We start from the raw sequence: 121,896 nt of genomic DNA, 5'->3' as shown, positions 1-121,896 counted from the left end.
TAGAGGTGCTATAATGTAACCGAAATTTCGGACAAACCAGCGGAAATAAGAGCAGAGGTCAATGAAGCTGCGGAGGGCCTTGAGTGACGTCGACTTCCGAAACTCCGCAACAGCCTGCAGCTTGTTCGGGTCAGCTAGAATGCACTCCTTGGACACCGCACGGCCTAAGATGGTCAATTTGCGGGCTCCGAAATGACACTTATTAGTCTGGTGGCCATGCTGGTGGCCGTGAGGCAGGACAACATTTGTTTGAGCCGGGTGAGGTGGTCTGGAGAAAATACGACAACATCGTCGAAACAGCAGAGACACGTGTTCCACTTCACACCCCTTAAGATATTGTCGATGATCCTTTCAAATGAAGTTCACAGAAAACATGACTTATATAAAAAAAAAAAAAACACATCTTGTCGTTGAAACAAAATAATGTAGTACCGTTGGTTGAAACCACCGCGGGATGGAGGGATAACGTTCGCAGCACCGCCCGACGGTTCATCCCGTTTTCCTGCCTCGCTTTTTACGGAGCGCTCGACCGAGTCGACCGAGTCGCCTGCCTCACTGTTTCATTGGTGATCGAGGCTTGATGCATGCGGCGCCTCGCACGTGTAAGATCTCTTTCAGATATCCTGCCTGTTCGGTTCGGTTTGTGTGTTGCTTGCGGTGTTGGGTTCGCGGAGCCATTACGCGCGGTGCGGGTACGCAATGTGAACTGTCATTACGGTGGTACTGCGCTTTGTCGCGGTTGCTAATAGTGCCGGCGCTACTTAGTAATTAACAGCAGAAGCTGGTCAAAGCTGCTTTTTGCGCGATTTCACCAGAAACGAGCAGTTCAACCTGTGCGTCCTTGCGGCAGAAACCGACGTTGCAGCCGTGCTAACCTTCCGTCGTACGCAGTCACGTGCTTGCTGGTGGTGTGCTGCTTCTGCTGATGCGCACAGCTAGACGGCCGTGGCGCATCGATCCAGTGGCTTTTAAAGACCATCGGGTACGGATTTAAACACCACTCGAAGCGTGTGTTGCACTGGAAGCAAGTGGGAACAGTTTTCACGAAGACTTCAGCTCGGCCGTCCGCAGACATGGAGCTTCGGTCGCACAGCCAGTTCGGCAGGACAGAAAACGCGCGTGAGAACATCCAAGTTGCAGAGCCGATCACTGCCCCCACTGCAGCTTCCAAAAGGGAACGTGGTTGGCGCGTTTGTCGTACTCCAAGGTAAGCCATTTCCAAGAGCCCAGGGTGTCTGCCTCCTGGGGCGACGCCGTAAATTCACCGTGAACTGTGAATTCGCCTGTAGCTTTGTCTGATTGGCTTTCACTTTTTGGTCACGTGCTTCCGGTTGACAAAGCGGTTGTGTGTGCTTTCGTCGTTTGGCCGTTTCATGACGTTTACTGGCACCAGTTTTAAAGTTTGTCTTATTTCTCTCGAGTGAAACGCATGATTCTTAGCCGGCAATGAGAAACTTAATGAAACACAGTCAACTTATGACAACGTAGGCCTAAACTAAACGAAACGCAGCGGATATGACAACTTAGGCCTGTCTGTTATTTCACAACAATACGGGGTTGCAGACAATTCATCGAACTCCGTTACATCGAATGCCGCTTCATAGAAGCCGTTTCATTGAACACCGTTTGGTAGAGGGACGTTTAATCGGGGACATCTCATTGATCTTGATCGTACACGATAAAAAAGAGCCTTCAGGGCGCATTGACAGACATAAATGAGATGATTATTCTTTTCGTGCGCTTGTGCCTTAATGCTGTTCGTTTTAATAGGCCACTTTATTGTGGAAAAAACTGCTTAGTATTTGCTTTGCTCAGGCATGGGACCAAGCACTTTGGCATGTGGATAAGCCTTGATGAGTTTGCTAGATACTGGTATCTACATAAGTCTATCAGCTTGAGCAAGCAGTGCCAATTCCTCGGCCTCCGTTCAACAATCCAGCGCCTTGGTCTTCCTGCCAAATCATAGAATTCGACGGTATGTCACTTGACTGGAGTTACTGCGCCATTGCTGAAATCTTGCTGACTTGCAGGAGTTCGATGAGCTGAAGGAGACGTTTCCGCCAGCACCTTCGGAGCTGGCATGTTGGTTCGACATGAATTATGTTGTGGGAATGCCACGCCAGCTGCCAAAGCTGCCCGGTGGATTGGCCATCCACCTGCCACCTCCGTTTCCGCCTGGTTCTGGTGCGCTCAGCCCTTAGAGGAACTAGGATTGCCACGAGGAAATATATATAATGAAAGCTGGCACAGCAGGTTTTCAGAAGTTAGAATCTCATATTCCCTAGTTTGCTTGTACCTCAACAGCCTGCAACAGGAGCAAAAAGCTACGGACGACCGGCTGTGCTAGTCAAGAAGAGGCGCTCGAGCGCGTCTCAGACAACCTGAGGAACATGCCAGTAAAGGACAGTTTGAGGGCAAATTCTCATCAATTAAAACAGTTACTGCGTTTTTGCACATTTTTATGTCATGTACAATGTAGGTACGTATACAGCTCATATAGTCCTTGCAAAATAAGATTCGTGATTTTTGCCGGTCGGGTGATGAATTTTTGGTGCGTCCTAAAATTGTGGGCCCTCTGGCAATTTGTGCTATGAATACTTTGTGTAAAGACAATTCCAGAAAACAAAAAAAGGAAATAAATTTCAGTAATCACTGCACAAAAAGAGCATCACCTGGAGAGACTTCAACGCATTACATGTTGCAGATAATCGCCATGGGAATTGCAGTTGAACCTCGTTATAAGAGACATGGATGTAAGAGACAAATGGGTATAAGAGACACTATTCACCCACATGGTTGGCTGCCCTAGCTTTCCCATTAAATTGACCTCTTTTATAACAGACATCAGATGTAAAACACAGTTGGTTATAAGAGACAAGTCATTCTTGAACTTTAATCAATAATCTCGCTTGTAACAGACATTTTAACTTCAGATGCAGTGCCACCAGTCACTAATTGCAGTTGCTTCCATTGTGGAAACACAGGTGGACGACAGACGCCTGCAGTCGCTATTTATTATAACTTCAGCAAACACACAGTGGTGCAGTCAGCTATGAAATGACGGTGAGAAGCCCTGCCAATGGAAATGCAACTTACAGAAGTGGTTGAAGCTTACTGCCATCCATTGGAGCGCGACCGCACATGCGTGCTCTCCCACTTGCGTAGCTCCCAATCAAGAAGCATCGCAGATGTTGAGTCCTGGAAGCGTAATGAATAGCCTGAGCACACGGTGGAAGAAGCTGTGGGCTCTGGCGATTCATCAGGCTTGTGAACTCAACATCTATGATTCATCTTCCACAAACAGTGAAAGGAAAAAAAGCTTGTAGGGTCAGTTGTAAAAAACAGTGTAAATACAGTCATGAAGCAAACAAAGATTCAGAATGGTTTCATAAATTCTGAGGGCCAAACATAAATTAGAATGAATCTTTTGCAACATGCTGTAGCGTTCTTTTGAGCTTATTTTAGTCATACGGTGCCCACATTGAACTAGGGTCTGATTAGTAAGTGAAAACATGGTTCCGTGCTTATAAGAGACATCTCGTATGAGAGACGAAAACTGCTCCCCGCTACGTGTCTCTTATAAACGTGTTCAACTGTAGCAGTGAAAAGGACTTGTGCTTGAAAAATGAGCTTTTCTTATGTGGCCCTAAAATTATAAAGCTTTTATCCTTCATGCGTCTATTTATGACGAGAAAAGCTGAAGTTTTCCAGGAGTAATAGTAATCGCGATTGCAGCTTCCGAACGGCATTTAATAAAACGGGCGACGTCACTTCGATGAAACAGCGTTCAAGGAAGCGGTTTGGATGAAACGATCATGCCTTCGATAAAATGACGTTCGACGAAACTGGGTTCGATTAATTGTCACCTACCCAGCAATGTGGCTGGTATGTCATGCCACGGCCACTCCATCTCCCCCTTTGGTGATGATCATTCGTCATCAATCTCAGAGAAAGTTACTCTCCTGCAGTTCGTTTTTGCGCTACGGATGCATCAGTGAGAATACTAAGGCTTCGCGTGAAAAGGAGAATGGCCATGCGACCCACTAGCTCATTTCCCACACTAGAGCCTATTGCGTATTATGGGTGGCCGTGCGATTGGCTGAGGCCAGCAAACGCAAGTTAGGCAGGGCCTATAAGCTTGTGGAACAAGCTTTTTGCACTTAAATTTAATGCATATTCATTTTATAGCAGCAAGAATGGGGGGGGGGGGGGTAAACAGTGCAAGTTATGTAAGTGCACATAAGCATAGAAGTACCAGGGCTTACTGTTGCTGGTACGGCACGCAATATGCTTGTTATAAGGCTCCACGCACTGGTATGATGGCGACACAGGCTCCTGAACAACTGCGCCAACTTCGGTTACTTGTGGCATTGATCAGATGTTTATATCACCAGCGCGCTGTCTCCGTGCTATGGTGCGATGAGTGGCTGCGGAAACCAGCGTGCTCGTTTTAAAAGTTTTAGAGCAATAGGAAACATTGGCACATTTTTTTAATGAGAAAACTGCAAAACGGGATCGCCAGCTACACTCCAGAAACGAGGTTTACTGTGTCCGGGAAGAGCTAGTGAGTGCAGCGGAGCTGTCTGATGTCTCCCGCAATGGTGTTGGGCACATTACAGGTGTGGGCTACAACTTTTTAGGTAAAGGCGGGTAGAGTGGATGGTTGTGAGTTCTGTAGCAAACATGTGGCTCACGCATCCCTGCAATTTATTAAGATTTCAGCGAATCCAGGTCAAATAGTCGGGGCAAGCTGCGCATGCGAAGTTGGGTACCACGGCTCGTGTAAACATGCTAATGCGGTTGCTGTGTTTGTCAACTCACAACTGTGAATACCAGGCAGCTAGCCCACTTTCAGTGTCGGCGTTAGTGCCGGTGTTCCTTCTGTCTGAGTCAACAAAATGTTAATCGTATGGAGTTCGCCGCAGTATCTGCATCGAGGCAGCCACCACTGCTGCACAGGCGGAGCTCCATGCGTACACATAGGAAGGGGTAAGCAGCGATAAGCACCGTAATACACTAGAATCAGACATGAATATTGTCAAAATATAAGCAAAATGTAACACTAAAATGCCAGGGTAGGTATTTGCTCAGTGACAGAAGAAAGAGAAAAACGTCACGCACCATTGCCACTCTAAGGTGATCGACACGCACATTTATGGCCCATTTGTTTAGCCTGGGGTGGTTGCTTGGGGAATCCCTGCAGCTTTGTGTCAACCGTCACTCCACCTCAAACTCCGTAGCATGCAGGGAAGATTGGTGGGGTGTATGCTGGTGCGCTGTTTTTATACCTGACGAAGTTCGCGTTGCGTATGCGCATTTCGTCGGGCACCAACTGTCACAGGTCTCCACCAAAGCTGATAGTAGACGTGCACAGAAACAAGATCCCAAAGTATAAACCACATTCACACAAAACGGCAAAACAAACATGACTACAAGTCAATCAGCGTGTTTACATTGCACATGCACATCACCCTGCGCGAATTCAGCACTGTTACCTTTCCCTTCACTTCAAGGGAAATTAGAGAAGTTATTTTTCTGGCAGCATGCTCGTGACTTTTTTGAAAATGTTATGGGAGCTATAGACCCAGCAGTACAAAGAGATACGCGTTACTAGCTCGACTTCGCAATGACTGCGGAGTTGCGGAATTTCTGCCCCGTACCGTGGTCCCTTCGGGCTGACCTACACTTGATTATTGACGAAGCCACTGTTTGATAGTGCTGTGGTTGCGCTTTAAACATCAGTGCATGTAGCCTTTAGGACCAGGCAGCTGGACAGGTGGTACCACCACTCTGCAGTCCCCTCGTTACTGCAATGGGCCGCCATATTTGAGTGCGCAGGTTTTCGTTGATTTTGTCGTGTTTGCTTCGGTGCTTTTAATATTTAGGTGCTGTTGTGATCGTGGTGGTGGTGGTGAACGTTTATTGGAGCAACAGGGGAAGGCGAAGGGGTGTGAGAGGCCTCCTTAGTCCAGACGGCCTCGTGACCGTGCTGACTGGAGACCGGGAGACCAGGGCCTGCTGGCGGGCTGGGTCCGGGCTGGTCAGCTCAGTCTCCCACTGCTCCAGGTAGGGTGAGGGGAGGGGGTTAGGTGAGTATGGGCAGGAGAATATTAGATGGTAAGTGGTGACAGCGGTATTGCAGTGCTGGCAGTGGGAAGGGTAGATAGTGGGGGCGATATGGTGTAGGATGGCGTGATTGAAGAATGTGCCAGTTTGTAGTCGGCGGTAGTTGGTGAGCGTGTGATGAGGAGGAGGGTATGTTCTTTGTGTGTGGGTATAGTGAGATAGAAGGGTATTGGAAGTGGTGTCGAGGGGTGTAAGTCAGGTGGGGATAACTGAGGTGTCCGGCTTGCCGGTTCCTTGGATGGGAATGCCCGGGAGTGAAGCGCTCGGGCGGCAGCATGCGCTGCTTCGTTCCCTGGAAGTCCAGCATGACCAGGTGCCCAAATGAGTGTGATGGTAAGATCTTCGGGCAGCTGTTGTAGGAGAGGGATGGCCTGGGGTGGGGCAAGGCCTGCTTGGTAGAGGCGGCAGGCCTGCTGGGAGTCGGAGATGATTGGTAGGGAGTGAAGGCCTGAGTGGGTTGTTGCGGCGTGGGCAATTGCTAGGGCTTCGGCAGTGTTGACCTTGCATGAGCAGTATGTAGCCGCAGTTGCAATTTGCCCTGTGGAGTTGAGAGCGACAAGGGTGGTGCGGGTTGATGTCAGGTCATGGGCGACGTCTGTGTAACGAACCTGAGAGCCGGCTTCATATTTCTTATTGATGTAACGGACTCGTGCTTCCCGCCGGCCTCGGTTGTAGGTGGGGTGCATATGCTGTGGTATGGGAGTCACGCGCAGTCTTGTCCTGATGGTGGGCGGGAGGCGTTGGGGCTGCTCCGCATGATTCGGTGATGGCCAACCCAGCGCTTGGAGCACTGCCCGGCCTGTTGGGGTGAGCGCTAGCCGTCGAAGTTGAGAGGCGCATTGTGCCTCAGTATGCTCAGAAAGGGTGTTATGTAGTCCCAGCTTTAGCAATTTGTCATTTGATGTATAGGTGGGCAGGCTGAGGGCCGCCTTGTAGGCCTTGCAAATTAAGGCATCAAGCTTGGTGGTTTCGTGCTGCTGAAGGTTAAGGTATGGCGTGGCGTATGTCATTCTGCTCAGTAGGAGAGCTTGCACTAATCGGCATGTGTCTGGTTTTCACGTGAGGCCGTGATTTTTACTGCGTATCCTGCGTATAAGGTGAGTCAGCTGCGTGATGGATGCCTGCAGTTGCGGGAGGAGTGCTGCTCCGGTGCTGTCATGATGAAAGGGGACTCCAAGGATCCGGAGAGTAGGCATTGTGGGTATTGGTTGGCCTAATATAGTTACTTGAGGGTCGGGGGTGGGTGGGGGAGTCCTCTGGACCGTGCCCTGAGGATGAGGAGGGCGGATTTGGCTGGTTCATAAGTGAGGCCTCTCGGACGAAGGTAGGAGATGGTTTCGTCCACGGCTTGTTGGACAGTGTCCTGTTGTTCACCGCTGGAGCCACAGGTGGTCCAGAGGGTTAGATCATCCGCATATAATGCATGTCGGAGGAGCATCTTTGCTAGTTTGTCCGGTAGTTGTAATAGAGCGATAGTAAAGAGCAAGGGGGAGAGGATTGACCCCTGAGGCGTCCCCTTGGGGGGCGTGTTGAGAGTTGGTGAGGTGAGTGAACCAAGCTTGATGGTTGCCGTGCGTTCGCTGAGAAATGCCTTGACATAGTTATAGGTTCGGGGGCCACAGTTGGGGCTGTTGAGGTTATCCAAAATTGCTTGGTGTGTAACATTGTCAAAAGCTCCTTTTACATCAAGGACTAAGATGGCCCGCGGTGTTGTACGGCTCAGCTGGTCGAGAACCTGTTCCTTGAGTTGTAGAAGGACATCTTGCGTGGACAGCTTTTGTCGAAATCCAAACATGGTAAGGGGATAGAGGTCGTGTTCTTCGAGGTAGTAAGTCATTGGTGAACCAGGTGTTCAAGCAACTTTCCGATGCATGAGGTCAATGCGATAGGACGGAGTGATGTCGTCGAAACGGGTTTGTGCGGTTTGGGAATAAGTGTTATCTCCGAATGTCGCCATTGCTCTGGTAGAGTTCCTGTTTCCCATTGATGGTTAAAGAGTTGTAGCAGCGATTCTAAGCCTGCAGTATCCAGGTTGTGAAGGATGCGGTTTGTGATGCGATCCTTGCCTGGTGCAATATTGCGTTTGAGGTTGGCGAGGATGGACTGCAGCTCATCCATGCTAAACGGGGCATCAAGAATAGAATTGGGGCAACCAGTATATGCCTGAGTGGGTTCGGGAGGATGGGTTGTGGGTGAGCCAAAAAGGTTGGTTTGGATGGTCTGGAGGAGCTCGCGGCGATGGAGGGAGCTGTTGCGTATGAGTCGCTGTATTTGGTGATAGCTTTGAGTACGTGAATTGGCACCGTCTAGTAGGTGCCGGAGTAGGTACCAAGTCTTCTTGGTGCTTAGAGTGCCTCTAAGTTGGTCGCAGAATGAGTGCCAGTTTTGCTTGTACAGCGTGGTTGCATACTCTTGTGCTTGGCGGGAGAGGAGGGCAATATGTTTTCGGAGTTTCTTGTGCATTTGGTGCTTCCACCGTTGCGTAAGGCTTCTGCGGGCTTTCCAGATGTGAAGTAGGTGTGTCGGCTGCAGGATGGTCATCGGTTAACGTTATGTCTTTACTGTGTTGTTGTGCTTTTTGTTCTAGGGCCTCTGTCCAAGCGGCGAGATTTTCATGAATGGGTGACAGTGCAGCTTTATCTTTGCGGAAGGATGGCCAGTCGGTCAGTTTGGCCGTTCCTCGGCGTGCAGGTCTCTTGCGCATGGGAAGTTGCAGCGTGATGAAGTAGTGGTCACTGCCGAGATTTTCTGAGTGGCAGGTCCACGTCGCATTTGGACAGTGCCGAGTCCAGGTGAGGTCGGGTATTGTGTCTCTTGTCACGCTGTTACCAGTGCGGGTAGGGAACGAGAGATCATTGTGAAGTACTAGGTTGTGGTTGTGAGTTGCTCTTAGGAGGGCAGTGCCTTTTTTGGTGTCCCTTGCGTACTCCCATGCTTGATGCGGAGCGTTAAAGTCTCCCAGTACAATGAGAGGGTCCTGTTTTGAAATTCGAGTGGCCGCATGTAGCAATGCGTCAATTGCCTGGAGGCTGTTGCTGGGTGGGCTGTAGATATTGAGGATGTAGGTGCTGAGATTACAAGGTTGCTGGGGTAGGAGCTCCACGAATGTGTTCGGTATATCTTGGCTCAGAGGATGGGGCTGCACCGGTAGGGAATTATGTATCAGGATAGCCGTCCGGTGAAGTGGGTCATGTGTATATGGCGCGTAACCCGAGAGGGTTGGGTTAGGCGTATCCGTTTCCTGCAGCGCTATAAATTCCGGAGTAGTTTTAGGGAGATAGAGAGCCAGCTGGCTGCGTTTGCTATTGAAGGAGTGGCAGTTCCATTGCAACACAGTAAACCAATCATTGGGGCGTTTAGTCATGGTACGGATGATGTTTGGGTTTCTTGGTGAGGTGGGTAGAGTGCATGGTTTCGTGGATGTTCTGTATAGATTTCTCGAGTTTGTTCTGTCTGTCTGTCAGGCCTTGAAGTTCTTTACGTAAGGGAGCTGTGGTTGCTGCCTGGGATTCAGTGATAAGCTTGACAGTTTGTGAGAGCTTGTCTTCTAGGATGGCGTGTATGCTGTCGAGAGCGAGAGGTGCCTGTGGGCTGAGGGGGAGAGGAGACGAGACAATAGCATTGATTTTCTCAGTTATCTCAGTGAGTTGGCGTTGGAACTCGATTTGTTGTTGTTGAAGCTGAGCTATGGCTTGCGTGTAAGGGGGTGGGGGGGTGTTTCTTTGTGGTGGATGGGGGGGAGATTGAGTGATCGTTGGGGGGGGGGGAGGGAAAGGGATGGAGCAGCGGAAGAGCGAGAAGCATTTGCTGACCAGCTTACCGGACGGTTGGATGTCTTGGGGTCCCGCGGGGGGCGAGGCCCTGTAGTCTGCGGCAGGGCCGGGAAGTCCTCAGATGTTGGATGAGGGCATCGTTTCTGTTGATGGTGGGCCGGTGGCTGTCGGTGCTTAGGTGCGTCAGGGAGGTGGCGTCTCGGGCACTCCTTCCTGGCCGTTATATGAGGCTCGTTACAGAGTTTGCACTGAGGGCCGCACGAGTGGTCCTGTGGTTGATCCACCTGTCCGCAGGTCGGACAGTGAGCACGGTCGGGATGGGGACACACATCGGGCCGGTGCCCTACATCACCACACTGTTTGCAGACTTGGATGGTGCGGCGGTAGGGTTGGCAGCGTATCAGTTCACAGTTCACTTTCACGTAGTAGGGAACTCGGGTGCCGTCGAAAGTTAACAGCGCCGATTTGGTGCGGCCCATTAGTCGAGCGTGGATGAGGTATGGCCAGTTGGGTTCCGTGTATTCGAGGAGTTTCTCCTGGGTGATATCGTCGGGAAGTCCGTGTATGACTCTGCGCGAGGTGCCTGGGGGAGGTTTCATATATGCGGTCATTTGAAATTGTGTCTTGCGTATCGGAATGCTGGTAAGATGCGAGAGTTTGTCGGCTACATATGGGTCGGGTGTGCCGATCACGAACAAATTTTGCTGTGGTTGAAGTTGGACGGTAACGAGAGCACGAAATTGTTTGTCGGAGATGCCACTGGCTTGCATGAGTCCATAGGAGATTTCTTGGTTGGACAGATCTTGAACCCGGAATCCGTTGTGAGGTCGAAACACAGTTACGTTGTGGTTGGACGGAAGCCGAGGCGGTGGTATCAAGCGCGCCGGCGATTCAGGCTTCAAGAGAGCAGGAGAGCTTGCCTGTTTGTCGTTGCGTTTGCCGGTCTTGCGGTCGGCTACGACTTGTAGCCAAGGATTGGGCGCGTGGATGGTGCGGCCACTAAGGGGGTCGTAGCCCATGGTTGAACAATGCCGTGTCGGGGTGTCACGGTCGTTGTCAGCAGCGCTGGTAGTATCCATTGGGGGTTGATGAGCAGTGTCTTGGGAGGTGGCGGCGCCGTCATTTGGCATGGTTGGGTTCCAGAGAGGCTTCTGTGGCGTGAGCGACGTGGTGGGAGTAGAACACTGGTGGGCGGGCTTCGCCAGCACGGTGAAGAAGCGGCCGCCCCGCTGGGCCTGACGGTGAGGCCTAGCTGCGGTTCCAGCGTGGTCAAAGTTGAAGAATGAATAATTCTACTTTCCGGTAGCTGGAAGGCACAATTTGGTGTCCACGGGTTCCTCACATTGTAAGAAAATTGATGGTACAGTTCACAGCTTGATAAAGGTGGAAAGATCGCATTTGGACGGACAAAAAGCAGGAGCCGATACGAGCCACGTTTGACCATATTGGCCCCCCTGGCGGCGATCCTGTTGTGATCGGATATACTCGATAAAGTTAAGTCTAGAGAGACGTGTTGCATTTCTATATGCACTAACAGTTATGTAAACTCATCGGACACTTAAAATGTGGTGTATGCAAACCTTATTGGTATGCGCAGTTCTGCTTTTTTCGGCCCTGTGTGCCTGGTGCACCCGTTTTGAGTACGAATAAAAGTATTAGTATTTGTTTCTAAGAGGTTTAAAGTATTTCAATCGGTTTCGATCACAGGTACTTACATATGACTGATTACCGTGTCGTCACAGAAGTGTTGTGTCAGTTTACAATTCTTTCGGTAACTGTAAACTTCAGGTTTTATATTTCCGAAGAGTGACAGCACGGGAATTTGGGAGTGTGTGTAGTGGTCACTGCATCGACAGTCGATCAGTCGATGTAATTCGACCGTCCAACAGCTCAAGCTACGAGCTCTTTCCCCCATTTTCACTTTCCCCACCTGTTTGAAATAAAGGCTAGCACCGATAGACAAGTTGTGTAAATTAACATCGACTTTCGGTTTTTAATGCATAAGCATTCTGGGCCAAGTACCTCAACCCAAACCTTCTATGCCTTGTCAAGACATTTAATCGTTATAAAAGTGTAAATGTAAATCACTGGAAGAAGAGGAGTGAACATTTATTTGAAACACAGGGTATCGGGAAGAAAAACAAAAATATAACCAAGCGAAACAAAGGTCACCGGATTAGGTTACTGAAAGCCACATTTGGCAACTACCGGCCATTGCAGGAAGCTAGAAATCACTTGAGATAAAAAAGACATACTGAAAATGAAGCAACCAATCCACAGTTCTACGTAATCATGCTCTTTCAGGCTCCTGTCTAAAAACAAGGGAGAAAAATATGAGAATGAACAAATGAATTAAGTATTTCCACGCACACCCTGGTGTGAATAATTGGAAAACAAGCTGTCTATTCCACCGAGCAAACACACGGTAGGTGAAAGAAACAGAAACGGCTCAACAATTTTTACGCTTTAATGGACAATTCTCATAATTGCTGCGAGCGTTTTTTATGGCGGGGGCTTCACGTTGACCTACAACCTGTGGTTACGGTTTCAGTGCAGCACAAGCGATGCAGTTTCGGTCAATTCGAGTGTATATGGTAGAAACATCTGGTAAAATGTTACCGCAGCATTGGGATGTGAAACTAAAGGCAGCTCTCTGACACCGCCTTTTCTTTGTTCGCACTTAGCCATGCAGTAATTATTTTCTCAAAGGGCACGAACCAAGTAGCTAGCAGCCCATTCTTAGTTGAGGCATAAAGCATTGCCTTTCCACATGATGCAATTGCAGTTGAACCTCGATATAACGAACCCCTGATTTAATGAAATTCGCGATATAATGAATTTTTTCGTTTTCTATCAAAATTTTGCTAAATGCATGTATTTTTATCTCGATATTACGAAGTAATTTCGTACGGCGTTTCCGATTAACGAAGTCACGGCAAGAAAGGAAGAACAAGATTCCGGTCACGCCCGTTTTATTTTCCCTCTCAGAGCCTACATTGAAAATATTCAGTACTCTCATTAACTCTTAAAAGGCTAAAATGAAAGAAAAGCGGTGAAATCTGTGGTTGACAAAAATGCTTAGGCTGCCGAAGGCCGAAGCCTACTTCAAGTGTCTTTTTTTACGCATCCTTGCTCACGGTGCTGCTGCTTTAGGTTGTGCTCGGTGATAACCACATTAATATTTTGTTCGTCCATCATTAGATGAGTCTTATAAGCAGCATGAGCACTCCAAGGGAAAGAAAAGTGTTCCGAACAAGAGCCTGAGGAAGTGTCGGTGAAACCGAAGGCCATTGAAGTGATGGATGCCATCGACGTTCTGCGGAGGCATGCAGGCGCACGCGAATGTTTAAAGGGACCCAGAAAAGCCTTCTGTAAAAGTTATAAAAGGCCTGTATTGTCACGTAGCACCAATATAGCGATGCAATGCCGTTGGAATTATTGATCTACATTCAGTATTAGCTGCGCCAGAAGCAATTAAATGCACCTCTCCCCACTTGCCGATCGACTCCTCCTCCCTCTCTGCCTCCTTCAAAGCAGCTAGCTACATTCCTCCGCCTAGGCTCGCGTCAATCACTGTGGACCCGCCTTTGCCGCCTTTGCCTCGGGATCGCGCAGGAAGGAGGAAGAGCAGCCGGAAGCCAATGGCAGTGACGCCGCCGGCGGCCGACCTTGCCGGCGATTGGGCGAATCAGGGGGCGCCTTCGCCGTTGCGTCAGCAGCGATCGCCATTGCGTCACCCGCGGTCGCCGTTGCGTCACCCGCGGTCGGCTCGCTGCGGCGTCGCGCTCATCGGTTGAGAAAGGCGATCTTCAAAAATTGTTTACAAATTATCTGTACAACGTATGGGGCTCACACTTGGCTCAAAAATCCCCCGTTATGTGTTCTACCACCTGAATGCATTTGATTGCCACCTTCACAAAGCTTTTCGGGGTCCCTTTAAGAGCAAGCCTTGTTAGCGCTGTCAGCATACGAGCATCACGTAAAGCCCAACCTGGTCAAGAAACGCCAAGCACTGCTTACGGTCTTCACTACGGCTTGAACGTCGAGTGCTGGTGGCAATAAATTGCTCTCTTTGAACGTGGTCATCTTCGTTTCACCCGTGTTCATTAGACAGCTGCGATGCGGGGAAATTAGTTTCTTTAGGGCTCAGTGGGTATAAAAGTAATTGCTTAATCGAATTTAGCCGAAAGATATTTAATGTACGCTTGTACGCTTTCCACTTTAGCGGGAGCATGTAAGCGCTGCTCCACACAGTGAAACGGTCCGCATGTACTTCACTCAACTCACAATAATGGCTTTATCTCAAGTGTCGTGGTTGCATCATGTGCCCATACTGCAGAGCCTTTGTACATGAAAAAAGTCTTTCGAAAGTTTTATAGCACCTTTCCGCTGTTGGCCCGCCGCACCTCTCAACGTCGCGCCTAAGCCTACCACTGAACGGACGAAAAGAGGCGTAACTTCGAACCAGCACCTTGCCGGGGTGAAGTTCACGGGGCATGGACGCGGGTTCAGTTGACTAACAGCGGCGTTTAGTAGTGACCTAAATGAAAAAAAGAAAAAGTGGAAACTTAGTTCGCTGTCATATTTAATGAGGCGTTGCGGAGGAGGAGGAGGAGGAATAACTTTATTTTACGCTGGTTAGGAAAGGGTGTAGTTTGCTTGAGGAGGGGAGGTGCCCCTATTCCAGGGCCCCAGTAGCTCTGGCTGCACTCGTGGCCCGTCGTACCAGCTGTCGCTGATCTCCCGGGTCCGAGCTGAGCAACGCAGCTTTCCACTGCTCAAGGGTTGGGTTGTGTATTCGGGGAATGTTTGGAATGTCGGGGCAGGCCCACGTAATGTGGTAAAGGGAGGCATACTGTGTTGTGCAAGAAGGGCATTTGTTCGAAGGGTGAATTGTAGGATACATGGCGTGGAGCCTTCCTAGGTGCGGGAAGGTGTTTGTTTGTAGTTGACGCCAGAATGTCGCTTCTTCTCTCGTTAAGGATTTGTGCGGAGGAGGAAAGGCTTGTCGGGTGAGTCGCTGGTGCTGTAGAATTGTGTGGTATTGCAGCATTATGGGTTCCGGGTAATTATCCTCCAGTGGCGCCCGGGAGGCATGGGCTCGGGCGACAGCGTTAGCTCGCTGATTGCCACGAAGAGAGTCGTGTCCGGGAGTCCATACTATTGTAACACTTGGGAGGTGTTCTGGCGCCCTACTGGCGAGAATGCGGTGCGCTATAGAAGAGACCCTGCCCCTTGCATAGCTCCGGCAGGCGGCCAGGGAGTCGGTGATGACGCGTACGTGTTTTTGGTCTGACGCGCTGGATACTATGGCCATGGCTATAGCTGCCTCTTCTGCCTCTGTTGGGCTGCTTGTGTTGACGGAGGCCGAAGCTATCTCCTGCAGGTCTGGGTCGATGGCGGAAATTGCCATTGAGGGCCGATGCGGATACTTGGCTGCATCCGTGAACCTCGAGTCTGGGTGACTGCCGAATCTGGACTGAATATATTTGGCTCTCGCCGATCTTCTCCCTGTATGATGCTCGGGGTGCATGTTCCGAGGTATTGGTGCCACGTTGAGTTTTTCTCTTAGCTCGAGGCGTAAAGTCTCCGTCTTCGCGGTGTGCCCTCCAGCGTTGGTTGAATATCCCAGACGACGGAGTACATGTCTGCCGGTAGGAGTGAGCGTGAGACGTTCTCGTTGGCTTATAAGGTGTGCTTCGACATGCTCCTCCACTGTGTTGTAGACGCCTAAGGAGAGGAGCTTGCCAGTTGCTGTGGTGGGTGGTAGACCGAGCGCTTGTTTGTAAGCCTTGCGGAGGACGGTATCAAGCTTGTCCTTTTCGTAATTCTTGAGCTGGAGATACGGAGCTGCGTATACGATCCGGCTGATAATTAGGGCTTGAATAAGTCTCATCACGTCTGATTCCTTGAGCCCGTGATGTCTGTTGGTAATTCGGCCAATCATTCGCATTATTTGTGCTGCTGATTGTGTGATTCGTTGGATTGTGTATCCGCTCTCCCCGTTTTGCTGTATATGCAAGCCAAGGATGCGTGCTCGATCGACAATGGGAATCTCTTGCCCGTCCAAACTCAGTCTGATCTGGGGTTTCTCATATGCGAACCCTCGTCGCCGGCGTTTAACTAGAAGTAATTCTGATTTCTCCGGCGCGCATTGGAGCCCACTCGCTTGTGCGTATTGTTGCACTGTGTGTACGGCGCCTTGCAATTTTTCTTCTATCTCCCCATCCGATCCCGTGTTGGTCCAAATCGTTATATCATCGGCTAAATAGCATGATGGATGCCTTCAATCTCGTGCAGTTTCGATGGGAGCTTCATCATGGCTATATTAAATAGGGTTGGAGAAAGTACGGCGCCTTGTGGCGTGCCTTTGTTCGGGGTTCTTATGGTGTTTGTGCGGAGATCTCCGATTCCTATTGTGGCCGTTCGGTTCGTCAGAAAGGATCGGATGAAGTTGTACGTTCGTACGCCACAGTTTGTTTCCATTAGATTTTCGAGGATAGTATGATGGGAAAAAGCACTGGTTTTACGACGACACATGAACTACCGTTGGCTATCCCAATTCTATATCCTAAGTGTTTAAACTCTTAATTCACACAATTTTTGCGGCCAGTTTTAGTACAAATTTCGCTTTCAGTGGAGAGGTAACTACATAGCAGTTGTTTCTGGGCGATGGGCAATTGAAACCTCAATAACCGGTTAAATGAACTATAAAATCGAAACCTCGATTTTACGAAATTCTTGTTTTAACGAAATTTCCGCCCCCAAGTACGACTTCGTTATATCGAGGCTTAACTCTACTTCTGCCATGCGGTATTTATTTTCCAAACGCATCACGGTAGCTGCTGTAGATGTATTGCCATAAAATTAACCACGTTTCTACCGTAAATAGTGATGGTACAATGCATAGTTGCTTGAGCACAGCCTTTTTCTTTCGAAGGTGCCCCCAACTTAGTTTCTTGCTCATGCATGGCGCCGTTTCTTCATCAACTGCAAGTTCTTGTGCTGCAGCATGCTTAGATTGGCCGCCTATGCCCGCTTTGCAGAAGAATTTACCTGCAAGAAATTTCTGGATGCGCCAAACAGCATGCAGGAAACAACACGGCACGAAAAATGTGCTTTGTGTATTACAACAGTTATACGAATTAACTTGCACTTCCAGCTCGACATTGTAGCTTGGCACATTGAGCATCGTCTTCAGTTTGCACTTACTATATATGTGCGTAAATCATACACATGGCATGTCTCATAAGGGTTGTGTCCACTTTCAAGGGTCACCTTTTCAAAATAGTCCTTGTAGTGTTTTAAGCTCTGCTAGCCACAGCAGCAGAAGGAAGGAAAGACATGCATACGGACGCCGCGCTGGCGAGCAGTTTGCCATGGGCGGCGCTGTTCGCTGAAACGGCGGTGGTGCCATACAGAGTGGCACAGCAGTCCGGTGCTTTCGGGTTATCACAGACGACACTGGCTGATAGGCATAAGCGACATTTACGTGTCTCATGTTTCGCGGAACGGTTACTGCCAACCATCACAAAAACAAGTGAGGTGCAACTACAGTCTGAAACAAAAAGGACAGACAGCGATATAGTTGTGCCATCTGGGAGGACTGACGGTAAACAAGGCGTTGCGCAGTTCGCTACAGACTAAACGGTGCACTTACGTTTGCTGGAACATCTGCTTTAAATACGTCATTTGTCTGCATGGCCCCTTTAACAAAACTAATGGTCCGTCCAGATGAATTGATAGACCATAGATACCAGTAAAGCTCTGTATGGACGGTGGTGTTTGCCGCACTGAGGTGCCGTCCAAGTCTAAGTGAGCTAGTACAGGTAGAATCACTGTTCCACCCATGGTAGGTGAATGCTACCATCTTGGTATCGATCTTCACTAAAGTTGTGTCTAGGTTACGGTGTAAGATATACTCTTAGGTGTACACACAGTGGCTTAAAAAGCTCACAGCAATAAAGCTGGTGGTGCTGCACATAGAGCTTCGATTGAAAGGGCATCTGGTGGTGGAACTCCGAAGAATTTCCCCAATGGCTGAACTGACCAGGGGAAGCGGTTTTCGCTTCGAAGCCTCTGAGATGCATGACGCCATGACCCCGAATGAGCTACGACAAGCTGCGCCCCGGAAGTGCTCTGCACTTAAATGGGGGTGCTGGATCACAGCTGCGCTACACAACGCTGCATGTGAGGCACACACGTTGACTTCGGCCACTGACTTCGCGGTACTCCAGCGACGTCACGACAGCAAGAGGTAGTGGCGGCAATGCAAAAGCCTGAAAAAAAAAAAAAAAAAAAAAAACGGTACACTCAATTAGAGATGTAATCGGGCTGGAGGAGTGCAAACAATTTTAAAAAATTTCTTTTCACTGGTAGTACGAACAATTTCAACAATTATTCTGATTAGAAATGTGGGCAATTTTAAAATAGGAACAGCCGGTGCTGGCGGTGCCGGGTCGCCCATCAACCTCCGCCGCTGGTCGCGCAGATTGCGGCAGAAATGTGGTCGTTGCTTTGACAATAAGTGCCGGTGACAATACTTAGAACAAATTTTAACCACATTAATGCCCACTTTTGTGCGTGTGGAACTCCTTTTTCGCAAGCAGTGTGACTTCAAAAGGTGGTGACGAAGTGTTGCTCCCGCGGCGTGTTCTGATTCGAGCGGCTTCGTGGGCCATGTGGGCAGTCATGGCCAAGATGTGCATGGAGCATTTCTGCATGCAGTAAACGCGTCATGATTTTCTGCTTTATCCATTTCTTGCGAACGAAGAGCGAAATCTATAAATTTAGCTTGGCAATCATCATAGCCTACAACGTTGACCGGGAAAACAAGCCGCAACTTGCACGTACACCGGGTTTGGTCGCATATGTCTGTATACACCACAATGCTTAAGTTGTTTGCGGGCAGCCTACCACAGTCAGTATATAAAATCCTCAGGAGGTCGAATAATGCTTCAAGCACTGAGTTAACTTCAAACCTAGAATTAACACAAAAATACACTGAGCACATCCTAAACGAAGTGTCACATGCTGCAAGCTACAAACGCAGCAAGGTAGGAACGGAGATCCTAAAAATGACGTCCAAACAGTCACAGCGCCAGCCCTTCCAGTGGTGGCTTTCCTGGCCGACATTGAGCTGGCACCCACCACAACTATAAAATTGTCCAAATGGGACGCTTAAGCCCAAACTCGAGGCAATGACAACGCCGATCAGCGAACGTCATTCTACTCGGAACACAAGAATTGCAGCAAGGCAGCAAACTTGTCAGTTGCCAAAGATAGTCTTCTGTAACATGCCATAACATGAATCTGTTTACAAGTGAAGCTGAACACGGGACGGTTCTGCCGCACATCATATTGTCAGCGCTCGGCTCCTAAAAACCCGTTGAAGCAGAAGAGGTGCACGAAAAGGTGCACTAAAAGGTGCACTGTGGTGATGCTTCATCGACTATTACATATATGTAGATGGACAGAAAACCAAAATGTTAGGGTTACAAATTTGTCATCGATTATTTCTCAGTTGGAGTAAACAAGGTGATCAGATGGTTCGATTTGATGAGATTCAGCAGCACTTTGTAGACCAAAAAGTCCTTATCAGAGCCATGTGTGCTTGCACACCGATGCGAGAAGCATTCGTTGCTTGCAGCTGCCAAACCACCGCACCGGTAAACATATTACTCGTCGTTCGTTGAGCATCAGGACATACTATGGAACGAGATTAAAGCTGAACAGCAAAAAAGTGCAAAGCGGGACTTCTCAACTGTAAACGGGCAGTGCTGGATGAAAGGCATTCACTTATTGAGCAAGGCATTCACTTTGTTAAATAGGCTTAGCGAAATGTTGTTACCAAGATTTCACTGGGCCTGTACGACGAAGGCAGGGAGGAAACTTAAGACCTTGGGGATGAGACTGATGACTTAGGTGAAGAAGCAAGAGGCTGCGTTTGGTCACCGTCTCGGTCTCTTCACGAAACGTGGCAACAGAGGTGCCGTGCTACCAAGAAACAGCAGCGGCATTGTGAGGTGCTCGAGAAGAAAAGGGGCACGCGTACTTGCCAACAACATGTACAGGATGCACACGTTATCTGGAGAACTGGGATGCAACGCAGAGGTATCTGAGTAGACCAGATGTGTGGTGCACGGAGCCTCAGTGTGAACCACTCTGAGGAGCCCAAGCCACAACTCAAGCTATTGGGCAAACTGCTGGACTCGGTGCATGAGCTTTGTCTTGAGCTGAACAATATCGAGGATTGTGACAAGAGACTGCAGCGTCAGAATGTGATTATGACGCGGCACCAGCAGACGAAGGTGGCCAAGCAAACAGCTGGCCTGGCATGCTGTCCAGTGGCTGTACTTCTTGGAAACCACTGCCCGGCACGAGGGTGAGAACATGTTGAACGTTCTGACCCACGTCACCTGTGGAGCAGGGAAGCCAAAAAGAAGCAGTTGTAGGCTTGACAGCTGGGGCTGCAAACATGTAGAAGAGGTGAATAAAGAATGGATTCAGTGTATCCAGGAACCACAGCACAGATGCCTGTCTCTCTATGCAATACTATCACATTAAGTAATGGCATGTGCACTGTTCGACTATTCAGGCTTTAATAATCTGAATTCCATAATTTCATTTTTGCAAAATGTACGGGTTCCGAACTCTTTTCATTCATCATCCAAGCAGCACTTGCGGCCAGTAATATGTGCAGGCAGTGCTATTCACTGCGTTCGTGAAACATCTGGAGCTCCAAAGATAATTAACACGGAAAGCTATGTGGACAAAATATTGCTGGGACTACATATACAGAAGACATGCCTTGAACCGCCATTCAAAACACTTATCAGATATAAGTGAATGCTAGGACCAGCCTATGGTACGTACTTACAGTGTGCTTCTGACATTGTGCCAAATGTAGCCCAAGCTGGGATAACCTAACGAAAGCGATTATGGAAATCTCTAACCTAAAATAATAAATAATCATTCATATGTTGAGAGAGAGTGAGCATTTATTGAAAGGATGGTCATGGTTGAGCCGTCACTTGTTAAGGTGGGTTCGCCTCAGTCCAGGTAGCAAAGGTCAGCAAGCCCTCCTAAAGTTTGGAGAATGGTTATTTACAGGAGTGACAGATGAGGTGTGTCGACCACCCACCCATGTGGTAGGTGGTATAGGACATGAGAAGTGACAGTTGAGGGTGTATAAGGAAAGAGAGATAGAGTGTTTGTCTTAAGTGATGCCAAATGAATGCTTTTTCCTTGGTGATTTGAGGGTGGTGCTGAGGCAGGGTAAGGTGAAGGTTGCTATAGCGGTGGAGGATGTCATGGTAGCGACGTGGAACGGCGGGAGGTGAGACACTGGGCTGTGGGTTGTAAACGTCAGGGAAATGCCCAGTGTGAAAGGGCACGAGTTGTGGCATGAGCTGCCTCGTTTCCCTTGAGGTATGAAAGGCCTTGAATCTAGGTGATATGAAGGTTGAGGAGGAGTTGAGCAATGTAAGTATTCGTTAGGAGGGAAGTGAGTGTGTGCGTGTTGATTGTTGCAACGGGCTTGCTGGGGGCCCATGAGTGGTAGTGTATTTGGAATTGGTGGTAGCAGTGGGGGCTGTGACAATTTCTTTATCTGTTGTTGTAGATTGGACAGTGTGGGGGGAGAGGAGTATACAACTGCAAATGCATGAGTGAGATGTACGGGGTAGGCAGCAGCATCTGTGTTGCAGGTGTTGGAATAGGAGTGGAATGTTGTGTGAAGAGCCTTAACCTGGGGAGTCTTCTGCATTGGGTGGATGCATATTGGTGCATATTGGGAACTGAATGGGGTGATGCGAGACTGGATTGAGGATGGAATGCGTTGAAGGGCTCGTGAAGCAGGTGAGGTTACTTTACCAAGGGTCTGCAGGATGTTGGACTTCGATGCATTCTTTGAGGGTGTTATAAATTCCGAGTTGAAGGAAATGAAAAGTGTGAACAGGGAGGCCAAGTGCTTTTTGCAAGCCTTTGAAATCAGTACGATGTTTTTCTCATTCTTTGGGTTTCAGGGCGAGGTATGGGGTGGCATATACGATGCGGCTGATTAAATGTGCTTGGATTGGACAGATTATGTCATCTTTTTTGAGGCCTCAGTGTTGTTTCATGCTGCATTTGATGAGATGGGTGAGTTGGGTGACATGGGCTTGTAGCTGGGAGGTACTGCAGTGCCAGGGTTAACTTTATAGATTCTGAGTATGCGAAGAGTGCATTTTGGGAATCGGCGTAGAATCATGTTGGTGCCGGATCGGGTCCGTGGGAGCTGGAGGTCACCCATAGGTGTGGTACTGTAGGATGAGAAGTGTGAACTTGCTGGGAGATGTGAGGCCTCGGGGTCATAGATATGGGAGGATGGTGTTTGTTGGAGGGTATCTTGTGTGCCAGGGGATTTAATGATGGTCCAAAGAGTTAAATTGCTAGTGTATAAGGCATGGTGACGATCAGGAATGGTTTGAAGGAGAGGTAGAAGAGCAATATTGAAGAGGAGGGGCGAGATAACTGAGCCTTGTGGTGTTCTTTTAGAAGGTGAGCGAAACACATTGGAGTAAAGTGGTCCGATGAGGGTGCTGTGCGGTTAATAAAAATTGCCCATACATGGTTGTGTGTGGAGGCACCACACCAAGTTTATAGACGTCCTCATACAGCTTTAGGTGTGACATTACCAAAGGTGCCTTTAACATGAGGTCTAAGATGGTGCTGGGAGAAGTTTTGTTGAGATGGTCAATGAGTTGTTCGTTCATCTGTAGGAGAACATCTTGTGTTGAAAGGTGTGAGCGGAAGTCGAACAAATGTTAAGATTAAAAACACAAAATGCCAGGATGGGGATCACACTTCTGCCTTTTACATCATGAAGCTGCGACCCTTACAATTCAGCCGTCTCAGCTAGGAGTGCCATGATTTGACGTGTCTTTAAGGTCCCGATCCTCAGTACAATGGATTTGCTTTTAGACACGACAGAACAAAGGCAGCCAGATGCACTCACTTGCCTTTCCAGCAAAAATGACACGAAGTTTCTGTACTCAACTGCTGGTTAAGCAATTATGGATCTCTGTAGACTTGTGCAATTTGAATTCCTGCCAGGTTGCAAGTACCAGCAGGGTCCTTAACATTGGTAAGGTCGACGTGAGGTGGAAGGGTCACATCGCGTAACCTTCATCTTGTAATTCAAGCGGGTCAGAAGAACTAGAGGGGTGCATACCCTTCTGCTAGTACAAATAAATGGCAGTGGCTGCGAACGACGTGAGTCCTTATACTAAATGACATCACATGAATACTTCTTATTTAAGCTTCGATGTGGCATGTATTGGTAAGTCATCAGTGGAGGTCAGATTTTAGGCAACAAAAAAGAACGTTCTCGGTATGTTGCAGATCATTTTGCTTGTTCCCAGTCTTACGGAGTTTGCAACATGGCTTAATCTTTCGGCAGGATGACTTTGCCGGTTTCTTGCATTTTTTTCTTGACCAGCTTTTTGTTTGCTTTTAACTCCATTGGTTAAAATCTCGCCTTTAGTTCTTCATGCAGTGCTCGCTGCGGGGGCAGATGTTTGTAGAAGACAGCATGAAAACAAACATTTTCAAAGTGTCTAAACTGCAGCACTGTAGGTAAAAATACTCAGCTTACTATCCAAGATGGGCATCAAGAGAGCTGTAAAACAATCTAGTTCACCTAACATACCTGTGACACCATGTGGTTGTATTCCGTAAGGCTGGACATTAGGTCTAGATACTTGCCGTAGGAAGATATGCAACAAAATGGGTGAGGCATCCATCATCAAAGGTACTGCAATAAAAATAAGACAACTTGAGTGCAATACAAGTTGGAGAAAACACAGAAATTTGAGGGAATAATTATGTCACTTGCCTTGCTGTCACCCTTACTCATACCTGCCAGGTTTCCCGAATCGTCGGGGGGACTCCCGAATTTAGATAGTTTTGTACGATGGTACAACTGAAACAAAAATCTCCTAAATACGCACCCGTGTTTGGCTAACCCTTTCTTCCAGTCTGGTCGGACTGCGCAACGTCAAACTGGTCAGTACCACAGAAACGCTGAATACGAGAGGCAGTTTAGCATGTTAAAGAAAAGTTGCACCCAGTTCTGAGCATTCATGTCTGACACAACCCTCAGCGCCATTCGTTTGGCGAAATGTCATCGGAGCAAACATTGTTACGCTAGACAGTATTTCCACGACTTCCTCAAAAGGGCAGCATTATCAGCCGCTCCGAAGGTGTAGCAACTGACCAGTGTTGTAGCTTGTTAGTAGTTTGGACAAAACAGTTCAGTTCCTACTCTGTTGTAACTGTATTAAAAATGCATGTAAATTATTCCATTCTGTTGCTACTCATTTTTCTATACCTCGCTTCTCACCCCACCCTCCTCGTCAGATCTCCCTAATGCCACTCCGGCAAACATGGCAGGTATGCTAACTACAACATTAATATATATAGAAGTATGTCTGTTATTCTGCTGCAAGACTGTCCGAACTAATTTGGGGGGCAGTGAACTCTGCAGAGCCGATTAGGGGTTTATCTATGTCTGTGTGTTTATTTTTGAAGCGGAAGGAAGGGTGCGGATGGATGCTAGTGTGCAAGCACAATTGACCAAGAGCAGTGCTAGCTGGACAAGTGACACCCATTTTAATTGGCCATAACAAATTGTGGGCTGCATGGCAGTACTGCAATAGCAGCATCACTAGCACCACCACAGCCAATGTCGCTGCTGGCTGGGGCTTGCCTCAACGTCCCCCTCTGCATACGTGCTGTGTCGTTCTCAATTCTTCTTTCGCTAAGTGTTTATAGATTGACGGTGCAAGTTTTCTGTGTTGTGCCACTATAAGAAGCAATCGCAAGTTGCTGCTTGTTTTGTGTGGTCACCGTTTCTGGCTGTATTGCCCTAAACACTCAAAAGCATGGACGAACTCCGCGAAGTGGTGCACCCATATCATGAAAGTGATAAGCTTTTGAATTTGAAAGTTATAAGCTTTGGAACTTATAATTAAATATGTGGGCTAGTTGTTGGTTTCACTGTAAACTTCCAGAATTTACAATTTGGACTAGCCAAACTATTATGTCCTGGCTGCAGTTTTTTGGTTAAATGGACTAGGAAGACAAACGCAAGTTTTGCTCGTTAAAAAGACTGGTTTCTAACTCTTAAAGTGAATTCGTATTCACGTAGTGTAAGAAATATTTTTACACTACGATGTGAAGTATGCCTCAGGCAATGGCTCTTTAGCAGCTCACCCCTCGACTGGCACACCTTTAAAGGGGCACTGAAGTGATTTGTAAACATTGCGGAATTACTAGCGCAAATTGTAGTCCGGAATCCATAGGCCATGTTTCGACCACTCTGAGCGCGTTTACGCGAATTTATTTAGTAGAAAAATCAGTTCGAAAATGCCGTCCTCCTCTCTGCACCCTCGCCCATTTTCTGGGGCGTTTCCGTGTGACGTCAGGAGGAGATGAGCTGGCAATTGGCTGCGCCACTGCACGGCTCGCCGACCTTCCTTCAGTCACTCGGCCCAGCGTTTAGTCCGCCGGCCGCTGACGGGTCGTCGCAATTCGCTTGCTCAGTTGAAACTAAGCCACAGCATGTTTGTGAATGGAAGAATGTGCCTTTCTTTACTTTGTTAGTTTGTACACTGTATCAAGCTCCGAGTCCTTGTCGCTGCACACAAGCGCTGCACAAGCGCACATGTGACGCTACGCTGACTGGTACGTTAGTCGGAAAACCTAAGGTCACTTGAAGGTGGGAGAAGGGTAAGCGAAGTCAATATAGATACCAATTGGAAATAAAATCAACCGAAAGTTTTACCGTACAGCTGAAAACTAGGGTGCGGGAAGCACTTTTTTGCGCTGGGTGAACAAGCGCAGCGGTCAGCAGCACGACCACACATCTGCGAACGCTTTTCTAAGAAATGCAATTGCTAGACGTGAGATATTGTGGAAGTTTGGGGGACGCTTCCTGCACGAGCGCTATACAATAAATAGTCACCTAAGGTACTTGAAATGCTAAAACTAAATAAAAGTGTAAATTGGTTATACATCATATACCATATATATCTCAAATCGGCCGCACTGCCTCGTGGCTGGGTGGTCTGAAGCACTAGGATAATTGTTTTGCAAGTCTTAAGTTCGAATCCCTGAAGGTACTTGCTTTTTTGTAAGCTGATTTTTTCGTTTGCGGCCGAGTTTTTCTATACTGAGTTCACAATTTTCTGCCGTAACGTTCACTGCTCCACGAGTGAACATTACGCGCAGACGTCAGTGACACTGACGCGCTAGCGAGTTCTCGTTGACGTGCTGTTGCCACAAGCACCGACTACTTGCGGGCAGTGGGCTTAGGCCAGAATCAGCAGACCCTTGGCGTGGAGCGAACACGCTTTTTACGATACAAGTATGGGTGAGGCAAGCTCAGAATATGCGGGAAAAGCGCATGGCATTTGAGCGTCTGCGGTGACGTGGAGGGCGTTTATCCACTGCGTAGGCCTCGGCTAGTGATTGCTACGATTCCAAGCCGTCCCGGGAGGCTTATCTTAGGCATTTTACAGCCGACATGGCAGAAGTGTGGTACGACGATTACTGAGATATTGAGAATGCCCATCTAACGATGCCGTCGGGTGTCAAGCATGTTGTTTTACAGAACCGAAACCGAAACTTGTTTGGATGCTAACATTGGACATCATCCAATCAAGGTGCATCTCCTCCTGTCGTCACAGCCTTTAGTTGGTGCGGCTGCCACAGACCGCGCATGGTAGTTTTTCTTCTTTGCCGCTTTGTAAAAGAGTTACCGACTTATCAACCTGATAAACGATGAATAGTGTGGTGATTTGAGCCAGTCTACGCAGTGCAAGCATAACCGGGAGCTTGACAAATTCACCTCAGTGTCCCTTTAAAGAAAACTGAGACCTTAAGCCGAAGGATATGCACTTCATAACGAAAGCTTACCTGGCGGTGACGGGAAGGAGTGTCGTGACAGTTAAATGGAAGCACGACCAAAAAAATAGGGTCAAATAAACCAAGTGCAGCTCACCAAATTTGGCACGTTTTGCAATGCGACCTTGAAGTGAACATAAGCCCGCCTTGTGTGCTCCAGGTAAGCTTGCTGTTGCAGAAAACATGGTGCATGAAAGTCATTGTCATGACTTCAAGCAGTCATCGTCTACCTAGTTGAACTTGCCTGGAATGAAAAAGTTCAGAAAAGTAGATGCACGCAGGCGACTTCAGTTGTCCTAGCCGCGCCCTTTTGCAATAGAACACAAGCCTCACAGTCTTTCGTGGGAGATATCACACCAGCTGATGGACTAGGGTGCCTCGGAGTCGATGCCAGCGCCGCCGTACAGGGAGGCGACACCCTGTGAACGGTCCCGCGCCGCCAAGGGCGCCATTTTGGGTCACGGTACTCAACGCATAAAGTTAGTTTACTACGCTCAGCGGGGTTGGCCGCGTGTATTACTGTGCGAGGACGATTTTGGCGAGGTTTTCTCGCGTAAGCAGTGCTTTCAAGTTACACTACGTTGCCAGCGAGCAATTTCGCATGAGCAGTAACAAGCCGGGGCGAACGTCCGTTTCATTCCGCTGTGCGGAGGCTCAACAACAAGGCAGCCTAGTTGTTTTTATTTCCCGTAATAATGCGAAAGAAATGGGAAGAGGGAAACTGTCGTGACACAGCATGCAAGCGCGGAGCGTCTGCGTGCTGAAGGAAGCCAGTCGTTGAGCCCCGCTGTAAGTCACGAAAGAAGGCTTGCTGACCGATAATCTACACTTCCGAACATCGCGTGTCATGATGATGATGATGTTTAACGCCCGCCATCTGTCCTGGCGCCAAACGCCCAACACTGGCAAGCGATAACAGAGAGAGAGAGAGAGAGAGAGAAAACGTTTATTGAAACAACAGGGACGGGGTAGGGGAGAAAAATAGGAGCTGTGGGCGGCCATCCTATTCCGGTAGGCCGCGTGCCGCGGCTGCCATCCTCGCCCGAGAGATCAGGGCCGCTTGGTCTTCGAGCTGGCAGCTCTGCAACGCGCACTCCCACTGCTCAAGGGTAGGGGATCTGGGTGGTGGAGGGTTGGTGGGCCACGTCCAGACGAGATGAGCTGTGGTGTTAGGCTCATCACATTGGGGCAGTTAAATGGGTAGTTAGTAAGGGCTATGTGGTGGAGATGGAGGTGATTGTAATAAGTGTTGTTTTGAAGTCGGTGCCAAATGCGGGCGTCAGCGGTAGAAAGGGAAGGGTGGGGAGGAGGATAGGTGCGTCGCGTTGCTCTGTATGGTAGAGGATGTCAGCGTAGGTTTGGGAGAGGGGCGTAAGGGAGTTTGTAATGCTGGCTGCATTGTTGGCCTCTTCTGGGAATGCCCGGTGAAGGAGAGCTCGGGTGGTGGCGTGTGCCACCTCGTTCCCAGGGAGGGAAGTGTGGCTGGGTGTCCGCACTATGCGGGCATGAGGGAGGGTGGGGCATTGAGAAAGGATGGCCAGGGTAAGAGCCGAGACTCGTCCGAGTGCAAAACAACGGCAGGCAGCTTGCGAGTCAGACAGTATTGTTATGCTGGGACTCATGGCTTGGGTCATTGCGAGGGCAATGGCTGCTTCTTCGGCCGGGGTAGTAGACGCTGTGCAGACAGTTGCCGAGGTGATGAAGGCATTGTCGAAGCGGGCAACAGTAGCGACGTGAGCTGGTCGTTGAGGATAGGGAGAGGCGTCCGTATAGAGGGTTGTTAGATGTGTAGAAGTATGGATGGCCGAGCGGTAGGAAGTGACTACCGCAAACAGTAGGCCATCAGGCCCGCGAAAGACATGAGAACATGCCGAGCCATTTGCCCAGAACGAACTGTCTTTATTTTCCCAAAACGGCCACTTGCCGCTGTGCCAGGCTTGCACGGCTGAACATAAAACTATCAGCGCCGCGTGGGGGCGCTGCACATGTGCTAACATTGTAACACTCCTCCCCTCTTAGGAGGAAGACTATGAGGAGTACCTATTCACTGGTTTCCTAGTTTTCGTGCTACGTCGCAACTTCGGTGTGCTAGGCATAGGCACGACAAGAGTCACTGTTCACGTGCACACCACTGTTGAGCGCAGTCCCGTCACTGTCCATGGCACAGCTACTCCCAGAGAAGCTATTTCCAGTTGGCTGTTCCTGGTGAGGCACTTCCAGAACAGCTGGTGCATGGAGAGGCGGCGGCTCCAGCTGTGGTGGAGCTGCAGCAATAGCAGTTTCAGGAGAAGTCAGATGTGCGTCTGTCTGCACAAGGCGTGAGTGGTCGCTGTGTCGGTTTCCATCTTCAAAATGGACACTGGCTGATGACGGAGTGACGTCCACAACACTGGCAGGCACCCAAGGTGTACCCCTGCGGAAGTTTCGCGCATACATGTCATCACCTGGCTGCAGTGATAGGGCCTGCCGGGACCCTCTGTCGGCATACAACTTCTGCTCGAGTTGTTTTAGAAGTACAGATGCCTGCAGGCTTGGCCTCAAGACATCCAACGGAGTCTTGAACATTCTTCCCGTCAAGAGCTCACACGGTGGCCAACCTGTAACTTCATGTGGTGTGGTGCTGTAGTGGAATAGGAACCTGGAGATCTGTGTTTGGAAGTTCCCAGAACCAGACTTCTTGAGTTTGTTCTTTACAGTTTGTACCACTCGTTCAACTGCACCGTTTGAGGCAGGGGGATACGGCGGTACGAGCATGCGGCGTATTCCATTTCGAGTTAAGAACTCAAGGTACTGGGCACTGGTGAAGGCAGGACCGTTGTCTGAAACTATGACGTCAGGCAGGCCATGCTGAGCGAATGCAAATTCTCAAAGCAGAAATGGTAGCCTCTGCAGATGGGGAAGACACAGGAAAGACTTCTATCCACTTTGAGAACGCATCCACAATAACCAAGAAGTGTGACCTAGGAATGGTCCCCCAAAGTCAATGTGAAGTCTTGACCAGGGTCGCTGTGGAAAAGGCCATGGCGTCTGCTGAACCGGCTGTGCAGCTTGATGTTGAGTCTGGCACGTGGTGCAGCTCTTCACACTGTTGGCAATGTCATTGTCAATGCCTGGCTACCAAACATGGCTCCTGGCAATCATTTTGCTCTTCTCGATACCCGGGTGGCTGGCATGAAGAATGCCAAGAACTTGGCCCTGCAATGATCTTGGATCACGACTCTTGATCCCTATAGTAGGCAACCCTCATGGAGACTGAGTTCTGAGCTTCTAGTGTTGAAGGGGTTCCACTCTGGTCCCACTGGGAGGCTTTCTCCTTTCAGAACAGCAAGAACAACATGACTCAGAACTGGATCATTTCTTGTGGCTTGGGCCACAACACCAGGTGAAAGCAGTCGTGGATATGCCTCCTCCAGCAAGATGTTAGCAGGTCGTGGTAATGCAGTGGTGTCAGCTGGCAGAGGCAGTGTACTAAGAGCATCGGCATGGCCGAGCTCTTTGCCAGGCTTGTATACAAGTTCGTACTTGTACGCAGAAAGCTTGAGAGCCCACCTGATCACTCGAGGCGAGGCTTGCACGGGAACGGGCTTGTTGGCACCCAGCAGTCCAAGAAGTGGCTTGTGGTCAGTGTGTGCTTCGAATGAGATGCCCCACAAGTACTGGTGCAATCGATCCACGCCAAACACTATAGCCAGTGCCTCCTTGTCGAGTTGACAGTAGTTTTGTTCTGCTTTTGACAAGCTTCTTGAGGCAAAAGCAATGGGATGTTCCCGGCCGTCAGCATCTTTGTGCGCCAGAACTGCACCTATACCATAAGGCGATGCGTCGCAGCTGAGGCAAACAGACCTGGCAGGGTTGAAATGCACAAGAACTGGAGCTGATGTCACCAAGTGCTTGCATGCAGTGAATGCATCTTGTTGTACTTGTCCCCACTCCCACTTCTTCCCTTCACAAAGAAGCAAGTGCAGTGGACGAAGGAGTGACGAAAGATTGGATAAGAAGCGCCTGTAGAAGTTGACAAATCCCAAGAAACTCTGAAGTTCCTTGACATCTTGAGGCACAGGAGCATGCAGAATGGCTGCTACTTTGTCAACGTTCGGGGAAAGGCTTTCCTTGCTGCTGATGTGCCCGAGATACTCAACTTGTGGCACGAAGAAGTGGCATTTTTCAAGTTTCAGCTTAAGGCCAGATTCCTGAAGCTTGCTAAGCACAGCACGGAGGTTGTGAAGGTGCTCAGCATCGTTTGTGCCAGTTACAAGAATGTCGTCGAAATAGACTGCTACGTGTGGCAGTCCCCTGAGCAAGTTCTTCATCTCATGCTGAAATATGGCTGGAGCAGATGAGACGCCAAAAGTACTGAAACAAGAGTCGGGTGTACTGAAACAACCCCATATGCGTCGAAATGGTAACAAACTCTCTAGAGGCCTCGTCAAGGACAACTTGCTGGTAAGCATCTCGCAAATCCAATTTTGTTAATTTCTCACCTCCACCAAGCACAGTCCACAGGTCCTCGATCCTTGGAATGGGGTACTGTTCCACTGTTACCACTGGGTTTATGGTAACACCAAAGTCTCCACAGATTCTGATGCGTCCATCACTTTTGGTCACAGGAACAATAGGTGCAGCCCACTTTGCTGTCTTGAATGGAACAAGAATGGAATCTCTTCTTAATCTTTGGATTTCTTGAGTGACTCCATCTGTCAAGGTATACGGCAGTGGGCGTGGCTTGAAGAACCAAGGCGGAGCATCTGAAGGAACATGTAGAGAAGCTTTAGCACCCTTGAACGTACCCAGGCCTTCTTCAAACACTTCGGCGTAGTCTTGGACTATGTGTTTGACGTCGGAAAGTGCGTGGATGTTCACTTCAACGTGGGAAACGCCAATGCCCAGCTCACGCATCCAGTTGCGCCCTAGAAGAATGGGCGATCCGTTCCCGGTAAGAAAAATAGGTCGGCCTCCTTGCCATGAAACTTCACGCTGACGTCAGCTTTGCCTTGAACCTTTTTCAGTTCCCCGGAATAGCTTCGCAGAAGCAGTTGTGACGGCTGCACAGGAACCGAAGGCAAAAGCTGTAGAAGACGCGACTTGGCCATGACGGAGACACTTGCCCCCGTGTCCACTTCCATGCGGAGCGGCTTGCCGCAAACGTCAACAGTGACGGTGAAAGGCGGAGGCGGCGTGGCGTAGTCAACTTGCCACATGTCGAAAACTTCGGAAGATGAAGTTCTAGCGGCGTCCTCATCGCGGACAGTATTCACACGATGACGGTTGCTCGACGACGGTGAACTTCGTGCCGAGAACGAACGTGCCTTGGAAGGGCTGCTGCTTCCGGCTTGGCTGTCCTTTCGTCTCGAATTGCAAACCTTTGCCAAGTGACCTCGTTTGTGGCAGTAATTGGAGATAGTCTTCAGATGCTTGCATTTCGATGCAAGGTGTCCGTCCCGCAGCGGTAGCAGGTGACGCCCCCCGAGCCTGACGAGACACGGTGAGTCGAGAAAGCGCTGCTTGTGCTAGCTTGGGCTATCTCGCTTGCGTCCCTTTATGCTGCTTCCATTGCCAGGGCGGTCTGCACGGCATCGTCGAAGGTGAGGTCCGGTTTTTCCAGCAGTCTTGTTTGGACGTCCGCGCTGTTAATGCCACACACGATGTGGTCGCGGAGCATGTTTTCGAGTTCAGCACCAAAGTTCCAGTGCTCGGAAAGGCGCTTTAGTGCTGCGATGAAATTGCTGACGGATTCCCCTTCCGCGCGAACGCGCGAGTTGAAACGAAACCGCTGCACAACGGCAGATGGCTTCGGACAGCAGTGGCTTCCAAGAACTAGAAGAATCTCGTCCAGCGTCTTGTCACTGGGCTTGGCGGGTTTGACCAAATTTCGGAGCAAAGCATACGTTTTCTGGCCGCAGCAGCTGATGAATAAGGAAGTACGGTTCTCTGGGACGACATCATTGGCCAAGAAAAATGCTTAGAGCCGGTCCACGTAAAAGAGCCAGTCGTCTCCCCCCTCGAACGGCTTGAGGTTGCCGAAACTTGGCATTGTGAACGGATGGCAGAGCGGTGCGGTAACAAAGACTCACGTGAAACTTTCTTTCATCCTCGTCGCCATTTGTTAGATGTGTAGAAGTATGGATGGCCGAGTGGTAGGAAGTGACTACCGCGAACAGTAGGCCATCAGGCCCGCGAAGGGCATGAGAACATGCCGAGCCATTTGCCCAGAACGAACTGTCTTTATTTTCCCAAAACGGCCACTCGCCGCTATGCCAGGCTTGCACGGCTGAACATAAAACTATCAGCGCCGCGTGGGGGTGCTGCACAGGTGCTAACATTGTAACAAGGGTGGTCGGGTCGCTGCCGTATTTTCTGGGCCACGGGAGCGCGTGGCCTCCGGTACTAACAGAGCAGCCTAGCGTGCCCAGCGCGAACCATCACGCATGCGCTGTGCGTGCCGAGCGAGTCTATGCTATCAGCGCGCGCACTGCGTCATCGGAGCGTCTGCGCGTCGTCTGCTATGTTTATCGCGCGTGTAGCGTTGAAGCCATCAGCCACTGTATGAATGATTGAAAACTAGAATCCACATTAAAATGTTTTCGCGTGAGCGGTAATTCGTTTTTTAGCTCCAATACAATGGTTTCGGCACAGCAGCGTAGCTCGCCCACTTGTTTCAAACAGACTCAATCAAAAGATCACGCAGGTTTTAACAGCACTTTATTTTTGTAAGTGCTTACAAAAATTGGACCCAACTCCCCGCGAGGGGGACTCGAGTAAATGCGTCGCATAGGGGGTGGTTGTATTGCGTTAACGTTTAGTGTTTGGGAAGTTGGTGGTAGTGAATGCGTTGTATCAGCAGCTTCTTGACGTAGTTTGAATGAGTCAAGGATATAAGGCGCGTTCGTAGCCTCCCATTCTGTGTCGGCTTTGTGGCGCAGTGGGTAGAGCACCACGTACATTGCGTTCCGCCCGCAGGGTCGAGGGATCGAAACCAGGCGCTGGATAGTATTTTTTTATATAGTGTAGGGGGAGGGGTGCGGACTACGACTACGGACGTCAACGCGGGTGACATCGTGAGTTACTGAAATGCTCTGCATTTAAAAACCATTTAAATACATAGAAACACGCAATTCAAGTCTTCGAATTCCTGCATGCAGGTTTAGGACACAGAACGGCATTGTTCTCAGTATCGGGTCATCTCCCCATCCCCGACAATGACTGCTTCTATATGCGAGATGGCAAGGACTGGTAGAGGGCCGAAACAAAAGTCTGATCACCCCTAAGTTGCTCCCACTCTGGTCTGCAGTGGCCGATTATGTTAAGGTCCGCACCTTTTGGACACCATGCCATCAGCGGTATTTGTTGCTGTGCCAGGTAATCCTTTACCGCTCTGGAAGAATGAACCGGTGAAAGGTCCTGCTGAAACTGGTAATTGCCATCGAGGAACATGCCTAGGGCATAAGGTGTCAGAACACCGCCGATGATGTTGCAGTACTGCACGGAAGTCATTGTTCCTGTAATACGGCAGAGCGGACCAAGACCATGTCGTGACAGCGCGCCCCATACGCTGACGCTTGCTCTACCGCTGGCCGAGACACGTTGCACGTTGTCTGGATGGTTACTGCATGATAAAAATATAATAATGTGAACACCCTTTAAACTACAATGAATGCATCAGTAAATATTTCTTACCGAAATCCTTGGAGTCGCCAAACGCGCACACTTTGGTCCAGTCGAGTGCAGAACGTGGACTCGTCGGAAAAAATCACTCTGCCCCAGTCTTCTGTTCTCCAGGAGGCATGCTGTGTGTCGAAGTGCAGCCTGGCGTTTTTGTTCGAAGTAGTGAGCAGTGGCTTCTGCTATGCAATACGACTGCGGTGGCCTGCGCTTCTGAGCCGACGGCGAACAGTGCTGTCGGAAACATCCAGGTCCAACGTATGCCGGATGGCTCTCGCTGATTGAAAAGGGTCCTGCACTACTGAGGCGATGATGCAGGCATCTTCGTCCTCTGTAGTTACTCGAGGCGGAGGCGGCCTGGGGGCATCGCGGACGTGACCTTCGTACTTAAAGGCTTGTATTATTCGGTTCACAGTTTTTAAAGGCCTTCCTACTAAAGAACCAATGTACCGTTGCGGATGCCCGCTCTGTGCGAGCCGGGTAATCTCGCGTCGTTGGTCCTCCGGTACTCGTGCCATGACGATCTGCAGCAGTCTGGCACGCTGTGCCAAGACGGCTCAACTCTATTACTGCCCCTTCCGATGGGCATGCTGGAAACCAGTAATCTGTTGATAAAAGTATATGCCAACAAGCGCAAACGCATGTGACAGACTTCCAGTTGTTACACGCCTGAAATCACCTTGGTTATTGCCAGTGCTACCGAAGGAGCACATGTGCGCAGTGTTTGTCAGGAATAAATTGGTCACTCGAAGGTGGCGCAGGCGCTACGACCTTCATTCAATATACTGGAGAGAAGTATCATCCTTTACATTTTTATGTTTGAGCGTTTTCATGCAAGAATCCAGGAATCGCGGATCAAACCAAGGTACCATTAGCAGACGAGATGCAACATAGCAGACGACGAGCAGACGCTCCGATGACGCGATGCGCGCGCTGAAAGCAAAATATCGCTCGGCGCGCACAGCGCATGCGTGGTGGTTCGCGCTGGGCACGCTAGGCTGCTCTGATAGTACCGGAGGCCACGCGCTCCCGTGTTCACCCTTAGCGAGCTCACCATTGTACGTTGCTAAAGACGGCCGGCGTTGTATGTAGGCCTGTTCTGTGATGTAGGGTGCATATGACGCGGAATGGGGAGGACATGGATGTTGCGTCGCATTGATGGAGGTATGCGTTGTGGCCAGTCCGGAGTTTGTACCACCTTCTGGCCTAGCGTTTTGAGCAGATGACGACCGGCGGATGTGAGTTGTAGGCGCTGTAGTTGGTTTTGGAGATGGGCCTCAATAATTTCCGAGAGGGTGTTATGTAGACCCAGTTTCAATAAGCGGTCGGTAGAAGTTGGCAGGCTGAGGGCTGTCTTATCAGATTTGCGTATTAGGACATCAATCGTGGCATGTTCTTGCGATAACAGCACAGAAATTTTACTAGTAAACCGCATTGCAGCGAAAATTATAACGCGCGGTCTTGCTGCGGCTGCGAGCGAGTGGCCCAAAATGCCGGCGCAAACGTATGCGTGTCTAAAATCCTGTCATCTGCTTCATCACTGAATGGTGGAGACCCGCGTGCATCGAGGCACTTTAATTTGGACCGGAGTTTTGTGTACTACTGTAGTTGAAGGCTCATGGTTGGACTAGAATTCCTGCATATGCGCGTCCGTCCGCCATCTTGATTCTTGAGTTCTAAAGTCGTGCGGGAAAGCCACCCTTCACGCGTGTAGGAGCCGCCGCCGTGCCGCCGGTGCCGCCGCCGTACAGTGACCTGCCGTACTCCGCGCCAGTGGCAGCGGCGGGAAGGAGTCGGCGCATGCGTGTGCCGCGAGACAGCGCAACTGCTTTTTAGCTGAGCTAGCTGAGCTGCCGCTGCTACCGCAAACGTCACCCGTCATTTGAGCAGAATTGACTGAAAACTGTGGCTTGCGTTCAGCACTGAAAGCGGGCTTCGCTGTCCTAGGGTGGAACCCGCGGCATGTGGAAATCAGACGCGAATTCTTGCACTACGCGATTTACAGGAACTCCACGTTGGACCGCCTGGAGTTCCTGTATATAGCTCGCGATGTACAGGAACTCTAGGACCGCCTATTCACGCACGCCCCCTTGTTATGTAACCCAGTAGTTGCAACCTCAGTTTATGTGCGATGGCGATGCCGCTGTTTCCCTGGTACTTGTCATTCCAGCTGATGGGTAGTTTGCCGCTCCGCTTGACCTACTCGAACCGAACGCTCTTAAACGTAAAAAAAAAATTCGTTCGAGAATCGTATCAGAATGCTCGAAAACAGGGACCCAGGAATCCCAAAGCCGCAGTCGTTCGGCAGTTTGCCTAGGACCGCAAGACCGGCCGTGCAGGGAGTGCAGAACAAGTGCATTTGTTGTTGTTGATGATGATGATGATGATGTCCTCAAATTTTGCGCCCAAGTCCGTTGTCGTCGTCGTCGCTGGTAGATACCCCCGCTTCGCATAGGCGGCATTGGTCACAACTAGAGCTGGAAGTACAGGTCGCAAAAAAAAAAAATCAGCTGCCCGTGTGGGAATTGTCAACTTACCGGAAATTTTACGCCATTTAAAACCGTTCGTTTATGATTGGCTTGCTGGACCCAGCCAATCACACACAGGTTTTTTTTTTATTGACGTCAGAGCTCCTGACGAAATTTCTGGAAACGTGCTGCCATTTTTTTTTTCAGCAGACGTTCCGTTACAGCCACCATTGATACTCTTTATCATGAGTTTACCAAGCTTCCAACCGGTAAGTCTAGTTGAATGAAATCTGAGACCGTCATCTGGTGCGAGTTGTGCGCGACAGCCGGGCAGTGTCGAGTCCTAGCTCAGCGGTGCTTTTAATGAACCCCTTGGCTCGTCATATGCGTGGTAGTAGTGGCTGGCTCACGTGCACCACTCGTTCCAAGGAAGCGTGGGCGGGCGGTGAACTTTTCACGAGTCCCCATGTCTTCTCGGGTAGGGGGTGGGAGAGGGTAAATTTGCAGAGTGGGGGAAAAATACGTGGAAGTGGTGGCGACGTGAACCCGCTAAGTTAGGACTTTATTGATGCCTGCAAAACGACGGTTTGTACGCGCTGCGGCGCGGGCCTGGCGTCGACCTAGGGTTTGATGTTACTCGGCCCAACGCCAACGCATCCCGTTGCCGGGTCGACTGCTCTGTGTTTTTCGAGCGCACCCCGGGCCTGCTGGACGGCCCAAAGTTGAGCGTCCTTGTCGTTACTGCGCACTGGTTCTTGGAGTTTTGGCGGATAAGGCCTAGACTTCGCTTCATCTGGAGACCGGACGTAGTCCTGGAAGATGTGCTACTCTGCCAGACCCACTTTACACTGGATGTAACACGTGCAGCGTTGCCGGCGCCAGGATGGATCCGGTTTGAAGCTGCCATAGCAACATGGCCTCCTCCTGGCTCAGTCCCTGGGGGTGGCATTGCCCGTCGAGCCAGGTGGTTGGACTTGATCTCGCTGTAGCTTGATCTCGCAGTACCACCACGGACGTTCGGTCTCGGGGGAGTGGAAGTAAGTGCACGTGCCTCCGAGTCAGTTGTCTCGTGGTTGGACGTAGTTGCGGGCTCGCCCATGTGTGCCGGGAACCACTTGATGCGGACTTAACTGTCTTGAAGTTTGGTCGTGCTGGTGATGGCGGCCGCCTAGGCGCACACTCGACCCTTGGCAAAGTTGCGCACAGAGGTTCTTCAGTCGCTGAGCACGGTGCTACACTCGTCCTCGGAGATCGCCAGAGCGATGGCGACCTCCTCGGCGTCCGTGGCGCCCGTGCACCGCACGCTCGCTGCCGCTGTCGTGATACCCGTGGTAGCCTTAACCGCCACCGCGACGAAACCTTCTTGCTGTGCTCCGCCGCGTTGACGTACCGCGTGTGCTCGTCCTTGGCGTGCTGCTCGACGATGGTATTGTCCGCGCGCTCGCCGCTCCTCGTATTCCAGGTGAACGTTCTTAGGGGTCGTGTCCACTCGTATGTGGGCCCGTGCAACCTCGCCGATGTCGCTCGACTGCCGGCCCGGTGCTAGAGGGTTGTAACTCAGGTTCTTGAGTATCTGGCGTCCCCGTGTTGGTTGCTAAGAGGCGCTCTAGGTGAACACTTTAAAAAAATTTTCTGAGCCAACCGCCGCTCTGTTCGCGCTCGAACTTCACACAGAGGTCGCATTTTGTGGTCTATTTTGTTTGACACCGTGAACAGCGACGGTAATTACTTGTTTATTCTGAAAATAAATAAAAACGATTTTCGCCTATGGAAAAATAGCGGCAGATTTTAACGTGCGAGCCAGTGCAAGCTGATTTTGGAACGGGGGCGCCACCTGGGGTATGCAGAGTGAAACTGACGATGGGGATTCACGGTAGGAAGAAGCCAAATGAGGTAGCAGACGATCAGAAAATCTCTCGTCCCTAGTTTACAATTAACACAATTAATGGCATAACAGCTGATAATCACAATTAAGTATTCCCATACTTCATCGTTGCCATTAATTTGTTTTCTCACCTGCTTTCACATTTCCTGATCGTCTGATACGTCACTTGGCTCCTTCCTGCCGTTGAAAGAGCATGAATCCCCATTGTCTGGTTCGCTCTGCATACCCCAGGTGGCTTTGGGAGCCCAGCAAAGCAAGTACTGGGGACAGTGTGAGGGACTGACCGCCAGCTTATGTCGTTTATAATCTGAGGCCTCGTTCGGCTGATCTCCCATATCAGAAACCCCTGCGACAGCGTGGTGGGAAGGACACGCGGACATTGTAGTGAACTTGACTCACATAGAAATTTTCATCATCTTGGCGTCAAGCTCCTAGAGGCAGCCAGGTCGGCTTTGAGTTCTGAACCGCTGAGGCCCTCCTGGATCCTGCAGTCCAGGGCTTTAATTTGTTTATGCAGGAATACCTGATTAATTAAAAATGGTAAAATCCACTAAAAATTTCGTGATAAGTGGAGTCGTGAGTCAAGCAAAATGCCGAAAATTAGTGGCCAGGCTACTGAAATCATAGCTAGTGTGGTAACAAAAGCTCCACTGTGGAAAGCACCTGCAAGTGCTGGATCTGGTCATGGTCCGACATCGATAAGGAACCCATGATCACCTGCACACAAGTGGCGCCACCCATGGGCGCCATGGGGACGCACAAGTTATCACTCCCACAGTTGCTTCACACGTTGGATATGAAACCACCACGGCAGTGGAAATTTCAAATTTGCCATCCATGACTGTGTTCAGCGTGTAGGGCCAGGAGTCAAGCGTTCGCATAGAGACCTTATCAGCTGCTTGTAGCGGACGTTGCCTTGTGTCCTCTGTCAACATTTCGAGATATCCGTAATCCCTAGAAAAATGTTTCGATATAAAGGGGGCAAATACATAGCACTTAAGGGTACAAAAATGTTCGACTTAACTGAGATATTTTATTTATTTATTTATTTACGGATACTGCAGGTGAAAACTTTGACCCTAGCGAGAGGGGCTATACAAAACGTCCGAATAAGATGAGCACAAAAGAGCATAAGGAATAAATATATCAGAAACAATTAATGGTACCCTGCATCTTATACACATAATTTGCAAGACCGGCACGACAGAACACGTTAACGAGAAAAAACATGACACTGTAATGCTTCTGCAGTATCTCTTGCTCCTAAAACATCAAGGGGTAAGCAATTCCATTCTGTGACAGTCCTGGGGAAAAAAGCAGTTTTTGAAGGCATCTGTTCGAGTGAAAATAGGGTTCAATAAGAATTCATGCGTGTGCCTGGTTCAAGTTAACGATGGGCTACTGTACTTCAGGTTGGTGAGGCTTAGCGGCCCGTGGAGTGCAACAGTAAGACTAGCCGGATTCAGTAGCTGGTATTCTTGCTGCTATCCCTTTTGAGATAGTGGCTCGAGCATCCCCATGGTGGGGACAGAGCATGTCCAAGGCGAAAAGGCGGTGAAGCCAGGCAACCGGGTGACCTCAACACAAGCACAGGCATTGGGCAGCATGTGATGGCAAGGCCTTCTGAATCAGCTGGATTCATGGGAGTCAAGCTGAATTCCAGCTGGCCAGTCATTTAATCACCTTTACAAAAATTTAATGTTTTATGGAGCGTTGAACTTTTTTTTTCCACACCATTCAACTTCTGTTTTCCAGACAAGCTTATCTAGCTATATTTATTTCACGGTGTCTTTTAGTGGTTGTGTAGAACAAGCACAAGGATGAGCAGTGCTCAGTAGTAACCACTAATAGCAGATCTGCTGCTCCTGTGGCAAAAGGATTATGGGGGTACATTGGTCTAGATCTCAGTTGTGCAATGGCTGTGTTGTACTTCGTGCCTTACACCATGTAGTGTGCGATATGGGGGATGGAGATTTGAAGGCCTGTATTGTTTTGCGGCTGCTGCACTCAGTTGTGCTGTTTTCCTTGTGCAGTCAGGACCCGTGACCGGTGTCGGTGAGGAAGTCGACAACATGCAGCGCACAGCACAGGAAGAGCTCATCTCTGGCAATCCGAACCCCAGCTCGGTGCGCATCAAAATAAAGGAAGGTAAGAGAGCAGGATAGAAAGAGCAGAATCAATCTACCATATATACTCGAGTCTTGGCTTGCCTCGATTCTAAGCCGACCCTCAAAATTCAGAAGGTCAGAAAATTAAAAAAAAGCTTACCTCGAATGTAAGCCGAAGGAAAAAAAGGCGCTGGACGGAGACTAAGACATGCACTTTATTACACTTGTGGCGCTTGTCGTAGTACATTCAGTGCTCACTCGCTGTAGTCGACATCGCTGTTCTCCCTATCGCTGTAACAAATCTTTGTTACTGTCCTCTTCCCACAAGTCCAGTGTCCTCACTTCCATCAAGTGCGTTTGAGATGCTGCAATCAGCTCTGCCAGATGTTTGTTCAATGACGCGGCAACCCAGTTCGCAAGTAGGCTGAATGAAGCACGCTTGATGTGCCTGGTCGGTGTTTGTTGGTGATCTTGCAGCGTCAGCCAGTCGTAATGCTTCCGCAGCCTGTCCTTAAATGGTTTGTTGATGCCCACGTTGAGTGGTTGTAGCTGGCTCGTCATTCCGCAGGGTATTGCTGCAATGTCCGTACCGCCCTCCGAAAGCACGGACTTTACGGAATCTCTCAAGTGGCCGTAGTAGGAGTCTAGAACCAGGAGTGACTCTTTAACACCTTCCTGCCTACAGCTATTCAAATCGATAGTATACTGTCGACACTTTAAACTTAAAATTGTGACTTTTTCCCATGTGAATTTGGCGCTCTACTCTGGCGCCATCTACTGAGTAGTAAACACACGTATATCCTCTTTGGTTTTCTTCTCTGCGTGCCACGATTTTTTAAAGCTCCACTGGTGTCAGGGATGGGCCCTTGGATGATACCGAGACGGTGTTGACATCGTGCGCTACAGCGCCGCGGAAACGCCGCATTTTTAGCGGTTCGGACAATTCTACACGCGTCTTTTTGGATGACATTAGTAGCACTGACTCCGAGGAAAACTTTTCATCGACGGATTTTAGCACCGAAAGCGGCAGTGCGCCGAACCAGCCCAGAAGCCCCAGAAAATGCAGAAGTATTGAAACTGTGAATTGTGCTCCGAACAAGGAAGAGTGGAGTTGAAAACCAATGTTTCCTCCGATCTGTGTGTGGTCAACCTGGGTTCCGAGGAACTGCTTTGCACAGTGGCACGAAACACACTAGTGCTAGAATTCTTCTTTTTTTTTGTAAGTCAAGAAATTTGTTAGGCATCTCATATTTGCAGGTTTCGCACTGATAGCATATGTACAAAATATATGTCTTGCATTCTTGTGTATTTTTTCTAATTGAAGCAACGCTGACATTTTTGCTTGCTTTTTGTGTTTGTCCCAAAACTTTTCTGTACAGCTTTTTTTCTCATTTTGTCAAATAAAAACCTATGTTTGAAACAATCACCACTGCAAATAAATTTATTCTTTTACAATTTGATACCATGCACTTTGCATATTTTTTGTGGCCAGGAAAAAATTGTTTCCTAGATTACCCAAAATCACCGCTTTTCCCATGGGCAGGATAGCGTTAAACAGCAGAGCCCCTGCACAGCGCTGTCAAACAGTCTTAATCCAATCTTCAACGAGGGCACCACTCATGCAACCATTCTTGGGGGCTTTTACAATAACGTTCTTAGGGAAAACCTCCTCTCTTAAAAATAATGTACGGCGGCAGCTTTCACCCATCAGCCGTGCAACACAACATCATGGTAGTGCAGAGCTTTCGTAGCCTGCAGTTTTGCCTTTCACTTCTTTTGCGCCCTTGTCATTCACGGTGTAGGCCACAGGCATGTCAAAATATACCGAGGTGTGATCGTCGTTAGCGAGCTGGCCGATTCGGCACTCCTTTTCCACCAGGTTCTTGATGACAAAGCACTGAAATGCGTCTAGCTTCTCCTCGAAGTCGGGGGGTTGCTTTTGCGCACACAAACGTCTGCCGTCGCAGGCTGAATACGAACTGCTTCATAAAACGAGTGATCCAGCCCCTGCTGGCCTTGAACTGAGTCCACACGACGCCTTAAATGTTTGCGATCTCCCTCGCCTTCGCCTGTATTGTCTCCGTCGTCACAGGCATTCCACCCCCTCTTTGCTACCGGATAAAGTCCGTGACTTCCTTCGCCACCTTGTGGTGTCGATCTTTCTTGGGTCCTGTAAAGGCCATTTGCTTGGCACACAGTTGAAAGTTTATTCCGCTGCTCTTGCCATCGGCGCACGTTCGTCTCATCGACGCTGAAGTCGCGCTGTGCTTGGAGGTTTGAAGTTCTCTTGGCCTCTAAGTCTACCTTCCGCTTAAGTCACAGTATAGTGGCACCGCTTGGTGGGCGCCATTGTGCCGTGAACATGGTCACTTCTAAAGGTCATGCAGCAATGTGCGCAAGCAAGTACCGAACACTGAGAGCTGGGCTCACAATGTTCAAACAAGCAAAATGGAGCCTGCAAACCTTCAAGCTGCTAGCCTATGGTCGTGAGATGGCATTGAGCGTCTAGCTGTGACAGGAAAGCTACATCCTCGAATCTAAGCCGACCCCCGACTTTTGTGAAGAAATTTTTTTAAAAAGAAGTATCGGCCTGAATTCGAGTTAATACAGTATTCCCATTTTAACATGGAGGGAAAAACTGTTATGGAAGTTGAACCAAAGATAAAGAAAAATGAGTGAGTATACATTAGTTGACAAAAAACTTTGAGCAACTACAACAAGCACCTATAAGTTGCAAAATCTGAAAGCAATAATGTTTCATAATGCTTGCCTACACAGCACAAATGTGGTTCAGAATCATGCCAATGTCCACCCATCCTCTTTTGTTGCATGAAAAAATGTGATTTCTAGCAGTTGTTCCTTAAAAATAAGTTTGAGCATGCCATCATGACCATTACTCTCATTTATTTGATACTATATAAACAGATGTACACTTTCGCACCGTGAGCTTTCGATATTTCACAGGAGAAAACCGGCTTCTTACTGGCATTACCTTTCTGCCCAGCCAGGTAAAAGTGGTGCTAAAATGCAACATCTTTTGCTTGTCTTCTCTCAGCTGTTCAGAGTGTGTTGTTAAGACTGTATTAATGTACAATTGCAGTGATTGGCTCCATGGAAATTTCTAGAAGTTTTGATGACACTTTGTATTTAAAATGGCTGGGAAACCTGAAAAATAAACAGCTGGAAAACATCACGTGTCAGTCTTTTCATATGCCTATGCTATGGCCTAATTTTTTGTGCTGTTCAGGTTTACTTCCAGTTTTTTGCTCCACAGAGGGAACCTTGACAAGTCAAGGTGTATGGTGAGTAGTGCCACCACAGTGCCGAGCTCCTGTAGGCATTTGGTGCACTGCAACACCATGGGCTTCATCACATGTGGGTTCGATCCACCCTTGCCTCTGCTGCGTGTGCCTCAGCCGTATCCAAGGAAAAGGGCATCTATGTTGCTGAGCTGACCCTGAGGTTGTTTAAGTGCCTTTACGGCCTCTCAGCTGAAACAGCATGCAACTTCGGTCCCTGCTTCTTGGTTACGGCTGCACCAGGGCCGTTTCACCTTGGGGAGATCAGCTAGTCGCCTTTTCCTATCCTTCTGTCCTTTGTATATCTTTCATCCTTTTATGCTTGTCCTGTCTAGTTTTTTTCTGCATCTTACATTTCCCCTCAGGCGGCAATGGTTAATCTTGTGTAGTAGCCTATCTTGGTCTTCCATATAAAGCGGGGTAGCTGTCATGTATTATGGCTAGCAGAAAAAATTAAAGCCAGTTCCACCCAGTGTAAAACCTGCTGAAGCAGCAGAGCTGTGGCTTGTCTTTACGAAAATTATATTTAGCTTCGACTTCTTGAGTGTAATGGTAGACTTGTCTTAACGTCTAATTGTCATATAATTTGGGTCCAGATTGTGCCGGTAGAACAAGTTGCTGCGGTTTTCTGTAATCATACCCCTTCCATAGGTGGTCATGTACTGACAGCAGACGAATTCTGTAATGTTTAATCTACATCCTATGTGTAATATTACCATAGTTTTCTGGGACAGTGACAGATATCGTGGGTGATAATGTCGTGATATGTATTTCCCTCTGTGGCCGAACTGAGTCCACAGAGCGGGTCACAGCAATGACAGTTGTTTTGGCTTTGACTGTTCATGCGTCAACAAAGGTGGTGATGCATGTCAAGGCCAAATAAGCTTTCACACCAGTCCTGTGGGCTGATGAATACGACGACATCGATAATTGTTTTGGCTGCTGCAGTGTCCACATGTCAACAAAGATGGTGTAACAAACTAGGTGAAAAATGGTAGCTTTGGCCAACGTTTTGTCAACAAAGGTGACGACAATAACAATCATTGGCTACAGTTGTGGTGGTGTACATTGACCTTGACCGACCTTCCATGTCAATGAAGATAATGGCAATAGCGATGAGTGTTTTGGTGCTGACAATCCATGTTGACAGAGGCAACGGTGGCAATTTCTGTAGTTAACAGTTCGCTGCTTAACCAATCTTCTGCATCAGAGATGAAAACAGTGCAATGATAATTTTTTGTGCCTACCTGCTCACCAGCAGTGGGACCTGCACTGTGGTCTACTATTAATATTTGGGTCATGAGTGTCGCAAATAGACAAGCTGGTGCACCACCTAATTGGAAGGTTGCAAAAAACAAAAGTGGTGACGCAGGATATGAAAGCGTGTTGTCAGTAAAGCGATCATGCATGGAGGTGGAGTGGTGAGGTGTCATGAAGGCTCAGGAAACATGGAGCACATTACAACAACTTTAGCTGCAGAAGGACTGCTTTTGCTCATCTGGGTCTAACCCCAGAAGATGCTGGCAACATATGTTTTGCTTCTGAGGACAACCTGAGCAGAGCATTCTAATCACTATCAGTAGTTGTCCAAGAGTTTGCCATTATCCTAATTAGACGTCAGTGATGGAGGTTCCTCTCCATAGGACTGCATCAGCAGTGCACCTCGAATGCCACCAGAGTTGCCAGATGAGCATCAAGCCAATGGTAGGGCACTTTCCATGTAAGGGGCCTTGCAAGGTGCCTTGATTCACGTTCGGCCGTCTGTGAAGGCACTCTGTGTGGATTGTACGAATTGTGTGTGGGGATTGGACTTTGTTTTTTTGTTTTTTTTTTGGACTTGGGGTTTCGTTGTAAATAGCTACTCACTATAGTTAAATATGGGGCTGAATGTAATGTTCCGTAGATTGATTTTTGTGTTCTAACGTTTGCGCTGTTAAATTTGTTGTCATTTGTGGAAGTGTTTGCTTTATCATGCTTGAGTGTTGTGTTTATTTTATGTAGCCCGGTGAAAGGCGAGGCACCTGTGCATGGCAGGGAGGTACCACCTATGCCGTGACAACTTGATTGTGTGTTTGTTTACTGTGTGGCCATTGAAGCTGCGAATTCTCCAGCATAGCTATCTAGACAAGATAATCACATGCGTAAGGCTTTGGCCAATGCTTTTTATATCAGACAAAGCCTGTTCTGGTTAACAAAAGGCCCAAAGATAAAAAAATGTCACGAGTATTTTCGGCAAACAGATGAATTAGGAATTTTTATCCACAAAGTCTGCTGGGGCTGCCTTTGGTTAGAAGCCGTTCTACAAATTTGTGCAATTGAAGCTACTTGCCAACAAGCATTTTTTAAAAGCTTGGTGAATTTAGCACTGCCATGTTTTTATTCCTGTTTGCAACTTTTCATTTACTCGATGTGGAGTTATGCTTGCTTTGTTCTTTTTAATTGTGTATTTGAGCTAAGGGACCCAGGGCCTGTTCTCACGATTATGCACTTTATTGCATTTCGTGAGCCACTATTCATGTGTTCGTAATGGTGACAACGTTTTCATGTTCGTCATAGTGAGAGCTCATTTTTATAACTGTGGAATAAGTTAAGGTTAGCATGATTAGATTCTGAATATAATTTTTAAGCCAGGTAAAAATATCCAAAATAAAAAGGAGCAGATGTCTAAAAATTTGAATAGGCACAAAGCTAGCTATTTGTATGTTAAAAACTATAGTTATATTCAGTAAACCTTTTGATACCAAATACATCACTGAATAAATGCTTGTTGCAAATGTTAAGATCCTAGTAAGGTGGAAAATCAATTGTGGAAGCAATTTTCTAACGGCATTGCAGGCTGCATTTAAGTGAGTGTAGGCCCATTTGTCACATACTGCTTCAAATCATTTTACTAGTCGTTCATCCTCAGACCATCAGTTGTATGGAATTTTGCAGTACCTTGCAAAGCTCAATGACAGGCCGAGCCTTTCATGCAATGTGGGAGGGCTGCAGTGACTTAATTGGCCAGCCATCTGTGCATTGCAGACCAATGCTGCTGGTTGAATCCTGCTTCAACGCAACCACCACAGACCTGCTGGGAAGCAAGGCTGAACCTGTCTACCTAGCTTCGTGAGTGCAAGGTGCTGAATTCCAGGAGCAATTCATAGGTTGCCCAGAGGCAACTCTGTCACACCACGACTGACTGCACTTGAAAAGTGTACAGGCAACGAGTTTTTTTTTCCCAAGCTACCTTTAATGACGGCTACCAATCAACCATGGAGGGGAGTACTTCATGACTGGCCTGCACTGAGGATGCTTGGAGGCAATCTTCCCCTTCTGGCATGCATTATTACGGCTGGGCAGCCTCATATAGTTCTGAAGTCTCCTCCCTCACGGCAACTCACTTCCCTTCCTCTGTCTCCGCCTTGTATGTAACTGATCGGGGTTCGAAATAAAGGCATCTTCGACAATTTAACCATGTAATTATTCTCTGAACATATTTTCTTTGTATTATCATCTGCTTCTGCTTTCTGTCATGCTTTGCTTCATTGTTTGCTGCTGTATTCTTTCCACTCCTGCCTTGCTTCATCGTTTTCTGCTGCATTCTTTCCACTCATGTTCCAGATCATCATACCTTACAGTGCCATGAATGGTCGGTATGAAGAGGTTTCTTAAGATGAATGCTCCAATGTTAAAAACAACCTCTTGCTCCAGGTCAAAACAACATATGGGGAGTGACCTGCATTCCCAGTTATGAGATGGTGGAGGCTGTTAAGTGCTTGATCTGGGGTTTTTGAAGTTATCTTGGGGACCATGCATCCAAGCCAGGGCTTGTATACTAATTTGTGTGTTCATTTTTGGCCAGACAAGTCACCGATCCTAAAGGCTTTTATTTCAAGTGTGAGCACAGATATCTCAAGGCTTCTATATTTGCTGCTTGTGCATGTTTGCAGGCCTGGATCCTGCACCTTTTCTCGTCTTTGCCAAGTTCCTGCTGGAAAAGAATGTCGTATGGAGGTATGGCTTGTCTGGTGACCTTGTAGGATAGAAAACACTGGAGAATTTTGTACCAGCGTGAATCCGAATCCAATCACAGTTACATTACCAACAGCAGGTGGCATGGGATATTAACTGCACATTTTTAATGGGACGCTATAGTCAAAAGACAAGTTAAACTTTATATATTGATTAGCTCACTGAGTACAGGAATATACCTCTCTAATGCGTAAATTTTTTAAAAATAAGGTAGAAAATAGTGGAAACGTGAAGGCAGGTGCCGCTGCCACTGGCTGTACCCCACAGCTTGCACCAGAAGGGCTTAAATCGTCTGGCGTGTGGTACATCTTTCGTGGCTGCCGCTCGATAGTGCTACTCGTCCATACTTGGGGCAGCTGTACAACTTTTTGAGAAAGCGTGCAAGGTTCGCACAAGCAGTTGGTTCAACACCAACATTTGTGGAGCCCCAAAAGGACCATTTTTTCTTAAACAAACTTCATTACTGATCACGGGCCCTGTGAAGGAACATTTTGCTTAGTGGTCTGGAGCTGCAACGGACGTGGTAGCCCATTAAAGCACGACTGATTTGACCGAAACTGAACAAGCCGCTCAGTACGTGATAGCGTGGTATTCGGTATCTTCTATACTGCTATACAACACCCACTGTCTCGCTTCCTGTTTATTGTGATGCGAGCAGCGACTGCAGTCACTGTTCACGTCACGTTTGATCAGCGTTTGATTAGCAATTTCTCAGAAACTAAGGCATCTTTCAGCACCGTATCAATGCTAAACTGGCTGTGGGAAGGTCAGACTTGTTTGAAGCCAACTTGCCGGTTGCCTTCAATGTGTCTGTAAAAACCCAATGCACGTTAAAAATAATTTGCAAAATTTGTTTTGTTTTCAACTCGCTAACACAGCAAGCTGAATTTTAGGGGGCAGGCGTAGGAAACCGTAAATTTATGAAATTCAACTGAAAAATGACTTGCTCAATAAAAAAGTTAATATACAATTATTTATTAGCATGCTTGTAATAGAAACGCCATGCACATTTGGTAGTTTCAAGATACTGGGAATCAAATGAAGCAAATGCACTTCCTAAAAGCAGCATGGACAAATGCACGGGTAAGGATAACTCGAAATTTTTGTTCAGTGCTAAATATGCACTCCATGTCAGCATGGCCTGTGCAGTGTTTGTCCATATTGACCGGCTGCGGTAGCTCGGTGGCTAAGGCGTGCTGCTGAGTCCAAGGGTGTGGGTCCAATCTTGGCCACAGCAGTGGCTGCTTCTCAGGTGAAGGCGAACACCGAAAACGCTTATGTGTTCGAGATTTCGGTGAACGTTGAAAATCCCCAAGTGCTCAAAGTTAATCCGAAGCTCTCCACTAGGGAATGCCTCATTGCTCAGGTGTAGTTTCAGTGCGTTTAATCCCACAACCAGTCAAGCCCTCTGTCCATCTAGGAAAAATAGGCCCCTAGAGAGGACAGTCCAAAGGATTGTTTGCCAGGACCACCTGAAAGAAAGATAAACAAAAATTTCAGCGCGGTGGTTGGGTTCATTGTGGGCCTCTAAAGCAGGTTTTGAGTATACAGGCAATGCACAGCAGGAAGGATTTAGGCTAACAGCTTTTGTTGATAAATGCAGCCTTGTGGAGAAGCACCAAATCAGTAGCAGCGTTGAGATGTCTGCAGTGATGGATGAAATCACGAAGGTGTGGCAGTTCTGATAAAGTTTCAGTTTATGTTAGTGTGTTTCAAAAATGGAATTTCTGGTGGCATTTTTAGAATCAATTGAAGTTTAGTATTTATTCTCATCTCTTGCAAGATAGCCAAAAAAATTGAATAGCCTACACCAAACAGTACAATATCTTCAGGAAAGCATTCTTTTTGTGTTACAAGTTGAGCTCTAGTAGAGCTATATCAACTTTTACCTCTGGGGTTGCGTTTGGCAGCAGGGTCTATTGCCTTCAACTGGCATTTGGGTATGTGTGTGATGGTAGTATTGAGGCTTTAGAGGCATTGCTTAGTGGGAGGGTTCTGTACACAAGAATGCAGTATTTTGTGCAAGGGAAAAGCATGTTTCAGTGCATTATTTTACCTCTATTTGGGTCTTTTGTGGCAATATGACCTTGTCATTTAGACATTGTTCCTGAAGCCAAGAATTGGAGATTGAGCTTCCATGAGACCAACGAGCGAACCCCTGTGTACAGGCAATAAGGTGTATGGACAATGACAGCCCAGCCTCAAGCGTACTGATTGCAATAGCAGTAAACTTTTTTATGGTAGCAAAAGTGCTACAGAATTGGAGACAAGCAAGTACACACAGCAAAGCTCTTCATAGCACTTTACCCATTTTCGTAGTAGTAGTAGTAGAGAACATTATTATAAAGTCAGGCTATCTAGCTCTCAGAGGGTGGTGCCCTTAGTCCAGGGCCCCATTCGCTGCTGCGATCCGTCTTGCCTGGTTGATCAGTCCGTGCTGGTCGTCCAAGGCTGAGCTGGAAAGAGCGGCTTCCCATCCGGTGGGTGAGGGGCTCCTTTACTCATGATGAATATATACCAAAACATCCAACTATCGCTTCTGAAGGTTAACCTGTGGCTTATAAAATGACTATATGAAAGCATGCCCTAGCAAGTAATAATTGCGTTAAGTTAACTTGTGGCTCATAGAATGACCTTAAAAATGCCCTCGCAAACAATAATTTTTTTCAATGAAGTAGCTCTCAACATTGTGATGGTCAGTCCACTATGTAAAGTGATTGTAAGGCAGTGTCTGGAAAGGCTTTCTTTCTGCATAAACAGCATGGCATTTTTCAAGGCAATGTGGAAAAGGGAAGCGCACATTTTTGAAAATGCAATAATGAAGCCACATAATTGCCATTTTGTGGCTATTTAGAGTGCGTATTTGTTGGTTTTTGGCAGTAGAGCCCGTGTGCCAACCGCTTATCTATCAGCAGCTTTCTGGATCAGTGCGATTGGCTTTTCCTGTGCATTTTTTGTTCATTTCTATAATTTACGCTGTGTTTGAGGCTACCAGTAGCAGCTCTCGGGAACACTGGAGTGCCTTAATGTAACTCTGCAGGCATTTTCTAGCTCGAGAGGCAATGTGGTCTACTGTTTTCTGTTTAGTGGGCACTCTGTGACCCTCGAGTTGGGAATTAACTGTCTAGAAACTATATGACAGCATCAATGACGTGCTGGAACTGCAGTAATGGTTAAAATGGCCCAAGGGACAGGGCACAAGTAGAAACACAAGTACGGGCGCTGTTTACTGACGAACAAATTTGATTGAAAGAAACCACGAACTATACCTATAATTGTTTGTTTTCAAGTTTTATATTTTAGAAACGGTAAATATCAGGTGCTATTTTTCAAAGTGGTAATCGGGGATAAAGCAGGTCTTTTTTTAAATCATCCTGAAATTCGGGTTTTTCTGGGTGGAATGTACAGATGCACTAAGTAATACACTGTTTATTTTACCAAAATTTATCGTGAGCTTAACTTTAATGCGTTAAAATGGTGTTCGTTTCAACCCGGTGATTGGGGGGACATCAGGGTTTTCTGGCAAATACTCTGGGATATTTGTCGTTTGTTGGGAAATGAATTAGTAATGATGACAGTAAAGAGCATCGATAATTTATTAGGACTGCAACATGTTATTCATCCTTGTTTACATACATTACATCTGCATGCGCAACATGTCGATCTCTGTTCGAGACCTGTCCGATCACTTAACATATCTAAGCTAAGAGAATGTTCTGTCGACATCACAGCTTCCCCTAGCTAGCCACAAAATGTCAGGGCAGCATTTGCGAGCCTGGGGTAGAGAGCAGTAGAGTCATGCCAATACTGAAGAAGTTTGAAAGCTGTGTTTAAGCTTTCAGCAAGCACTGGTTGAGAACGGCGGACCGTCAGCGCACGATTGTACAAATCGTCACTTTGAAAAATTCCGTTCGGGGAGGAATCAGGTTTAACCCGATTCTTCTGAAACATGTTCGGGGCGTAAAAATAGGGTGAAATCATTTTTTTTACTCGAGAACAAACAACCCTAAATGGATGTGAAAGATACAAGAGCACGTAGAAAAAAAAATTATGTCCCTTGTGCTGTTTTTATCATGAATCCCTACAAACCCGCCCAGCTTTGCACTTTTTTTTTAGTATGCAATAATGGCTTTATAAACTGCTCCTCCAGATGTGCTTTCCTCATGAACTGTACAGGCCTCCAGCAGCTCGTACTTCTTGTGTGCCGAAAGCTGAGCTCGGTGGTGAGGGCCACAGCACGCTGCTGTCAATGCGGAAGCGGCGCATCTCCGAACAGCACCTTGGGAGTTCAAACTCCCCGGACTTGTCACCCAGTCAAGCCAAGAGAGGTAAGAGAGCAGGAGTGAGCAAGTGGCATCACACCCTGTGCAACATGTGAAGGGTTAGTGTTCAGATGCTTATAATGCACAATAAATACATTTGCAGTGGGGTAGAGCTTTTTTGTAAAAAACTTTACACCTGATCTGCACTTGCATAAAAGTGTTCGGATGGTGCAACCCTAGACCTGGTAGGAGTAACACTTTCGTGACTGCGCCTATTCCCATCGATAGTATGTTATCAATAAATATAAATTCAAATTTTGACACTCTGCGAGCGCTCCTGGACGCTATCGCCATCCAAAGGGTAAAAGAGGACGTATTTTGTCGATTTCGCTTTCAAGTTTTTTTCTCCGCCGCAGGGGAGATTTTAAAATGTCCTTCGCCGGTGATCAGGTGAGCTCGCGTGGTTTCAATTATGGCGTCATCGACGCTCACCGATGCTTCACGCGAATTGCGAATTCCGACGGATTTTGATGAACCTGAGCTAAAATCTTTGGATGATGCTAGCGGCACAGACACGGAAGATGCCTTCAATTCGTCAGGCTTTAGTACAGATGGCGAAAATGCATCAAAGCGCCCCGTAACATCAACAGGTATCTGCCCTTGAGTTTCACTTACTCCTCCGGCCATTTTATCGCAGGCATGCATTGATGTAAACGGATCCTGCCTGTTCTAAATGTCACAGCTCTTATCTGGGGGTGGTCGGCTTTGTTCGGGCAAGACCACTTGGCACCAGCTGCACAAAGAGTCAGGTTCTCTCAGCGAAGATGGTCCGGAGTTGACCTTGGTGTAGCGCTCCTGGGTAGTGCACGGCGGTTGGTCAAAGCCATTGATTTTGTTGGCAGCATCCAGAAGTTGCGGAGTTGTCACAAAGCTTTTACTTCGATAAGTTTGCTTTCAGACTTGAGCTCACTGAACAGCTGCTCGGCTGTGATAAGCAACACCTCGCAGTCCCAACCGTCCCTTCTATTGTGTACGGTAAAACTGCACCTCACGGTGCCCAACACCAATTACAAAAAATTGAAAAATACCGGAACTGCAAACTGTGTTACGAAGAAAGGAAGGTAGAGCAGAAAATAAGTATCTGTGAAACATGCGCAGCCAACCTGTGTTTTTCCACGTCGAGAAACGCACGGTGGCATGGTAGGCACTAGTAGTATTTATACTTTTGTATGTGTGTAAACAACTTTTGTACTTACACAGCTCATATTTGCAGTATTATTCTAAGGGTCTTGTGTTCAAAGTGCATATTTCAAACTGTTCTTATGTGTACCTTGTGCAAAGTAGCATTGAAATTTTCATCCAGTTTTTTTTCCTTTTGTTCCTTTTCTTATTTTGATAATTGTTATAAAATTCGTAATAAATCTGTAGTTTTAAATTACTACTGTTGGAAAGACCTATCCTTCCTCTATCATTTCATAGCTTACAGTTTAGCATCAATCATTTTCTGTGGTAGGAAAAAAATTTCCTGGGCTATCCAAAAACAACTGATGGGCACTAGTGTTTCTATTCTTGTATGTATGTAAATAACTTTTGTACTTACAGAGCTCATATTTGCAGTATTACTCTTTAAGGGCCTTATGTGCAAATTGTAAATTTCAGAATTTTTTGTGTGTACCCTGTGCAAAGTAGCATTAATGTTCTCATCAATTTTGTTTTCTATTTGTTACTTTTTTTGATAATTTTTGATAAAATTTGTAATAAATCAGTTTTTTTTTGAAATTTTTACTGTTGGAAAACCCTATCCTTCCTCTCTCATTTCATATTTTACACTTTAGCATCAATAATGTTCTGTGGCAGGAAAAAAATATTTCCTGGATTACCCAAAAAAAACCGATTTTTCCACGGTCACGAAAGCTTTAAGCACAATCCTATATTTCTAGATGCCAGTTTTGTGTAAACAACTGCTACAAGTCTATAATACTGAGTTGTACAACACCTTATCAATGTAGACTGAGAACCTCCTCCTTACCTAGCAAACATGTCAGTGATTTGTTCCTAAAACCATGTATTGTCAAGCCATGTTAGTACATATCGTAAAATGCCGATCAAGTGCCCCCACCCATAGAAGTGCCCCCCTCTCATGTTTTGAGTATTTCGAGTTTTCGCGCAGTACCAAACAAGCGCCCCCCTCCCCAACCAGCCCTTGCTGGCCCAAACCAGTGAAACCGAAACCGCCCAGGAACATTTCTCACTGCACTCTTGTCTAAACCCGAATCCAATCCAAGAACACAGGGTAGCCGTTGATTCCACACACGCTTGCTATTTTGTTATTGTCATCTGACATAGCCGAATGTGCTTGTGACTTTGTGACAACGGTGGTTCTTCATGACAAGCATTCGTAACAAAAGCCAGAAGACACTGGAAGATTTTTGAGAGGCACCAAAGCCCTTTTGCTCAGCCGTGAACGTTCTCTGAACACGTCACGAGTACACAGGAAAGCTCGGTGGTCTCCAAAACAAGAGTCGCATCATCGACGCTAGGGCCGTGGCAGAACGGGTCAGACGCCTCCGGAGCGGAAGTCAAGTTGTCGAAACGAGGGTTGCGAAAGGGCTGTACGGACGTCTCCGAAGTTGAAATCGCGTCTGTGATGCCAGCATCTGTCTGGGGCCACTTAGACATCTCCAAAGCAGAAGTCTCGTTGGCTAGGCTAGATTTACGGCAGGACCGCTGGGCTCTCTCAAAAACGATAGCCGCGTCAGCGATGCCCAGGTCCCAGGAGTGTCCTTGAGACTTCCCCGAGACAGCAGTCACGGAAGCAGCAGGACTGCGCAGTTGCTGGAGCCTCTCTCCCGGGCTGAGCACCTCGGTGTCCTGCTTGGCGTCCTGAAAGGCCGCAGCACCTCCGTCGTTGTTGTCCTGTTCTACCCGCGCACCAGTCATTTCCCGGACAGGCGGCACGTCACCCGGGACCATTGTCTGCCGGGCCTCCTTAGGGAGCGAGCAAATAGTCGAGGGTGCGATGCGGGTAGTAAACAGGGCCGCCTGAGGTTGATGGACGGGGCTTGCGTTAGAGTCTTGGCTCGCAGAGAAGCGTACGCGCGTTCGCAGGGCGCAGATACGCTCGTCGTAATCGATCGGTTCCAGAACGTTGGCATCAAATTCTTCATCCTTCAGGTTCTCCTGAACTTGAGCGTCGAGTTTGTGAAGGCTCACCTGGTCATGCAAGATGAGGTCGAGGACATTTTGTCTGTCAAGGGCCGTTGCTGCCTGGCTCCGCAGCAAGGCGTCGAGGACTGTCATGGTCCCAGAGATGGTCGCTCGCAGGACATCTCGGCGAATACGAAGAGCGTCCATGGCACCAGTCGATGAAGCAAGACGCTGGGGTTGCGAATACCAAGGGGACAAGGGCGGGCTTGGGCCCGAGCCGAAAGGGGCGGCGGCCGAGGGCAAGGCTTCCAGGATAAAGAAGTACGAAGGTATCCAAGCCTCGCGTGCCTCGGAGCCGCTGCGCCGTCAAACGTAGATTCGCTCATGCGCCGGTGCCCGGGTATCACGGCACCAGAGAATGTGTAGCGAAAGAGGACCAGCGTCTGGCTTCCGATACGGCGATGGAGTCGATTAGCGAGGCAGTGCGCACCCCCGATCCTCATCTTCCTCTTCGCCTCCTGTCGCCCCCTGCCTGCGCTTCTTTATTTCTCAACAGATGCCTTGCAAGGGTTGCGATTTTATATCCACTGCTTGAGGAATGCTGTGCTTGTCTACCCAGACCTTTGTCAGGTGTAGCACAACTGCCAGGCATGAATACACCCTATCACAAAAGCCTCTTACTGTGAGCCTTAAAGGGACCCTGCAACACTCTTCGTGCAGTGCAGTAAACCTGCGCGACGTTTAGATTAGACTTCCAGGAACACCCAAGCCAAATATTACACGTGCACGTGAAGTGGTAAGTGCGCAAATTGCCATGAAAGACGCGGAAAAACCAACCGCGCTCTCTTCAATTCTCCTCATTATGCACCCCTGGCATGGCCTCTGCGACGTGAATCGGGCCATGGCTGTCCTGGCTGTCGTATTGGCTGTCGCTGATCAACCTCGCGGCTAAATTCTGGCATTTCCTGTGACGATAAGCTGCCGTCGGCGCTGTGTATGGACCTCTTCTATGTCTGAACTTGTCCGCACACTTTTGGTGTTTCTTTTGTTTGAAGTGCGCACGGAGTTTGAGTGATGAACTAAATATTTCACTTTCAACGAGCCCATTCGACAACAAACGTTTATTGCTCCAAAAACGCCCTACCAGCCTGAGCGCTTGCTTGCGAGCAGTCCCCCATGCTTGCTTTTTTGTGGCACCAGACCGGAAATAGACCCGTTCACGTTGCGGGGGGAAAGGACGAAACTCCCCGGCCTGTGACATATTGAAGGCCACCGAACAGAACACCGTGTGCCGCCTCCCTCTCCGGGAGAGAGCGCGCAGCTTTCGTCACGTTGTCTGCGGTTGAGGTGAGCTGGAACATTTATGCGCGATTTTTCATCGCGCATAGTTTCGGTGATAGCGAACAGATTTTCATAATTCTTGCGGGAGGAGATTGCTGGGACAAAAGACTTTATTTCAAAATACATTCTGAGTAGCTGATTGTAAGTGTTGCAGGGTCCCTCTAAGTCTTAAAGACCTTGTACCAATAGCACGATGGTTTAATTCCTATTCATTAGAAGCACCAGTCTCGGTATTCTGTAAAAACCATTCAATATGATGCTCCTATAGCAACAAGAACATTAGCAATTGTTAGCAACACATTGGTTATGATTTAAGGCTGTAATCACTAACAGTAACAAAGAAACTAATAAAATCAGTAATCAGTAACAAAAACATGGCATGAAAAGTGGAAGTAGCATTCAGGATGTTGTGCTGATGCTCATGCACGCAGGTCTGAGTAATATAGGAAGTCTTGTTATGACAGGCAGTTATAAAATAGTAAATAGGGGCTAAACCGGATGTTTAAGAAGCGTGCGGTTAAACTTCATTACCATCATTTTAGGTTGCCTGTGTGTCCACTGCAGGATTAAGGGCTTTCCTATTGACTTCTGACTACTCGTATCCTGTGGTGCCAGAATGCATTCCCCCTCCCCCCCCCAAATTCTCTGATCTCATCCTCCCTTTGAGTCATCGCAGTTCAAACTTTATAGTGTTGCCTCATAAACCAGCAATCTAACTTTGGGCAATTGGTCATGGTTTAATAATGTTTCTGTAAAAAAATGTTTTGCCAATTAATACTGCAAAAGCCAAATTTGTAAAATTACCGGTGTGTAGGTTTTCCAATTCTGGATGGTATACAAGCACTCGTACATTGCAGTTTTGGCAGATTCTACTTTAGATTTTAGCAGAATAGGCACCACCGTATAATAAAATGAAATTATTTCATTGTATACAATTCAGTGTATGGCAGGCTAGATTTTAAATTTTACCTAACATGAATGGCAGCATAACGTCTGGGAGCGGGTGGTAGCACGTTTTTATGATCTTTGTATATTTTTTGTGCTCACTTTTAAACTATTAGGCTCTAGTACATTTGTAAGCTATTAAGTGGCAGGAAAGTGATCCCACACTTTTTTTCTGCCTAAGGAACGGTTTCCTTGATAGTTTGACACTTTCACTCAATGCCAGTGTTCCACTTCTGCATGGTTCCCACTCCAACGTCTTGGTCATGGCCGTTTCGCTTGTGTTATTTTTGTCCTTTTGAGGGCTCGAGGACTGCGTCCATGTTTATTAGCTGAAGTGGCGGACCCTTAATGTAATAATTACCTTGACATAACACCTATTTGAATCCGAAGTACAGTGTGGGCCTACTTACATTCAACATACTCTCCCTCAATGGGTCAGCTCATACATGGTACCAGCAGCCATGGTCGGCTATGTTTAATAAAGTCCGATTGGCCAACCTGCATGTCATCTGGCCGGCAAATGTGCACCTATAGTTGTCGATATTCCTGCAAGATCCTCTAATGGCTGTAGTTAAGTTTAAAATGCCTTTACGTAATACAATTATCTTTAAGTTGATATATGCACAGCGCTAAAAAAGACTAAGAATTGTGCCACTGGTTTCATGTTGTATATCTTGAAAAATTGATAAGAAGGTACAATTTCACCGAAAGCTTGATTACTTCATATAAAAAAGAATCAGCCAAATGAAGGGCAATATCGAAGCCATTACTAAGCTTCTTGCACGGCTTAGATGTACTGTTACGCATAACCTAAGCATCTTTTTTATCTGTAGATGGGCCTTTTTTCGCTAATAATATAAACGGTATTGTGATTTGGCAAATATGTGTTTGCATCATCACCTGTGTGAGGCCTTGGATTGAGGGGGAGGTTGGGTGAGGTGGATTCAGTTTGTCAATGCAATTCATCACACAAACTCAATTTTACCACTGCATCGTTCAGAATGATCTGCCATCATCGTGGTCAGCCATCATGATTGACCATTTTTCGCTCAGTGGGATGAAACATTGAAGCAGCTGTGAGCATTGAGTAGGTGCCCGTGTGTACCTTGGTCACATGAAGACAATTAGCAGATGTGGCAAGAAACAAAACATTGTTTTAAAATTACAAAAAGGTGCTTCAGAGGAACTCTTTCACTATGTTTATTTTCTGCTGTTCATGGTTGGTATGGTGAGGCGTGCTTTTCAGACTGCATTTATTAAAGAAACAGGCAACCGATTTTCGTCGAGTATATTTTTTTATCCCAAATGGAAGGGCATCACTTGAAACACCTAACCGAGAATGGTTTTGCTGATGGCATCCTAGAACTTACAAAATTGAATTTTAGATCTACCAGCCGTGCGTGTCCTGCCAAGAGGAATGCTGGAAACTATGATAGTGAGCCGTGCAGCACCGCACTTTTAACTGCACATGAGATCAAAAGAGATGTTTAAAAACTTTTCCCCAGCTAAGACAACAATAATGTGCAACCGTTCCTATTCCTTTCTCTTTTTGAATCATGCGTCGAAATCGACGAAATTTTTTGGTCACGTAACATAGTGTCACATTAGGCACTATGTGTAGTCACCTTTCAGACAAAATTTAAGTGCGAAAGTAAAATGTCCGCCTGTGTATTTAGAAATTCCTTGTGGTTACCCCAATATATAAAACGCTGGCTTTCATATGAACTAGACTGCATGCACTCTGCAAAAATTGGTTTTGTTCTTCCCCTTTAAAGAAATTCTTACATCTAAGGTGTGTTTGTCAGTCATCCTGTTGTCAATTTCATCCCGCACACTTTTATTATGTTTCACAACCAAGTCATCAAATTATCTACTCCATTGAGATCTTAAGTTTTTTACCGCATAGACTGTGGGAAAACGTGTTGCATTTAATTTAGGTAGACTACTCCAAATGATGTTGATCACACAAGTTTTCATGCTGTTTTCTAGGATGTATAACATTTGTTTATGCGTAAAAGTTGAGCAAAGTTTAGTATGCTTTATTCTTTTCTCCTGAAATCTGGTAGGGTGTTTGCATACTTCTCCCTAGTAGTGATGGTATTATGAAGGACTTCGGAAATATGAAATCTGCCCATTTATTCGCAAATTGCTTAGTCATAGCAGCACTGTTTGCTTTCGAACAAAAATGTACCGTACTTTCCGGTCTATAAGTCGCACCTTTGTATATGTCGCACACACCTGAAAACGGGAGTTTTTCAAAAAACAAACGTATATAAGTCACACCGGTGTATAAGGCTCACCGGTGCACAAGACACACTTGTTAATTGGGTAAACTCATAGAGGATCAGTTCGTTAAAAAGTGCGAGGAAAATACACCGTTGCGGCAGCCGCCGCCTCTGAATGCATCCCCCGGTAAGCAGTGCGAGACACATAGAAATACCGTCTGAAGTGTAGACAGAACTAACTTTTCAAAAATGGTTTATTGACAAACACAGATGGCATGTACTTACAGACGGCATTTAGGCAAAACCATCGAAGCCTCCTTCTTCCTCCGACTCGCTAACAATGAATTCAGCAACTTCGAGTGGGAGTTCCGCTGGCGCATTACTGTCGTCCTCTGACTCACTGATGTCTTCTTTGCCAACATCGTCACCACTCATGGAAGGGATCAGTCCAGCCTACATTTAGGCAAAACCATCGAAGCCTCCCTCTTCCTCCAACTCGCTAACATATCATTGAGCAACAGTTCCGCCGGCGCATTACTGTCGTCCTCCGACTCACTGATGTCTTCTTTGCCAACATCGTCACCACTCATGGAAGGGATCAGTCCAGCCTACATTTAGGCAAAACCATCGAAGCCTCCTTCTTCCTCCAACTCGCTAACAAATAATTCAGCAACTTCGAGTGGGAGTTCCGCCGGCGCATTACTGTCGTCCTCCGACTCACTGATGTCTTCTTCGCCAACATCGTCACCACTCGTGGAAGGGATCAGCCACCTGCATCCACCGGGCCACCTGCACTAGTATGAAACCTGGGAAGGGGCAAAGCATGTAGTGTATAAGTGTATTCTTGGCGTCTTGACATTTTTGCCAACAGAGATGAAACTGTTTGGAAGGTAGAGGTACAGTAAAATCTCGTTACTACGAACATCAAATTAACGAATTTTTCAGATTTACGAATTTTTTGAAAATCCCCGCCAAAACGTCTATACTCTATATGTAAAAAAATTTCAGTACTACGAATTTCAGAATACCGAATATTTCAGAATAACGTAGGTAATTTTTACTCGCGATCGTTATTACGCTTCGTTATTACGAACTTCCACTGAACTTTCGGTGTCAAATCTTTGAAGCTTTCACCTACCATCATCATCAGCAGCAGAAGGTAAGAGCTGGGGAAACCCGTTTCAACGGATACAGTCCAAGCAGCATCGGCATCATCGCGAGCGGCATCACTACCGGCCTGATGAGTGCGTACACTACGTCGTAAGCCTAGTGTGAGCACGTTTGTAGATGTCAGCTGGAGCTGCAAAGTATCTGCGCCGTGATTGTGTTGTGCATTCTGTTGGCCGAAAATGAATTCTTCTGGACCCCGTGTTAAACAGAAGCGGCGCCAATTTTCGCTCAAAGAAAAAGTGGACATTCTGACGGAGCAATGGAAAAAAGCAAGTCGACTTGTGCAGGGAGCGTGATACCGCGCCGTCAACAGTCGCGACAATACTCAAAGATCGCAACAAGATCATGAAGCTGCATTAAGAGTCTCAGCTGGCACCCTCAAGAAAACGCCTGCGGCTGGGCGACTTCCAGGAGGTTGACGACGCCGTCCTCATGTGGTTTAAGGACGCTAGGCAACACGATGTGCCTTTGTCAGGCCCTATAATTCAGGAGAAGGCCCGACAGTTTGCATTCGCCTTGGACAACTCCGGCTTTGATGCAAGTGCCGGATGGCTTTATCGCTTCCGTCAGAGGAATGGCATTGCGTGGCAAGTTGCTTGTGGCGAAGAGAAGGCAGCAGACACCGAGAGTGCAGTAACCTGGCGGAACGACAACTTCCAAGAAATCGTCGAGGCTTTCTCTCCAGATGACGTCTTTAACGTCGACGAAACGGCGTGCTTTTATCAGCTATTGCCTGATAAAACTGAACTTTAAAGGGGAGAAGTGCAAGGGCGGAAAAAAATCGCGTCTCCGCGTATCAGTTCTGTTCTGCTGCAACTCCACGGGCACAGAAAAGCTGAAGCTGCTAGTGATTGGCAAGTCCACTAAGCCACGCTGCTTGAAAAACGTCTCGTTGCCTTGCGACTACAGAGCCAACAAGAAAGCGTGGATGACGCGGGAATTGTTCACCCAGTGGCTGCTGCAACTCGACGACACAATGAAGAAGAAAGGAAGAGAAATCCTTCTCATCGTTGATAATTGTTCGGTGCATGTGGTGAACGTGCGATTGAGCAATGTGAAACTTGAATTTCTGCCTCCCAATTGCACTTCTTTGCTCCAACCTTTGGACCTGGGCATCATCAGATGTGTGAAAGCCGAATTTCGGAAGCGTCTTGTGCAGCGCCTCCTGATTAACATCCGACTCAAGCTGCCCACAGAGGTCAACATTTGTCAAGCGGCAGAAATGCTCACGGGGTCGTGGTGGAGCGTGAAGGCAAGCACCATCAGCAACTGCTGGCAAAGGGCTGGCATTTTCAAGACTTCACCTGTGCCACAAGAAGCGAGGACAGAGAGGAGCTCAACCCAGAACTTTGGGATGAGCTTACGGAGAAGCTCCCCTTTGACACCGCGGTGACCTTCGACGATTACGTTGACTGCGACAGCGCGATGGCTACATCCGCGGAGCTCAGCACCGAAGATATCGTCAACCAAGTGCGTGGGCAAGAACAGTGCGATGATGAAGATGATGCGGAAGATGCCGACACCGTATCAATGCACGAAGAGGAAGCGACTGTTTCTAGCTCTGATGCTCTTGTTTCGATCGAGAAGATCCGTTTATTCCTCGGGCGCTGCGAAGATGTTCCCGATGACGTTCACAAGAAGGTCGAGGATGTGGAGTCGTTCGTCCTTCAGCATCTGTCGTCTACTCACCAGGAGAAGATAACAGATTTCTTTAAGCAATAAATTGTGATCAGACTGTGCCCAGCGTTTTTGCTTGTTATTTGCGTATCAACACTCGCACCTGCAGCAAAGGTACGTAATTTTTGTTGTTGTGTTACATTACCGACATGGAAATAATGGTTTTTCAGTACTGCGATATTTCAAAATAACGAATTAAATCCCGCGGTCCCGCGAAGTTCGTTGTAACGAGATGCTACTGTATACAGCTTTGCTGTAAAAGTGTCTTGTCTTTGAAGCATGAAGCTCTCTAGCACGAGGCGTAAATGAGTGTCGCGGTGTTTTTTTAGTACACGGTACATTCTAGTGCGAGGTGTAAACGAGTTTCCCAGTGTTTTAGCACCGTGACTGCATGAAACGACGATTGCAATGACGGCAGGAGACGCCAACAGCCCCAGCCCATAAGGGGCTTTGCCCTTAAAAATCTTGGTTTGTTGCGCCATCTGGCATTGCATGTGTCGATAGTTTTACAACTGAAGCCCTCCCTTGAGCTTTGTAGGATATTTTTATGCCTTTGTTCTCATCTGTACCACTTTGAAAGAAATCCGCAGATTTAGCCGTTCTGATGCAGGATATTTTTATGCCTTTGTTCTCATCTGTACCACTTTGAAAGAAATCCGCAGATTTAGCCATTCTGATGTAGGATATTTTTATGCCTTTGTTCTTATCTGTACCACTTTGAAAGAAATCCGCAGATTTAGCCGTTCTGATGTAGGATATTTTTATGCCTTTGTTCTCATCTGTACCACTTTGAAAGAAATCTGCAGATTTAGCCCTTCTGATGTAGGATATTTTTATGCCTTTGTTCTCATCTGTACCACTTTGACAGAAATCCGCAGATTTAGCCATTCTGATGTAGGATATTTTTATGCCTTTGTTCTCATCTGTACCACTTTGAAAGAAATCCGCAGATTTAGCCGTTCTGATTTGCTGAGTGTTATTGTAGAGGTACAGCCGGTCCCAGATATATCAAACTCCAAGGGGATCGCAAAATAGTTCAAAATATCGATAACTCGCAATGAAAAATACGCTTATCTGAAAGCTTCACACATCACTGAGGGCTTTGCGAGATTTTTACTAGAGGTCGCCTATCAACTTGTCTTCAAATCACAGAAAACATGATACATGGCACTACCACCACCAGACTTTATTTATCATGAAAAAAGTTTCTGAGCTTGGCTTGCTGCTTCTTCTGTGGCCATTCTTCTGCAAGTTACTTTTCAATGCTGTTTTTGCTGCTAGTTGCCCTGCTTTTGCCCGAGGGGGCCTTTCTGACGATGCCATAGCAGTTTTTGAAGCGTTGCTTGCATTCGTTCTCCCCAGTGAAGTTGTCTCCACGCTGTTGCAAACTACTTCATCTTTTCCAAAAGCATCGGGCTCCCGATAGCAATGTTCTGTGCATGAGTCTCCAAGAACCAGGCGTACAGAGCTGTCTCAGACTTGACATGCACCAGAGCACGCACACAACATGCTCCAGAATGGCCAGACTGTGCTGCCTTCACTTTCACTTCAGCTTTCTTGCGCAGTATTGCGTTCCAAGTGCTGCGAGGAATTCCGAATGCTGCTGCAACTAATGACTTCTTTTCCCCGGTCTCCACCTGTTGAATGATGTCCATCTTCATTGCCAAATCCCAATTCTTTCGCTTTTTGCTTCTATGGCTCTAGAACGTGCGAAACATGCACGCCGCCGCACCCAACTCCGTGCACCAGCAGAGCCACCAGTGGCCTAGCACAGTCACTGCTCAAGCAGGCTCAAACACGCAGAAGCTGAGTGCTTCTGGCCAGTTTCCCCTTATCCAGTTACTGCCTTTTACACCCTATCACTCTCCACGTTCTTGTTGCCATGTGAGCGACTGTTTAAGGTCATTCAACTTATGCGACAGCACCTCCCTCTCGCCAAGCATGGGAGTGCGCGCTAGAAGTCTGCAAGAACTGCATTTAGTGAAGCACACTTGCAGGGGTACTTGTAGCGTGGCATTCAACTATTGAATTTGCCGGTGACCAGGAGTTTGATACATAAGTGCAATACTATACTGTTGCATGAAATTGCCAAGGGGATGTTTGTACTGCTTGATAATATAATTCAATATATCAAAGTTCAATATATCCGGTATCAACTGTGTTGCTTTCCGCAAGACAAGGTTTTGCATTCTTGCTAAGAGCACTCTCTCGTTAAAGAGTGAACAATCACGCATTACAACAGCTGCTTTTTGCAGGTCATCTTTTGAGCCATGTGATTGACCTTGAGCTCTCTGATTCCGAAAAGTCCATTGTGTCCGAAGTGCCATTGCTTTCTGGAGCTTGCAAGGAGGCAGACAAGATGACTTCCCATGGTTAGTGCTCACCGCTCATAAGCAGCTGTGTTCCCAAAAAGCATCAGATGTGGAGTAAGGTTTGCTTGCAGATAGCACTTCATCTTGGTTTAGAAAAGAGCTGCAGGTGAACCATCTTTGCATGAGAGTTTATGGGATAGAAACAAGTTGGCTGAAAGCGCTAAGCAGGTTAAGTGACAGTCAAGCGTTCAATTGTGAATATTTGAGTATTTCTTTTGTGAATGTACGCTTGCGAGCAGATGCGAAAAAATTGAAAGATGGGTTGCAATAAATCTACTTAACTACTGAAAACCAAGTTTCAAAGAAATTCTAACACTGGTGTGTATACAACGTAGAGCTACAAGAAGAGAGTGGTTTTGAAATTCTTGTTGCGTTCAAGAAATGTCTTTTTGGTGGTTTCAAACCCTATTTACTGTTTTATTACCACAGCACTAAGTTTATTCATAGGTGATAGATAAATGATGCAATACTGCCCTTTTGCAGCTTCGTTGCAATCTTGTAAACTGCAGACTTCATTTCATTTGCAATTATTTCCAGCGTTCCCGGTTGTGGTTCTGAAGGATGTGATACAGGAGGAGCTCATGCTGCATTCATTGAATAATAGACCTGATGCTGGAATCCCTTTCGAAATGGAATCGGCAAAAGAAAGGAGCAGTGCCTCTGCAATTGACCCAACATTTGCTGGCCAGGTAGGTTCTAATACAATACAGCAGTGTCTAAATCACGACAGGCTTTGTCAGAAATGATTTTCTCATGCATCTGGTGCCTATTGGGATGAGTGCACTAGTAGCACTGAACTTAACCTAAATTTCACAAACTTAGTTTCGCTTGCAGTGTGATCTGCAACTGCCAGCATAAAACAGTGGTCGCACCTATCAGTACCAACCACTATCAGTTGTTAATTCACGATAATCATCAGTATTTAAGGTGTACGGGTCAGGCCAGCTGTGGCTCTTACTTATGCAAACACCAGTGTACACAAATAAACTACACTGGTATATTCGTCTGCTTGGGTATCAGAGTTCATTCACACTTTCCATACCGTCTTTGTCTTTAGCTTCAGCTTGAAAAGCTTCCTTTGTTGCATGAAGCTACCTCAGTCAACTTAAGAAATTGGACAGCGAGAGCCTCGATAATTTGGATACAACCAGCTTAAAAAGGGCCACTTTGTGTGTTGCACACCCATCATTTCTGCATGAAAGTGTATTTTCATCAAAGGTAGCACTAGAGACCTGAACTTCAACAACTGCAGCTCTGTCACTAAAATGGGTTCTACATTTGTAGCAGCTCTTTTGAGGTGGGTAACAGGCCAAGGAAAAGGTAATGTTGCATGTTAGAACCCACCCCTGGCAGTGCCTTCAATGAGAGCTGTAGTTATCTTTAAGATATCTTCAGCCACTGCTTGCATACCATATTGTCAATAAACTCATTAAAACCTTTGTTCTCCTGCTGCTGTCTGGCAAAGCGTTGGACAATAATTATGGCAAAAAGCCGAGGAAAAAGACAGCAACTTGGTATAGAAAGTAGACTGGACAATGTGCAACTAGCAGCTGGAAACTTTATTCAGAAACAAAAAGATATACTGCAACAGACCCTGATAACCCAAAAAGATTGACACCAAAAATGGGCGTTTTGTTGCATGTAAAGGGGCTACATTACCCAGCTAGCAAGCTAGAACACGAGAACAAAAGCCGCGATCCCTACCGTGGCGTTGCGAGGACACCGCTGAGGGTATGATGGACTCACCGGGAGGTGCCAATGATGTTCTCGGAAGCAGGTGATTGTTAACAAGCCACGCTTAACTGCTCAGTGCAAAATATGGAACACTCTAGGGGCAGGCTGTCCCAAGCTTGGGCAGGAGGCGAAGCCTCCACGAGCTCGTTAAGCCATCCGGGGCCGCTGGCTCGGTTGGTCACATAGTGAGGGCTCATCTCGTCTCTGGGTCATGGAACATTTGTTGCCTTGTCCAGCCCACACAGTTCCCGACCTTAGCAGAAAAAGCCCCCAGGAGAGCAACTTTGCTTCGCACGTTGCCTCTATTGGGAGAGAAGGGTCTCCTTCAGGGGAGGAGGATGCTGGCAGGGGAGCAGGCCGCTAGGGGGCTGGGGAGCCATGATTGCCAATAGGGAAGCACGCAGAGTGTGCTTGAAAGCCTGCATGCTGAGGCGTCATTTCCTCAGAGGCTGAGTCCCCGTTGGCGGCAACGGGCTGCTAATTCTAACAGTGCCGTACGGTGCGGTGGGCATGGGGACCACATCTCCTTTCCTCAAGACAATGCCTTTGTGAAGCAGCCGCATTAAAAATACAAACACGTAGCTTCCCGAACCTGGGTCATCTCCCCCGCGCTCTTCCTTGCAAAAGAGGGCCTGAAATAAATGACACCACCTTCCCACGAGGGAACCCTGAGTTGATGCGAAGCATCTCGGAGTTCCGTCATTTTCTGTTATTTGGATACTTAATCTCGTGAACGTTTTGGAACCTCCGAGATGCTTCGCATCAACTCAAGGTTCCCTCGCGGGAAGGTGGTGTCATTTATTAAATAGAGCAGATGAAGTGAAGAGGAGGAGATGAGAGAGGAGATGCGCATGCGCGCTTATCACACAGCTGCGGTGATGAGTAGCGCGCGCGCTATTGCACAGCTGGCGTGAAGAGGGGGAGAGGAGGAGCAGCGCACGTGCTATCGCACAGCTGGCGTGGAGAGAGGGAGAGGAGGAGAAGCGCGCGCGCTATCGCACAGCTGGTAGGGAGAGGGGGAGAGGTGCGGACGAACGACAGAGCTGAGAGCAAGAGATGCTTTGCATCTAAAATTGCAGCACAAGTTGTAGTGTGCCAGCTCGTGTCTCTCATTTCCTCAGTATTGCATGAAGTGCAGCACAAGTCGATGGGCTGTTGCTAGAAAAAGCAGAGAGAAAAAATGGAAGCATTGGGTATTTTCAAAATATACAGTGAGGCGCTTTTAATGGAACACAATTTTTGTCAAATGATTGTTAGAACAATGACCAAGGTGTGTGACGAGAAATGATGAAATGTTAATCCTTAAACACAACAAAAGTCACGACCATTTTTTATTGGTCATTGAGTTTTTTTCTAGTTTTGCACATAATCATTTTCAGTGAAACCACCTGAGCTGTCAAGACTAACAAAAGTTTTAGGTAAGTTGTTTTTTCTGCAAAGGAAAGGAAAGCAATGACTAAAGGCTACAGATTGACAGGGGTTTTTTCTCCAATGTGGGGATGTTAAATGTTATGAAATTTTGAGGAGTGGGAAGAGGTTTCTTTCGTGCTTTTTGTCCCAGAAAATGTGGAAAAATAGGAGAAGTACGATTGCTCACATACCTATAAGACACTCGACACATTTATTAAGGCGAAATTTCTAGATGTTTCCAGACAAGAAAACGAACCGTAGTTGTCAGCGACAGCACAAATAAAATCAAAATGGCAGCCGCTGGACATACTGAAATATCAATAAAAACACATTTAGGTTAGAATGGGATTTAAAACCCAGTCGCCAGAGCAGTAGCCAAGTGCAGTAACTACAGCGGTGACCCAGTACTATGGCAGAATGGCGCAAGAATCAGCCTGCTGCGTGCTCCATGACGGTGAATGTGGCGGCAGGTGCGGCGTGGGACAGGAGCACGCGAAGGAGAGCTCTCACTGTTGAGCAGCTGCCACGTAAATGTGGGCCAGTGTGCCTGTCGGTGCAATTCATGTCAAAAAGACGAAGCTAAAGCGGAAAAAGATATTCAAACACGATGCCGCAGTGGATACACGATAATTGCTGGCGTTTGCCTCGAAATCCCTCGAGCAGACTTAAGTGCCGGATAAATGTTTTTGTTAACGCTGAAAAAAATATAACGGTTGCGTACTTCATCACAAAGGTCTCAGAAGAGCTTCTGGTCTGAAAATCTGTGCAGAATTTCAAATCAAGGTATTGATTTTAGAGAGCACTTTTCCCCCTACGGATTAGTATTGGGAAGGCCCACCTGTTTTTGTAGCTATTATTTGAAAAAGAGGTCGCAGCTGGTTTTGGGGAGGGATTAAACGAATTTCATTATTGCAAAGTTTTGGGAGGTATCCCTAACTGCTGCTTTTCGTTCAACATGGCTCCTTACACTGCCCCCTTCTCAGCGAGCACTCATGCAAAATAATAGGATAGATAAGAAAGAAAATAACAAAAACTACTGTTGCTTACAAGAACTGAAAACTTAGTGCACGCTGAAAAGGGTCGCATCACAACAGGATTCCTCGGTGAAGCTCTGTTCTTTTTCAATTTTGTCTTGTTTGAAAAACAAAAAGAACTGGTGTTTTCCCTTGTCATTGTCTTTGTTTTTTTCTACTACTGATATCACTACTCCAGTGGCATTCATTGGCAGTACATTGCAAATACATTTATAACATTTACACGTTCTTGTCACGCAGGACATTAAATTGTTTCAAGCACATGACATGAACATGCACCCTTCAGTAGGGAGAATGGTGCCCTACCATGCAAACCAATGCATCAAAGAAATCTACATCAGGCGCCTGTCCTTCAAAGAAATCCAGTGGCCTCGGCTGGTCACACTGTTGCGTGGGGTGGGAACTTATATTTTGAAGAGTCCACACCTGCTGGCCATTCCAGGAAGCAGTGCTAAAGAGCACTTACTGATGAGGCAATGGAGAGAATGTTACCCATTACCCAATATACGAGATGAAAGTAAAAAATGGGAGACAGAACAGCCAAGGAGGGCGGCCAATCGGAATCTACACCTGTCATCAGACAGGTTCCTGGGCAAATGCAGGAGATGCATTTGCCTTGTTAATAAATGCAGTTCTCATGAGAGCTGAGTCACCCAGAGATCCAGGTGTCAGGTCCTCGAGGCTACTATTGCTTCGAGTAGAAGCCCTTGTAAAGAACACGAGTTTCACCATTTTCAGTACACGACGCACAGATGCTGTGCTCAATAATAGTTTATAGACAGAGTATAAAATAGCAAAGTAGGTTAAGTTATTATAAATTCAAAAATCACTTAAGTTGACGAAGCACAGTACAAATAGTTTACATCTTCCACATAACTAAGAGAGTATGCAGAACAGTGCATGTGCAGGCAACATATAGCAAAAAATGCAGGAGCAGCAGGAGTAAAAAAGGAGTATTCAGTACCAATGTCTTGAAACATTTTTAGTGCACATATCCGATGTTTCACAGCAAACCTCTTGTTTTTTTTGTATATTTTCAAGAACTGCTATGCTCTCTACTGTAACTTGTGTGGGTCTTGGGTATTTTTTAAAGCCAACTGCGCCGGGAGTACTGACTCGTTGGCTGAGGTGTATGGTGGTCGTAAATGTTATTTCTAAAGTAATATAATTATCTGCGGGATCTGACTGCATTTTACTAGCGAAAAATAGACACGGACGAAGAAGAAGTACACAGAACACTTGCTAGACTGTTGCTGGAGATTTGTTGTAGTCTAGCGAGTGTCCTGTGTACTTCGTCCGTGTCTATTTTTCGCTAGTAAAATGTAGTCAGATAACCAACTAGCCCAACTTTACGCCTTATCTGTAGTATTATGCTTAGCATGCTTCAGGTGCCTTGCTTTTGGCGGATAGGGAATCAATAAAGAAACCTAAACTGTCCTCGGCTTTCTTTCCTTAGATTTTACGAACCTAACATCTAAATTTGAGAGAATTGTTGTTACTCTTTGTGCTGTGTTGTTTTTAGGAAACCAAGAACAGAAGGCAAAGAAACTGGCCCCCACCTGGTAAGTGGATCTGTTTAATCTGGCGATTTTACATTTTTGTGGTGCTGCTTCTTGTACTAAAGCGAAATGTGTACGGCTGTACAATAAACTAGCAATTAAGGCTAATTATTTACAAAATTGAGGAATTGTTTGCCACTGCTGCAAGGTCACTGAATTGCAGTAAACGTTGGTGCTTTGCAACCAGGGTACTATTAGGTCACTGTGGTGCCCAGATCAAAAGCTGCATATGATCTTTTGTTTGGCGAACAAGTATTATGCTACAGAAATTGTTGGCCAACACTGGCTTTATTGCCAAATATCCCATATTTTCGTTATATTTTCTTACCGTGCTGGTAATTAAAGGGTCGATATTAATGTTCATGCCAGCCTTCTGTGTTATTATCCTGAAGAAACCCAAGGAGCTGCTGCCAGAGTGCAACAGAAAAGGAATAGTGGCTGGCGAACTTGAAACTCTCTTAAGCAGAATAAAAATTAAATGTCAAATGTGCTATTTTTCAGAACCACCCAAAAGGATTGCTGTACAAATAAGAGTGGAACATATGCTGCTGCGCATGAAATTAAGCAATCTGGAGTGTGCGATTTATAAAAATGCTTGCCATTGCCACGTGAATTGGGAGATTTGCATAGCAATATCCTGCAGCTGAGTTTTGCAGTAGTACCCTATATCTCAGTAATGGCCTGTGCTATTAGGCTAGAGAGGACTGTTGCAAGAATCAGCAATGGAATATTGGTATATGCAAATCTCCCGATACATTGAGATATTTCCTCAAATCGAACGTTGTGACTTGCCTATATTCCATCTCACAAGCTGGTTGCAGCAGGGTGAAAGCTGCAAAGTGCACGTAAGGCAACTACCTGCACTCTGTAATATAAAGCCCTCATTGATAGCCTTTCCCTTAATTGCACTAATTGAAATAAGACCTGTACATATCCATGTGATTGAAAACTCATTAGGGGACCTTAATTTTAGTAATTGTAACTCCGGCTTTGTACTTGCCCAAAAGTTTTTTCTTCGAGAAGTTTCTGTGCATAAATATTGGTGGCATGTACGAGCATGTCCTTTTCCTATAATGTGGCACATTGTGCAGTTTTATTCCAGTACTCTTTCATACCCACTGTAGGCATTGTTTTAGTTTGCCATTTTGGTTTGCTAGCAGCAGTAAGGTTAATGAATGTCTCCTTTTCGATTTGCGTGTGGCATTGTCTGACTTTTGAAAAGTAACATGATGCGTATGTGGGGGAGCCATCTTTCTGCCTACTTTATAGGACTGTAACCTTGTCACCTTGTCAGCTCTGGTCTAATGGCATCAAAATGCACTTTGAGCAGGATGAAGCATATCCTGTAGGCACCTAGGGAATTTCAAAAATCGAAACTTATGGTCAGTCAACCCTGGAATGTCTGCAACATGTTTTGGGGCTTTGCATCCAAAACAGTACTAATCCTCTTATAGTTTGCACCGACTCCATTAGTTGAAACATTGTGTCCTAGAAACTGGACAGGCTATTGGAAGGTTGTGAATTTTTATTCAAAATACAGTCACCAACAGATTTTTCAAAACGTCAAGGAACTGAAATAGCCTAAAAAAATTGGGCAGTCTTAAATTAATTCATACAAAAAAAGCCGCTTTACTTACTGAGCGGCTTGAAAAACTCGTCAGTCTGTTTTGGTGGGGCGCTAAGGCACAGCACCAATAGGTAAGCATGCATGTCGGCGATGAAACCACATTGGGTTGTTGAAGCGGCGCAGCAAACAGTACAACAGACCATATGCGACTAAATGGGCACTGTGGAGACGGCTACTGGCTTCCTCTTTCCACCATGCAGCTCACGGGAAATTCCAGCTAGCAGTGCCTGCTACCGAGATACACATGCAGCGCGAGTATGAGGCTGCATAAAAACAAAATGGCAGCGATGTTTGTGTTTTCAGTCGCTTTCAAGTCGAAAAAGAAGGATTTGAAACGTTGAAAATTTTGGTCTGTGTTATACAGTTTATGCCATTACAACAGACCCTCTTAATCCGGAAAAAAACGTCCGCTGTAGCCGAAGTATGCAGTATCCGACGGGAGTAGGTGGGGGGGGGGAGTTATGAGCACTAAAGTGGGTACTTTGACCGATATTGCATATACATAGTACAGACACTTTGTTCTTTCTACACGCCTGCAGCACCTCTGCACAGTGTTCGCGTGAGGGCAAAGAATCGCGTAAACACCATTTCCAAAGCTTAACACCGGCACTTGGAAAAGGCCTAGCGCATGCGGTCAAGCGTGTAAAGACGCATGATAAGCTGAGCAAATAAAGCAAAAATATATCTAGGCGCAATTATTAACCACCTATAAAGCATCAGTCGTGGCCATCATAATTAGCTAGGCTCTTTTAAATCCCTTCACGACGAGGCAGGTTTTCCGGAAACAGTTCATCAAACAAATCGGATCGCTGCCTGACGTTCCCCCAACGCAGCTTCCACATTTTTAACGATTTGTCTGGTCATTCAAACAGCTGTTAATAAATAATCTGATGACTGTCACGTCAATTCATCATGCGGATTGGACACACAGAAAAAATAGTTTAATCGATGGCGACGGTATTAGAGCACAATACAAAACGGTAAAGAGTCATGGAAGCGTTCTGGCGGTTTGAGTTCGCGTTTAAATCTTCGAGTGTGACGTAGCCTCACGTTACAGTCGATGCGTCTCGTCACGTCGCGTAGAGGCTTGCGGGGAGTGGGCCCAGCCGTCGCCGCCAACAGCCAAGGGAGCGTAGCCCTAGTTGCAATGTGGAACTGGCGTCGCAGCGTAGCCCGAACGTCCCAGCCCGGTAGCTTAGTTGGTAACCTGGAGCCGCCGACGGTGCGCTGCCGCGGGGTCTCCCTCCAGGATCGCAGCCTGGAGCTCCAGTCAGTATGCCTGAGGCGTCGTCAGGCCCCGATCACGCTGGGGTTGGTTCCAGGAGCGTCGCCTGGTCTTCTTCCTTCCCTAAACGCTTGCCCCTTTTTTCCTCTTCCTCTTCTGGTATCGATGTCCATTTTCCTGTTTCCACACTTCTTACCTTCTCCACTGGCACATACTCCTTGGGAGGTTTCAGCGCATACACCTTCGGGGTTTCGGCACATACCCATTCGGGGGGTTACTCATGACAATATACCTCCCCCTTTTAAGCGTTTTTTCCTAAAAAACGGCTCGCTTCCTCAACCAGTCATGTCCGCTTGGTTGATTTGCAGAGGCTATTGGTTCGAATGCAGTGTCTCCCTAAAGTCCCGGTCACACCACAAAATCATAATCCAGTATAACTTAAACAGTTCACAAACACAGTTGACTGTTCCGTTCAAAGTTTCCAAGTGTCCACAGTTCTCAGACCCTAAAGTATCCACCTGAACACTGCACGGTATAATTCACACGACATGACGAACAGCGGCATATTCACACTTCTAAATTACCCAAAGAACAATTACAGTTTACACAGTCACTGTTCATAACATCCCCCCTGCACTTGCCTTCCCAATCACATGATCCCAGTAACTGTACTAATGAGCAGTGGTACTCTTGCAGTAACTCTTCATGAATAGGCGACATCTCCGTGCGCTGTATTGACCAGTCGTAGGATGCTTGCTGCACTCTGTCAGCCGCTCGGAGAGCACTTGTCCTCTTCCCGCGTGTCTTGGGCTACCACGGCCTTTGGAAAAAACTTGCTTGCAAACCTTGCAGGACTTGACATATCTTCTTGCCTCACTTTGCATGCCTGGCCAAAAGAAATCTTCGGCAATTCTCCTGATGGTTTCACAAATCCCTCGATGGCCTGCCACGATGTTTTTGTGTGCTAAAGCCAAGAGCTCCTGCCGTATATTTTGCGGTGCGACAAGCTGCATAACTACTCGTCCGGAGCGGTATATGCATCTCCGGTAAAGAAGTTCATTCTGAACTATAAACATGTAAATGGCACGATGTCCTCTCCATTCCACCCCTACTTGCTGATAACAGCCCTGCAGTGTCCGATCTTGCATCTGGTGCTTGGCTAACTCACGAGAGTTTAGCGCAAGGGGTTGATTGAGTGAAGCTTCTGGAGTGGTCTGCTCCTCCCCCACCTTGACGGTTGCGTCAACGGCTACTGCCATTTCCAGTTGGGCATACTCTATATGCGGATAATCACCATCTGTCTTGTGCAGCTTCTGTGATCCAATGCGGCTACTCCCTTTCTGTTCGATTTCTGCCTTGCAAATCCATTGGGGGTCGGGAGTGTCTACATCTTGAACACCTGGAACATTCCCCAATATCAGGTCATATAAAGGGTTCTCTAGGCATTTTGCACTAACGCTCCCAGAATAATAGGGTGTTGAGATCTCTATGATGGCTTCCGGTAACCACTTGATGGTATTGTCAACGAAAATAACTGGTGATTTCTTTCCTGTCAGATCTACATCACGTACCAAACTCCTTCTAATCAGCACCGTGTTCGCACCACTATCCCTCAATACCGTGATCTTCTTCCCTCCGACTACTCCCTCACTGATTGGCATTCTGTCCATATTGTTCATGTCCATCATACATGCTCCTACTGTTCCGACTTCATCTCCCTTTGCTTGAGCATCATTCGGCCGTTGCTCTAGTTTTGGATGTGGAGACACCATGCTCGCAACTATGTCTTGAGTCTTAAAGCGACAGGCCTCAATCCTGTGTCCCCTCCTATCGCAGACTTGGCAAATCAGGTCAGATTTGGTGCCTTCAAAGTTAATGCAGCAATCCGCGGCTAAATGACCGATGCCATCACAGAGGAAGCATCTCCTACGACCCTGTTTGGTGATGCGGAGCTTCCTCAATTCTGGCGCGTTTCCTCCACTTGCCGGCTGTTCTTGTTCATCCGTCACCTTACCAAAGTTTTTAACGCTCTGCGCCTCCAGGAACCCGTCAGTCGACTCGGCCAGGTCGTCGAGAGCATGCAGTCGCTTTTCTTTAAGAAACACGACTAACTTGGGATTACAACAATTTAAAAATTGCTCTGCGACAACACGATTTCTGATCGCTGCATACGTTTTCTCAGTTCCAGAAAGCTCCATCCACCGATCGAAGTAATTACTGATTCGTGCTGCGAACTGTCGACCGGTTTCAGCGTCTTCTGGTTGGCAACACCTAAACTTTTCTCTGAAACCTTCAGCAGTCAAGCGAAACCTCTCCAGTAGCGCAATCTTCACCTTGTCGTAGTCGTGTGAGTCGGATGGTGGCATTCGGCCGAAAACACTTAATGCTTCGCCTGCCAAACACAAGCTCAAAGCCGTAGCCCATTCAGACTTTTCCCAGCCCTGCCCGGTGGCTATTCTCTCAAACCGCTGCAGGTAGGCATCCAAGTCGTCTCGCTTCTCCTCGAAAGGTGCCATCAACTTTTTGGGACAGATCTTTGGGGCTCGAGGTGATACGGAACCTGATGCTTCTCCAGTCTGCACTACTGCCCCCTGCGAAGCATATTCAGCGAGCTGCAGTTTAAGTTCTAGTATTTTCTGTTCCCCCTCTGCTCTTTCCTGCTCTCGTTCGGCTCTCTTCTGCTCCTCCTGGGCTGCTCTTTCATACATTGCCAACGCCTCCTCCTTCGTCAACCCTAGCGCCTCAGTAAGGGCTACCAGTTTTTCTGGGTCCATGATCCACCTGGCTGAATTGACAGTGACAATAAAAATTGATGGATCCTGGCAGGCTCGCCAAAATTGTCACGTCAATTCATCATGCGGATTGGACACACAGGAAAAATGGTTTAATCGATGGCGACGGTATTAGAGCACAAGACAAAACGGTAAAGAGTCATGGAAGCGTTCTGGCGGTTTGAGTTCGCGTTTAAATCTTCGAGTGTGACGTAGCCTCACGTTACAGTCGATGCGTCTCGTCACGTCGCGTAGAGGCTTGCGGGGAGTGGGCCCAGCCGTCGCCGCCAACAGCCAAGGGAGCGTAGCCCTAGTTGCAATGTGGAACTGGCGTCGCAGCGTAGCCCGAACGTCCCAGCCCGGTAGCTTAGTTGGTAACCTGGAGCCGCCGACGGTGCGCTGCCGCGGGGTCTCCCTCCAGGATCGCAGCCTGGAGCTCCAGTCAGTATGCCTGAGGCGTCGTCAGGCCCCGATCACGCTGGGGTTGGTTCCAGGAGCGTCGCCTGGTCTTCTTCCTTCCCTAAACGCTTGCCCCTTTTTTCCTCTTCCTCTTCTGGTATCGATGTCCATTTTCCTGTTTCCACACTTCTTACCTTCTCCACTGGCACATACTCCTTGGGAGGTTTCAGCGCATACACCTTCGGGGTTTCGGCACATACCCATTCGGGGGGTTACTCATGACAATGACGGACAGCTGTGAAATCGAAAGTTAGACCAATTGGACTGCGCATGGCTACCGGCTGATTAAACAATGGATGGGATCCGACCCCCTACTTGAGGCAATTTTTACCTTTTTCACTGAACGAGACATGAACGATGCATGCGTGGGAATAATAAAGACTGAACTCCACTGAACCTGAGTTATTTTTTACATAAAAAAAACTGACGCGGGCAGACTCGCCTCCGGATGCACCACTTCGCGTATTCGATAGCGCTTTTTTTAATATCACCGGAGTCGCGTTTATCGGCAACGGCCTTGTTCTTGATAGTAGAGCAGACCGTCTGCTTAGACAGGCCTGTACTTCTGGCGATGTCGGCTGGTTTTTCCTCATGTTCGACAGCGTTAATTACGCTTAAATTATCCGACAGTGAAATCAGCGACTCTGCCGGCTCATGCTGCTGGCCGCACAAAAAGAAGCCACTGGCACTGGCTTGGCTGCGCCAACAACCCGGCTGCCAGCAATGTTGCCAGACATAACAGTTTTCTTGCCAAACTAAACAAAGAAAAAGCATATCGGGTGCCGGCCCCGTGGAAGTCCGCTATAAGCATTCAGTCGAAACAATTTTCGCCTAAAATTTAATCTGTTGTAGCCGATAGTCGGCTCTAGCCGGGTCCGTTATGAATGAGCGGAGTGGACTCCATTTAAAATGCATGGGGACCAGACAAACCAACACAAATGGTCTGTTGTAACCGAAAGTCCGTTAATGCCGGATCCGCTGTAACGAGCGTAGACTGTACATTGACTGGAGCGTGCGACAGTGTCATGGAAGAGTCCGGATATTCAGGCAAGTTTAGAAAATTGATTGATTGATTGTAGGGTTTAACGTGCCGACGCAACGCAGACGATGAGGTGCGCTGAAGTGGAGGGCTCCAAATTAATTTTGACCACCTGGGGATCCTTAATGTGCACTGAAAGCTCGCACACACAGGTTTTTTTGCTTTTCGCCTCCATCAGAAGAGCGGCTGCCACGGCTAGGAGTCGAACCCGCATACTCTTGCTCAACAGCACAATTCCCTAGTTACTGAGCCACCATTGCGGGGAAGACCAGAAAACTTGGCGTCCGAAAAATCTGTTGATGATGCTAACAGCGAAAACTTAAAGTTGCTTCCGTAGCTCTCATTTATGCGTTAAGATCTTTCCTGCACGAAAATTACGTTATCGATTGTGGGAATACTCGATGCTCAATCTTTTTCAAAAAGATTGTTTTGCATTTGTGTTTCAGTTGTTGCCTGTAATACTAGAATGGCTTCACTGATTCAGACAATGCCGACTAGACGCGAGAGCCCTTGACAGCCCTTTTAATTTTTATTCACCCTGGGTCTAGAATACCAGATAGATGTCAAATGTGACCACAGAGATGTCGCTGTGTTTATGTTGCGTGCTTCCACATGTTTATAGGCTTGAACCCTGAGCCATTTCACGTCATGACTAAGTTTCTTGAGAAAAGGAACATCTACCTAGGTATGTTCCTTGTGATGGCTTTGCAGAAAACAAAGAGCTCCATTTAGCATGAACAAGACTTCACTTTTATATTTGGGGTACAAAAGAACTTAAATTAAGGCGTCGAGTCTGTAAAAAAGTTTAAACTGGTCGCAGCAAGCAGTTGCAGAATACACTGCATGTATTAAAAGTTGCAGAGCATAGTCATTTCTAATTAACTTGGGGCTACACCAATTACCGGGACTGTTGGATTTTCTGTCTCAGACTCACTGCAGACCCCTCAATGAGCAGTCTGATATTCGTTTTTCCATAGATATCTAAGGCGTTTGAAATCCTCGGAATACCTGCGGACTATCTGTGGCGAGTCCGAGACGGTAAATTGAATAGCCCCACTGTTATGAACAATTTCAATGAATTGGTAGCAGTAGGACAGCACTTGACTGCATGAAAATTTGTACAAGGTGACAGAGAACAAGTTAGTGTTTTATGCAGTGCTGCCATGAGCTTTTTTAGCGTGGCGTCATCGTATTTGCACAATTGTAGGTCCACATGAATGGCAGTCAACTGCCCTATGTCAAATGTAAAAGGATAAAAATGTGAGGTGGGCACACCAGTGGGCACATTCCAGGGCAAAAAATATGTTGCGAACTGGAATACCAGTGTTGCCATCGTCATCACCACTGCTCTGGCACCAGGGCATGTTGCCGTCCAGTGAAATTTCACACTGTGCAAACAATCGCACTGTACCATCATGTGTTACACCTATTCATGCCAGCAGCACCCGATTGGACTTAGCCTGCAGAGAGGCACTTTTCACACACCCGGCCGATGCAAGTTCATATCCTTCCACCTCCAGCCCTGTGTGCTCACAGTGAAAAGGTTTTTGAAAGGTTTGTTCACACCGACATTAAGAGATTGCAGTTGCTTCGTTAAATCAACTCGTCATGAGCATGTCTGTTTGCTCTTTCCTATGCTCCACTTTCACCTTCCCTAAGTGGCCTTGGGAGTGGTTCAACATGATGTTTTGGGGGGATGCCATTGGCCTCAGGGGCCACACTAAGTGGTGCCTCTCTACTACCACGTCACTCGTTATGTAGCCCTTCTCATTCACTCTCATGCCTACACCTCTTAAGAGTGCCTCTGATGGTGGGCTTTCGTCCAAAGACAACGTATGGGCAGGTCGTCCTGTCACTTGCCAAGCATGAATCGAAGCCAATAACAAACTTTTTATTTCCGATTTTGGGAAGCTTTAGCTCACAAACTCTTTGTGTTCACTATTGTATAGCTGATCATGTCGAAGTACATGGCAGTTTGATAAGCATTGCTATTCTCGCGGAGCAACTTTTGCCAGAAGTTGCAGAGCTTGAATAGATGCACATGGAAGGCAAGGACTTTTTCTCTGCATGGGGCAGACACCAGCCTTTTTATGAAAATAGATGTCCAAGCTCTGCTGGCATTGAACACTGTCATAGGTGTCTCCATTTCTGAAGAAAGGCCCAGGCCGGTTGCATGACCATGTCTTGTCACTGACAGGGGCAGATTGCATTTTGCAGTGTTGTGTGCCATGATCCTGGCCTCCAGCTTTTTAAAATGTCTCGACTTCTCACAAATAAAACTTCGTTTGCCAGCACAGTTGAAAATTCTGCATCACTGCACTGACCACTCATGCATCACCCATTCTAAAGCTCACGTGTTAGTTTTGTCCGCATAAAGAATAGCGGCACTTTTGAATGTTGCTATTGACAAGTTTCAAATGCTTCTCGGATCTCGGACCCAGAGGACACTTTGGGATTAATGAAGCAAATTGTGGCTGACCATTAAATTAAACTAGTGAAACAAAAAATCAGAGGATTATCTGTTTTGGGTATTACATTTATTGTAGGTGCATAAGCACAATATTGCACCTTCGCCCAACACGCTGACATAGAAATAGCTCTGGCTTCGCTGGTTTCTCTGTAGAAAGGTAGAAGTCTAGGCAATCCAAAATTTTATGTGAAACAAAACAGAAGAGCAAGATAAAGCACTTAAGGGTCGCACAAATATGTTTGTTAGTAGTTCAGTTGGTTGGCTCACTAGGAGGTGTTCAAATAAAAATAGGTGATTTGTTGCATCCATAGAAATGTTGCGTTGCTAATACTTGAGTTCCGAAATATAATGCAGCCTCATTGTTTTTTCCAAGTCCACTTTTAGGTGACGGAATTTTAGATAATCTATGAAGTGCATTTTATTACTTAAACAAGTGTTTCTTGCATGTATTTCAGGTTCATGAATAAGGGTGTCTTGTGATTGCTGATGGTTTTGCTGCTACTGTTCTTGATGGCGTGAGTGCCTGACCGAATACAAGTGAGAATGCTACCCTTTTTGTTTTTAAGGTGGTGAAAAAATACATACCAAAGTCGTGGTCAGTTCTGCTTTTTGTTTTAACTGGAAAGAGCATATTAAGTCTAAGTTTTATCGAAAAGCACTGGAGGAGCAGGCATAGAGATACATTTTCAGTAATCGACAGATCTGCCTCACAAAGCATGTCAGTGTAGCAGTAAAAATTATGCGACAACTTCATAAAGGCATATGGAGCTTATGCCCTGACGATTAAATGTGTTGCGGTGTCACTGAGCATAATTGGCTGCATCTGTTTTGGTGCTTGAGCATTGCAGACAACATGTTTGCTGCAGCTTCTGTTGGGGATCAGAAGTACTCTCATCTGCTCGTTTCCATGGCTGCTTTGATTGAGTGCTGCAATGTGGAAATTCGCGCTCCTTGGCCAGGCACATTGTGCAGTGCTACGAAGTTAACGTTGCAAGTGAAACATACCAGTGGGTCAAAGTGCCTACTTCTCAACTGTGGCAACTGGTTCAGGAAAAAAGGGGGCAAAAGTTCTGAGACAATTGAATTCTCCCATTTTGAAAAGATGGGATAGGGGAGGCCTGAAAGGCAGCAGTTTTGTCGTCTAACCAGAAAGAAGTCCGGTGCCATGCTTGCAAAGAGGACATCAGTGTGACTGATGCATTTTGTGAAATCTAAGGTTTGACGAAATCTCGTCTGGTTGGTGAAAGATTCATAGTTGAAAAAACTATCGCCGACCAAAGGTGTAATTAAAAAGGCTAAGAAGACGTTTCGGCTTCCATACGGAAGCCTTGTTCACGGCCACTTTTAACGTATCGGCGCACTTCCGTGATGAACGGTTGGCCATACGACCGTCGTAACGTAATGAAATCTAAGGTTTGACGAAATCTCGTCTGGTCGGGTGAAAGATTCATAGTTGAAAAAACTGGTTATCGCCAACCAAAGGTGTAGTTAAAAAAGCTAAAAATACATTTCGGCTTCCATATGGAAGCCTTGTACACTGCTTGTTAAAAACGTTTCGGCTTCCATACGGAAGCGTTGTTCACTGCTTGTTCACTAGGCGATTCGATTCATTCGATTTAACAGCTGTCCTTAATCAGATTATTTCATATCAGCTGTTTCAATGAACAGACTTAAATCTTAGAAATTGTGGAAGCTGCCTTGGGGGAACATCAGGCAGCGATCCGATTTGTTCGACGAATGGTTTCGGGTAAACCTAGGTTGTCACGAAGGGATATAAAAGAGCCTATCTAATTCTGATGGACACGGCTGATTTTTATAGGTGGATAATAATTGCTTCTAGTTATATTCTTGCCTTATGTGCTCAGCATATCATGCGTCTTTACACACTTGACCGCATGCGCTAGGCCTTTTCGAAGTGTTGGTGCTAAGCTTTGGAAATGGTGTTTATGCAATTCTTTGCCCTCGCGCGAACGCTGGGCAGAGGTGCTGCAGGCGTGTAGAAAGAACAAAGTGTCTGTACTATGTATATGCAATATCGGTCAAAGTACCCACTTTAGGGCTCATAACTCCCCCACCCCTTCTCCCGTCGGATACTGCATACTTCGGCTACAGCGGACGTTTTTTCCGGATTAAGGGGGTCCGTTTAACGGGCGTAGTCTGCAGTTACAAAATTTATCAAACCACTCAAATCTGATGTATTTCCAGGGGAGGCTTAATGATTGTGCTTTCAAATCGTGTAAGCAGACTTAAGTGCTCTGAGCAATTTTAATTTGCATAGGTTTCAAATGCCCTATTTCAGTTCTTGGCTCCTTTTAACATACCCTGGTGGTAACTTTCTACAAAACGCAGTTGCAGGCTAAGGCTGGATTGCTGCTTGTGGTTCAAGGCACCGTGCATAAAAAAAGGCTGAATTTTCTGCTAAGCAGCAGTAGACAAAGTAGAACCGCATCAGTAAACACTTTAGCATATTGGAGTGCTATAATATGTTTTCGTGTGTGTAATAGTTCATGGTGAAAATATTGAGTGTGTATGAAACCACCTTTGACATCTTTCCATGAGTTGTGAAGGCTTCAATAGAACTCAGTTGTACTGAACATCAAGTGACTTGAATTAAGCGTACTGGTTTAAATGGGAGGTTAACTATCGTATCTGCACTTTTCTTTCAAAACTCAAACAGCATGAACGATTCTCTGAGGGGGTAATTGTGATGTTGTGAGGAACAGGGCTCGAGCTTTATTTTTCTTGCAACCTGCACAGGTGGATTGGAATGGCACACGTGGTGGGTAAGGTGAAAAAACGTTCCTGCTTGACTGGGAAAGGGCCACGAAAAAAAAGGAGAAGGTGTTGCCAACGCTCATCCCGTGACACTGAGACCTGGCTGACCAGTGTTTGTACTCAGCCTTGACTTCATACACCCGATTGTGGTGTTCTTCCCGGTGTTTACAAGACTTGTCTTTCCTCCTTTGTTTTGGGTGTGTTGAAGAAGCCAGCTCTGTGACTCTGTTGGTGTGTTCTATTTTTAGTTTGTCTGGCAAAGTGGTAATTTAGCCTATTGTAAATATTCTTGAATAAAGTTTGATAAGATTGAACCTGTCGGTGTGTTCTATTTTGAGATTGTCTGGCAAAGTGGTAATTTACCCTTTGTAAATATTCTTGAATAAAGTTTGATACGATTGAATTGGTTATGCCTATGATGTGTAGATGTTATGCACTGGGAACCAGCTTTTATTGTTTTAAAATAGTTCTATTTTGAATTTTTCACTATAGAGCCAGCTTTTATTGTTTTCAAATAGTTCTATTTTGAATTTTTCACTATAGAGCATTTCAAGTTTTGAATATTTTTGAATAAATTATGTCAATATTGCACTCCTTGTGTCTGTTCTGTATAAATGTTGTGAACAGGGCACCAGGAATGAATAGGAAGTGCTGCTTCATCCCTAACACTGCATGAAAAACAACTGTTACATGTATTCAAGCAGAGATGAATGGCACTCTTGCTATGATCACTGTTTGTTTCCTATATATAGGAACATATAATGAAGGACTAGTTACAGGAATCACCAAATGAATAAAAGTTCTGTGGACGATGCCTTTGTGATGAAAGAGAAAATTGTGGTCTGCACATTTGGAAGTTGGCATCTTGATGGCAAGCAAATAGCGAAGAAAACGAGTCAAAACTTTTCTTACATGAACAATTTTTTTTCACTTTCAGCAGAAAAAGTATGTCATTGCTTTGGATAGGCCTAAAAGCACATTACTGTTACTGCGACGCGAAGCCTTCAGAGGTGATAGCAGGGTTGGGCGACTCCATAAGCATGCCAATAGGGGGGAAGGGAAAAATAAAGGTGTAACCTCAGTAGAGTTGAAACTTGGGCTGGTCTTTGTGCAAGTGTTTCTCCCGTCTCTGTTTTGTCCCGTTTGTTGCACTACCCTATGCATGGACGCACAGAGAAGCAGGCAAAGCGCATTGTCAACTGAGCTTCAAGCACTTACAGTGACCGCTGCTAATATGCTGCACCTCACAGATCGTGCAGCACTCATTTGGGGCGTGCCACTTCCCATTGTACCACAGACGTCCATCGAACATCCGGTGCCAGACATTTGGATGTCTGTCAGACATCCTCAGAAAGCCAGCAGACGTTTTACGGATGTCCGTGGAATGGTCTGATGGAAAGGGATTGCTCATCCTACGGACGTCTGACAGACGTGCCAGCCGGATTTTCGGAAATTCGGCGGATGTTCAAAATCGGACATTTCCAAACCGAAATGTACTGGGGACGTCCAGGGCATAACAAAATGCGGATATTGGATGCCCACCGGACGTCCGTTTCTAGTCCAAAATTTTTCGAATAGGGGAGAACCTGTACTCGCTGTAAACCTTAGTGCTTTATTGATAACATGCCTTGAAGCACTACTCCAGCTTTAAAAATACTTCATACAAAAGCCTGTTCTGTAGCTTGTTTTGCCACAACCCTAATTATAAATGCTTGCACCATGCACTCTGTGGGCAGACAACTCCACACCCGTTTCATATTTGTCTTGCCAAGAGTGCGAACAGGGTTGTTACAGAAGCATAATACAGTGGAACGTTACAAGCTCATCGTCACAACTTTTCAATAAGGACTATGCATACACTGAGGGCTGTTGTGTCAACATAAATATGAATCAGTTGTAGTAGACAGTTACCACCTCGCTGAACAGGATTCTTCAACGTGACAGCCGGCAGTGTACACATGGTTCCGAATTGAAAAGTGGTTACAATAATAAGCTCACAACTTTCCACTGTATTATGCTACTACAAACATCGCTGCTCCCACTCTTGCCAAGAAAAATGAATAAGGTGTGGAGTTGCCGGTCCACACAGTGTGGTACAAGCATTAATAATTAGGGTTTTGTCAGAACAAGCTACAGAAGGGGCTTTTGTATCGAGTATTCTTAAAGCTGGAGTAGTGCTTCAAGGTGTGTTATCAATAAAGCACTAAAATTTACAACAAGTAGAGGTTCTTAAGTTTACTAGAAAACTGAAACCTACGCTATTAAGCTTTATAAATCTACACCGAGTATGTTTGGGATATTTCCAATAAATTGCTACAACAAAACTTCCAGCAATGCACGCTAAAAACCAGAGCTTGAAAAAGAAGTATTGAGCAGTTAAGGAGGCTGCTGAAAACAAATATGCTGAATGAAATAGATCTAGCACACTGCTGATTACATGTTGCAAAGCATGGCATGCAAACCAGATGAAATGAAGTCGCTAAGCTTGAAAATTTTTTATCTAATGTTTTATAACCTCCAATGTAAGTACAACCTTTCACGTGCCTATTGCGCTTCATGCCAGGAACATCTTGGCTCAAAATTTTCCCCAACTCCTGGGTCAGCACCTGCAAAACTAAAAGCAACAATTACATGTTTCTTTTGTCCTATATACGGCTACATTATTAGACACACAAAGAATTTCAGCCTGCTTTTGAACTATTTTGGTTGGCTCGAATCTACAGCTAATGGTGGCATGCCAACAAATACCAATGGTGTTTGAAGAAATTTTGACTGCACCCTTCAAAAAACAATTCTACGAGACATTGGGGATCCTTTACTGTTGTGGTTTTATGTCGGAACATGCTTCTGTCGTCACTTCATGGTGAACTAATTTTTTGACTAAAACCTGTACAAAGCCAAATTATAGCTGAAAATGGTAGGATTCGCAGTGCTGCGCTAGATTCCCTTGATCTCACTAACTGTCAAGCTGCACTGTCTCGCGCACTAGTATAAGCAGTTTGCAGATAGGGTACTACAGAACAAAGGCCTGGCCTAATTTAAAAAAGTGAAACTGCATACCTCAGTTGCATCGAGCAAAGCTGTTTTATGCCCGCCGAATATCCTACAATATAAACATACGTTTTCACCTGCGCGCTTTGGCGGCGTCTATCAATTATGAGGTGTGCGCGCCGTAGTGGAGGGCGCCGGATTAATTTTGACCACCTCGGTATCTTTAACGTGCGCCTAAATGTCGTACACACGAGCGTCTTCTCTTTTCGCCTCCATCAGAAAAGCGGTCGCCGCGGCCGAAAATCGAACCCGTGTCCTTGGGCTCAGCAGCACTACGCCCTAGCCACTGAGCCACCGCGGCGGGTATTGATGGATACGTGAGTCTACAAGCGCATACAGCAAGCACGACTAATATATTGGTACACGCTTTATGCTCACGCCAGCAAAATGTGTTTACTTCGCCGCGTTCGCTGGCATGAGCCACACTATTAGCCCGAGATCGAACACAGTCGGCCCCTGGCGGCGGCGGGACGAACCGCTCCTAGTGTGGATGGCGCTCTTGGCTCGTTTACGTTGCGCGAGCTGCACATGATAAAACAACCAATATGTGCACTTGCTTGCCGATAAGTAATGGCATAGTTACCTCTGCTTACGCATTTCCTGTAGAGACGCAATAATCGGCGGCCGTTGCGGGTTAATGAGCTGGTTTAATTCCCCGAAACATCCTCGCCGTGGTCACCGCTTGAGTGTGAAACGTGCTATAAAACATTGCTTCGACACATTGCACTTTTCTTATTAAGAAGTGCAGTCGTCTGCCGTTTTGGGAACGTCAAATTTGACGGGAGGGTGCTTTTTGAAGGTGGCGTGGTGGTTTTTTAATACACGAAAGTACAGTAAGGCGACAAGATTTGTGCATACCCATGCATTTGCCACACCCTTGTAAAATCGCGCTGTGTCCTTTAGAAAAAAGGAACAAACAAAAACAATTACACTGCTCACGCCCGTGCGCTACCGCCCATACATTACCGGGGACGTATGTTACACCCGCAAGCTCCTGTGTGATCGAATTCTTCCCATACCTTTTCGAAAAGAAATACCGTTTTTGGAGAGTCGTTGCTTATACTGTGTTGCTAATTTTGCTTATTATTTTAAATACGTTTCTGTGGATGCGTAAAATTATTTCGGGAGGCTTTCTCGGTAAAGTTAAAGGGAAGCTGAAGCGCTTTCCAAAAAAATTGAGTTAGATTAACAGTTATATAGTTTCTTGCGCGCTGATTCCGAATATCACATTGAAATTTATCGTACATGAGTCCAAGTGGCATTTATCTTGCAAAAAGCGCGGCCCCGTTTGAAAGACGCGCGCTTTTCGTCTTTTGACGGCCCTGATTGGTTGCGCCCGTCATGACGTCAAAGGAGGACACCCTTCGGCGGCGCGGGTTGTCGGAAGCATTGCGAACGATCGCACGGTTGCCTTTGCGGCAATTTAGCTTGCAGTTTAATTTTCGCACATGACTGGAAGTTTGTTTTATAATTTCCCGTGCTGTTGGTTCAATTATCTTGGAGCTTAAATTTGCTTTACACGACAGAGAACCCCAAAGCAGTGACTGTGACGTCGACTAGTGGGTTCCATCAAAATATTTTTGAATTAGGCAACCAGCATAGGGGGATTTTATACCTTATGTTAATATTATGTACTGCCTTAACTGTTTCTTATTATACACAAAACCATTTATGCCGAAGATTAATGGGCGTTTTATAAACAATCTACCAGCGAAAAGCACGTACGTGCACTGCGCGAAAAAATAACGTTCATGCGCTGTAAACGTATATGCGAGACACATCTTGCCGGTAAACGCATAAACCAACAAGCAGACTCTGCTTCCGCATTTCCTTTGTTCGTTGCCGCCCACCCCAGCCCCGTTACTCATCCTCGTACACAGACCCACACGTGCGCGCCATTTCGGCAGCGGCGCTACGACGCCTCCGCGATTGCTAGCTGCACTTCGATGAGTGGCGTCTTACTGCTTCACATGCATTTATTCTGAAAACACTGCAGCATACCAGTGGCTGCTCAGCATTATTGGCTGTAGTAGACTTGATTTTCGCTTGTGCGTTGCACATTCTGCTACAATATTACGGCCACCTCGTTATAATTAACAGACCAGTCGGACAAGGCAGTTACGTTGTTGTTACGTTACTTTAGGTAACAATCACCAAACGCTTGTGATAATGAATCGTTGGCCTGTTTCAGCATTTCTAGATTTAAGCATTTACCGCGCTAGTCGGACAGAGGCCGTATATTTACTCTTCGCTCCTAATTTTTTTAGTATCATCATTATATATATCACCGACGATCACTGGAGCACACTTGAGGTTCAGTGACAACAAGTGCTTGCCAGGTTATAATATGCAGCCACACGGAATCTTGGGCAAAAAATTAGGCCCCCGCAGTCAACACAAATTATGACACGGTGGTGGTTCGGAGTGGTGTTTTTTTTTTAATTCCAGACAAACATCACCTTATCGTGACATGTATACTTTCAAAATAAGTAATCTGGTTGTCTTGGTTCTTTTACTTTGTAGGAATACTGTTTACCTCTTAGCCGGGAGAGAACTTCTATCAGGATTGGCCCCTTGTTTTAGTTTCGCCAAAAAATTGTTTTTTTGAACGCTGTCCTGAGCCCATAGGGAAATAAAACCGACGCGTTTAACGAAACAAGTATTTCCTGAACAAATGACTTGGTTTCTGGAATGGAACGAAACATCCCCGGCCAAAGTACAGCATTATTCCCCATCCTTCCTAAATCTAGAATCTAATGTGAACATTCACGACCGTCGCATCAAAAAAAAAAAAAAAAAACCGCATTGGAGCGGCTTACAAAGTATTTAACGTAGTGTAGTATATTCTCTGTCATCAAGCACAGCCACCTCGGTTGTCGCTTCCGTATGTTATCAAGCATCCCGGCGTGGCATTATTCTGCTTAGGAATACGGCATGATAACGTATGCCTCGTTTGGCGTTCGTGCATACTTTTTGAACACGAAAATTGTACAAATGAGTGCTATCAACCACAACAACAACAAGTATCATTCACAAGGAAACACGGCGAAAAGAGCATGGCCGAGGCGGCCGATCCGGCCGGAAGTCCAGGTATGACGTTTTTCAGCCGGTTTTCGCCCGCGCTCTTCGGTCTTCCGGCATCGCGCGGCGAGATGGGGGCGGGGCATCGGGCCACTTTTGTTTGCTCATTGCGAAAATATTTCGTACACATGAACTATTCAATGTGTACTTGCTGCTAGTCAACTTTTCTTTTAATTCTAAAACCGCTTCACCTTCCCTTTAAGGAGTTGTGAGCTGTGGCATTTCGTATGTCATATAGAGCTGTGGCATTTCGTATGTCATTTTTTAAATATCCCATTTTCAAATCCCGACATGAATTTCCTTGTCCAGAGATGTGTTTCACTCAGCATAACCAAATGCCTAATTGTTCACGTTTTAATCTCTTAAAGTGGCCCTAAATGTAAAGGAGGAAAAATCGCGGAATATAATGCACGTTGTTGCCCACCCGCTGGATTTTTTCCCCACAATGCTCGCATTCAATACAATTTTCAAAAAGGCGAGCCACAATTCCTGGACAATCTCGGGCCAAAATGGGGGTTAATCAGTTGTAAAAATTCTGGCGTCTACTTGTTGAAATACTGATTTTTCACCGCTACGGAACACGACGCCTAGCGTACTTTCAATTGCTAGTAAAACTGATAACCAACGTTTGGCTTTTGGCGTTACATGCGTTCTCTTCTTGCTGCGCTTGGAACGTTAATTGGTAGATCCTCCCCCCCCCCCCCCCCCCACGAAAAAAAAATGAAATGCACAATCCGTGCCTTTTTTAACCACTCCTCAAGAATTGAATGCCAAGACAAAAACAAGGTTCAGTTTACAACACAAAGTAGTTATCGGGAACCCGTTGCGCTGTTTTGTAACGAGAAATAAAAAGGAACGTTTGACTACATCTGCAACACGGCAACTTCATTTTCCATTTTTATAGCTCGTAAGCGACATTACGCAACAATGCAAGTACATTTCGCTGTTCTAGGTACCTGTTAGATTTTTAAAAAGGAACGCAAACGGTCAACAGTGGAGCCGTAACAGAAAATCTGTGATGACTGTGAGGTCCCAGAAGCTTGGTTTACACACTGTAAACCTACTTGTCACTTGCAAGTCTAGCTAAACATGAGATGTTTATTGTACTGTGCGTGTTAGGAATTTAATTCGCAAGTTCCCTTGCTACGAAAGCCTAAAATTATCCGGCACCGATCCATCAAACCTGCCTTCAGAGTCGCTAAAATTTCATTTCACCAAAGCTGCGCGCAAAACACCCCTTAGAACGGTTGTGCATTTGCATCTCTGCGCTGGTTAAAATTCAGTTATTTTTTGCCTTCCGAACACACCAAAAAGATCGTAAGCTCTTAGAAAAAATGTCGGGGCAGTTAGGTGGGGTTATTATTTCAGGGCATCCCAAAAATGCAAGAATGCGTCATGCTACCAGTGAAAGTAATTGAACTTGCTGTTGTAAACTGAATTCAGAGATCGGGGCTTCCTGATTTGTTTCTATTTATAATTTTATTGAAGGCTCAAAGCCATAGTCTGGAAAGATCGAGCTTGCTACGAGCCATGGCGTACAAGTTCATGTCATTATTGCGGCCGTTCTGAGATTCCCGATGGGTCGCCGGTTTTTTGGCGTTCTAATAAAAACTTATTGCTGCTTCCATGCTGTACATTGAAAGTTGAGGAACCGAACTACAGCGTCCCGCTCTTGTCTGCGCCTGTAGTGCGCACATACGGCGCGAGAAAGGCACGAAGCGCGCCCACAGTGTGCATTCTCCCGGCCGCTCAGCGGAGCATCCACACTTTTTTTTGTTATAGCAGCGCGATGCTGCTCCCACCTACATGTCGACCTCGCGGCGAATAGGGCACCTCGACGTAAACACTACGGCCGCGTCCTCTCTTCTGGGGTCGTGAACCCCCCCCCCCCCCCCCCCCCTTCACTACCTAAAATGCAGCGTACGGCTTTTCGTGACACCGTGCCTACGGTTCACCGCGAGGCCAATGTATAACGCATCTCCGCAACGAGCTCACACAGTGAAAATTCTTACCCTTTCCGTACAATTGAGTGAACGTAAAAGTAGCCGCTGCGCACACCACGTCGCAGGTAGCGCCGGGCTGAACGCGAACGCGGGCATACTCAACGACTTTCTCTTTCAACGAGATCACGTGCACGTACCGCTGCTAGCTTTAAGGAAACGGTATAACTAATTTATCGTGCCTATGTTTGCGAAGAAAAGATGATTGCCTGAGCGCGTTTTTACACTGTCATTCAAAACGCGCTAAGCCAGTTATGCCTAACTTCGGCACAACGTACAGCGTTTGCAGTACAGGGAAAGCGAAAGACGATTTTCCCGCCCCCTCCCCAAGAAAAAGAATGCTTTATTTTTTCGATATATACGTAGAAACACAACGATAAGGTGCGCGGCTGTCGGCCTGCAAGTCACCGTTGTGATGGGGGTTGGGGGAGGGAGGAAACGATGGTAAAGAGAAAGGAGGAGAGCCAAAGGAGGCGATGGCTGACACAGTCATTCACGGTAGTTCAGTTTTCGGGCAAACGTTCATATCTTGTTGCACAGGCCCGTTTGGATCACGAAAAAGGCCAGGGCGCTCAGGGCCCTGTCTGCAGAATGTCGCGCGCCAGCTTTGGGCGCAGTAGCGGCTCCAACGTTAAAGAGTCGCCGCCCAAACGGCAGCAGCCCGCCTGTTGAGCACTTCATTCTTCCTTGTAGACGGCACAGTGCAGCAGCAGGTGCCCGGCGTCTGCCAACACGTTACAACTTGTGCAGTTGCCGATCTTGCCCTGCTGCCACTGGGCCCGGGCTGCTGGTGTCCGGGCGCTGCCAGTTCTTAGGCGGAGCAGGACGGCGGCGACTTGCCTGGATATGCCGTCCGGGACTCGGGCCGGGAGGGGCCCTATCTCCAGTTCTGGATGTTTTAGGGCTATTGCACGGTGGATCAGCAGGCGCGTGTCTTCGAAGGGCAGGACAGTGGGGTTTTGGCTGCCTGCGCCTTCCAGGGCCGCTGCTGCCATTCTGTCCGCCGTTTCATTCCCGAATATGCCTCAGTGTGCGGGCAACCATTGGTATGCAAGGTCTCAGCCTTGCCGCCGTAGCTGGCCTGTTCTTACCACTATGCTCTTAGCGAGCCCGGGTGCCCGATCTGGGTTCCGCAGGTGGCGAAGTGAGGCTTTTGAGTCACATATAAAGACGACCCTCTCTGGGTCAGCTGCACGCAGTTCAAGCAGGCCCAGGCCCAGGCTGAGTGCCGCCAGCTCAGCAGTTGTTGAGGAAGAATAGAACGAAAGGCGTTCTACTACACTTTCTTAGGCGCCGTCTGTCACTGCTGCTGCTGCTGCCGCCATCCACAGTACTGGGTCTACCGAGCCATCAGTGTAGACCCGGCGCCAGCCTTCGTAATTGTCGCCTAGATGCCCTTCGGCAAGCTGACGTACGGTCACGGTGGGGAGCTCTCGTTTGGGTCGACGTAGCCCTGCTTCCATTTCCACTCGAAGCGGCCTTTCGTCTGGCGGTGGCGGGGCTGTTAATGTCACTTGTTCTTCAGCTAGTTGGTGGAGAAGGCCAGTCAGTTTGCCCAGTTGTGACTTCTGTCTGCTCTTCACGCGACTCCAGAGTCCCTTCGGGTTCATTGCCCCAGGTGTCTCCGCTATGCGGACGAGGTGGCGGAGGGCTCGCTCAGTTGCCGCATTTCGAACCGTGTTCACGCCTGTCTCATTGAGCGTATGCCATGATGAGGCTGTCGGCGGTACTCCGAGACAGATACGAAGAGCCCTCCGCTGTGCTCGTTCGAGGCGCACCCATGACCGCTGGTCGAGATGTAGGAGTTGTAGGGCGTATAGGGGCCGTGCCAGTACGATTCCTTTGTAAAGTTGGAGCAGAAAGCTTTGTGACGTACCATGACTCTGTCCCCCGAGCATCCCGACAATGTTGCTGTGTTTCGCCATGGCCTTGAGGACATTCTTGACAGCGGGTTTGCATGTTGCTTTGTCGTCCAATGTGATGCCAAGGTAAGTGGCGCTTCTTCGCATTGGGATTGGTATGCCTCCCAAGTGTAGTTCCAGTTGGAACTTGTGTGTTCGACGGGGGCTGCACACAATACAACCGATTTGCTTGCTGATAGTTTTAGGCCAAGTGTAGCAAGGACATGACGGGTGTTCAGAGCTTTTTGCAGTTGCGTCTGAACGGTGAGGCGCTGAGTTCCGCGGGCGCTTGACCACAGTGCAATGTCGTCAGCGTATACTGCCAGTTGTACCTGGGTCCTGAGGCGTTTGTTGTTAGATATCTGGATGGCCTGTGGGAGGGCGGCAAGTGCTACGCTAAACAGGAGGGGAGACAACACGCTGCCTTGTGGGACTCCACACGTGAGGCACTTCAGGTTGCTTGTTTCTCCTGACTTGGAAACGCTGGCAGTTCGGTTTGTCAGGAATGCCTCGACGTAGCGCAGCATCCGTCCTGTGACTCCGCACTGGCACAGTGCAACAAGGATCTTGTCGTGTATCACTGCGTCAAAGACACGCGCGACGTCCGGAAGCACGACACCCGTCGTCCAGCTCTTCTTTTTGCCTTCTTCAAGGGTTGTGGCAATGTCGTCGATGGTGTCAGCCGTGCAGCGGTGTCGTCGGAAGCCATAAAAAGTCTGGAAGTGCCTCTGTTGTCTCAAGGTGATGTGCGAGTCTGCGATTCAACATCATTTCCAACAGTTTGCCGATGCAAGATGTTAAGGCAATCGGGCGGTACGATGTTGGCTCAGATGCTGGCTTGCCTGGCTTTAGAAGAGATACCACCTTTGCGGTCTGCCAGCTACTCGGCAGCGCTGCGTCTCGCCATGCCCTGTTCAGCATCTCAAGCAGGGCTGGTCGTAGTTTGGGATCAATGTTTCGCACGGCTGCTGCAGTAACTCCATCGGGTCCCGGAGCTGTCTTTTTGTGTGGCAGGGTGCGTAGGGCATGCTCCAGCTCCCACATCTCAAAGTCACCGTTTCCTCTTGTCATTGTCCTTGTTGCGGTCGGCGTCCACATATTCCATGCTCTGTACGGTGGGTCATCCACTGGGGGTGGGCAGGGTGGGGTAAGGAGTACGCCTGCCAGTATGTTTACTGCGATCTCTGTGCTGATGCCTGAGGCAATGGCCAGACTCGCTATGGGTCTTTGCGGCCCTGGTTTGTTTGCCAGTGTTCGGGCCATGTGCCAGGCAGGCGTCGCACCACGTGGGGCGTCAAACGACTTACATCGCAGGGTCCACTGTTGCCTCGTCAGCTTTAGGGTGTGCCTCTTGAAGAGGTCATCTAGCTGGCGAAACTTGACATTGTCTTCTTTTGTGTGTGTTTGTCGAACCTTCCGTTGCGCCTGTCGTCTCTTAGCTGTTAATTCTAGCCACCGAATGTCGGGGTTTGGTCGGTGCTACTTGTTCCAGTTGACCACCTTACACCTCTTGGTTGGGGGTTTCGGGGCGGTCCAATAATGATGGGCATGTGGTCGCTCCCCCAACCATCTGGTAGGGGTGTGGCCCTGATGCGGAGGGTCGGTGATGCGATGGTATGGTCGATGACACTCCCTTCCACTCCTGGGCGGAAGAATGTTGGCTCACCTGATACACAATTTTGGGGGCCTGCTTGGTCGATCACGCGTTGTAGTTGCCGTCCTCTCTTCGTTGTTCGGCTGTCCCCCCAGGTTTGATTGTGGGCGTTGAAGTCGCCTCCAAATATAATTTCTTCGGGTTTGTATCCTGAGATCTGGGAAAGTACCTGTGGGTGCCAGTGGCCCCTGGGATTATGTAGGAGGACACCAGCGTCAGGAAGCTGTTTCCCTTCACTACATGCACACCCAGAAACTGCATTGTCTGTGCAGTGCCCGGAGAGGTCGATGAAGCTGTGGTCTACGTCATTCCTCACATACATATGCTGTGTACCCCAGAATCCGTAGCTTAGATGCCTCCATTCTTGGCTCCTGTGTAAGCAAGATGTCATATGGCATTTGTCGCAGCTGTGTTTTCAGGTCTTCTAAACGGTGCCGCATCCCGTTGCAATTCCATTGTAGAATTGAGGGTATCGCAGCTGGTTGTGCATGTTGGATTTGTTTGCTATGGTTCTGCTGCATGTTGCGTTGTTTCCTGTATGCTTGTGGTCATAAGTGTTATCTGCAGGCGGTGCAGCAGGTGTGAGATGTCCTCAGCCTCGGGCAGGTCCACTATGTACTTCATCATAGCGCTGGTGGTGTTGAGGATCACTTTCACCTTTAGTGTGGCTGCAGAGGTCACGCTCGTAGTGTCCTTTGGTGTTTGAATGAGTGGAGTCCACTCGGAGAGGTTTTCCTGGGGCTCGACTGATTCTATAAAGCTTTACTGTTTGTGGTGGGGGTGTTATGGTTCTTCCTCTGTTGTGGCTGTCCCCGTGTTTCTCGTTTCGTCCTGAGGGAGGCCTCATGAGAGCAGGGGGAGGTGTGCCAGTGCAAGGACCTGCCCGTTCCATTAAGGTGTTTTGGGAAATCCTACTGCTCTCATTGGTCTTGTGATGTGTGATGTTCGATGTTCTCCTCCTCAAAGTGATCTGTCTGGGATGAACTCTCGGTTGTTTTGGGTCTTAAAGGGGTACTGACACAAAATTTTGAAGGCGAGATAACTTCGGAGATAGATTGGTGTTAACACATATACACCATCTGCAAAATGTCAGCGGCGAATACAGCCTAGAACATATTTAAAATCAATTTTAAACTGTGCTAAACGCAACCGAGCAGCCAGCAGAGGACCACGCGCAATCGACATCCAGTGGATATTGTGTAAATAAACAACATCCAAACACGTCACGAGTTTGTGTTTCCCGCTTCCGCACTGCCGGCGTTTTTCGCCGGCTCGCCGCTCCAATCGGAGGACCGGAGGGCGGAGCTTCTGCTCTCGAGAACGAGCGACCCGATCGTTGGGGGCGGAGGCGCCGTGATTTCGTCAGCTCATCGGGCAGCTGGCCGCGACCAAAGTTCTACAGCGATTCCAGGCACTCTGTTTCTATTACTTTTTATTTACATTGGACGCGAAAACACGCCGGAGACACGAAAATCCTACTGAGCGAGCCGCATGGTCGCTGTGCAGGCGGCGGCCTCGGCCGCAAAGTGACCCAGGCCGGCGCAGGTAGCTCGAGTGATAGCTTGTTACCGCTGCACGAAGATGTACCCAAGTTGCAACCATGGCAGCTTATATGAGAAAGGATTTAATGATGCGATGGCGGGTTGCATTAAATATTGCCATCTGCACCGCTTACGAGAGCGGCAATCGAATATATGCCGCAGTGCTAAGCCGAACACATCTGTAGACGGACCTGTAGGCAGACCGGCCGGCTGCTCCCAGCGCGCGTCTTGCCACTCAATGTCTCGAGTGTCGCGCGTCGTTCTTTAGCCGCGGTAGCATTTGCACTCACAGCGCCTGCGTCACGTCCACGGTCGCTTTTTAATTAGGCGGCTCACGAGATCAGTACGTGGGGGCATTCGCAGAAACTGTCGGCGATGCGGAGTCGACAGTGCTACGGCAGCTCTGCTCTGTGATATCCTCCGACGGTCACGTGGTCAGCTTTGTTCACACAAAATCCATCATTTCGCGGCACCCGCTGAAACCGAAACTGCGACCGGCCGCATTGAAAATGCCTCTAATTAAACAACCGTCGCACGCTGAAGTAAATGAGGTTTCTACAGGTGATAAGTAGGTCACTAGCTACTTATCGCAACAAAAAAAAAAAAACAAAACAAAATGCAAAATTTTTGTGTCAGTGCCCTTTTAATTCTCCATGCTGTTGCCGCTTCGACGTAACCTGCCTTTGTGGTTGGTTGTATGTGTACGTGCATTTGTACACTGCCATGGATTTTTGTTGTTTGGCTGTTTTCCATTCAAGGTGTCTGTCTGCAGTTTTACCTTCCTTTCTTTCTCCGTAGGTGTGATTTTTTCCTTGTTCCAGAGGGACTACTTCTTGGGTCGGTTGTCATGATCTTACACATGGTCTCACTCGATTGGGGGGTCAGACCCTCCAGTGTGCCTTGTTCATTCTCCTCGGCTGGCGTATTTGCCTCACTCATAAGGGGAGCCCGACCCTCTAGTGAGCTCTGTCTATTTACCTCAGGTGATGTATTTGCTTCCAAGGCGCCTGTTGTAGGGTGTGGTGGTATCGGGGGGAATTCATCCAGGTTGATTTCCCAGTCTTTCCTGGTACTCCGCCTGTTGGTTGGGGGCTTTTGCAGTATGTTATCATCGCGTGTTACGCTTGGCCGTCGTCTCGGCGGGTGGATAGTCTCTTTAGTGTTCACTGTTTGGAGCGCCTGTTTTCGGCTGCATCCCGTGTTGGCGAGTGTGGCTACCTGCTTGGCCTTCTGAAAAGCTGGGCAGCGGCGATAAAATGCGTCATGTAGCAGGGCACAGTTTGGGCATCGAAATGGGGTCGTGCACATCTTCCTGTGTTGAACCTCTGCACGTTCACAATTGTGGTTGTCGAGACTAGGCCGCTCATGATCTCGTCTGTCGGTTCTCAGGGGGGAAGGCAAGTTATCACCCCCTATATTTCTGTATGGTTGGCGGTGTCTTGGCAGCCACCTCAATGTTCGCAAGCCTCGTCGTTGCGAGAAGAGTGACTGCAGTTTCCTGATCCTGGGTAGTGACTGTGGCAATGTTTAGCCGCGTGTTGACTCTGGTTTATAAGGCCTTTCTCTCTTATGCTAGGATAAGGCTTCTGGCAATATGCACCCGGTTGCTCTCTGTGAACTGGCCTCCATTTGTTGGTTTCAGCAGGATGGTGAATATGCCGTCATCACTTGCCGCTCGTCTTTTAAGGCCACTTACTTCAATCGGCGGGTTGACTTTCGGTGATGAGACCAGCATCGGCTTGGTCATTCTGCCTCGCCCGTTGGGCAGGTGGTTAGGTGACCTAGGGTATTTGTTTCCTCTCTTGTGGGCAGAGGCTGTGCGAAAGTTAAGCCTTAAGTCATTGCTTTCGGCGAGCTCTGCGAAGCTACTTGCTTTTGGGATCATGGGTATGATGATTTCAGTTTGGTCATGTGGCACGTCTTCGTCTGGAGGGCTGATCCAGTTGTCTTGCACCACTGCACTCGCTTCCGCTGCTGCATGGCTGATGTGGTGAGTCTTACTTTGGTTGTCTGGTTCTATGTCAGCTGGGCTTGTTTTGTGAAGGGACATTTTTGCCCATGCATTGTCGGGAGTCGCTGGTTTGGGGTTCGAGTCATGGTTTTTTCCCTGCTCCTCTTTGTCAGCAGCCTTTGTGTTAGGTTCGTTTTCTATCTGTGCCGCACACATAGCTGCGGCCAGAATGTCTGTGTCGTGCAGCTCACTTAGCTTCTGTTGCACGTTGTCCTGGTGACACCTAGTTATTTCTGCGGAGTCCAGTACTCCTTCAGGGGTCGGGGTTGGGTCTTGGGAGGTTTCTGACATCGAGGCTCGGGAAGAGTGCAGTTGGCACTCTACTTTCGCCTTCTTCAACTGCAGACGGGTGCGAGCTGCAACCTCTGCCCGTATTTGCGCAGCTGTGGAAAGGGCGCCATTGTTTGGAGAACGTCTATCGAACTTTTGGCTTCGCCACTGGCACCCCTCCGAAACTTTGGCGGTTCAAGCTCTTCCCGAATCATACTACGGCCTTGTTCCCGCGGATGGCGGTAATCATGGGTCGGTCGTCGCACTTACGGAAGCGGTTGCCCGCCCCTCGAGGTCGAACTAAACTGTCAACCGTGCACTCTACAGAGTTACCTAGCGTAGTGGGGAAGTTGGTGTCAGTGATTAGAGTTAGTGAGTGGTTGATTGTGCCCTTTAGTAGTCCGGTTCCCTTCCTTGTGTTGGCCTGTCTCGAATAGACCCAGGCTTCGTGCTTGGCGTTGAAGTCGCCGGCGACGATCAGCGGGCCGTCTTTGGAAGCTGCCACTACCTTGTGTAGGACCTCAGCGAAGGTCTGCTGGTAGTCCGAGGGTGGGCTGTATATGTTGAGTACGTATATTCTTGCATCCCATTCTCGATTTGGGATGATTTCAATTAATAGGGCTTCTAATTTTTTGCTTCTCAGTTGGATCTGATGTTAAACGTAGGAACACTGCTTGTTGATTAGCGTTGCGATTCCTCGATGATCTTGCTCACGTCTGCTGGCCGTTCTGTATCCCGGGAAATCGCATTTGTCGGCTAGTGTTTTCTGGAGCATGATCACCTGTGGTTTCTGTGCTTGTATGTATTGCTTGAGTACCTCTCTTCTTTGCTTAAAGCTCGCACAATTCCACTGCCATATAATGAACTCCTTAATTTTGGGTGCCATTGTACGTGTGATCGGTGATGCCCCTATGTTCGGTATGTCTAGATTCCTCTCTGATTCTGAGGTTGTAATTTGCCATAGCGCCCTCTATTGCTGATTGACGTCTGTGAAGTGCTGGTATATCCTCCCCTTGTTTCGTAATGCTATCCTCAATTTAATTGCTGCTAGGATCTCTGTGAATGATTCCTCCTCTTTCTCTTCTGTCTCGCCATTGTTTAGTCGGCGTCTAGCGACTTTCCTGTCTTTACTGTAATCTCTTCGTTCTTCGGTTTGTTTAAGTTTGATCTCTGCGATCTCCGCTCTAATTTCTCTGTTGTCTTGCTTAAGTTCCTCAATTTGTCTCATTAGCGTTTGGAGCATTGTCTCTATGCCTTTGATTTGTGCTGTTACATGCTCTGGCAAAGCCGCATGCATTACCAATTTCTCTTCCCTGTCCATGGGTGGTTTGTCCGCTCTCGCATCAGATGCTCGGTCGGCCCAGGTCCTGTTATCCCTGGTCTCGTTCTCCCGTGCGGGGTCCTTGAGCGGCCTCGCCTCACCAGTTATTCCCGCGGCCGGTCGGCTGGGTCCCTGGGCCGCGGCGGCTCCTCTGCTGGGGCTCCTCCACCGCACGGAGCTGCGGCGGCGCTTGGATCGCGAGCGGCTCTTCCTTGGGGCGGGGCTTCGACGCGGTGGCCTTGGTGCGACTGCGAGCGCCCTCTTCCAGGGCCAGCTGCGGCGCTCGTGCTGGGGCTGCGTCGGGAGCTGCGTCGCCTGTGGCTATGCGGCGCCTCCGAGCGGTCTCTTGTTTGTTTTGTTTCGCCTTTGAACACCTGGTCACGTGTATCTCTCTGCTGGCGCCGCTCCCAGCAGCGCTGCCTGCGGCGTTGTCGCACAATGTAGGGGACTTATCTTTTCTTGCACCTTTTGTCTCCTGTGGCGTGCGCCCCTCCGCATAGACACATGTCGATGTGCATTAGTGGTCTTCCTGAGGGTTTTGCGTACAGCAGTGCTTGCACGCATTACCAATTGGGTTGGTACACACGTCGGCCCGATGGCCCGCTTTCCCGCACGCGTAGCATACGTCGTGTTGTCTACGGAATAGCGAGCACTGCAGCAGGCAGTTGCCCATCAATACATATCTTGCACCTTCATTCCATTGAAGAGCCGGACCACCGTCTTCGAGTTCTTGATTCTTTTCGCATCCAATATGGTGGGGTTCCTCTAGTTCACGAACATTTTCTTGAGATCTTCGTCCGTGTGCATTAGGCCCACTTCTCGCGCGACTCCTTTGCGTGTATTTTCCTGGGCGGCCAGGTATGCCGCCGCTCTGCAAGACTTTCCCCCAATCTGCAGTTGCTTCAGCTGCACGTACGCTTTGGCGTTCTCCATCCTTGGCGTCGATATGATGTAAATGTTCTGCCCGTAAATCGGGCAGAGCATGTCGTGCTTTCCTTGCTCGTATGATACGCCGGTGGCCATGGCGGTCGCCTCCATGAAGGTACCATCTTCTTTGCATCGATTCCATCCCTCGGGCGGACGATGACCCGAAAATGGTCCGCAGGTAGTTTCGGGAGCCTCGCTTCGGTCATTAGGCGTTTGAGCGTGCCCGTGGGGTTGCCTGACAAAGCTAATTGTAGAAGCCGCTCTGCCATTTTTTTTTCAAAATCGCGCTTCTTTTTACGCATTTGCTAATTACATCCCGGGACGTGGGCCTCCTCTTCGGAAATTACCCCTCCTTCAGCAATTTCCATGTTGCCGTCGGTTACTGGCATGGCAATGGCCGCCACTGCCGCTGCGCAGCTTGGCATAGCCGGTTAGGCCTAGCCGAGCGGCGGCGTGGTTTTCACAAAAAGTGCCGTAAAAACCACTCACCGAATTGCAGTGTTTGTCGGACAGGCTTCTCATTGCATTGGTGAGGTTTTCAGCGTTTCGTTGGCATAATAACCGCCGAAATTCATTGAAGAAGCAGGAGCTCGATGAAGACACGTCCGCCGGAGCAGAGTGATGATGAAACATGGCCAACGCTCGCGTGTGCGTGCCTCGCGGTGATCGTTCCGCGTCCCCTGTGCACTATCGTCAAGCCAAGCATTTTTCTTGGTTTAGTTAACTGCCGGGCCTTCGCCGCAATCTCGGCCAATCTCCGTAAATGGGTATGCTTGGCTTGACGAACGTGCACAGGGGACGCCAGGCGATTGTCGCGAGGCACGCACACACCAGTGCTAGGAATTTTCATTGTTTTGTTAACTGCATGGCAGTCGCCACTAGGCCCGCGCTCATGTACGGGCGCTCGATAATTTCTTGGTATTTTTAACTGTGGGCACCAAAAATTACGCTTTGGTAAACAGCTTCTCTATGAAAATAATGCCCCGTCTTTCGCTATTAATAGCCATATTTGGCTGTAAGGAACTCTCTCTAGACAAGCTGCAATTAACTACAACGCATTCCTGGAGAATTATCTTTTATTTCTGCAGATCTTTGTTTGGGCACAGCAATACATTGAGGTGCATAAAGTTAACTCCAGCATTCCATAAGAGCTAGGGCAGGGCGTGCCGTATGGGAAAATAAACGAACTTTAAGAGTAGACGAATGAGCTAAACAGAATGCTGGACGAGACGCCAGATCAAAATGTCTCTACCCATGGGACAGCTGACAGCCTGAGAGTCCAAATAACGCATAGCTGAGCTTGAAAAACAAAAAAAAAAAACAATGGCTCCAATCTAAGGTGTGAAGGTGGTTGGAAAGCAAAGCTTAAACGACACCCACAACAATCGCCCATGTGACGTCACTTGAATTCACACACGTGGCTCTACAAAGAGTGAAACGAGAGATTTTGCCAGCTGTTACCTGGAATTCGCAGAAGCGGAATCCCTAACGCAGCAGCGTAGGCCACGGCCGGGCTTGAGCGGCGAGCGCCGTCGCTGCAACCCAGCCGTGCGTCGGGAGAAAGAAATCGGAGAGGAGCATCTTTCGCAGGGTAAGACAGCGCAACCTAGCCATTCTGATGTGTTAGCTCGGGGCTACATTACCGCTCGAAACAAGGCAGACACCGAAACAATTTGGCGTGTGAACTTACTCATTTCCATTTATACCAATTTAAACTAGTAAGTTTAAAGTAAAGCAAGTTTGAGAATTGCGATTAAGCTGAGGAAACTCTTATAATCGCCATTTATCAGATCCAGTAGCGCCTTTCCCCTTTTGTAATACCTCTTAAAACACAACCGAATTGGTATTCAATTTGGAAAGCAGAGTCCCATTCTTGGAAAGCGGTGCGCAAAAGGTAGCATTTCTCAAGCCGCCAGATGTCTGTACGTCGTCTCTACATTTTGGTTTGCCGCATGCAAACCAATCCTTAGCGGATCTTTGCCGTACGGCAACTTAATTCCGTCGGATCCGGGTTATCCAGGAGGTGCTGTCGAGAACAAGTTAATCAAGCCGTGCGAGGGATGCACGCAACGGACGTGAAGCTGCGCCAAAACAGGCTCGAAACAACCATCGCTAACGGAGACGACAAAGCCGACGGAATGGTTCCCGCCGTCGCGCTCGCCGGGGCGCGGAAAAAGCTCGCGTTCGCCGCGTCATCTACACTGTGATCCGTGAGTGAAAACCACCCTCCCCCCCTCCTCACCGCGTTAGGATTTTCTTGTCCCGCATGCTGCTAAGGAACCGTTGGCTGATAGAGGTGGAAAGCTTTGATTCAAAAGGTGTCATTTGTAAAGCAAAGCTGACATGCGGGATTGAGGGAAGATGCACAGCTTTAGACGCTTGTACTCCTGACACACACGCACACACACACACACACACACACACACACACACACACACACACACATGTGCACGCGCACGCACGGGAACACGCACACACGCGCATGCACACTTTGTTTTGTCAATGTTGTTGCCAAGTCCAACGATTTCTTTATGTCAAGGATGTTCTCTTAGATCAGTTGAACGCTTCATTCACGCAACTAATTATTGTTGCTTGGTATCTTTTAAATCGGCTTTGCTTGCGGGCCGGATGCACTCAATAGGTTTAAATGCCAACTGCACTCAAAATTCGGACCTCTTGAAAACACTTTTTGCTTACAGTCTGCTGAAAAAGAAAGCAAGATGCATAATGAAACGCTCGAATACGCGCGAGACACCGCAAGCGGTCAGCAGAAATCGGAGGTTTTGAAACCGAAATCGAGCAGACCGCGGCCATTGAAGTGACGTTGCAGCCGTCCAGCGAGCGGCGGGGCGGTCAGCAGCTCCAGAGCAAGCCTGCGCGTAAGCTCTACGCGCGCACGGGGCAGCAAATGGGTGGGGCGTTAGCAGCAGAGCTCTACCAGAACTCCAGCTGCGTGGCTGGCCACAGGAGGAAGCCCCGTCGGCTGGTGCATCACAGGCACGTCATGGCTGCTTACGCGATCCGCCGGCTGGAGAAACGTGGTCTGCGGCGGAGCTTTCTTGAACGCTTCTGACTGATTAACGAGGCGTTTCACGGCGCGACCACTCGTGTCAAGCCTGATTTCGTGGCACTTACTACACATTAAAAATAAATTTGGTCGAGGGGAATTTGAGTGCAGTTGGCCTTTATCTGCCTCTCTGCATTGCGCCAGAACTGCCGCGCTTGTGCTCACATCGAAATGGAACCCCGGGAAGTCGTCAAGTCCAATGTAAGTACGACGCTCCTTCTGACTCTCCAGGCAGCAGGAAGGGCAGATCGTGCTCTCGTATTTTTTTCTTCCAGCCTGTATGGCTTTCTTGGCTGCTGGTCTCCTCGCAAAATACCCAACGGGTTCAATGGACCTGCGTCACCTGCCTATTGTCTATGTTGTGCACCATTAACGATAGCGAATGATGACTCGTGAATTCGGTGTAATTGATGCACACGAAATAGATGAAGCACAATGTATAACGTAAATTGGGAACCGTTTCCTCAGACCACGTAGTGAAACCCCAATGGCAAGGAGTGGATTTCCCGATGATGTTAAAAGTTCTTCGTCAAACACAAACTACAAATTTGCAATGCCTTTTGCTAATAAATAGCTAAATAATGGGAGAAAGAGAGTCGCCAACAGCGAAAGCTTCGTTTGCAGATAGAACCTATATACACCCTGGCACAAAAAAGAGAAGCCCACAATTCACAATCACCCGCATAATCACGTAACAGCATAGGTACCCCTTAGTTTTGTGGGGCAGCGTTCTAAGCTACAAGTTGCAACGTTCTTCATCAATAACGTCAGGTCCGTGAAAAGCCGCGCAATGAAAGTCCGCTCAGTGGCTATTCGCGATTATGTCACGCGTAGCCAAAGCTGGGTTGTCTTTCTGGACAAACGCTTGAAAAATTACTTCATGGGCATCCCAGTATCTTTTGCGAAAATGATTACATAAAAAAAACTTTCGGTGCGACGTAAAGTTGAATTGCAAAGAGGCACACAGCACAAACAGTCGTACAGCTCACCTAATGCGTGCAACGTATGGCCAAAAACACACACAATCAACCTATATTTAAATAAACAAAAGCAGCTGTAAAAAATTCCCCTGCATTTCCCCGAAGGGGAGTATGAGGAAGTGCGAAGCACGGGGTGATGCTATGAGGGGGAGTTTGTTGAAGTTTGGTGGCATTTTGCCCGTTAGTTACATTAACACCCCCTCGTGATCACGTTCGGCTTAACACGCCTCGTTTGTCCCTCTGCGGAAATCTTGGTGAATTAACGTGTATGTTCGAGAGGAGGAGCGCACCGCACCGCAGCGCACCGCAGCTGCGAAGCGCCGACCGGAGTGAAGGGAGAGGAGGCGCAGTCACGTGAGAGAATGCAGAACTAGCGGGTTTGTAGTATCACGTGTACACCACGCAGTTATCAAGCCGCTATAACGCCGCTGAGTCGACAACGCACGCCGCTGACGACGTAGTTTGAATGCGTTAAAGATATAAGGCGCGTTACTAACACTGATATCAACGTCGCGTCCGTGGCTTAGTCGGTAGAGCGTCGCGCTGCGGCCGCAGAGTCCGCAGATCGAAACCTGGCGCCGGATGCTGTTTTTTTTTTATATAGTGTAGTGGCCTGGCTGGCGCGCCGAGAGAGGGTGTTGCGAGCTGGATAGTAGTAAAGGGGCTTTAGGAGAGTAGGCGAGGGGGGAGAGGAGGCGCTATGCGAGCGCGACGATTCATGCTCGCTTAAGAAGTGCATTCGCACTTATTCCTGGCCAATCTCCCACGTGGGTATGTGCCATGTCAGCGGCCAGGCAGCGCGCGCCCATCTCCCCCCGTTGCTAAGGAAGATGAAAAGCACGCGCACCCGCAGCTGTTGCTATGCGGACGGCGGAAGGTTCGGGGTCGCTTATAAAGTGCATTCGCACTTAAAAAAGACCACCTCTAATCTATGAATGAAAGTGTAAAAAGCGCCGTAACGATGTTAGGTTCAAAATTAGAGACTTTTTGTCCACACAATTTTGTCAGAAGTTCATTCTATGGCAAAGTATGTATTTTAGTACAACTGACGCTTTTTGACCACCCGGTTTAGACGTAAAGCAAACTGTTGAATTAAGCAAAAAAATTCACGCATGACTATTAATCCCTCGAAATTGTCCAAAGACAATAGGCCGGGAAGAACGCGTTCCGGTCACTTACACCTGAAGGCGTCGCGAAATCCGGCCGTGTCGATAGCCACGTCACACATTTGACGGGCACCGCACTGTCCGCAGAAATGGCTGCAATAACTCATGTAGAACGTCTGAACCGGCGTGAACTTCTCAAGCAGCTGAAGCTTTAACTGTGAGCCATCTGCAGCCGCTTGCTTCTTCATGGTGGCTAGGGCCACTTCGACAGCGAGCGAGTCCACCATTGCCTTCCTCTTTTTCGGAGTCTCGAAAACACGGACACCACCGCTCTTGTTCGACCGGCCCGCACTATCTTCGCCGGGATGTCTGAACCTGCTCCAGTGGTCAACCTTCTTCGCCAGCTGCCGCGCGAACTGGACGCCGAGGCCCGCGTACGTCATCACGCTGGAGCCGTTGCGCAAATACGAAGGCGGCAAGATGGCAGCCAGGCTGATATACATGGTGTTTAGGGAGCCCACGTACTTAATCTCTTCGCTGTACCACCTCAGCTTGGCCGTCATTATGGTCGGGTAGTATCGCGTCGAAAGGATGCTCCTTAAGGCAGTCCGAGACTCCAGCCAAACACTGTAAAAGTCTGACCGCCCGAAGGGGAACGCAGTGTACAAGGCATCGAAGACTTCCAAATTATGGAACGGCTGGGGAGGCAACAGGTAGTTCACCTTTATAGAAGTGATTGTGGAAGCGGCCTGTGTCACTGCGGCTCTCCAGGTGGGATGTGGTTGAGTAGTGTCGATGAGCTCGTAAATGGTGGCATTGAGAACCGCGGCTACTTTGGCTCGCTCTTCATCGGAGAAATTTTCCACGAAGACCGGCGACGTGGCGGCAATTCCGAACGACTCTTGGATAGCCACAAAGCAAAGGACGTAGGAAGAGAATTCCTGATGGGAGTCAGGTAGGGCTCGGCTGGATGCTGACGCAGTGTGGCCCAAGTGGTCAAAACGTGAGCTCGCCACCCAGGAGTACGAATAGGCGAACATCCAGCCCAGGACGTCAAGGAGCCTATGTGCAGGGATACCGCTTATGAGCTTGGACAAGACGATAAACTGCGGCGCATTTAGGATCAGGACGTCCCTGATGGGGACACTTCTGTCTTCTATCAGTCTTACGTACTTTTCTAGAAGGCTCTCCCAGTCGCGGCGAACTTCATCGGGCACAAGGGAGAGGGTCATGTTGAGTGGTTTGAGGGTGTCATAAATGTCTTCGCCGCCTAGAGCTGACAGCAACTCTCTGCGAAGCTCCGATTCATCGCTTTGCAATTCCGTCATCGTATCGTTTTCGAACGGCGACCCAGTCTGCCGGTTGGTAGCGGACTCGCTATGTTCGATGAAAAACTCCGCGATGTCCCGTAAAACGCTTGCATATTCAGAGTGGCTGAAACCGCTCAGCTGTTCCATTCGAAGAAGCGGCACGTGACCGGGCTCACCCAACACGACAAGATGGTGGTCACCGTCGCCTTTCGAATCAAGGCGCCAGACCGAGACGTCGAACCACAGTGATACCCTCCAGTTGACGCTCAGATCAAGGAGAATGTCCAGAACAGCCGTCAGGTTGACGTTTTGCGCAGGCGCGGTGAGGGTGGGCCACGTTAAGTGTCGTGCTTTCATGAAGGCAGCCAGCTCAGTTGGCTTGCCTCGGTCGCCTCGGCCCAGGCAAAGCGCAAGGGCGTCAAAGGCCTTCCTGGCCACCGACGAAGTGTTCAAGGACTTATTGGGCGGCAGTGTGAGTACCGTGTACATCATTTGTCGGTAGTAGGCCTGACCAAGCCTCCTGGAGAAAGAAGAAGCGGACAGTTCAGAAACTGTACATAATTTGTCTACGGCAATTGTAACATAAAAGCAAAAATTCTCACTCCGACATCTAAAATGGAACTGCAGCATTCGGCAGCATTTTTGTAGAAAACTACGTGAAGCTGTGCTTTATATATTTCGCTGTTGTGGTGTAAAACCATAAGAAATACTGCAGTCTGTTTAGAAACCCGAGTAGGAATAGAGGGGCATTAAGGTGTTTGTATTGTTACGTAGAGAGTTTTACGCGGTCCTACAATACGCAGCCTGTTTAACGAAACCATGAAGACAAAATACAAGTTGGGTTTATTAGAAAGACTGCTTAGTCCCGATAACAATGATACCAATATCATCGCAATCTTCGAACAAATAAAGGAGATATGAAAGAAAACGTGTGAAGCAGTCGCGACCCTAGCCAATTTCCCGCAACTTTTCTATGACGTCACAGAACCTTGTTTTGTGCGATTGGCGGCCGCCTAACTGACCTGTCGCGACAATACATGACTGGACGTCTGTAATGGGGCCTCTAGTTCCATTTGACCCCATCACTTGAATGCTAATGTGCAGTTAACGCACTGGAAATTATGTTTTATTGTTGGCCCGTACGACGTCATCCTTGCTCATAACACGTCACTGAGGCGCAAAATTTGAATTTTTTTAAATACTTGGTTTTTTTTTGATAAAGAACATCTTTTGTGGCTCTAATGGGACTAAGTGAGATACTGAATCCTAGTTCTTTCAAATTAAACGAAGTTGTATTTTCTCTTCATGGCTCCTTTAAGCACTGACACAAGTGTGACGCGGGAGCAATTGCCGAAAGCTCAAGGGGACACTGACACAACCGTGATCACCATTGCAGGCCTGTTCCAGATTTGTACCTTACAGAGGAAGACTACGGTTAAAAAGTACAAGTTCCGTTTATTGGGAAGATTGCTTGTGAGGATAAGGACCATGACAACGTACACGCAAAATATTCTGGCCAGTAGTTTTTGTTGAGTAGAAACTGGTTATATCGGTATACTCGCCCTGTCTTTGTAGGTTAGCAGGCGGTGTTGACCTGATTTGTTAGGTGTAACATCGCACGCAGCTTTAACGTTTTTCTGTTTTGTTTCTGTTGCGCTTTGTGCTGTTCTCGGAAGTGCGAGGCTGAGTCTTGTAATGTTCTTTGTTTTTCTTCTTTTATTTATCCTTTCTTCGAGGACCCGCCACGCTGGCTATGGTGTTGTGCTCCTGAGCACAAGGAAGCAGCTTCGATTCCCTGGCGTGGCGGCCGCTTTTCTCATAAAATGATAAGCAAATAATGGGCTGGCGAATACGAGACTCCCTAATGCGGTATTTGGGCGCAGCAGCAGTGCACATACGCAGCACTCACTCGTGGATTCATCTGTAGGGGATGTGGAGTAGCCAGGCCGGCGGAAGACCACACCTGCGAACCCAAGTGCGGACTGTGCGGCGGAAACCATCTCACAGCCGACCGAGTGTGTAAAGCTAAATACAAGACTCCTTACATCGTCCGCCAGAGAAGATGGCAACGAAGACATCAGGACCAGCAACAACGAGGACGCAGCCGGGACTGTAGAGGTCCTGCAGGCGGACCCCAACGCAGCGGCAGATCAAGATCCAAGACCCCCGCTAGGAGCGCTGACGGTCGCCAGCGCAGCCGCTCCCGGTCAAAGTATCGGCTGCGGGGCGGCGCAGGTGGCCGTCAAGGACGCTCCCAGTCGAAGTCAACGAAGGGCAGCAGCCGCCGATGGGAGACGGCGGAACGAGCGGAGCCAATCACGCTGAGCGTCTCGAGACGGCGGAACGGGCCCGGGAACGAGGAGGTGCCGAGCAGGACGGAGCGGTCGAGATCCCGAGGAGGACCCGGAGACCAACGCGGACCAGCCGACACGAAGGTGGGCCGGGCTAGCGGGTCTCCGAAAACTCGCACGTTCGATAATGAGTTTCCCCCCCTCACTTCCCCTACCACCCCCACCCAGACAACCCCCAAGGAAAATGCAGAAACCGTAGAACTAAAGCAAATTATTACTCGCCAAAATGCCCAAATACAAGAGCAGAACGCTCAAATCAGAAATCATATGAACAAGATAGAGCAGCTGGTCGCCAAGTCAGGGCAGGCTACTACAAATGGTCAGGAAGGGACAGCAGCTGTAGCTGAAGGACCACGCAGAATACCGCGCAGGAGGTCACCCCCTCCGACTAACGACAAGACGCCACAGCAGCCAGACCAGAAGCAGGAGGCAATGGAGGCAGAAGAAGCCCCAGCCAACAAGCAAATTGCACAACCGCCAAAAGCCGCGGAACAAATGCAACTTACCCAAGGGGAGTCTGCGATCCTGACGGCGTTAGGACGGATACAAGACCGCCTTAACACACTAGAAGCGAAACACGAAAGACAGGTATCGCGAGTTGCCGCGATTGAAGTTAGGATGAAATCCGCATCGCTGAAACGCGACCGGACGGAAAGGATTAAAGAGGCCATAGCAAAACGACGTGGCCGGCTCGATATGATCAACAAGGATGAAGCAGAAAATAAACAGGAACAGTAAGCGAGGGGGAACCAGGGAGCCCACAGCGATATTTCAATGGAATTGCAGAGGCATCCGAAACAAAGATACGGAGCTTATGTTATATATGAACACACTAGAAAATCAACCTGCCATCATAGCACTACAGGAAGCAAACGGAAGACCGAAAATCCCGGGGTATGTTACATACACCGACCCCACAGGAATGGGCACTGCAATCCTCGTAGAGAATCACGTGGCGGCAACCCAACACGTCACGGCTCAGGCAGAATGTGAGCACACACTCATCGAAGTACATGCAAGAGAAATTGGAAGCAAGAGTAACGTATTCATAATGAGCGTTTACTGCAGACCGTCTCAGAAGCAATATGATTTCGACCGCGTTGTGCAAGAGGCGAAAAGGTTGGCGGGGACCAGGCCGCTCCTGATCCTCGGCGACTTCAACGCCCCGCACACGCTATGGGGGTATAAATTTCAATCAAAGAGAGGCAAAGCTCTCGTCAAAACAATGGAGGACCATGATGTGGCCCTATTGAACGAACCAGGGATTCCAACGCGAAGAGGGAACAGCGTAGCAAGAGACACTACACCCGACCTGTCGTGGCTGAGTGGGTCGCTCGACGTCACATGGAAGTGCGATGACGAAGACCTAGGATCAGACCACAGCATCATCACCATCACGATACGGGGACCCAACTTCCAAGCCAAGTTAGGAAAAGTACGAATCACTGATTGGGACAAGATGCGAAAATACACCCAGCAAGAGGATGTCGAGGAGGAACCCGACGACGGAATAGCAGAAGGACAGTCATACAAGGAGTGGGCCGACAAACAGAAGCAGGCACTTGAGAAGTTCACGCAAACAATCACGACGACAACGCAGACGCCTTTTGTCGACACGACTCATTCGCATGTGGGCAGCCCGACACTCGTTAACCAAAAGGTGGAAGCGGCAGAAGCGCAACAGAAAGCTAGCCCGCCGCATAGCCCTACTAAACACGCAAATATCCGAATATGCAGCAAAGCTTAGCAAAGAAAATTGGCTGAAACTATGCGACAGTCTTCAAGGCCAACTCTCAGTGGGGAAGACATGGAGGCTGTTAAGATACCTCATCGACCCTACAGGAAATAAAACAGCAACCAACCGTACGCTGACGAAGGTGCTAAGCACGTACGATGGTGATGGCAGCAGACTACTCAAGGCTTTAGCAGACAAATATCTCCAAACGGAAAAAGTACAGTACCCAACCCCGGAGGGATATGAAGGACCCGAAAATGAAGACCTGGACAGGCCATTCACCATCTCGGAGCTCTGGCTAGCTATCGACGAGAGCAATAAGAAGAGCGCCCCAGGAAAGGACGCTATAACATACAAACTCCTGACCAACATGAGCGGTAAAACGGCGCAGACTCTCCTAGAGCATATTAACAACGCATGGGAGAGCTCGCAGCTACCGCCGGAATGGAAGGAAGCGGAAGTCCGCTTTATCCCCAAGCCCGGCAAGGCCCCTTACATAGAAAACATGCGCCCAATCTCGCTCACCTCTTGCGTTGGAAAAGTGACGGAGAGGATGGTCCTGCGCAGACTACAAGCCCACTTGGAGGAAACGGGACAAATGCCTGGAACCATGTTCGGCTTTCGGAAGCACTTTTCCACGCAAGATGTCATGCTCCAACTACAGGAATTGGTCATCAAGAAGGCTACCCGAAACAGCCCAAGGGCAATCCTAGCCCTCGACCTGAAAGGGGCATTCGACAACGTCACCCACGCCAGCATACTTACAAACCTGAACAAGACGAGGTGCGGACAACGGGCCTACGGTTATGTCAAGAACTTTCTCGCCGCAAGAACGGCTAGCATCGCGGTTGGCAGCGAAAGGTCGGACCCTATTAAGCTTGGGGAGCGGGGCACCCCGCAGGGGGCAGTTCTATCACCCCTGCTCTTTAATTTGGCGCTCCTACCGTTGCCCCGCATGCTCGAGCAGATAGAAGGCATAGGACATGCCTTCTATGCAGACGACATCACGATATGGACTGAGCGAGCCGGATCGGATGGGTGGATTGAAGAAACCGTCCAGCTGGCAGCGTCCACAGTCCACGACTATGCCAAGTCATGCGGTCTGAGCTGTGCACCACAGAAGTCTGAGCTCCTGGTGGTCCTGCCAGGAAAACACAAAAAGACCCCGCCGCCAACCATTTCAGTCACAATAGATGGTACGGTGATCAAACCAACAGAGCAATGTCGGATCCTCGGTCTCCCCCTGCAAAACAACGGCAAGGCGCATGCTGCAGTAGGCAAAATTAAGAACAGCGCAGACAAAATTCTATCCATGCTCCGTCGGGTGGCTAACAGGAACAGAGGCCTGAAGGAGGACGACGCCATCCGACTGGTACAAGCCTTCATAATCTCGAGAATTACATATTCGGTCCCCTACCTTAGTCTCACCAAAACGCAAAAGAATACTATAGACACGATTATCCGCAAGGCAACGAAACAGGCCCTAGGCATACCTATTTATTCGTCAACCAACCGGTTGCAAGCCATGGGCTTACATAACACCGTCGATGAGTTGACAGAGGCCCATCTCTCTAGTCAGCGCGTCCGACTAAGCCAAACGGCCCACGGACGCGTAATACTCACCAAAATAGGATGGCGCATAGAGCCAATGCCTACAACAACGCCCCTGACCGAGAAATGGAAAGAGGTCATACACACAAAGCCCCTTCCCCGTAACATGACCCCTGGGAAGGACGATGGCAGGAGGGAAGCAAGATCACTAACCGTTTCCAGGCAACTAGACGGACACCCAGGAGTCCTCTACACCGACGCCTCACTACAGACAGGCAGCGACCGCGCGGCAGCAGTCGTGACTGACAGGGAGCGGCTTGTTACCAGCGCCGCAATTAAGACCAAAGACCCAACGACGGCGGAGGAAGTGGCCATAGCCCTAGCACTCGTTCAACCGGGGGCAGAGGTAGTGGTCACAGACTCCAAAAGAGCGTACGGCAACTACCGGAGGGGGACGATCTCCTCAGTGGCGGCTGCAATCATCTCCAAGAAACGAGCCCCGGGGAGAGCCATAGAGCTCACGTGGGTGCCCGCCCACTCAAAGGTAGCCGGCAACACCATCGCCGACTACCACGCCCGAGCAATGACCCTCCGGGCAGGGCACGACACAGACACCCCAACCCCAGTGCTCACGTACAGAGATATAACGAGATCATATCGAGAAGAGCGGTGCACCCTCCCTGAGCCACACCGCACCCTGACGAGGGACCAGCAAACAATACTCAGGAGACTACAGGCAGGGTCGCTCACGCACCCCGTCCTGTTACATAGAATGTATCCCGAGAAAGATGACACGTGTCCATTCTGCAACAACAGCACTGGCACTCTTGCACACATAATCGCAGAGTGCACTAAACCCCAGGCACCCCTACCCCCCACCCCCCTCCCCAACCCCCCACCCCCACTCCACGAGCGATGGGAGACCTTGCTGGCCAGCCCCGCCCTGCAGACTCAACTTGTGCTAGCGGCCAGGGGCCAGGAGCTGCTGGCCACATACGGGTCCCGTGAACAGGGAACCGCCCCGTCCGGCACTTAAGGGTGCCGCCGTCTTTTCGGGCTCCAATAAAGTCTACTACTACTACTACTACATCTCGGCGGCAGCAGTGCCTCTACGTCGGCGGCCCGAAGTGCACCTTAGGAAGGGACCGCCATGTGCGTGTTAAGCGAACGCACATCAGAGTCACGCGCACGCCCCCACCGCTTTTTTGCCAAGCCTCGCGCCATCGAGCACCTCGTGCGGGCACAGCATACTGCCCCCTCCCCACCCCCACCGTACTCTTCTAAGAGCGCTGGTTCACGCCACCACGGCGAACCGCCCTCACCTCCCAATTTCGCGACCATTTGCCCCTTTGCTTTTTTTCATCGTTCGCTTTTTCTTTCGCTCGTCGCTCCAGGCCATCGTTCCCTCGATCGGTTACGCCGACAACCGGGTCAGCCCACAGACGGCCGCCAAAACGCTGCACACTATAACGCCCGTGTGTTCGAGATTTCGGCGCAACTATAAGTGGCCGAAATTGATCCTGGGCCCTCCAGTACGTCACGTCTCGTAAATCGTGTAGTTTCGGCGCGTTAAAACCCGTAGCCACATCACAGATCCTTTCTTCGATGCAGTTTTTAATGCGTTTATTGCCTTAAAATCGATGCAACAATAAGTTTTAATGAAACTGACGTTGTAATTTTTGTTTGCGCACGTATCAGCCAAAGGCTAACAGTGTACTATGCATTGTTGATATGTGTGAGCCGTGCCCGCTGTCGTCATAGCTTCGGAAGGTGTTGCCTATATATATAGTTCATGTTGACTCTGGGTGCATGGCATTAAGGGCTTTTCAGGCCACGAAACAACATTTTGATTATTAAACGAATGCGCCAGAGAGAGAGAGAGAGAGAGAGAGAGAGAGAGAGAGAGAGAGAGAGAGAGAGAGAGAGAGAGAGAAGAGAAGAGAGAGAGAGAGAGAAGAGAAGAGAGAGGGAGAGATAGAGAGAACTTTATTGCACAATGATGTGTGAGCAAAGCCTGTGGCAACTCTCTCATGGCCCCATTATAGATCATGCAAATAGATCGCTCATCGCCTTTCACCATGGTTCTCCTCCTTTGCTGTCCCGCCGCGTAAAAATATTAGAAAATAGGGTTTCTTTCGAGGGGCTTTAATACTATGCCCAGGTGTTCGAACACGTAGCATAGTTGAATGCAAGAGTGTGTTTGAAACGAGGCGTTTCTTTTGGTTCAGTGTTGCCTCCCGTCTTGTCCGTTCTATTTGTAAATGGCCTGGTCAACGACCGCTAGGGATGCTAACATTCCGTGGACGCAGTCAGTTTTTATTTGTTCGATCCAGGTGCCCCAATCTGATGCTACCTCTGCAATTAACTAGCTTTACACTACCTTTGGTCTCAGAAATGCATAAAAAACTCTACTCGTGTGTATTCCTAATCACAAAAAAAAAAAACATTTCTGCTCAACCATTTTGCCTCCATGCGTACGGCTGGTTCCACTACAGTTGTATCTATCCCGTTCACCACTTGTGTCAGATAGCTAAGTTGTTTTATGCCAAAGCTCTACTCGCCATGTCTCGCAAGGTCATTAATCGTGTCGCAATGACATTGAACAGCGGTAGTGGAAGTGTGGCGGGTGCGACATCACGCCGCATGATCCGGTACGGAGAGGTGTCGCATGTGCGTTCTCTCGGGGCCTCGCTGACGCGGTGCCACGTGACTAGGCAAGGGTTTAGCAGCTGCTTTACTGGTGCTTGGGTGTCAGTCTCGCCGTGTATGGAGCGCCGGCTGTCTCATCTGCCCTTCAGCTTTCCTTCGTGATATAACTGTTATGTTCTTCGGGTGCAGTATACACGGCGGCCAACCTGGCCAGCCGAGCACAGGAAAAACACGTCTGCACGCAGCGCAGTTGAGACGCAGTGTGTGTGTTTATTCGTCAGGCACGCATACTTTCGGAAGCCTACCCCGAGGACTTCGAAAAAGTCATCGAAAGGTATTGGCGGTGAGATGTTTGAGTGGCGCCCCCTGGCTCTGACGTCAGCTTAGGGACTCGCGCCGCTGTCGTCTGCTACACTCCGCTTGTGAGGGGCAGCAGTGTCTGTGCTAGAAATCGCCCGCTTTGTTGCTGTAGTGCATTAAAAAGCATATTTCTAGTGATTCAGTTATTTTGCCAGCTTCTGACGCATCTGAATAATTTGAAGCTGCATCCCCCACAAGTTTGCAACACACGAGGAGATAGAGAACAACATTCTTCAGAGCATCGGTCACAAGATCGTGTGTAACTCGTCCTTTCTAGCTTATTAGCGAGGATCAGCGATCAGAGCTTCTCGATAAGTATTCAAAATGCGTAGGCTTCCCTGCAGTATTTTTTAGATGCTCTTATGAAGACTCAACAGTATAATACTACGAACCAAGCAGCGGCCCCTACACGCGCATCGTACAGCAGGAAATATAGCTGCTTTCTTCTATTTCTTTCGTTGATGTTGTCTTCTATCAGATTAATGATTCTTGCTTTTTTTTCTGCCCTACGCATTAATTGTTCTGCGCCGTCACAAACGCATTAGGGGGTTTTGGGATGTTTAGGAGGCTCACAAAGATCGTGCGGATATTTCCTTCGTGTTATATGGCATACATTGCTTCTTCACAAATTGGCTTTCATTACGGCTGCGTGCAAGAAGGTGCAAATCCGCAGCGTGCTTTGTTTATGAACATGCAAATAGAATGAGAAAGTTTGTTCTACGCCACCGCTATCGCGCCCTAAACAACGTTGTCCACAGTAGTCGAAGGCGGCTTTTGTGCTCCGAATTTCTATCGTAATCATATCGTTATCATAACGAACTGACTCTCAACCCGAACAATGATGACATGACTACGGTGTTGAAGGCATGATATACTCGCTAACTAACGTAATAAATAGTATACCTGCATATATTACAAGAATCGAAACCGAAGAATAATTATTGCACAATAATTATAGCTGTTTATTGCATTCCAACCCTTCCAGTCGCAAAGAACAAATCCTATTCTACTCGGGATGGTGTTCTATGAATTGAAGGAAATTACTTGTACTCTCTTGTCCTGGACTGAAGACCTGGCCCACTAACCAGCTCGATTTAATTGTAAATAAAATTTTCTCCTCCCCCTCCTACACCTCCTCCTCTTGAGTGCAGTTTTCCTATAACGCATATCCGAATATCGGGAAGATATGGCTGTGGAAAATGTACCGAAATATCCCTCCAGGTCTGAACAAACATAGTGTTACTGTATATTTAACGTAGACATGGCTCGTTTAGCTCAACAAACCTAATACTGGTTAGATGCCTGGTATGAAATCAGCACGCGCCTATATACAAAATGGATTATTTGGAACTCAACCTACAGTTTTTGCAGCCCATAGTGCATGTCGGCAAACTTTCATGCCTTGACAACGTAAAGTGATGTGTCACAACACGTACGAGCGTTCAGCAAGGTTTCAAAAACTGTTTTAACTTACATATGATTACTGGGAATCGTAATGCCTTCTGCCAAAGCCAACAGCCCTCAAGCCCTAGAATTTGTTTTGGTCTTCCATTTTCACTGTTGTCGGTTATTAGCAGCTGACTGTTCCCTTTGTTTTAAAGATTGCTTAATTGAGAAGCTGACGGCTAGCTCCGACTCTTCGCGCTCCGCCCAGGACCGACTTCGCAAGGAATGGGGCGACGCCGGCAATGTTTCTTCCGTAGCGGTATCCAAAACTATACTTTAACTGACACCATGAGCTGGTGTATGCGATTTTAAGCCTATTATTATGATGAAAAGTTACCCACACGCCAATTCTGGTGCGGGAAAGCATCAGACGTTGACCGAGCGCAAAGAAACAGCAGGAGAGCGAGCCTGAGTGAAGCAGACGACAAATGCGAGAATCCCTAAGCCGACGTCACGGAGGCGCGCTTCGCAGCGCCGCCCGTGTTCGCGCTCACCGCCAATATCTCGTATCTCGGCAAAATGTAAATGTTGCGAAAGCGCAGTTCAACAAGCGCGTCCAGCAACCGACAGTATCAGCAAAAGAGTTCACGGCAAGGCTTCACAAGCTGCCCGAGTCGGGCGACTACAGAAGACTGCTATAATAAATGGAGCGCAACTGTCTTGTTGTAGGTCTCAGAGACATGCAACTGTACGAACAACTACAGCTATCGCAGACCTTTCTCTCGACAAACCGCTTATGCAAGTCCGTCAGAACAAAGCCGTGAAAAGCCAGCAATCGGCGCTACACTCACAAGAGTCTAGATACCACAGGTGTGATGACGTGCAATAGTTGCATACGGTTCAACTCTTCCTTAGTTTTTTGTAGAGATGTAGGGGAACCCGACGGGGAGAAGTTAGTGCGAAAGGCTTGGCGTCCTATTGCAGCTCATGCTCGCATTCGTCCTGAATAAGCCCATTCCTGTAGTCAGCTGGCCCGGCTAGCCGCCAGTGTATACTATATCCGAAGAACGTAACACGTCTGCACGAAAGTGTTTGTTTATTCGTCAGGCAGGTACGCCCGTTCCGGGCTGCGCGGCCTCTCCCCGGTGGCGGGCTTCGTACTACACAAAAACAGGGTTCACAAGTATTAATCCTTAGTCATTTTTTTACATTACTACAACTTAGAATATTTTTTTTCCAGCTTTCCCCGTGCCAAATCATCTATACTGTTCAGTACTGGTTTCCTTTTCCCGTCTTCTGCTCCAACTCAACGGTACATGCCCTTTCTCCCAGAACTTTAACATATCGAATCTCTCTGCTCTACCGCTGCTTCTTCACGTGGTGTGAGGAAGTAAATGTTATTTTAAAATAATTTTATTGAAATGTGGCTGAGAAAAGTGACCCCCCTTTACGTGCATATCGGTTTTATACTGTACGCTGGCCCTTATTTGTGTGGTTATTTTCCCCAAATACATTACTGAGGCATTTTGGCTGCATTGACTTCCTGACCTTTGCTGTATCGCTTTGATCTCCAACATGTTATTCTACATCAAGATGCTACACCCGTGTTCGCCACTTTGTCAAACTATTACGCGTTGACCGCCCCCCCCCCTTCATGCTAATGCGCTATGTTAACTTCACTTCGTTGAAGGGATTATTATTAATCCAAACTTCATTACGGAATTATTGGGGCAGTGACTTTTCCGACTTGCTCTGTACCGGCTAAAGCTTAAGATAACATACTGCCTATACTACAAGAATAAGTGTAAGTCCAGCCCGCTTATAACGGACACATCAGGGAACACAAAAAAGGTATTTATGCCTGTTTTCTCTATATCTGAACATAAAATATATGTACACAAACGGCAACGGGAAACGAAGATTTGTTCGTTATAGCAGGGTTTCGCTAAAACCGGGCTCGCTTTAAGTGGGCTATACTGTATATGTTTTAGATATTTTTAATGAACTATTACGTGCCTTACACGTATACTATTTGCCTAATAATTTTTTTCAGGCTCCTCTCAACGTTCTCTCAGTCAAAGACGATTTAACGAACTTGAGAGGAGTCGCGAAATACGTTGTCAAATCGAGAAGTTTGCTAAATTGAGTTGGGAATTTATTGGTAACAAATTCGGTTCATGCGACCATAAACTGTAGCGGCATCCAGCAAGCCTATGCGGCGTCGTTTTTGCGAAGCATAAATGTTCCAACAATAAAATTGCGACCCGGGCGTATAAAAAGGAACCACAAAAATTGTTATCTGTACGAGAACGACCCCAGGGGATTGAAAATTTATTTCCCACCAAGGAAGCCGGTGATCTTTCCCTGCGTGTGCTTTGTAAGCAACGGTCGCACCAACTTGTGGTAAGTTTGTAGTGCAATGCGCCTTTCGTATCGTCGTACGTTCCGGCAAATATCCGCAGCAGACAAAGGGCATGCATCTTAGACCCGGTGTCCGCACGGTAGCTTCAATATCTTCAAAGTCTTCGTCAGCGTCTTCAGCCGCCACATCCTTTTTTCCTTGACGAGGTTCATGTCCGACAAGCTAGTCACAAAGTTTAGCGGTGCGTTTGCTTCCACACACTACTTCTGCGCACACAAGTAGCAATGCTGGACAGACTGCGGGCTTAAATACTTCAACTTTACAAAAACAACCGGTTGCAACAAAGAACCATGTAAAAGAGGGGCGAAAGTACGGGAACTACCCGCAGAACAATAGTGAACGAACAACACTAAGCACGCGATCAAACATGTGACCTCTGAAGACCGAAATTCAAACAGCGCCCATTACGTGTGAACGAAACTTTTTTTTACCGCTTGCGCCATCTGGTGAATTCAACTTAAAATTACAGCTTCCGTATTGCGCCTGGCAGTTTCGTAAAACCGGGACAAAGGTGCTCTGCGATGTTGTCTTTGGTCCGCCATGAATCAGTTTTGAGGCGATCTCTACGGGGTCGGTCCTTTCCCCAATGCTGTTTAACTTAGCAGTAAGTCCACTGCCCCCCCCCCCCACCCCCCTTTCCTTCCCCCTTCTAGATGCCGTACCGGGAATCAGGCACGTGCTGTGCGTGGATAATATTACCATCTGGGCCACCAGCGGCTCGGATGGAGAAATACAAGACGCGTTAAAGGAAGCAGCGAACGCCACTTAACAGTATGCGGGGGCCGGAGGAGAAACCTGCACCCCACGAAAATCAGAACTGCTTATAGGCAGAAAAGGCCGCCGAAAAACCGACCCCCCGCCCGACATTATGGTCACTGTCGAGGGCGAGCCAGTTAACAGGGTAGACAGGCTACGGTTGCTAGGGCTGCATGTGCAAACGTACCCCAAAACCACATACACCTTGGTGCTAGTGAAAAAACAAATTAATCAGATAATTCACATGATACGAAGCATAAACAACCGCCACCACAACCCAGAAGAAGCCGACGTATTACGCATCGTGCAGGCACTAATCATAAGCTGCATTATCTAACATCTACCTTACCACCAACTCACCCAGGCAGAGACTAAGCAGCTGGAAACTTTAATCGGCACCGCCGTAAAAGTGGTGACAGGCGTCCCTATCTGCGCCTCAACGAACCTTTTATTACTATTGGGCCTGCATAATGCAACGATGAAAATAATCGAAACACAGAAAGTCAGTCAATTAGGAAGACTGAAACCCACCCGTGCAGGGGGACACGTCCTAACACAACTAGGGTACTCGACGTCAGAATTTGCCTCTCGTGGGCCGAAACCAATATCCCCGGAAATTAAAGCGATTATAACAGCGACACCCATTCTCAGAAATATTCACCGAGAACATCGTGACGGCAGGCCCACCGCACCGGCTAAGGCATTCTGTGGATATACGGCAGCAATCCCGACACCCTTTATACGGATGCCGCAGACTATCCAGCCATTAACGCCAGGGCGGCAGCGGTAGCCGACTGGAGAGGCGAGGCGATAACATCAGCCACCGTACGCACCGGGAACAGCACGGAAGCTGAAGTGTGTGCATTAGCACTTGCTGTCAGCACTCGCCATTCAGGCAGCCCTACAAATATTATATCGGAATCACAAAAAGCCTGCCGAAATTAT

At 47.9% G+C, this 121,896-nt stretch overlaps 1 protein-coding gene across 8 annotated transcripts; it reads left to right on the top strand.

Annotated features, from left to right (window-relative positions):
* The first annotated feature begins 248 nt into the window (after positions 1-248).
* Positions 249-83,835, top strand: LOC144147210 (uncharacterized). Of its 8 annotated transcripts, XR_013317861.1 has the most exons (9): positions 460-602; positions 40,892-41,006; positions 48,198-48,261; positions 52,456-52,607; positions 65,302-65,418; positions 65,956-66,107; positions 71,119-71,158; positions 81,202-81,283; positions 83,504-83,835. XR_013317861.1 is itself a non-coding variant. In XM_077679282.1 (8 exons), exons 1-8 carry the CDS (start codon positions 585-587, stop codon positions 79,006-79,008), a joined length of 768 nt encoding a protein of 255 aa, XP_077535408.1. In that variant the 5' UTR covers positions 457-584; the 3' UTR covers positions 79,009-81,143. The 8 variants fall into 8 exon arrangements, 7 of the variants coding, with proteins under 7 accessions (XP_077535413.1, XP_077535408.1, XP_077535414.1 ...); XM_077679282.1 differs by lacking the exons at positions 81,202-81,283; positions 83,504-83,835 and adding an exon at positions 78,899-81,143 and having other exon boundaries at positions 457-602; XM_077679285.1 differs by lacking the exon at positions 81,202-81,283 and having other exon boundaries at positions 459-602.
* Positions 83,836-121,896: the final 38,061 nt, after the last annotated feature.

Source organism: Haemaphysalis longicornis, unplaced genomic scaffold (genome assembly GCF_048455015.1).
Source record: "Haemaphysalis longicornis isolate Haplotype H1 unplaced genomic scaffold, Haemaphysalis longicornis Haplotype H1 scaffold_7, whole genome shotgun sequence".
Taxonomy (NCBI): Eukaryota; Metazoa; Arthropoda; class Arachnida; order Ixodida; family Ixodidae; genus Haemaphysalis; species Haemaphysalis longicornis.
This window is presented reverse-complemented; position numbering and strand designations above follow the sequence as displayed.

Coding starts and splice junctions, on each gene's coding strand:
- LOC144147210 (XM_077679282.1), top strand. Junction 66,108..71,118: donor ACCCAACATTTGCTGGCCAG/GTAGGTTCTAAT, acceptor TGTTGTTTTTAG/GAAACCAAGAACAGAAGGCA. Junction 71,159..78,898: donor AAGAAACTGGCCCCCACCTG/GTAAGTGGATCT, acceptor ACATGTTTATAG/GCTTGAACCCTGAGCCATTT.